The following is a 144,179-nucleotide window of genomic DNA, read 5'->3' as shown; positions in this document are numbered from 1 at the left end:
TTGGTTTGTTCCACTCAATGTTTTACTTTTGCATTTTCTATGACTCATTCTCCAATCCACATAACCTCAATAACTATACAAATAAAATCAGTCTCTGTATCTGAATCACACAAAAAGAAATAAACAGATTTTTTTTGTAAATACTAAAACTTTGTTTGGTTCAGCCAGATTTAAAATATAAGCATAAGTGAAATTTGTTTTCTGGGACCCTGAAGGGATATCCCAGAGAACTAGGTAGTCCTCTGACCCCGCACTGAACTTGGATAACAAATCTGTGTGCTTGCCAGTTGGGTGAGAGGCGCTGGATGCAGGAAGGTGCTCTGCACAGAGGGAATGGTGGTTTTAAATGAATCTGCAGAGGAAAAGGCATAGAGTAGGATGTTTGAATTGTAGGTGTGGATTAGCAATGGAACTGTTTCTCACACAGGCAACTCCATGAAGCATGTATTTGGGAGAAGAGTGCCAGGGATTTGTTTTCTTTAACCAGTGACTGATTGGTGATTCTCCTAAACTACACCAAGAATGGCAGAGAGTTTCTAATTAGACGCTAGTGAGGACGAAATACTCTGTACAGAGTTAAATACAATTCCTTAAAAAGAAAAAAGAAAAAAAAAAAAGAACTATAGAGAGAGTGCCTGCCAAGTGCCAGGCACCATCTCAGTTTAGTGGAAGATCGAGCCCCATGGTAGAGGATGAGATGGAAAGGGACAATCTGTGCCCTTCCAGAGTGGGGCCTGGTGGTTCAGAACAGCAGGAGATTCCACCTTACAACTCGGAGGAAACAGAAGAAGGTGTCAGGTGGTTCACTTTCCTCCCTGACCTCAGTTTACTCTTTTTACATGAGGGGATTGGGCTTCATGATCTCAGAGCCCTATGGTTCGGATTCTAGCACCATATGAAGTTCACTTCAAAGTCAGTGAAAGAGTTGCAGCAACATAAATAGACATCAGGATCTAAACACTGTGCTATCCAAAGGGAAAATAAAGATGACAGACTACGTGTTTTAAAATAAACTCAATGTGGTTTTTAATTCTCAATTCCAACCTTGGGTTTTATGAGTATTGATTTCCTAAGAAAAGAAAGCCTACAACTGCTATCTTCCTTAAGTACCTTTCTATTCATTTTAAATAGAGCCATTAAAAGTTTTCAGGCCCAATATACATAACTTTCAGTTTAAATGTCCTTTTTACCCTCACCAAAAGGACCTTTCTCATATAACTAAAACGAAAGGTTTACTTTCGTACACATAAAAAGTTAGGCTTGACATTTATTGAGCATTTATAAGAAAACATTACCTTGTTTTGTCTGGGAAAAAAAAGCCATCTCGGCTGACGTGAAGTGTCATTGACAATACACCTCAGGGCACCCTGAGGGACCTTGACTGAAGACATTTGTGATTTACTTCAGGTCACACAGTTATTTTATTTATCTGCTTCATTTTCATCATATGTATCCCTCACGGTAGACCTATCAAAATTTCCCTGTTCTACAGACAAGGAGACTGAGTTTCAGAAATATTACATTTTTACAATAGTACTGGATTCGAAACTAGATCTACCTATCACAAAATCTCTTGCAGTTTTCCCCTCTACGTTGTGGGATTCTAGCATATAATCCCTGCTTACCAAATTGTACATTCTCATATGATCAAATGGAAAGAATACTTTCATTTTTCTTCAGAGAATGAGAAAGAGGCAGCTGTAGAGGAGGGACGAAGGGAAAAGTGATGGTCAAGAACTGCCACTTCTTACTCTAACATGTTTGCAGACTTACTTTGCCCTCAGTATGTCCAGACCTTCGACTGTACCCAAATTAGACTTCCACAGTTCCTGGACACACCCTCACTCACCAGCCTCCACTTCTCCATGTTTTTCTCTCCTGGAACTCCCTTTCTCTCCTCTTTGCTTACTGGAAACCTGTTCATCCTTTACAGTCCATTTCTTGAGTCACTCCCCTCCCATGAAGCTCTTCGAATCTTAGTTTCCTCAGTTACAGAGTGGAGAAAAGAATTCCTACTGGGATCATAATATCTACCTGGTGGAGTCATTAAAATGATCATGTGACACCTCAGTGATAAAATATAAGAAGAAAATAAACATATTATTTCTCACTGTTAAAGATAAAACTTTAGTATGTCCATAGCTTTTATCCTCACTCTTAGATAATGTTCTGGCATTGAAAGTTCCAGTCTAGTCTAATAATTACAAAACTGGCATCCAGTCCAATAAAGAAAATATCTAAACTTTTACTCAGTGTCAAGCTTTCCTCACTCCTCACAGCAAGGACGGGAGGCAGGGATGGTTGGCTTTTTAATCAGTTCCTCCTATGCCTCCTCTCTCACTGTGCAGGCCACAGTTCTGGCTTCTCCAAAGTCAGCCTAGGAAGAGAGGGACTAGAGGAATGGGGTCAGGTTATATGGCTAGTGTAATGGAGTCTGACCTCAGTGTCCTCTGGACTGAAGAAACATTGCTGACTTTTCCTCTGATGGAGTTTTGTTCTTTGGAGATTCTCACTTGAGATCACCAACAAAATTCCTTTGCCCTTGGCATGCCCTCTTCTGGGTAGCTCGGTTCTGAGCATTTAGCAACCCACTGTTTCTTTGTGTACCATAACCCACTTTTAGAAGAGATTCTCTTTTAAGATGACCCAGGTCAACTCACTTTTGGAAGGGGTCTTATTTTGTTCCCACAAGTCAAATTAAGTGGAAGTGCATACTACCCCAGTGGGTTTGCTGTGCACCTTTTGACTTTAGACTTCTCAGTCTTAAGTCAAACACCATCGTCTATCTCCCTCAATATCCAGGATACAGATACCAAAATCTCCTCAGAGTCTTCACTTATTGGCTTGTCATGAAAGTAAAGCATCCTGTTCTCATGAGGAGGGAGCAAAGAATAATACCACACAAAGACATCGCTCTGATCTCCAACTTTTTTCTATTATATCAACTGCAAGATATGATCAAGGCTACAGGAGCATCTCATTATCCCTCAGTATATTTTGCACAGGTGGTCCAGCACTTCACTTTAGTATCTGGGGCATTAGGTGAGGGGAGAGAATTATTCCTTGGAATCTGCTACATTGGTCTTTGTCTTTGAGTTCCATTTTAACAGTCTGTAACATAGACAGTAGTCTTAAGCAGTAACTAAACCATGCATGTGAAAGTCATTCAGTGCCAAGGAAGCTTTTCTCTTTCTCTCTCTAGAGTCAAGCCTTAATTCTGCTTCTGCCTGCTTATAATCTCTCTAAACTGTCTTTGTTTCTCTGTGCACATACAAAAAAACAGCTAACCCACAGCTTCCAATGCTATGTTTGCTCCCACAGACCAGCAGAGACTGACTAGTTTGAATACCACTTCAAAATTCCTAGAGAAGAAAGGTAATTGGCCTCTTCTGGACCAGGTGTCTGTCCCTGATCCAGTCACCTTTGTGCAGTAAACAGGTTATCAGAGCCTCTCCCCAAAGGCAGGGAAATTCTTAAAGAAAGGAGGTAACAAGCTGGGTAGACACTTCTCAACCGTGTCAGAAATACATGTATTGCCTGGCACAAGGTCTAGCATAAGTGAATACTTCACATGTTTTTCTTCCCTGTCGAGACATTTATTCTCTTCTGAGGAGTTAGATATACTGGTCATTGTGGTTAGTTTTCCAGCACTACTGTCCCTCTTCCTTAGTCACTATCCAAATTTTCATTCAGATATCTTTACCTTCCCTGAGCATCTCACACTAGCAGTGGGATGAGTGACTGACGCCCAAACAATGAACACAATCTCTTTCCATGGTCACAGTTATTTGTTCCAGAATGACTGCTCCCAGGCTGACAAAAATCTAAGGACAGGTTTTCTGATGGTTTCTAGAAGAAAGGTGTCCTCCCTCTTCTGAGAACACTCTTGAAAATAATCCCCTCTGTCTCTGTAGATGTGCCTGGAGAAGCACATTCCCATAGAAGTTGTCACAACCATCTTGTGGTTGTGACAACTTAGGAAGAAGCTGAACCCACATGAGACAGAGGAGAGAGAAAAGGAAAATGAATCTTGAAGACATGATTGAGCAGCTGACAAACCAACCCTAAAACCAATTTATATGTCAACTGCCAGTTATATGAGCCAAAAATCCTATCATTTTAACCAGTTTGGATTGGATTCCAGAAAGACCTAATTTGTGTATTTACCCGAAATTCTAACATGTGAGGACAAAATGTCAGTAGGTATATTTGCAAAAAATTCTGATGTTCCCTAGGGGACATTATAAATGAACTCTAAAAAAGAATCAAGAATTAAATCTCTCCAAAAAAAGGATAAAAGCAATCTTAAAACTTCTCAATGAATGTAGCAGATATGTACAAAACTCAGGGAGAGGAGTAGGAAGATACTTGGATTAAATCATAAGAAACTGGCTGATTTTGTAGTAAATGGTGATATTTCCAGGTAACCTCATGGGATTCCCCTATGGGTTGTCTTCTAACTCTGTCAGTTAAGAGATCTAAATCTCTCAAGAAATCGAAAAGGATATCAAGAAATATGTAATACCTGGTAATACAAATAGGACCTGAAAAATAAAAAGTCTACTCTACACGGAAACTACATACATTAATAATATTGCTAGGGGGAGTACACTTTCTATCACCATTAGTAGGCTCATCTAATGGAGCCCCTGCACACCAGAACCCAGGACCAAGAGGAGGAAACAGGGAGACCTCAGCCAACCCTGTGTCACACTCCAATGTAAGACATGGAAAATGTCAGACAGGCAGCAGTCCTGAGACCAATGTGGGGCCCATGCATGTACTACCCATAAGAACTCTATACCAGAAACCCTGACAGAGAAGAGAATCTTGTCAAAGGAGTTGTAGCAATACCAAGGGATCAAGAGAGGTAGGAGAAGTAGCTTAGAAAAGAGTACTGCTTTTTTTTTAACCATTGTTGTTACCTAGTTCTCAATTATTTTTTATATATGGATAAGGAATCTTACATTTGTGCAATGAAATCATATTTTGAAATACATTACTATGCTTTTCTTTTTGGCACTTCCTTGAATTTGTTGTTGTTGCTTAATCTTACCCCTATTCAACTAGAGCTATTCATTACCTCTGAGAGAATTAAGATTGTTATCATTGAAAAGGAAAAAGAGTCAGTAATCAAGAGTTTGGTTTTTGGCTTCCAGCATTAGGTTCCTAAAATCAGTTTCATTAAGGACAGTCTTCAATTTGGGTTTCAATTTCAAGAGCCAGACAAGAGATTGAGATAGAGAAAGTTTTGGTTTTTTGCATGTTTTCTTTGTTTTGTTTTTAACTCCATAGTCTTTCCTTTAAATGTGAAGAAATAAATCCTGGAAGACTGAGAAGAGTTTTTACTAAAAACCTTTAAAATACGAAAAATAGAGTTGGTCTCAGAAAGGCAGTTTTCTATCCCAAAGAAAGGAAACCAAAAAATAACAAAACCTCCCTTTGGTGTGGAATCTTGGACTGCTTGGGGGCTGATCACAGACTGGGTGGCTAAACAATAGAAATTTATTTCTCACAGTTCTGAGGCTGGGAAGTCCGAGATCAAGGTGCTAGCCTATCCAGTTCCTTGTGAAGACCCTCCTCCTGGCTTGTAGATTGTCACCTTTTCTCTTCGACCTCCCTGGCAGAAATAGCGAGCAAGCATATGGGAGTCTCCTCTTACAAAGACACTAATCATATTGGATCAGGGCTCTCCTCTTATGGCCTCCTTCAACCTTAATTATTTCCTTACTCCAAATGCAGCCAGTCTGCAGGTTAGGACTTCAACATATAAATTGGGCAGGAGGGGGGAGCACAATTCAGTCCAAAGCATGTGGAAAGGATCCTCGGGTGAGTAAAACACATAAGTGCATCATAGATGAGTTTCCAGAGAGTCTCCTGCCCTGCCTTTTCCCCAGGTGAAGAGGAGGGTGGTTAGACAATAAACTAGCTGGCAGAAAACTCTCAAATAGCTCAGTTCTATGAGCAAAAGGAACTTTCATTTGTTTTGGGCCTGGAATTCTAATTGGTGGCAGCCTCAAAGAGTGTTCTATGCCAAATTGCCATGGGTGTGGTAAAGTAAAGGGCAATGAGGAATCTTTAGACTGAGAAGGCCTGTGGTAGCACCCCGTGTGCAGCACCTTCATCTCCGTCTGCAGACATTTGCACATGCTCAAGTTGGAGTTGCTATAACCCTTAGCAGAAGGCTGTACGGAGTCTCCTAAACCAGACATGGAATGGAAATAAGAAAATTTCACTGGATCTGAAATACTAACAAAGCTGAAATAGGCTTTAGTCAACAATGGAAGTTGGTCTATTTCCTCCAGACATAGTGGCTGCTACCATTTGTTGGCAATCTACTATTCCAATATACCATGCTATATTTAAGTAAGAAAACACTTATTTTTGTTGGCACAGTGTCATTATCCTGCAGTTTTTTTTTAATTGATGTGTCCTTATACCGAAGCACAACTACTCACAGAGCTTACCCTCCTACTACAAACAACTACAAAACTGGACAAAGTGGATGAAACAACTGTTTTTATACATTGAATAACTGTGCTTTCTGAGAAGGGAACTAGCTAAAATGAACCCTATGATTGTTCCAGGAATTTCTGGACTGCAGTACAGGAGGATAAACCCGAACAGAAGCTGGCACTTACAATGAGTTCAGAAGACAGAGCTTAGAGATGAGGGAGGCCGAAGCAGCTAGAATTTGCAAGGAAAATTACCAGAGAAGAGGGAGCTATGCAAAGAATGCACCCTAGAAATCTGCATAAAAGTCTTTGGTGGGTGAGGTGAAATTTAATATTACCAGCCAAAAAACGACTGCTGGGGAAGATCATTACTAGGGAGCTGTAAACTAAACTATCCTCAGAACTTATGTAAACCTAGGAATCATTTGAGTTCCCATCAGTCTGAGTGGAGAAATGTTGTCAAATACATGGCATTTCATTAAAGAAACCAGAAGGTTCAGGGGTAGTAGTGGGTTTAAAGGCTACGGAAAAACTGAAAGGCAAGCTTTGAATGAATCAAGCTGATCTGCAAGTAGCTTACCCTGCCAGAGCAATATCCGATACTCTTTAAAGGAAGACCATAAAATCCAGCACTCCATGGCATAAAATCACAATGTCCAGCATCTAATGAAATTATTACTAGTCAAGTGAAGAAGCAGGGAAATGTGCCCCATAACCAAGAGATAAGTCAGTTCATATAAACAGTCCCCAAAATGACAGACATGATGGAATTAGCATCATGGAAATACGATAAGGAGAGAAATGGGAGATATAAAAATAACCAAATGGAACTTCTAGAGATGAAAATATAATATTGCAATTGAAAATTTCATTCAATGATATTAATAACTAATACTACAGAAAAAAACCCATGAACTTGAAGACATAGCAATTGAAATATAGCAATTGAAATATCCAAAAGGAAGCATAGAGGGAGGCTGAGGAGCAGTGGGTGTTGGAGTGGGGTGGGGGTGAGTTGTTAGTAGGGTGGTGGTGGGAAGAACAGAACCACAGTGACCTGAGGAACAATATCAAAAGTTTAACATACATGTAGTTGCAGTCTCAGAAGGAAAGGAGGGATGGGAGGACAGAAAAAAAATTTTGAGAAAAAATGACTAAGAAATTTCCAAATTTGTTGAAAATATAAACCCACAGATCCAAGAATCTCATCCAAGAAACTCAAACCACCCAAGGCAAACCATAATCAGATTGCTAAAAACTAGTATTAAAGGGAAAATCTTAAAAGCAGTCAGTATTGAGGAGTAAGGGCTGGAATTGTTACCATTTATATGTTGAGATATTCCCAGAGAATCATTATACTCCTTTAAAATTTTACATTAAACAATGGTGCCCTCATTTAGAAGGCATCCTATTGTAACACCACAATCCTCAATTTGAAATTATACTTCATATTACTTTAAATAAAAGTCAAAAAAACTTTTTCAATACCTGTAACAATTTACACAAAAGCAACCTTGTCATCTAACCACACCAGTATTCGAGGGCATTTTTTTCTTTAATTGTAATTAAAAATTGAATGATATTATTTCGAATGATTAAGCTCTCAGCATTTTATGAATCTTTGACTTAATATTTTTATTCTTTTTGCATTTTTATCTGTTAATTTATAATAGAGTGAAAATTTTTGATGTTTATATTTTCGTTTTTTAAATTTTATTTATTTATTTATAATTGGAGTGTAGTTGACACACAATGCTACATTACTCTCAGGTGTTCAGTATAATGATTCCACAAGTTTATATTTTATATTGTGCCCACCACAAGTGTAGCTACCATCTGTTACCAAAGTTATTACAGTATCATTGACTATATTCTTTTGTATTTATTTTTAAATTTGTGATTTGTAGTTTTTTCATGAAGTTTGTATTTAAATTTATAAGCATTATGCATTTCATTAACTATTTTGACTTCTGAACACGCTTTCAAAATTAAAAAAATAGCATAGATACTGGTTTTTAATTTTATAAAAAATAAATACCAACATATTTGTATCATAATTTCACTCCTTTATTAGAATCACAACTCAGAGAAATTGCTCTGCATTTCTCATCTTGAGAGAAAATATAATTAATTGTATCAGCACAGTAAAAAGAAAAATTCCAAAGGGGAAAGAGGAAAAAGATTGATTCTTTAAGGGTATGTAGATTTGTGTTGACTTACTATTTCCATTAATTAGGGTAACTTACAACTGTAAAAAAGTAAATGTTAACTTATAGAAAAACTGATACCATTCAAATTGTTTTTGTCCATTAGCATTGCAAATAAATTTTTCATATAGATATGTAAATGGTTTCTATATGGTAGAAATAAAACACAGGTTTTAAAATTCAGGTTAACAATTTTATTCTATATTCTTTTTTTTTCAATTATAATATTTCTGCCTGTCCAGTGCATTTTCCAATTAGCTTTATTATCCCTCTAGTTCCCTCAGTAATTAATTAAATCAGTCTTTAACACTTGCTAATTTTATATTTGTAGAAGAGCCATGTTTTTAATTTTTTTGAAAATTATATTTTGATAAGTATCAAATGTAAAGAGATGGTGAGCAAGCTTAATTTTTTAAAGATTTATTTATTTATTCGAAAGAGAGAGCACAGGGTGAGGGGTCTGGGGCAGAGGGAGAGGGAGAGAGAATCTTGAGCAGACTCCCCACTGAGCCTACAGCTTGACGCTGGGCTTGATCCCAGGACCTTGAGATCATGACCTGAGCAGAAATCAAGAGTCAGACGCTTAACTGTCAGATCCTCCCAGGTGCCCCTGAGCAAGCTCAGTCTTAGAGAAGAAAAATCTGCATTTCTGCATGTTTAAGTCACAATGAATGAATTAAAAACTCATCTTTTTTTAAATAAAGATTTATTTGAGAGATAGAGTTCAGCACACAGGGGGAGGGGGAGAAGTAGACTCCCGACTGAGCAGGGAGCCTGATGCAGGGCTCAATCCCAGCTGGGATCATGACCCAAGCCGAAGGCAGACACTTAACCAACTGAGCCACTCAAGAACCTGAATTAAAAATTCATCTTATTTGGGAATTTCTGTTTTCAAGAGATCAGAGCCTTTTCCCACACTGTCCCTTAGGCTTATCTCTGAAGAATACCTCTACACTTGGTACAATCACACTAGATGATCCCAAAACAAGTACAGAGATCTTTTTCAATTCATATGTGTTTCTGGTATTCATTTTAGGAAAACAGATGGATGTAAACAACAACAACAACAAAAATATGGGAAAATTACACATTTAAGACCCCCCCACACACACACACACAAATTCTTTCGGATATTATCTTTTGTCTAGAGTTCCTAACTGCCTTCTGACCTAGTGATAGTAAGTTCTATTAGATTATTTACCTTTATATGAACTTTGAAGTTCACATGGTTGCTGAAGATAATCTTAAAGGATATGTGGGCTTCTTTCTATAGGAAAGGAGGTTTTTGTTGTTGTTTTTTTTCATTAGAAGCCATGTTCTATATAAGTCATCAGAGTTGAAGAACAGTGGTGTCTGGTCTGAGAATACCCAGCCTGCACCATACCCACTTCTCCAGGGACCCTGCTGTAGAAGAGTTGTAGTTGCTGTCTTGTGTTGGTGGTGGCTTTTCTCCAAAGCAGTCCAAAAAATAAGAGCCAAAGTGGAGTCCTCTTAAGAGCAGAATCCATGATAGCAAGCTCTCCTCCTTTAGTGTTGGAGAATCAGCCCTGCATCACAACCCTCAAGCAAGGGATTATAAATCTTGGCTACTGTCTTCTAACTGGAGTGAGAAGAATACTAAAGAAATATGCATAAATTAATAGGAAAACAGTCTGTCGGAGTAAATCAGGAATAAAGATCTGACAGACAATGACTGTTAAGCCATAAAAAACTGGACTAATCAACTAACAACTAAAAAATGAGATTCCACCATTACTCACCATTGAGTCTTGAATTAATAATTTGATCAAATTGGGTTTGTTTCTTTGTAAGTAAATGACTTTGGATCCAGAAAAAGTGACTAGTTGTTCAAACAGTAGAAAGCCATTTGTATAGAACTTGCATAGAAATGCCAACTGACTGGGCCAAATTCTGTATATGTCTCTATGAAACTGGGCAAACACAAATGAGGGAAGCTCATTCACATTTTTAGATTTTCATAAACAAGGATGGCAGAGAAAAGGATGAGCAACTGATGCTTTTCCATTTCATCTTGTGAACATTTCATTCTGGAAATTATCACCAGGGCTAAGGTCTTTGAGTTTGCCATAATTAGATTGCTTTACAAGGAATGCAGCTCAACTGGTACTTAGCTACTGTTGACATTGCAAATGCATGCTGCACAGGGAAGGACATACTTCACAGAGGGTCTGAGACAATTCCAAATATGTACCTGCTGAGACACTGGCTTTCAGTGCCAAAATGCCAAATGCAAAGGGAAGTATTTCAGATATATTTAAACTTGAGTTCACCTCCATAAACTTAACATAAGTGAAATGAATGAAAGGAAAAACATGGAATAATCTTTTCTCACTATTTAAACAGGATTCTGCCAATATTTACTATTTCTATGGACTACATTTGAGGTGATATTTGCTTCCTACTTTATTTCCCATAATCCATGAATTGCTTCTCATAGAGGCAGTTGACAACGCAATCTTCTTGCTCGGGGATTTATGGCTAAATATGTTTAAGAAAATTTTCAATCACACCAGATTTAATAAGACAATATTATCTCCACGATCACCGAAAAGAGTATTGTGGTAAAAAAAAAAAAAAAAAGATACAACCTTGTCCTTTGACAAAAGCAGCATGTCATCTGCTCTGAAACATTAAGTATAGTTCTGGCCAATATACTTAAAGACAGAGAAAAGGCAGAAAATAGGTAAAAGGGAAACATAAACTTTTGAAGCAATGTAGATGGTGGGTAGTAGGTGGGAGGAAGCTACATTATGAGACAAAAATCAAATTCTAGTGTTTTTCAATCTTAAACTCTGTGTGACAGTTTATTCGAAGCCTCCAAAACTTATTAAATTAATAGAGTAGGGACAACATCTTGTTCTTCAGATTCCAGCAATATTAGAGATAAGAAAATGTCTTTTGAAATATGAAAATTTAAGACATGTAAAAGAAAATAATACATCACCCAAGCAAGGCAATGGATAATCTGGTGTAGCAAAAAGGTAGTGTGAATTAAAAAGGCCTGCCCCCTGCCTCTAAGTTTGGGGCTTGAAAGCCCTCTTTATTTTATATTGTTTTCAGTGGAAGGTGGTATAATTCTTTAAAAATCCTTATAGGTTTCTTAAGTATTCATTTATAACCAATTTCATTAGACAAAAGCCAAATTCACAAAGCTCTTCAAGATAAAGTTGTGTAGTTAGGCCTCTTTAGAGACTGATGTGAGAGAACACCATTAAGAATCTTAGAAGCCCTATTATTTAACTGAAACGATGTGGCCAGGCAGGCATTAAGATCCTGAAAGGATTCATTACTTGCGTAAAACACCCAGTGCACTATGCAATACGTGCCCTTCTCAACACCCATCACCAGTCCATCCCATTCCCCCACCCCCTCCCCTCTGAAGCCCTCAGTTTGTTTCCCAGAGTCCATAGTCTCTCGTGGTTCATTCAACCTTCTGTTAACCCCCCTTTTCTTCTTCCCCTTCTTCTCCTACCGATCTTCCTACTTCTTTTGTTCCATAAATGAGTGAAACCATATGATAATTGTCTTTCTCTGCTTGACTTATTTTGCTTAGCATTATCTCCTCCAGTCCCGTCCATGTTGCAGCAAATGTTGAGAAATCGTTCTTTTTGATGGCTAATATTCCATTGTATATATGGACCACAACTTCTTAATCCAGTCATCTGTTTAAGGGCATCTTGGCTCCTTCCATGATTAGCTATTGTGGACAATGTTGCTATGAACATTGGTGTGCATATGGCCCTTCTCTTCACTACATCTGTATCTTTGGGGTAAATACCCAGTAGTGCAATTGCTGGATCGTGGGGTAGCTCAATTTTTAACTTTTTAAGGGACCTCCACACTGTTTTCCAAAGTGGCTGTACCAACTTGCATTCCCACCAACAATGTAGGAGGGATCCCCTTTCTCCACAAACTAGGGATGTACTGTATGGTGACTAACATAATATAATTTAAAAATATTATAAAATTGAAAAAAAAAAGAGTCCAAATCTAACCTTAATCTTCTACAATTGTCTTATCTTAGGCACATTAGTTACATAAAGTTTAGAATTGTCATGTCACTGACCCTTCTCCTGTGTGTATCAGTCAACATGTGTTTTGTGATGATACCTTTAGCGTACTCCCTATTGGTACATTTTCCAAAATTTGCTTGCATGTTTTGTTTTTACTGTACTTATTCTTATTTGCTTAGTTCCTGTTTTGTATCTGAGTCTCTTTAGTAAATATTTTTGTATGTATTCCATGGATTTGAGAGAAAGGAAGAGAGAAGAGAAGAAAAGATTGGGAAAGAAAGAGAGAGAATAGGAATTTTTTAAACAGCAGTCTATTTTTGGTGATACCCCAAAATGCATTAATCCTTTTTATACCGTTCATTGATGTCTTTATAAACTACTTTACTAATATAACAATTCAAACTTAATTATACATTTTTTTAAGATAAAAAAAAAATAAGATCCTGAAAGGAGGGGCAGCTGGGTGGTTCAGTCCTTTAAGTATCTGCCTTCTGCTCAAGGCTCAGGTCGTGATCTCAGGGTCTTGGGATCAAGCCCCTCCCAGGGCTGTCCACTCAGCAGGGAGTCTGCTTCTCCCTCTCCCTCTGCCCCTGCTCGTGTGCTGGCTCACTCTCCCTCTCTCTCTCTCTCTCTCAAATGAATAAATAAAATCTTAAAAAAAAAAAAAAAAGATCCTGAAAGGACCTTTCCTCTGTTTGAAATGTTCTATGAGTAACTGTCTTAAATCCTTCTGAAATATTAACAAAGATCTTACAGGCTTATACTGGATTTGATCTTTTCCGGAAGCCATTGTTTTCAACTTGTTTTTAAAGAAACTGGATATAAGAAACAACTTTATTTCAAATCCAGCAAGTTCTGGCTCTTTTATATTTAATAATTTATTCTTTAGCTCATTTCTTCTCACATTTTGTCATAGGCAATGAAAAAAAAATCAGATGGCATTTTGAATATTCTGCCTGGAAATCTCCTAGCTCGATCTTTGAGTTTATTAAAGGTACATTTACTTTTTGCCACATTATCACAAATGATTATGTTGGCAAACTCTCTGGGATCACCTAACAAGGGTTACCCTTCCTTCAGCTTCCAATAATTTTTCCTCTGTTTCCTTTAAAGTTTTGCTTCAAGGCCTTTTAGGCTTCCACTAACACTCTACTTGAGACCCTTTGAATTTCACTAACAGCCTCCTCAACAGCATTTCAACTTCTTCTCACAGTACAAGTCCAAAGTCAGTGCCACATTTTAGGTTTTTGTTACAGCAGCACCCCACTTCTAGGCTCCAAACTTAGTAGCAGTTACCTGTTGATGCATGAACTATCCCTAAAATTAGTGGTTTAAAGCAACATCTATTATTTATTTTGTTCATGAATCTACGATTTGAACAAGCTTAGCAGGGACCATTTGTCTCAACTCTATATGACATCATCTGCGTTGGCATGACTGGCAACTAGAGAATTTGCTGTCAAGGTAACTCATTCACGTGGTTGGCAATTTGGTGCTGTTAGCTGGGAGTTCAGCCAAGACCAAAGGCCGGAGTTTCTGTTCTTTACATCGGCCTCTTCCTAGATGTTTTGGCCTTCTTACCAGCATGGTGGCTGGGTCTGAAGAGCAAGCATCCTGAGAGAACCAAGTGTCAGTGCATGGCATTTTTTATGTCCTGACCTTGAAAGTCATAGGTCACTTCTATACTCTGGAGTTCAAAGCAGTCTTAAAGTTTCAGCCAGTTGCAAAAGGAAGTGATATAGACTCCAGCTCTCGATGGGGAAGTGGCAAAGTTTTAGAAGAGTATATGGAACAGGATGATATTATTGGCCCCATCTTTAGAAAATATGATCTGCTACACCAAGTAAAAAATGATTGCATAAGGAATTAATATGGGGGGGTAATGTCTCTTATCACTGATACCAGAATTATGGAGAAGAATTAAACATTTTATAATATAGCTCTTGTTTCTCTGACAGTAAACAATATCTGTTGAGCTGGATTATAGATCTAACCCAGTTTGGGAATCTTTTAATGTTCATCTAAAATAGGCATATCCTTGTAAAATATTACTATCCTAAAAAATTAAATAATTTGCATGTTTCAATAAAAATAACTTAGTTTTATGGTAACAATAAAAAATGATCAATATTTTCCTCCCAGTTAAGTTCCATTTAATAAGTATGTATTGAACAACTACATGCCAAGCACTGTTCTAGGTATACTATGGCAAGTAAGGCATGTTCCTGTCTTAATGTAGTTTGAAAGACATACACTAAATAGTTAATTACACCATAGTAAGATAAATGAAAAAATAACAAAGGTCTGTACTATATCTCCATGAAAATTAATGAAGTTGGATCCCTACCTCACATATATAAAAATTGAAACTCAAAATCCATAAAAATCTAAATGTAAGAACTTGAAGTATAAAATGCCTGAAAGACAACAGTAAATCTCCATGACTTTGGATTAGGCAATGATTTTATTCAAATCAAAAACTTTTGTGCTTCAGGAACATCATCAAGAAAGTGAAAAGAAAAGACAGGACACAGAATAGGAGGAAAATTTTGCAAATCATATATAAATCGTATATCTGATAAAGGACTCATCTAGAATATAAAAAGAACTCTTACAACTCAATAATAGAAAAGTGACCCGATTTTTAAAATGGCCAAAGGATCTGAATAGACATTTCTCCAAAGAAGATATATAAATGGTTAATAAGCACCTGAAAAGATGCTCAATATCCTTCAGAAAAAGATTCTTCAAAACCACAAAGAGATACTACCACCCACCCATTAGGATGGCTAGAATAATAATAATAATAGTAATAAAAGACATGTGGAGGATGTGGCGAAATTGTAACCCTCATACACTGCTAGTAGGGATGTAAAGCAGTCATATAATAACTCTATTTAATCTTTGTTAACTCTATGTTTGACTAGCTACTTTGGAAAATAGCCTAGCAGTTCCTCAGAAGGTTAAACATATGGTTACCATATGCCCCAGAAATCCACTTCTACCTAAGATAAATAAAAATACATGTCCATACAAAAACTTGCACATGAAAGTACTTAGCAGCATTATTCATAATAGACAAAAAGTGAAAACAGCCCAATGTCCTTCAAATGATGAATGAATAAACAAAATGTGGTACATTCATACAATGGAATATAATTCAGCAGTAAAAAGGAATGAAGTACTGATATATGCTACCTGGATGAATTTTGAAAATATTGTTGTGAAAGAAGTCGGTCACACACGGTTACATATTATATTATTCCATTTCTGTGAGATGCCCAGAATAAGCAAATCTTTGTTTATTTTTTAAGAAAGAGAGGTGGGGGAGGGGCACAGAGAGAGGGAAAAAGAGAATCTTACGCAGGCTCCATGCCCAGCATGAAGCCTGACTTGGGGATGGATCTCACAATCCTGAGATCATGACCAGAACTGAAATCAAGAGTTGGGCACTAAACCGACTGAACCACACAGATCACCCCAGAATAAGCAAATCTATAGAGATAGGAAGTAAATCGTAGTTGCCTAGGATGGGGGTGAGTCAAAGAAGAATGGGGAGTGACTGCTAATAGGTACTGGGTGTTTTGGGGGTGATAAAAGTGTTCTAAAATTAACTCTGATGATGGTTGCACAACTTTGTGGATATATTAAAAACCATGGAATTTACACATTAAATAGGTGAACTGTATGGTGTATGAATTATATTTCAATAAAGCTGATACACACACACACACACACACACACACACACACACACACACACTCAAGCATAAAGTTATGTACTCTGTAGAGTGGAGGCATAGACCAAATAGTGATCTCTGCTGGGTAGATCACAGAGGGTTTCCTAGAGGAAGAGATGCTTAAAATGGGCGACATTGGAGAAGAGGGAAAGGACTTCCCAAGCAGAGAACAGAACATGCAAATACAGGGAAGGATGGAGCTGCAAAGTTGAGAATGGCTGAGGCACAGCTGCATATCATGGGCTTTCAAGAAATAGGCTTGAAGATGCAAAAAGGGATGCATTTGGACTTTCACTCAATCACTCTAATCATATGGAGGAATATAGGCAGCAGATGAACTACTGTAGGCAGAAAGGCCAAGGTGGCACATAGTGCCATAATTGCAAAAGGGCCTAAGACGCAAGAGGGCCTGAACTAAGGTATTAGCAGTGGAGATGACTGGATATGCAGGACTTAGGTGCTCAGGACTTGTGAAGAAGCAAGGTACCCGAAAAACAAAGACAATTCATATTTTGTAAGTGGAACTGGAACTTGTTGGGCCTACTTCGCTATTTCAACAAAGGGAAAATATAAGAAGTAATCTGAGACGCTAAGGCTTCACATATAATATTTTCTTGAAGGGAAAGAAGTGACGTATGGCACAATCTACAAATGGATTTTTATGTGCTTAGAATCTGTAAATGTGGGCTTGAGTATATAAAACCACTTATACATTTCTTCCCAAGAACAAACAACAAAAATATGCATTTTAATAACTATATAACCAGGGACTTAAAATACTGGGAAGTTCTTTTATAGTTATTTTTGTAGATCATCATTGTTAATTAGAAGTCCCATAATCTTTGAGAAATAATTATGGTATTTTGTCCCAACAACCATAAAAATAGGTGGGCGGGGAAGAAGCACCTGCTGCATGTGCTGTGTTTTTCTAGTATTGTACCAGAATCTAAGTGTTCCTTGTTTAAAGAAGAAACCAGGAAGTTGGCAGGAGCCATAACTTCTCAAAAGTGCCTCTTCTTTTTCTTGACTGTCATGAGATATCAAGGTCATGAAATACTGATGTGCACACTTCCTGATCTTTAGTCTCTAAGATATACAAGTCATGGTGAAGTAACTAACTGTTCCTCCCTTAGCAATCCTTGTGACCCAGAGCTGTAAATTCTCCCGTCTAGATAGGAAAGGTCAACTCTTCCATTGTAGTGACTTTAAAATTGTCAAAATTGTTTGCAGTTTCTACCAGTTGAATATTTTTTAAAGTTTTAATTGTATGTCCTTCAGAATTATATCAATTTGAAAATCTCTTAGCTATTATATATCAGTTAGAATTATAATATTCTGAATAGTAGAACTCAAAAGTAAATCATCATAATGCACTCTGGGTGTAGTACATCTTATTTGTAATATTCCTAATTGAAAATAAATTAGCTTAATTTGCTAGTTTTTCTCATCTTTTTAAAACCCATACCCCACCCTTTCAGAAGATTTTAGAAGGTTGTGTTTTCTGTAGCTTGTATTTCAAAGGAATATTTCTCCAAATACAAAATTATAAAACAATAAAAACATCATGCCCATGCATATGTGCATAAATGCACACGCACACGCGCGCGCGCACACACACACACGCACACACACACACATATTCTGTAATTACTCTTGCCCCGCTGAGAATTGCTATGCTTAGAGGGTTTTTAAAAGCTTAACTCAGTTGTTCATTGATTCATTTTAGAAAAAATGAAAGAAAAGAAACAGGAGGTTTATGCTAAGAAAAAGTTGTTGTCAAGGGCATTCATAAGAAAACAATAAAGGGCTATCAATAGCCAAAACTAAGGATTCCAATTTTCCGAAGCTCCAAATCCTTTAAATAAATAATACAGGGTCAAGCATCTCACCATTGGCAATTATCCTAATTGATCTTTTATTGCAGTGCCAACTGTATTAAAAATAACAGAAAAGATAAACTTGTGACAAATATATCTAACACTGAGCTTTTCTTGAATTAAATAAAACTTAGGCATGACAAATCACACAATGTTTGTGGTGGTTTATTTAACGTAAAGTTAGAATAACTTCAGCTGTATTTTCACTCAGTTGATTAAGATAATACAGTATATTATCTTGGTATCTTAATACACTGGTATGTTTTTACTTTCTTTTCTATTATTATCATTACTACCTCTTGCTAATAGTAACTATTTTTTGAGCTCTTACCATATGCTAGGGAGTATACTAAATATCCTTATGTTATTATACCTTATTAATCTCCCATAATAAACCAAAGAGGTAGGTACTGATGTCATTTTCAGGAGAGTGAGGCTACAACAAGTAAGAAAGTGGCAGAGCTAAGCCAGGAACTGAGGCCTGTCTGCCTCTAGGTTGGACCTCTTAACGCTTACTTATGTTCCTCTACTCACTTCAGATGTGTATATTTTTAGCAATATTTTCTTGAAAAATAAATGAATATACATGTCTGTGATTTTTAGCAAATTCAGTACAGACTCAAACATGCAGGACAGATCACATGAAGACTTAACTTGCTTTATACAACCTGAAGTCTCAAACTCAGTGTTCAGACTAGAATGATACTGAAAGGGACACTTGTTGGCAAAATGTGATATTTAATCCAGTTCTATCAACTACTATAATGCACAGATTTGAAGAAGAAAACAATGTTCTCAGAGCAGAAAAGTAGGGTTCAAGAAATCTCTCAGTAAGGAAATAATCTCTAGGTCTTGAAGGGAAAGAGGTGAAAAAAGAAGAAAAAAGCAGAAAGAAATGCTGAAATTGAGAACATACTATAAAAGAAATCTGTATTGCTCAATAGGTGTCTGTGGTTAGGATTTTTCCATCATAGAGGTATTTCCTCACCAAATGACTTAATCCAGGCAATTCCTAATTCCCCCAACTGTCTCTTCCTCTGTTCCCTTTATTTTTATTAGTTGGAGAGTATAAAGAAATTTGCTTTGTTGCTGGCTTGGCTATAATTCAGCTAATTCATAAACCAAGCGTAGATAGACTGTTGTCAGTTTTGCTGATGTTCCATATTGCATTCCAGATTGGTTTTAATGAAGCCAGGCATTCTGTTACTTGGATTTCTTAAAAAAAAAAATAATAATAATAATAATAGTAATAGGGATAATTTATTTAGGAGCAGACACAAATCCAGAACCCTTGGAAGGTTAAACCTATTTTGAAAAACTGTCCCCAGGGGCGCCTGGGTGGCTCAGTCCTTAAGCGTCTACCTTCGGCTCAGGGCATGATCCCGGAGTTCTGGGATCGAGCCCCACATCAGGCTCTTCTGCTGGGAGCCTGCTTCTTCCTCTCCCACTCCCCCTGCTTGTGTTCCCTCTCTCACTGGCTGTCTCTCTCTCTGTCAGGTGAATAAATAAAAAAGTCTTTAAAAAAAAATAAGAAAGAAAAACTGTCCCCAGAATCATGAGTGATAATCACAAGTGTGTTCTATAACTCACATAATTTCTGATAATGGATGAAGTTTCCTTTACTGCTGTTGTGCATTTTTACAAATAATTCCTGCCAACTGTGTATCTAGAGTCTGAAAAGGTAGAACATTTCACAAGAGATGAATTGTTTCATTCATTTATTTCCCTTTCCCATTATGGGCATAACAGGCACAATGGACCAAGTAGACGCTTCTGGGAAATTAATATCTACTCTAAAAAATGGTTAGGATTACACCTGACTGATCTGTGATATTATTTATGTTCTGATTTTAGCTTCTTATACAGCAGTGAAAGATAACAACAACAATAAAAAATTGTACCAAAATAAAAATTCTCCTTTGTGAATCTTGAGAAACTTGATTCAGATGCTAGCAAAGTTAGCAAATTAGCAAATAGCAAAATAAGGCCATATAAAAATCAACTTTGTCACTAGTGCCTTGTCCTCAACAGTTATTCACTAGATGTGTGTTAAGTGAATTTATGTTATTTCAGAAAATATAGTAAAAATATGAATGTTCAACATTTGTCATTAAACGCTTGTCTGTGTTCAAGAGTAAAAGAGAACCAGTTTGTGCCTGTATGTGCTAATTTGTGTTCATGCTAAATATTCAGCCATGGTCAGTTTGGTGTTTTGTCAGACAGCAAGAGTGCTTGCCAGCGCCAGAGAAGAACAGGGGATGGGAAGGACAGCAAAGTGTCTGTCTTAAGTGCTTCTCACCCATGGACAAGCCCCTTGGAGATGGTAGTGAACCATAAACGATCAAAGAAACATTCACAGGAGGGGCGCCTGGGTGGCTCAGTCCTTAAGCGTCTGCTTTCGGCTCAGGGCGTGATCCTGGAGTTCTGGGATCGAGCCCCACGTCAGGCTCTTCCCATGGGAGCCTGCTTCTTCCTCTCCCACTCCCCCTGCTTGTGTTCCCTCTCTCGCTGGCTGTCTCTCTCTCTCTGTCAAATAAATAAATAAAATCTTAAAAAAAAAAAAAAACATTCACAGGAAATTCTTTTGAGAAGGCTGGGTTATGGCAGTGCTGCTTTGCTGCCAACGGAGTAAGCAATGATCTCGCAAGAGAGAGGCTCTCGCCCCTCCTCTGTGCAGCATGACATCATCACGGCTTTGGTCAGTTGAGGACCCCAATAGCAAGGGAGCACTGTAGCCTCCAGTAAAGAGAAAAGATCGACTATTGTGAAGATATATGAATAGCTCTTGAGGACTTTCCAAATAAACACTCTTCTAGGAAGACGATATTCTTCAGCAGTCCTGAGGAGGTGATTGGAAAAGATAAAAGAATAAAAAAGTCTATCATCATTAATATAATCCCATTTATCCTCATAGACTGAGGAGGCCTGGGTAATACATATAATTAATATAATATGATATGATATAATATAATTGATTTGCAAAACCTTAAGGAATTTTTTTTTAACCTCAGGACTTGAGAAATAATAAAAGGAATTACTTGAGATGTACCAAACAAAACCGTAATCATCTGCGGATGAATATACTAAACAACTCAGAAACATGAATAACATATTACAATGTGTTTGACACAGTTGTGATTGTTTTTATTCACTAATCCCTTCCCAAAAGGAATGGTAGATTTCTCCAAACACCACTGAATGGAACAAATACCACACTTTAGAGCTCATGTCCTCTTTCTACGGTAGCATCTCCAGAGCTAGTTCATTCCTTTTCGGGTCTCATCCTTGCTCTTGAGTGGCAGAGTTCAGGAGCACTCAGACTATCTGCATTTGCTCAATGTCCAGTCAACATAGTATAAAGACTTATCACCTGCTATCATTAACAGCAGAATAGCTCTCTGCTTATGCTGTTAATGTTGCCAACAGGCCGGTCTTGACAATTGTGCATTTGCACGTGGCCTTCGGTAGTTCCCCTCATAGTTTCCTCCTATGTGCTGTGGTTATCTTTGTTCTCAATTTTGAACTTTGGGCTGTAATGAAAAGTTTCCTGAAGGGAGCCTCTAAAGTGACATCTCCTTGGAGATAAAAAGTCCTTTTCCTGCTTATCAAATTTCTCCCTTCAAAGCATTTGGCATACAGGCAGTAAGACCTACTAATCTAAATCTTTGCTATTAAAAGTACAGTTCATAGACTAGCAGCATCAATCTCACCTTGGGAACTTCTAGAAACACAAAAATTTGGACCCCAGAAATAGGACCAAGGCCTACTCCATCAGAACCTTCACATCTACAAGATCTGTGGTGATTTGATTTCTATGCATATGAAAGTTTGCAAAGCATTGCTCTAAGTGGTAGTCCCTGAGCAAAAATTTTTGCCCCAAAGAACAAAATGTCTTTTGTATTGTTTTGAACACAATAATGTTCACCCTTCGCAAAGTAGGAGAATCAAGGGTCTTTTGTCAATCCCTGGTTCTACTGCTTGAAAGATGATGAAGATGAAAAATTCAGGCCCGGATCTATAAATTCATGTTCTCTCTTCCAAATAAAGCATAATTTGCCAAACCTCATTACCTGTCACCCTATTTCTACCCATCGTGACCACCATCACCACCACCACAAACCTTATTGAGCTGTGCCAAGCACCGTGCTAAGTGCATTTACATTTGTCTAACAATTCTTTAAAGAGGCACTAGTATCACCTTATTGAGCTGTGCCAAGCACCGTGCTAAGTGCATTTACATTTGTCTAACAACTCTTTAAAGAGGCACTAGTATCACCATCACAGTTCTATGTAGCAGAGATTTAAGGCCAGCTTGAGTCTTAACCACTAGAAAGGTATACATCCTTGTCAAGTCACTGATGACTTGAATCTCACATATTCTAAATCGTCTTGCTTAAAATATTTTGTTACCTTTTAATCTAGTAACTTGTTTTCTGAGGAAGTGCCTGTAGAAATATAATGTTTAACCTTTTATTTCACAAAAACACTCCTTATGACTAGCTGTAAGCTTAATTACACTGGAAGAAAATAGGTGTTCTATTAATATGTGCATTTGTTTTGAAAAAAGAGTAGCATTTACATTCCTATATCACATGAAGCAAAATATATGACATTTAGCACTATTTTTAAATGCAGAAAATCATAAAGAGGTTAACTTTGTAAAGTGTGTTACACTGCTAAATTGCTTTCTTAGGAAAACTAAGATTTATGCACATCAGAATTAAGAACAGTAAATTTAGCATAAAACATGAACCTCTGTTTTAAAACATTATCATCGTTAATGATGCTAAGCCTACCATTTGAGTGTCCAAGTTGAGTACACTTGTCATTCGATACTATTTTTATTGATTCCATAAAAGTATATTTATGACACCAAGATTGATTCAAGGAACATTTTTATAAATCTAAACCAATATGGGCATCATAACAACAGAATGTAGGTTTTCCAAAAACCACAAGAACATACAAGTATTTACAAAGTGCCTGCTTTCTCTGTAGTTGTCTGGCCTTCACGTAAGTAGTATAGTTAAAGTAACGTCTCAAGTTTCCTTTAATTTTTCTCCTTAGCTTACAGATAAACCACTTATTTTCCTTAAAATATTTCATCACTAATTCAAATATTTTTATTTCTAAAATAAATCAACATTCTTTTCTCAGTTCTAGTTCTAAGTCGTTCTGAAGTCTACTCTTCAAAATTCATTTTTCATATTATTCCAACTCACATTACCTACAATATCTTTAATATGTTTTTCTATCCATTTGAAGAACCCATTGGATTTTTAAAAAATGGACAAAAAGGAGACAATCTAATTCCTAAATGTATTGATTCCTTCAAAGGTCTAAACAATGTACTTGTTTACTTGTCTTTAGAATGTGCTTTTATTCATTCTTTATATATCCATCTTCATAAGCTCAGAGCCTTGTAAAGGGTGGGTATCCAGCAAACTTTTTTTTTTTCCAATATTTTATTTTGAGAGAGTGAGAGCATGCGTGAGAGTGCATGAGTCAGGGGAGGCACCAAGGGAAAGGGAAAGGAAGAAGCAGACTCCCCGCTGAGCATGGAGCCCAACAGACTTCAGGGCAATCCCAGGACCCCCGAGATCATGACCTAAGCCGAAGTCAGATGCTTAACCCACTGAACCACCCAGGCGCCCCTCCAGCAAACTATTATAAAGTGAGTCAACCCTCTAAGTAAGCAAATCATTGTTCACAAGATTTAGTCTCCTTTGGGGTACCTGAAAAGACCCTTGTGAGGGAAATGGACACTGTTTGTTTGATATGTTTCTTTGAGTACATTTCTAATTTATAGCTAAGCACACTGACATTCTGTATGTAAGCTATTACTCAGTGAGAAAGAGCATCATTTGTCAAAATGAGAACAAAGTGAATAAGGTAAAGGACTGGATTTAACAGTAATAAACAAATAGAAAAAAACACAGAAGAAGAGCTATTAATTAGATATGACATCTTAACTTTCTCCATTTAGAATGCAGCCAGGATAAGTGCAGATTAAATGATTTCAACATTTATAAAAGATTCAATAATCAGTCATACGTAACTTATTACAACTTAGATCCTCAGCTTTAATTACAAGATAGGATATTTCCTCTTGCCACTTCTTGGAAGCTATCAATTCTTCTTTTCCAGGAGAGGAAAACAGAAAAAAGGAGCGCCTATGTTTTGGTTTTGTATTCTTCTTTCACTAGCAGCACATTCCCATGTGGACAAGTGAGGAGCACGGGCAGTGCACCATCTCTTCAGGAACCCCCAAACAGACTCTATTATTTTCCATGTACTTTACTGCATCCTTATTGTCCTCTAAAAAAGTTGAAGTGTGTTGTAAACCTAAACTGCTCTAAAAACATGAAGTGGTTTTTTTTTAGAAGTCGAAGATGGCCAGCTGAACAAATAGTCTTAACTGATGTAATGCATATTTTAAATGTTACTGAAATTCAGTCAAACATTTGTAGAGGAACAGTATGTACTCAGGTCTGATCACCTGCCCAGTTTTGTCCATGGTATATCATTCATGGTGACTCTCACATTCCAAACCATCATTTCAAGATTTTTTTTTCTTCCGTGCCTTCTTTCTTCAGGCTCTTAGCACATGTGCAAGCTACAGACAACTTGGGTACTTAAAAACAGTTCTTAATCATGCACATAGGAACTCAAACTCAATTTATACATTCTGAATAACCTTTACTAATATTCTTGATTATTTGAACCCCATATCCTTTCCACTTCCCATTTTTTAAGACTTTACACAAACCACATCTTCTTGGTAAAGACTTCTCTGACCACCCAGGCTACACTCTCTCAAATTCTTTTTATGATTCTTCTTCATATTTTTTCATTTGGTACTTGTAAACTTACCCATATAAAAAAAGATGCCTTGTTCTCTCTCTCATTCATTTCTACATAGCAGGAGCTAGCATGGTGGCTTTTAAACACAAAGGTTTAAAATGGAGAGAAGGATGAAACTCTAATACTGAAGTTCACTTTATTTCATTTATATATTCTCTAGTGTATAGTCCTCTAGTGTATAGTCTTCTCTAAATGATTTGCCCATTGACTTAGTCTATTACTGCAACTTTTTTTAAAGATTTTTTTTTTTAATTTATTTATTTGACAGAGATAGAGACAGCCAGTGAGAGAGGGAACACAAGCAGGGGGAATGGGAGAGGAAGAAGCAGGCTCATAGCGGAGGAGCCTGATGTGGGGCTCGATCCCATAATGCCGGGATCACGCCCTGAGCCGAAGGCAGACGCTTAACCCCTGTGCCACCCAGACGCCCCTATTACTGCAACTTTTAATCTCTAATTTTGATTATCAAACTCCGGGTATCTTGTATTGTTAGAAATGAACTGTTAAGTGGCTACAAAGCTGAACAGTTAAGATCATCGATGCCTGTATTACGTTTAACATGGGGTCACTGGTTTACATGTATCATTACTATTATTAGAATCAACTAAATTGAATAATTTGACCAGAGAATAAAATAATACTTTAATGTCTGTTCTTTGGAGTTTAATAGTACATTTTAAAGGAAAGTTTTATTCAGCTTCAGATGGTAATAATTAGGACCAAAAAACTAGATGAGACCAAGAGGAATCAGTACAAGCTTTTTCTCCAGGGTGGTCTGGTCTTAACTGTATTTTTCAAAGCATCATAGAAGCCTCTTCGGGAAAAGAGAATATCAACCTATTAGGTTATATCTAATTCTTTTGGACCTTATTTGTTACTTATCAAATCTAATCCAAATTCTTCACATTGTAGTTAAAGAAAAGAAACTATTAAAAAGATGTTAGGCAAAATAAATACTTTATTGTTTTATTTTTAGAAATCAGCCTTTGTGTGATAATTCAAACATTTATAAACCTTTTAGATATTCTTTCAAAGAATACTGTTAACATCTCAACCACTTTTGATTAAAACTTCACACAAAGAAATATAATAGCTGAAAATTATAAATGCTAAAGGAATAATTCTGATAAATTTGGTTGTTACTTTACACATTTATTTAATACATACAAAACCAAATAGGAAACCACCTTCCTTTTCTTTCCCCCCCTAAAAACAAACCGTTCTCACTGGTTAAAACTGAATTAAAACCATCTATTATGAGGAGAACAAATCTAAATTACTTCCATTTTGAAAAACAAAACCAGCTTACTCATTTCTATCCATTCAAGTCAGAGGTCCCATTATTTTGGCAATACTCTACTATTTAGTCTAAAAGAAGAAGAAACATCTCCTTATAAGAAGTCTGGACAATGCAAGAAGTATAGTGTTTAACATAAGGCATGTCTCCAAAAGAAAAATACTACATAAGCTATAATAAAATTACATTTGTCTTGGTAAAGTAGCAATGCTTACAGTGTAAGAACATTAAGTAGTTGTAGGTAACCTCATACAATTCTATCCTACTGCTATTAGTAACCTCCTCAAGAATTAAGAGCAATTTTTACAACAGAACAATTTTTCTCCTTGGAAGTGACACTAATTAACAGCAGTGGAGGGCAAATCATTGGTTGCTTCAAGCTCTCAAAAAATGAATCAGTTATTGCACAGTAAATACCTCATAGAGGTCAGTGTTTTAAGAAGTTAGTCTGAAGAAATGTTATTTATAAGTTGGTTAAGTCTGAAGTTTTCAAGTTTTAAAATTAATTCTACATAGGGAATCAATTGGAAAATATTGACATACAAATAAATATTAGGCTTTTCAAATGGCTACAGTTTTGGTAGTTTAGAAAAGAAAAAAAGTCAGCAAAGTGCCTAAATTTCTATGTACGTTTTTTAAAAAGATATGTATAGGAGAAATAAACATTGTACACTGTATACAGTAGCCCAGCTCAGCAGCAAGTATCTTCTGAAGCACAAGTAACACCTCCACCAGTGTATATCATGGATAACTCCAACATCGCACAGGCAATAGGATCCATGCTAAACTTAAAAAAGAAAGAGAAGTGAGCATTAAACATCTTTCAAATATTAGTGTTAAAAGTTCTTTAAAAGGAGGATAAGAATCTTCTCTAAAAATATATATATACAAATAACATCCTTTATATATTATGATATGATTAGATATGGACCTATGGAATACTTTATTTTTTTAAAGATTTTATTTATTTGAGAGGGAGGAAGAGAGAGCGAGCAAGGAAGTGAGAGCACAAGAACAGGGGAGATGGAGAAGCAGACTCCCCACTGAGCAGGGAGCCGGACGCAGGACTCAGTCCCAGGACACTGGGATCATGACCTGAGCCAAAGGTAAATGCTTAACTGATTGAGCCACCCAGGTGCCCCAGGATACTTTTCTTTAAAAGACAAAAAAATTAAGAAAGATACTAATAATTTGTGATTAATTCTCAATCTTGGTCCATAAGTCGTACATCTGAAACACCATTATAACCAATGGCATCAAAATAATGCTCAGGTTTACAAGCCTGATTTCTTCAATTCCAGTATTTATTTGCTATAATGAAATTTGAGTAAAATAACATACTATTGATAATCCCTTGGAGGTAAATATGAGATTTGACTTGCTTGCACTTCCAATGGGGCTGTGTGAGTTTTTCACACTGCAGGATAACCTATTATATACATTCTAAAAATCAAAAATTGGCCAGAGAAACAGTCCTGGGTACTACGAAAACAAAGCATTAAAAACCAAGTAGTTATTTATATTTAGCAAACCAAAAAAATTCAGAAAAATTTACCTATAAATTCCATTTAATGACCATCTTGCTTAGAAGTAGATGCTTTACTTGAAGATACTGCTGCCAAAAGTCCACTTACAATTTCCCGTCTGATTTCACCAACAATAGACTCTTTAATCTAGAATGGAAAAAGAGAAAAATAAGAATTTAACAAAATGACTATAATCTACTTTTTCTGTTTTCAGAAAAACAAAAACAGCATTTAATTCCTACAATCAGCTAATCCATAGAAAAACCCTCATGTAAACCCTCATGAAATATAGAGAGGTAGTGAGGAATCATGTCCTTCTGTCCTCAAACCCAGGTCAGTGTATGGTCTGGTGTAACTCAGATAATTCCATTATAAAATAACATCACAATTCTTAAGTTGAGAACATTAAAAATGTTATTTTAATAAAGACTAAAAAACTTCATTTGCTTCAGGACACAAAGTAACCCAGAAGAACTGATTAAATGTTAGATTTACTTTTATGTTTTTTATCAATGTCTATTTTTGTATGGTCATCGACAGTTTACTTAGTGTTCTTACTGTTAAGAAAACTCAGTAGGAGCAAAAGAATATATCAGTATACTGCCTCTTTATACCAACTGAAAACAAAGTATCTAAAGAAGTTATATATTATTCAAACCTAACATGCACATTTTAAGTGGAAAGAAAAAATAATTTGGTACAATTTATTTTAAAACATGAAAAACATCCTCTAAACAACCACAAAGTCTTAAGAAATGTTTTTCCTTAGTGGTACGGTAGAGGTTTGTAACCCGTCTGAAAATTTTGCTTCAGATAAGGATATACAATCTTATTTTATTGTTGGAAAAGGCAAAGACTTAGGGGCAATGATAATTCCATCAAGATTTTCTTTTCCAGATGCCCAGACACTACACATGCCTGTCCACGCCTTTTTCTCTCTAATGATACAGCATCACCTCCAAATAGCTCTTTGTGAAGGCTTTAAATGTGGATTTCCTGAAATAAACTGATAATGTCTTCCCAAATTAGAACTTGAGACACTTTCAACCAGCTTTTTAAAATTCTACATTTCCACAGTTTCCTGTCAGCCTGATCTATTTCCTAAAATTTTCCTAAGTACATCCTGAATACATCTCAATTGAAGTCTTTCCAAAAATGGCTCTGTATTAATCTGTCATGCAAAACTGGTACATAATACATAGATTTATACAGAAACAAATGCTCCTTAGCTACCAACCATCTGTATTGGAATATATTTAAATAAATACAAACTTCTCTTTTTATCTTGTACCAGTATTTCTAAATTTTAAACATCAGGAAAAGTTTTTGACTTTCATAGTACTTCAGATTTATTTTTAAATGAATATGTGTTGGATACAAATATTATGAGAGTCAGAATCTCTTAGCCACAGTGTATTACAAGTACAAACACAATGTGTTGAATCAGAACCTCTGCAAATCTGTATTTACAGAAGACAATGAGTAGTATAGTCTTCCCAGTCCTGTTATTCCATGAAATATGGCAATTTTATTAACTTTCATCATTCTTCATCATTCAAAAAATAAAACAGAAGCCAAAAAGTATTCTCTGCAAACCAAAACTGTGTGCCAACATTTTTTGAGGGAACAGACATTACTGGAATAAAGCATAAAAGAAGCGTGTCCAAGGAGGATGTTATAATCTAGATGGGCGCAAAATGAATATTGTTTCATAAAATATTAAGAGGAAAAATAATGTATTAATTCAGTAAAACATAAGAAAGAGAATGAGAGACCAGTATGGGCTACAAGAGGAAAAAGTAAAAACTTCTCAGAGAATGACAGACCTTAAAATCGTAGGTCATGAAAAATAAGGGCAACTTCAGGTCACAGTGAGGAGAGAAAACCGCAGCAGGAGCACCTCAGATGAGAGGGGAGCAAGAAGGAGAGTCACTAACAGACTGTTCCCACCAGGGAAAAGGAGCCTGGAATAGGAAGGGTGAGGTCAAATGGGGTGTGCTGTGCTATGAGCTACTTCAGGGAGAAAACTGGGTCGCACTTATCAATGTATCCTGGCATAAAGTAAGTGCTTGATAAATGTCTGAACACAGTGCACTAATGAGAGAGAGAAGCGACACAGAGTGAAGGTATGAGAGGGAGAGAGACACAGTATCTGACACAGAAAGTAGAAAAACAAAAGATTATAGACAGACTAGCCTGAAAACAATAAAATGCCTTTAATAATTTATTGAAGGAATAAACGTATGGACAAATACATTAGCTTCCAAGTCTTGGATGCTACAGGGAGGATGGAAGGATTAGGAGTGAGAAAACTCTAATGGGATGGATGGGAAAACTGCCCTTATGAGCACATTTTCCAAAAAGTGGTAAGACTGAACACATACTTGAGTGAGATTAAGAAAAGAATGCTCATTGGCAATAGAAGCAGACTGTTGCAAGTCTGAAGTGTGGGGTAACAGGCATCTACTCGCTGATGACTTTGTGGCAGCCATTAGAGCAAGTGATCACTGAAAGAAATTGTAGTAAGAACACAGAGAAGCTATGTATTTACCAAAATACATGATTAAAGCATGTCAGACGGACTGTAATAAAAATACTAAAAGGCATGAATCAAGCCTAGGAAATTCATTAAACAAAAAAGAACCCTCTAAAAAAGAAAAGCAATCTATGTTTATTCTTTGATGTTTAATTCTGTTGATTTGCTTCTATGGCACATGCTCATTTACTCTATTAAGTAATCTTTTTAAGTAATTGTAAACAGTTTCAGGCCACTGATTACATGCATCACAGACCACCTGGACAAATTCTAAGAGTGTAATTTTTCCCCACTACAACATATACAATCTGTGCAAAAGTGCGTTACCGTTAATCTGACAAAAGCTTTGTTATGGAATGAGTATATTAAACATTTGTCTGAAAGGACTTTCAGAGTTCTCTTTCAAAAGAATTCTACTGTATTAACACATTATAATGAGAGCATACTTTTTCAAAACTTCATAAACGGTGAAATGATGAGAACAAAAACCTGACAGACATCATTGTTTTCATGCACCCACGAGCGCAGTAAGAAAACTTCCCTGAACGTGTCTGCCAAACATGCTTAATCCTCACCTGCAAAACGTTCAACCAAGGCTTAAATCCTGCCATCCTGAGGAGTGGCTTTGTTAATGGTGTCAGGGGCACAGAATTTACTGGAAAGGCAGAGTCTAATTTAATTTTCTCAGTAACTGATATAATAGCTTTAACAAGCTATTCAGTACCATGTGTATTTAAGCAAAAAGATTATGGATTTGAAATGAATGGCATCAAGACTAATCTGAATTTTATATATTTTGTAAACAAAGTTTAACAGAACACCCTTATAACTGAGCTAAGATAGTATCAACACACTATTTTTTTTCAATTATAAATGGCATTTTTCATTATAAATTTTATATATTTTGTAAACAAAGTTTAACAGAACACCCTTATAACTGAGCTAAGATAGTATCAACACACTATTTTTTTCAATTATAAATGGCATTGGACTAACTTATCTAATAATGTATATTTTTTAAGTGCTTCAAAATAGTTTATTTTCTTAAGTACATCAAAATTCCTCTCAACACCTTGTTTCACCTGTATATTTTGCTTGCTAAGTCCTTATCTGTAAACAGCAAAAGGGTAAATGTTAGGCCCAACTTCCTCCAAACCATGCCAAATGTTGAATTAGGGAGTTTCAAATGAACAGGTTTAGTTACAAATTCAGAAAAATTCCTCAAACATCTGCCTTGCATGTCCATTTAAATGTCTTCAAAATTATAAAATCTTTCTTATTTTATGGGAGGTTCTATGTAAATGATCAAATACTTCTCTAGGACCAAGAAACAACCATCTTTTCTGTATGCTACGTTCTATCAGCCAAAGAATCAAAATGTTCTAGTCTAGGAATGCTTTACTCCTCGGAAATTACTCACAGCACAAATCAGGCCACCTATTAACAACTTTAAAAATGAGGACCTAAGTGTGCATTAAGGGAATATTTACGTCAAACAAGCAAAATTAAGTCGAGTTTTCAAGGGAAACTTTCAAACTACAGCAAGCTAAAGGGAGCAAAAATATCACATTTCTAGGGGAAGAAAATGTACCTTAAAACTTACTTCTTCATATAAAACTTCTTAATATATGGTGTGGAGAAAATTACTTAATTTCATGCAACAATTAATCTTTGATATGAAACATATAAATAAAAATGGGTTGTAATCATCTGCACCTAACTGAGCAAGACGGATGTACAGAGCCTGCTCCACATTAGCTGGCTACATACAATCAACTTAAAAAATTACATTTGTAGAACAAATAAATTTATAGAATTAAGACCTTTTAAACTTTAAACTGGTAATTCAAGTCATGAAAAGAAATTATAAACATGTAGTCTCTTTTGCTATAATGCTGGTTTTGAAAATGTAAATTTGTCTCAACATGACTGAAATATTAGGAAACAACTTGAGTATAATATAAATTTCACATCTGCTTATGTGCAGCTTCATCTATAAGAATTACTGGGTGAATGCAATTAACTGCATTCAGCTGAACCTAGGAGCACAGTACACAAAATATCTACCAGCTTTCTCAGTTCACTGTGTCATGAGCCACACCTACTCACATCTGGTATTAAAACTTTCTGCTGGATTTCATCTTTCTCTTCTCTGCTACCTTGCCATACTTCACAAGCTGCAACCCTTCCAAAGCCCAGTTCCACAAGCAAATTTCAGGTATTTTTCAAGGTCAAGTACCATATATACTGCAGTATTTATGTATTTCTTAACCATTTAACATGTGTAAGATTGTGTTATTTTTGTTAGGTTTCTATCCTCTTTTAAATATGTCGCTTACAAAGTTTTGGTTATGCTTCTAATCCTATTTCCCCCGTAAGCCCTGTGGTTATTACTGCACCAATGTGCACAGCACAACAATTTTTAGGAATGTGTATATATATATCATACCATAGTAAAACTGTATTTATTTTTACTGTACTTCTCAAGCTACTGTTATGCAGCTATGAATGACGGCACCTCCTACCATGAATTAATCTCTGGACCCAGAGGATCAATGGCCCTTTGAGAGAAGATTCTGGTCTGCTGCCACCATTCTTGATCTATAATCACTACAAATTTGTTCTATATTACTCATAAATTAATTTCAAAAATACATTAGGTTCATATAGCTGCATTTATTGGAAATATGCAGATTAAAAATAGGGAGCCACTAACCCTAATTTCTCTGGCCTATTTTGACCGTTTCAATTTCTAAATTCTTGAATACATTATACTGCATGTTTTTCTGTGTAATTTTTTGATTGTTTCCTGAATTAGTCTTATTTACCTTTCTACTAGTCTTTAAACTTAAGGATTTCATGTGTTATATGTATTTTTCTTTTATATCTTATAGAGCAACATACTCATTAAGACTCTTATGAAGTGACTTTTTTTTTTTTTAATGTATAGGATATCCCTCTTTTTAACCAATGGAAAGATTCTTTCTCATCATGGGTTTTAGTGTCAGTGGGAAAGAGCTACAGATAATTATCATTCTTCCTTAGTTACTCTTAAGAGAATAGATTAAAAAAAAATTCAACATCCGTAATTTTTATCCTGTGCAATCTATTACATTTTGTACCCAGACACAGTGCAATTTGGGAAGAAAAGGAAAAAATTAAAAAGCTATCAAAAATTCTGATCTGTACTCTCACTTTGTAAAATATATTTATTCCTTCTTATTGCCTGATCTTAGTGTCCAAAACAGCTATTTTACTAATTTTCTCAATGAAATTTTGACCTGTGACTACTAATCTTCCTAATTTTTTGCAATCCTTTTGGTAACCTAGAACTATGGTTAAATGCTTCAGGTTTACACATTGCTATCACCCAAGGTAAACCTTTTTCTTATCTTTGAACAACTCATGTATCTTCCATTTATCTCCACCACCCATCAAGCCAAATAGATCAAATTCTTTAATACTTAATATTTCACACTGGAGTATAGAATCTGCAGAAATGCCATTAGAAACATATCTTAATAGACGTGAGCTAGATCAATGGGAAAGCTCTCTGAAAATTTAATTTAAAAGCTCTCTGAAAATTACTGAATACAGTGAATCAAAGGAATATCTTATAAATAACGTTCAAATAAAACCTCCTGCAACACATACTGCCAAATAAATAAGCATAGATTTTACTCACCTCCCGTATGACTTGCTGCAACTCATCTTGCTCCACATTTTTATGCATTTCCTCAGCAGCTGGCATTAATGGGATTTTTCCATTCCCTTCTTCCACTTGAGATTTAGGTCCTACAGCCTCCAAGCCTTCTTCGGCTGCTCCAACTTCCTCAGAACTTTCCACATCCGGAGGTGTCTGCACAGAGCCCATTCTAGAAGGAGCAGTGGGTGTTAGAGCCACTGATGCTCGGAATACTTTCTTGCTTGGTACCAGATGGGTCTTGGGTTTGCCCACTGAGTCACCAGAAGGTATTCCAGTTCTTCTATTAGCATGAGATGGACCAGAACATACAGAGGATGACTCTGATGTTGCTTGGGAGAAAACTGATTCTGAGCTTTCTCCAGGAGGAATTTCAAATCCCATTTCTCCAAGTCCCATGCCCAATTCAGACTTCAGATAGGACTGTTCCCGCATCAGTTCAGTGACCTGGAAGTCAGAAAAATTGCATTTCTTCTCTCTTGAAATTAAGACTAGTGGTTAAAAGATTAAAATTCTAGTTGTGATTACTGCCAAAAATCACTTAACTTGTAAAGACATGATTCTAATTCATTCATTTAATAACTACTCGATTTCATTTGCAAAAACATAGGAAAATGTAAATTCATGGTGAGACAAAGCCATAAAATACATAACTAGACTACATGGTTGGACGAAATTTTACTTGTTACTGCATGGGTGTCCAAATTACTTGTTAATGAACAGTAACTAGTGAAAAACAAAATAGCTAATCATAATGTTTTGGCACCAAAATTAACCAGTTTCTTTAAAATATAGTAAAAATCAGACTTTTGTTCAAAAAGTAGTCATCTTACAAATCCAACTACCTAAAGGACCTGGAAACAGACTGTGAAAGCACATTTCCTCTGCAGCATAAATGAAATACTTTTTATATTGTATTACACTTCCTTTACACCATAAAGATAAATCACCATTGCAATTAACTGGCTTTCTAGTGGCCTAAGATGGCAAAAGACTTTCAGAAATGCCAAACTCACTTCCAATCAATTTAGCTACCATCTAATTCTGTATTTAAAAACAAAAACATTTCATCTACACTGGGAAAACTGTGTGTTTATGAAATGTTATTATCATTCCCTTCCCCAGTGACTTGAAAGGAGAGAGGCTTACTGGTTCCATTACATTCAATGGAGAAGGGCATGACAAGTTATCAGCGCTTCTACTGCCACACATTCCCTGAAAAATAAGAACAATATAGATGTATGTATGTATGTATAAATTACTTCTTCAAAATGCACGTGTTTCATAATAAAATGAATTGGCTAATTATTGCCCTGAAACATTCTTTTATGTCACAGAGGTCACTCTCAACTGTCATGGGATCCTTTAAAATGTGTTAATTCTGACTGAAGGTTCATAGCAGATGTTTTGATTCTCTGCTGTCACCAACACATATTTCTCAAAATAATGGACTGAAACAGTTTACAGAAAAAGATATTCACCAATGAAAACTGATAGTCTTATTCTATGCTACACACATATATGTGTGATACATATTCTTATTCTACTGATTGTACTCCACACGGGGGCACATATATGTGTGTATGGAGTCATCTACTGTTAACAAAATCAAGTATGTAGTTCAAGTAATAGCAAAGTTCACTATTTCAACATTTCAAAACAATTTATTTCACAACTGCAAAGATAATAGCAAAAATAATCAACTGCTGAGGTTTAAATTTCACTCAAAGAAACATCAGAAGTTTGAAAACTGATACAAAAGAAAGAGAAGGTATTTTATTCTCTTGGGTGTTTACATGTTTTCTGCCTTTAAAAAAGATCTCATTTGATTCCTTAAAAAATATAGACTGGCAAAGAATCCAAAATAAAGGAAAAATTTAAAAGAAATAGTTATGTATTCAAAGGCAAGAAGGGGAAAAAAGACTGAGTAAGGTATATATTTACATTCTTGGCAGTTAGTTACAGGCAGTGATTAAAATCTAAATTAGTCACATATTAATCCACTATCATTTTTCCTTTAAAACTCCTAAAACTTTATATTTCTTTATTGTAAATATTTGTATTTCTCAATTTAAAAAAATATTATTAACATTTCTCAGTATATTTCTAAATATACTAAATATTTAAGAAAAGAATCACAACTTGCACATTCAACTGATCTGTGGGAGAGGTTCCTTATACATTCTGCTTGCCTCAATGCCATTAAAATAAGTTGTTTTAAAATTAAGGCATTGGTCCTAAATTATGTGGAACATGATACATGAAGTCCTAAGTGAAAACCGCTGACAAGCCCCCAGGTGCCGTACCATGAGGGCAGAGGAGCGGAAGGGAGAAGGCATGCGCACGGCGCGGAACTGCTCCTCCAGGGCCAGCAGGCGCTCCTCCAGCTGCAGTTCCAGGTCCTGAAGTTCCATGCGGACCGAATTTCTCAAACTCTGAAGCTGATCAACTTCATACCTATTGGTTCGATGACAGGCACAGGGTTGAAAAAAGCAGTTTGGAGATTCACATTCACCACTCTCTCACAAGCCATTAGAAGGTACAGAGATGGCCAGTTCTAAAAATTAGCACGACAGCAACTGCCGCAGGTGTGACCAGTAGGACAAATGGTCTTTCTTCCTCTACCCTCTCTCCCAAATATTCCAAACTAAAAAACAGATTACAACCACTGTCTTTCTTAATACACTGAAAGCAGTTTAATTAGTAAAACACTATGCCTAATTTTATTTACAGTGATTCACAAAATAAAAGGTACACAACACTAGACATAAAACCAAGCTTTAAAAAAAAAAAGGTGACAATGCTTTTTTGGAATGAAAAATATTTTGAGTTACATGAAGACAAAAAAAACCTTTTACCTTTCCTCCTCGGTCATATGATGATAAACCATGGTTTGCTGACGCAGCATTGCCAACTCTAAATCCATCATTTGCGTTCTAAATAAATTCAGGCTCCGCCTCATTACCTGGAGCTCCTGAAAAGTATTCTAAAATACAGTATGACAAAATTATACTTCTAAATAATATAATTACTTTGTAACACAAAGATCTAAATAAGAACTTACTTCATATAGAGGTAGAACAGATGATTTCTGAGTACTATATGGAGCAGCAGCAAGATCAGGTCCTCTCGTCATAGGGTACTTTAAAAAAGTAAAAGTATGATTACAAATTAAAGTGGTTATTTCCAAATTATCTAAGGGGTTAAAAAGGTAGAATTTAGGGCCTATATGTTTTTCTCTTTAAGGCAAAAACAACCACCACCACCAAAAAAATCCCACTTCATTTTGTAAGCAGGAACCAAATCAGTCCCCAATGCCACCTAGATTACTCCTATCTGTTTCAGGTATAAGTCAGCCTATTTGGAATGAAGAAGAGGCCAAGAAACATGTATCATTTAAATCTTTGTCTTACAGGACTTCCCTCTTGCCTTAAGAAAGTAGAAAAACAAAACTCAAAAATGTAGAAGTGATAACAAATTCTGAGATTACAGGAAATTACTGAGTTGGCTGGAGAGAGTAGCAAGCAGTCATCACACTTGTAGACATTTAAGCACCTACTGTATTGTCACTATTTTAGACAGTGAAGAAAAAAGACAAAAGAAGACAAAAAGCATTCCCAGCCTTCAAGTGTTCTCAGTGTAAGAAAAAAAAAAAGTGAGAAAAAACTTAAAATGTTGGGGGGGGAGGGGAGTGCTATGACGAAACAGAAAAATCTAGATTAGGTGAATAAATGATCCCAGCACTGGTGACACCTGAGCTGAGCCTTAATAGTAAACAGCACTTGGTCAGGCAAAGAAAGGCAAGGGTGGGGCATTCCAGGTTAAAAAACAAAAAATAGTCACATTTGTAAAAACAGACACCTAGGAATGCACACTTATTTAGAGGCCTGCATGCGGTCCAGCACAGCTGGCGCACACACACACAAAGAATGAGCCTGGAAAGACAGGCAGAGACCAGGTCAAGAAGAGCATCTGTCTCTTGGGGGTGGCGGGATGGTGAGAAGATTAATTAGCTGTTACTAATGGGACATCCAAGAGGAGATGACCACATCGAGAACAGAACAACAAGCTGGTCTAGAAAAGTACACCATTAGGGTGTAGGAGGACAGAGCCCTGCAAACGCCGTATTTCAGATAATTACAGCTGAAAGGTTGGATATCTCGCTCACAGATAAAAGTAACTATACGATGTATAAGGAGAAAGAAGAAATACCCACATTCTGGTTAGACTGGAAATCATTAGGAGACAGTTGTCATGAGGATAAAATCTATATTTAAAAGAAGGTATACTTGGGGCACCTGTGTGGCTTAGTCTGTTAAGTGTCAGGCTCTTGGTTTCGGCTCAGGTCATGATCTCAGAGTCCTGAGATCGAGCCCCACGTTGGGCTCTGTAGGGTCTGCTTGAGATTCTTTCCTCCTCCCTCCTCCTCCCTCCCCTTCTGCCACTCCCCCCATGTTCTCTCTCTCTCTCTGAAAAATAAATACATAAAATATTTAAAAGAAGGTACTTTGCTACATAACTTAAGAAGCTGTGACCTGCGATGCCTGGGTGGTTCAGCAGGTTAAGTGTCTGCCTTTGGCTCAGGTTATTACCTGGAGCTCCTGAAAAGATCAAGCCTCATACCGGGTTTTCTGCTCAACAGGTAGTCTGCTTCTCCCCCTCCCTCTGCCCCTCACCCCCACTCATGCTCTTTCTCTCTCAAATAAATAAAATCTTAAAAAAAGTTGCAACTTTCATTTTTACTTTCCTAGTGGCTTCCTGTCTGTTGTGTCATCATAAGAGATATATTACATACATTCTAAGCTTCCTGACTCCCAGCTGAACACTGTGATCATTACATTACACTGTCATTTTTATTTCCTCAACTGTCTAAATACAAGTAGCTTGGAGAGAGATTCAGAAAGGAAATGTGAAATGCAAACGTAAAGACAATTTAGTTATTTTCAAAGTTTTGGGGAATTATTTCCAGCCCACTTAACGTATCTGAGAGCAATAATTTTAAAAGTGACAAGACACACAGACTATTTTTATTCAAATTAACACTTTACCTGGTTTTTTTCTTTTCTGGGGTAGTTCCAGTTTCTGAACCCAGTGGAAGCAGACTCATTCTGTGCCAGGAGACCAGCACCAGGAGTCAGGAGATGGAGGGGAAAGCTTAGAGAGCTATGAGCAGAACCAGGAGAACGCACGGCGACACAGAAGCTGAGGGGAGGGAAGCTTAGAAAGGAAAGAGGTGGTAAACACAGTCAAATGGTAGAGAAAAGGAGAGGAAAGTATTTGAGAGTGAAGATTTTTTAAATAATAGGGACAACCTCGCTAAGGAAAAGACCAGGGAGAAGAGGCTAAAGAAGGGAGGCTACCTAATGAGCAAAATCTCTTCTCCAGAAGGGAGGGAGATTATGAACAGAGAAATCAAGCTTGTTCAGGACTAATTATAGCTTCTCCCTTGAGACAGGAAGGCAGAGTATAGGAGAAGGGCAGGTACACGTAAGTTTAGGCATGTAAGAAAATGAAGCTGAAGTGGATCCTGCCTGATGGGACTTAGCTTCTCAGTGAATTAAGAGGTGCTCAGATCAATAAAAGAAAAAAAGAGCTTTTTTCTCATACCTGTGAAAGATTCTGCAGTGAGTTTCTAATATCATGCAATACTCTTCGCAACTGCATTTCGATGGCAGAAGGAGGGTTCACAGAGCACGCTCGGTAAGGGTAGGCAGCATGTCTATGGGAGTTAGGACACCCGAAAGGGGCAGTGAAGGCACTACAGGTGGCGCCTGATATGTTGGGAACACTGTGAGTGCTCAGAGTTCTCATGTGCTCACACAGGGGCCTCTCCTGCCACTCGGAGTGGACAGAGTGAAGGGAACAGGTGGACTGAGATACAGGTGCTGGAGCATACAGTGAACAGGCAGGAGTCCTTCGATGATGGCATTCCTCCGACCGGTTCACCTCGCTCTGAGGAGCTTCTTTCTTCACAGATGACGGAGAGATGAAAATAGTGGATTTAACTAAAGACTGACCATCGTGCTCAATCGCCTCTTTTCCTAATCCCTGTTCCTCTTCAGGTGTGTACTTATAGGTGAAGGAAGGTGGACTGCATCTGGTCTCCTTTCCTGGGGACAACCGGACATTGACAGAGGATACAACTCTTACTGGGCTCAATAAGGTGGTTGGTAAAGACTGAGACCTTCTTAGAGGATAGCCGGCTTTTGCAAATAAGTACCTCTGTTTTAAGAGATCTTTCGATTTTATCAAGCTACGTCCTACTCTTTGATGAGACAGACTGCAAACCTTCATTTGAGCTCTTTGCAAAGCTGTATTAACTCTGTCCACAGAAGATGGAGGCCCAGTTGTATTTTCGGAGCCCTTCTCACTGCATCTAGCTTCAAAAGAAGCCAGTGATTTCAGAATATGGTGTGTGGTATAGTGGGCAAATTCATATTCACTGCTTTTATCCACATCACTTTCAGCACTTGCTTCCCTCAGCAGGTCCACTGGCTGTGCTGGAGACAAATCCTCTCTCATTTCAGTAATTTCAGTAATGTGATCTCCTGTGCTACGGGTGGACTGTGTGTTTCCTGCATTCTCCACAGCCTCATTTTGGGGGAAATCCTGGCTATCTGACCTTTTCTTATCGGCAGCTGTTGCTGCCTTCTCTCTTCCCTTTTGAAGAGGGATGAGAGACTCCTCCTCTGATTCATTAAAATAAGGCTGGTCTTGTGCTGTTGGTGTGACAAGGTCTTCACCAAATGATGTGACTGTTGTCTCACTGTCACAACTATCAGCACTACTCCCCATGGCTTGCAAGGACTCAGGAACCTGTGGAAGGAAAACAGGAAGACGGAAAATTCAAGTAAGAAGTATCATTAACAAAAATACCAAACTGATGTGATGCTTCTATATTTCAGGGTCTCCCACCTCGGTTAGGGCCCTGGCACTACTCAAAACTGTTTTCACTGCCCCTAATTGGCAACCCCTCCACTTTTCCATAAAGATTATTCCAAATCTTTACTATTTTCCTTAGGTCCCTTTTTCAGCACCCACTTCCTTTTCTTCCAACACATGACACTGAATCACTGAGAAGATGGACAAACGTTTCTTAACTTTCTTCCCCAACGGCTACAAATGTTCCCATATCTCTCCCCACCATTCCTTCCTCTCTATTCTGAAAGAAAACTATCCTTTTTTTCTAAGCCAATCCTCCAATCTGTGTGTCCAATCACATCCTCTCCAGGACTAGGTTATCTCTTCACAATTTCATCCCAGATTTTCCTGCATCAGACTGTCCTCTTAAGAGCTCTTTCCCTTAGCCAAACAACTTCCCTGAGTCATTCCCACATGAAAAAGACACAAAGACCTATCACCCTTATTTGAAAAAGGAGTCAACATTCATATCTCCTCCTCACCATTGTCTCCATTCATGTTTCTGCCTCATTTACTCCCTCAGAACCACTCACTCAACCACTCACTTTCCAAAAAGACAAATTCTTATCTTCCCATGCTCATGTCCACAGATTTCCTTTTAAAAAAAGACTCTCCAACTCCCAGTTGTTCTGCCCAATGGATCATTCTTTCTGAGTCTCTTTCTCCTGTCCATGTACCCCTCAGGTACTAGGCTCCTAGAGGCTCTTTTAAGTTCTCTTTTTCTCTTACTCCACTTTTCTTTAAAATTTGCTTATAATAGATATTTTAAACACTTTCAAGATACTTCTGTACCTTTGCATACAAGTGTTCCATGTACTATACACAAATTGTGAACTCCTTAAGGATAAAGATGTGCCTGTTATCTGGGTTATCTAACACACTCTAGCATAAAAGTCATATAATATTCAGCAAGCTACATAACACACTTATTGTTAGTTATTAAATAAACAAAATAATTATGGTAAAATACAGAAGCAATGATTGGAAAACAGAAGAATTCCAAACAGAATAATGATCAAAATAATGTCTTTTAACTGAAAGCCCAAAAATAAAGGAGAAGCTCTCTTTGTTTCTAAATGTTCAGTCTGAAAAAGATATATAATTAGTGAAAACCAAAACATGTACTCAAATGCTTAGATAACATCCACATCCTGGCATTTTTATTCTGTCATTTGAAAAATAAAGATTAGGCTGATTCAGTCTTGAAATATATAGCTACTGAAAAATCACCCAAATATGAAGTTAATCACAGAGCCTACTACAATAGAAATTTTTACCTGAAGATGATTAAGGGAGAGGCAGTCTGTCGAATCTTCAGCAAAACCACTGCTATCAGAGTGCTGACTTGCAGTACGTAATAGATGATCTACCGAAAGAAATATCGTTAGGCAAAACTGCTAAATATGACTGCACTGAAAGGAAAATAGTACAGATATATGATTCTTAACAGATACACATATTGATTCCTTCTTAGAAAAATATGCATCACTTATGCAAAATGTGGCTTCAAAGGACGGGAGGTTAACTTGAATTCGTCCCAAAATGGAATCAGATCTATTAAAAATTCTCAGTGTTCAGTTCCTAATTAAGTTCCAGTGTTAATATATTTTGGTAAATCCAATTAATATCTTATCTTTGGAGGACAAATGGCTGAAATAAAGGATCATACTAAATAAAAACAGAAATCCCAAAGTAAACCACTTCCATTAGTAGATATGTAAAGATATTTAGCAGATAAAATGAGAAGTTTAAATGTAGTATGTAAACAGTTCTATATCTTCCTAATAAGAAAATAAGAATATAACTAAGGTGCCTATAAATTAAATAATTTGCATGACAGTACTTAAATGCTTCTGATAATTTCAAATGATGCAAACATTTTTAAGTCATGAAACAATGAATTCCTAACAACTGCATGAAATTCAAATACATTCAACTGGTACATAATACTGTGAATCTTATAAAAACCCCATCTGGTTTTTGGCCTGAAAACTCTAATCCCTGGTTAGTATAACCTAAAAACACTTTTTAAAGTAAAAAATCCTTGGGGCGCCTGGGTGGCACAGCGGTTAAAGCGTCTGCCTTCGGCTCAGGGCGTGATCCCGGCGTTCCGGGGTCGAGCCCTACATCAGGCTCCTCCGCTATGAGCCTGCTTCTTCCTCTCCCACTCCCCCTGCTTGTGTTCCCTCTCTCGCTGGCTGTCTATCTCTGTCAAATAAATAAATAAAATCTTTAAAGTAAAAAATCCAACAAGGCACAGCAAGAATGATCACATGCCCATCCACACTGTAAGTACAGGAGAGACTTTACAGCTATTATATTTACTAGGGGAGAAGCTTCATGAGAAGGTCAAGTTCTGCAGAACTTCAAAGCACCAAGCTAAATAAAGTGTGTTTACCAAATCCACATTCAAGATTTGAATGATAGAACCTGATAATATGTTTGAATAAAATCCAAAATCAATTAAAATTCACCTGACTTTGAAAACTATCCCACTGTAGCCTCAGGTTCAATGTAGAGCAGCACAGAACAGCATAATTTCTTCTCATTATAACTTAGAATAATTCTGTAATATTGTTTTGAAGTTAACAAAACTGCATAATGAGATATAAGAAACTGATCCATACCTTTGATAAGTCTAGGTAAACTGGAACAGTCGTGAAACTGAACTGTAATAAGGTGTCACCATAGGTACTAATTACACACTATAGCAACTGAGAGAATGATTAACATCTTACATCAGAGCAGTTATCACCCTAATTATGTGTTTGCATGTCTTTTTTCTTTTTAGACTATGAGTGTTCAGAAGATAGAAACCTCGTTTACTCTATTTTGTATCCCAGTACCTAGAACAATTGAACAATAAAAAAGGTTTGCTGAATGAATCAATGATAACTTTCTCCGTAAAGCAACAGTAAAATTAAACAGTCACTTAAAGGATTTAGAAGTGATACTGCCTATCTGGTTGGGCAAAGGGCAACTGCTGGAGGGCCTGGGCAGGCCACAGTGACCAGCTCTGCTCAGGTTCTCTCTGCTGAGATCTGTTTCATCTGCAGTGGAATACAGTCTGTGCTGAGTTCACCTCTGTGGTCAGCCTTGAGTTCACATGCACTAGGTCAGATCGTAGACGACGCAGGCTTCAGAGCAGGTGTTGGGCAGTGGAAAGAACAAGGAGGCCTGGGTTCAAGTTCCTACTTTATCACAATAAGCAGTAACTTCTCTCCTCCACAAAACAGAATAATTCTTCTATCTCACAGGGTTACTTCAGGAACTAAATAGGGTGTAAGCGAAACTATTCTGTAAACTGTAAATCACAATCGATGCTCTTTAGTCACACATTTCACAAAAAACACAGTTCTCCACAGAAAAAGGTAGAATTAAAAACAATCAGACCTCTGTCCTAGCTGAAGAGATTAAACATTTTTTCTAATTAAAAACCAGGAAGTTAGAGCAAAACATTAAAGTGAGAACAAAACAAAACCTAGAATTTGTATTTGCCCAATATCATAAAGAAACAAACAGAATACCTGTATACTCAACAAGACTAATGAAAATCTGTACCTCTCTAATAAGGAAAATGTGAATTGCTCTCAATATAGTTTACGGAATGTCAGCTGTGACAAAAGTTGAGTCACTAAACCTCTCCGGGCTTCAGAACTTTTTTTTGTAAGAGAGAGAGAGAAGGGGTGGGGGGTGGGATGCGGAACAGAGGGAGAGGGAGAGAGAATCTTAAGCAGGCTCCACACCCAGCGTAGAGCTCAATAAGGGGCTCAGTCTCACCACTCTGAGATCATGACCTGAACTGAAATCAAGAGTCAGATGCTTAACTGACTGAGCCATCCAGGCATCTGTACGCTTCAGTATTAAATCCCAGGACTGGATATGAGTTTAAGATTACTGTAACTTCAAAAGTCCTAGGACAAAAATGCTAAGTATTTTTATGTATGTACTATATGCATTTTTACTAAACTTGTGAAATGAATATTTTACCAGTGGTTCTAATTCTGTAATCACAACTAGTCTAAGATATTTTCATATCATATTATCAGAATGTGATAGGTTATATTCAAAAATGATGAAAACACTATATTGTTCCCTCTCCCGCTCATGCACATACAAAACCACTTCACTGTTAATTTATAAAAATGTGATTCATAGAAATGTTAACATTTTTACTTATACCACCAGAAATAAGAGACCTCTTCTTATTGGTAAGAGGGAGAAACTCAGATGTGAACCACATTCTGTCTTTTCTACAAGGAGCTTGCTCTTAAAAGATCCTGAAGTACTTATATACTGTTTTTAATTCCTTTTTTTGATGCAGGGCAAGCAGCTTTTTCCAATGTATCCCATGTCAACCTAACTACAGGAAAAATGTCTTGATGGCTGTGAACCATGCCTTATAGCTCAGAAACACATGCATATATTTTGGACTTAAAAAGGTAACAAAATTAAACAGGAAAGTTCTTTTTGTGTCTGACCAGAACTATAGTGACCTACCTTGTTTCTTAGTACCACAACACAATAAAAGAAAAATTATATGCAAATTGTCCCTTATGAAGTCATTTCAGAGATCAGAAGAGAACAAACATGCAATTTCCTATTCTAGGAATGTACATATAAATCCGTGTTTAAAAAAAACCAGGGTGGTTCAGCATGTGTAAGCTTTAAAAATAACAGTCCTACCTTCAGTGGTCACTTTAACTTCTTTACTTCCTCTCTTCTTTTCTCTAAATCTCAAACGCTTTGTGACTTTAAACATCAGACATGTTTTTCTTGTTGCAAATTAAAAGTGAAAGAAATGGATTCAAAGGTTCTTTGGTCAATAATTAGTAATTCAAGAGAAGAATGGTATCTACAGCCAGTCACCTTTGATCCATAGTTTGAATTTAACTTAACTAGCTTTAACCAGTACTGAGCACTTGGTATTTTTTGCTAGAGGCATATTCATGTACATATTTAGGAGACATGTTTAATGAAAAGCAGAGGTGGATAACACAAGTATGTATTTTGGGGCGCCTCGGTGGCTCAGTCAGTTAAGCATCCAACTCTTGATTCCGGCTCAGATTACGATCTCAGGGTTGTGAGATTCCGCACTGGGCGTGGAGCCTGCTAAACATTCTCTCTCTTTCCTCTGCCCCTCCCCACCTGGCTTGCACATGCACTTCCAAAAAATAAATTAAAAAATCCTTAAAAAAAAAATACAAGTATTTCAATCATAACCATGTAAAAATAAAAAGTAGCCCTCAGTCTGTTGCTCTATCACTTCCCATCCAGCCCTTATGCAGAGTTGAAAAATAATTAAGAGTACAAAGAATTGCATTTCAGGATAAGCAAACTAAAATTACATTATGAACACAAAAGTCTTCAAGAGGGTACAAAAAAATTCTATGACCAAAGTATAAGAAAGCATGCATACCTCTGACTTAACCTTCTTTTTACACTTATAGGTACTCAAATACTGATAATGCCCTTTTCCAAATCAGTTAATGACACTTGGTAATGTGCCTGGGAACTAGTGGATATTAGTCTACTTACCTCTTTTTGACTTCGTGAGACCCAGCTGGTAAGCCGCTGGAACGTGAGGAGCTTCTCCCTCCGTACTTTGAACCTAAAGAATGGTTTGAAGCAATTAAAACCTGAAAAATCTACTGCAAAAAAGAATACCTCTTGATAATTATTAAATAAATCAACATAAAAAATGCAAAGCATCTTATCTCAAAATTGTGAGAGCGTCCCACATCTTTATTTTATGACCTATTTTCCAGTTAACAATAGGACTGCGAGTTTGTAGCTAGTAATGAAAAGTGACTACATATATAAACTACTTCATTAAAAAGAAAGTTGCTATTAAGTGAAAAATTGATCCCTAAGAAAAAGTTCTATAAATGTTAAAATTCGAAGTGCAAGGCCAATTCCAGGACAAATGCCATGACTTTGTAGCAGATCATGACTGACGCACAGTTGAGGCAATTACAAGTCTTGCATCTTTAAAAAATTGTATATCATGCTCCCATTACAAAATTTTATAAAATCCCACAAATTTTGAGTGTCTCAAAAACCACACTTGTATTAAGACTGCTTTGTCCTAACGTAAGTGGTCTTTTAAGACGTAACTTGGGAGTTGTAAATAGAAAAGCATGTTTTGTCACAGAACTAAAATGTTGAAAGATCTTAACCATAAACCCTCCCTGAAAATATATTCATAGAAATTATCGAATCCAAAAAAGTTCTTTTTTTATGATGTTTCCCCCCCACCACCTGCACAACTACATAATTTAGGAATTTTCAGATTCTTTATTCACCACACCCATCCCATTCCCCAAATACTCTAACTCCATATTGAGATTAAACATTTGGGGAGGGAGAGACACTAATTCCTAACACTACTTGGTAATGATTAGTACTTAAAATAACAAATAGCATCCTAGCAAAGTAGGCAAACTACCCAAACAGGGTTTTCAACCTTGAACAAATGAGAAAGCAGTTAGCAAACAGGTCTTAGGTAGAACCCTGGTAGTTCTGAGCTATGAATCCATCGATGAATAAGAAATATTCCACAGGGGTGCCTGGGTGGCACAGCAGTTAAGCGTCTGCCTTCAGCTCAGGGCACGATCCCAGCGTTCTGGGATCGAGTCCCACATCAGGCTCCTCCGTTATGAGCCTGCTTCTTCCTCTCCCACTCCCCCTGCTTGTGTTCACTCTCTCGCTGGCTGTCTCTATCTCTGTCAAATAAATAAATAAAATCTAAAAAAAAAAAAAAATTCCACAGGAATAAGAGTGGAATGAAAAACATGAAAAAAATCTCAAAGGTTAAAGATACTATTACCTAATTTAAAAACTGCTCTGATTTGTGGTATCCTTGTTCTATACAGTTCCACGAATCCAACGTTTATGAATCTTTTGAGAACTAAAACACACTGGTCATTTAAAATTACCACCCATAAATTACTATATAAAATAGTTTCTACCCTCTTTGTTATTACTGAAAAATTATATCTATATTTTTCAAAGCAGCAGACATAACTTCAACAGGAAAACCTTTGTTATGCGTGCAAGGAAACAAAATGCATTTTCTTTTTATATTCAACAAAAGGTCTATTATTAGTCTCTATTCAGGCCTACCCTACTTCAAAGAGTTTTCTGTTAAAGTAAATATCAAACAGACCAAATAAGTATAACAGAAATCCGAATGCCTCTTTAATTATATTCTAGGAATCTCAGTTTTGGCAGGGCATTATGATAGACCCAACTATACTCTCTTATTTTTAAACGTAGAATTATCACGTATTTTATTCCTTAGATTTATAAAATTAGTCACAAAATAACATGATTTTAATGAATATGTATCTTTAATATACTATCTTTCAAGATGCTACTCTATGGCAAAACAAAAATAAAAAAACTACAAAAACTACAAATGCTATAATTAGTTCAAAGAAAAGGGCCCTTAAAGAAAAGCTGAGAGGATCATATTTTACTAATAAAATTACTAACATCAGGATTCTTCTTCCCACTTACTCAATAAAATCATTAATCACTTGTTGAAGACAGAAAACAAAACGACATTCTAGTAACAACAGTTAAATTTCATAGCTTAGTATGTGTTATTACTGGTCACAGTTGTGCGAAGGAAAGCAGTCAAATTTGAGATGGAGTACAGCACAGAAAATTATGAAGCAAATAAAACTTGAATTTATTTGTGTGGCAGGACACTAAACAGTTTCAAATCCTCAGTGGTATTCTCGTCATTTGCTACAGATTGCCTTTCATTAAATTAACTATAGCTAAATATTGATAACTGAATTGAGTAATCAAAAATGGGTGTTCACTATACAATTTTCTTTGATCTCTGGGTAAGTTTGAAACTTTGCATAATAAAAATTACAAAAAAAAAAAAAAGACCCTAAAAAAAAAAAAGATAAAATAGCTTGATCTCAGTGTTTTGAGATTTAAAACTGTATGAAAATAGCTTTAAAGTAACCCTGTATTTGAGTTATTTCATTTTAAAAAATGTTTTACAAAACATTTATTAAAACTGTATCTTTGTGAATCAGTGTCCTGCTACCATGGCAGGCACCTACTCTGGTGGTGGTATTTTTTTTTTTTTAACATGTCACATTTTTCATAATATACCTCTTCCAGGCACAACACTATTGTGCTGTGTTCTATATAGCACCAATACATGGAATGTTCTAACTCAAATAACCCTTCCTCTAAGGTTTAAAGAGATAGGTATAGCAGTTTTTTGAAAAAAGAAAATCAAAATTGGAGTTTTAGAAATTCTACTTTTTAGGGGCGCCTGGGTGGCACAGCGGTTAAGCGTCTGCCTTCGGCTCAGGGCGTGATCCCGGCGTTCTGGGATCGAGCCCCACATCAGGCTCCTCTGCTGGGAGCCTGCTTCTTCCCCTCCCACTCCCCCTGCTTGTGTTCCCTCTCACGCTGGCTGTCTCTATCTCTGTCAAATAAAATAAAATCTTTAAAAAAAAAAAAAAAAAAGAAATTCTACTTTTTAAGGACATCTCAAAAAATTCAAATGAAAGCATTATTTTTCTAAAAAAAGTAGTATGGGACTATGCACCAGATGACTTGAGATCTTGTCCAATGTCTTGACACTATCAGTGAGTCTGACCTTTACCAAATGGTATGGTACAGTCAAAAGTAGCAAATTTATACAAAGACCCAAATTCAAATCTTATTCATGCCACTTACTGGCTAGATGACTTCAGACAGTTATCAGAATTATCTGTGACAATTATGTCAGTTTTTTTAAACTGAAAAATAAAGACTAAAACTTCTACCTCACAGCTCCTTAGGATGATCAAATATTTTCCAACAGTAAAATGGTAACAATTTACAACAGATCTCTCTCTGCTATCATCCAGGGACTCCCTACCCTAACATCCCCTTAGCCGTCCCCCAAGTAAGGCACAAATATCAAAGGGAAATTACTACATTCTTCAGAAAGATGACAGAGAACCACTGCTGTCAAGTATTATCAAATGTTAGAGGAGGAAAAATGCTTCCTCATCTGTAAAAGGAGGTAACTGGAGAATGAATTCAAAGATCTCTTTCTGTGCTAGTTTATTATTCTGTATTTGTTGCAAATTTTTATTTAAAAAAACCCTTCAGGTTTTACTTACAAGGTTTACTTTACTGTCAGGTAAATACTTATATAACAAAAGTTAATTTAAGTCTTTTAGATAAATATCAAATAAAATTTGGTGGTTAACTGGACTTCAATTGAAACAGACAGACGTGGGGTGCACGTATCATGTGTTTGAGTTCATGTACTATTGCAGTCTATTCTATCTAAGACACATGCTTGTCTTCAAAACACAGTCAAATTTGAAAGGCCAAAGGAACAACTTAACTGTCAAGTATCTGACTGACTTCAGATTATTTTAACTCAGGCCAATAAATAAAACGAAAAAGAATTCTGAAACTCAATGACTAAAAATAAGGAGATACACTAGTTAAATCAACCATCAGTGTAGAGAGAGAATTAGAAACACTAAAACTCCAGTAGCTTAAAAAATTATATACACTTCCAGTAATACCTCTACTTGAATATAAATTCATTTGTACAGTAAGACACAGAACAACCCATTTACAGAAATAAACAGCTGAAAGTTCTCTTTCTTGTAACATTTAAGTATGAGAAATTTTTCCTTTATACCTACAAGATGAACAATTGCTTACTGAGTAGGATCATTCTGGTTTAACTGTGGATCCTTCATACCACAAATCTGTAGCTCTAGACTGTTACCATGATGTACTTATTAAAAATCAGTTACTCTGAGAACACAAGAATTATCTAGGAAAGTCATTACAAATTAGAAAACTCGAGAGGAGGGTTTTACAACTTTTAGACACACTCGAACATTTTAAATAGTGTACAGAACATTTTTTTATAAGGCAAACTGATTTTAATTGAAAATGGTCTCTGGCCTCTTATTTATTTTTTTCTTAATGTGAGAAATAATCACTCTCACTCTCCAAGGACTGAGTCAGTCTTGTCATCTATTTAATTCCCCTTATGTTGAAATATTTCCTGTCTTTGCTCCTGGTGACTGTCAGAGCTTACCTTTGCTCAGAGGGATTAGGCAGCTTCATGCACAGAGTCAGGTCTGCAACATTTTCTCCTACCTCGCTACCCAAAGCAGCTGGCATTCAGTTAATCTGTCTGAGAACTGGTTTACTGAGAGAGAGAAAGGGAGTGTCCTCTAACTTACATTTATTTGCTGTTTTTACAGGAAGAAAGTTCCCAATACGAATCAAACCTCAAGGGAAAGGAGTCTAAAAGAAAAACAGCAACAACCTACTTTGAATGGGACCTAAAAGTTTGCTTCAGTAAGATTGTTCTCTTCATTTGTCAGTATAATTCAAGTCACACTTGGGAGAAGAGGAAATTAAAGAAACACATTATTTCCTTTCTTTATCCATTGTTCTACAGGCTCTCTTTAAAGTTCCCAAAGGGATAAAAACAGTTCTAGGAGGTTTTTATCCATGTTTTAATTACATCTGAAGAACCAGGATTCATTATCCTTAAAATCCCCCATATTTACAATGCAGCCATGGTTGATCATATCCATGTATTCTTTTTTTGAAAACAAAAATCTTCTACTATTCTTCAACCACCAATGCCTGTAATTTTCTACTAAAAAAAAAAAAAAAGTTCACTTCAATGTGGCATTACTTTCTTCATTAATTGCTTTTGCCAGCAGAGGGAGCAAAACAAAAACAAAAACAAAAACAAAAACAAAACAAAGCCCCACACATTAACTCATTAAATGTTAACCTGCCACCAAAGCAGATCTATCTAGTACTTTCCAAATGTTTTAAAGACCTTTTGTTTATGATAGCAATAATTTAAAAAATATGTAGTTTAAAATTCAGGAACTCTAGGAATTAAAAGCAAGTCTTCTCATCGGAGTCACCAGTATCAGATTTGCAAATATCTAACATAATTTGTTTAAATTTTCCTACTCTGCTATTAAATTAAAACAAGGAAACCAGTTGACATATCTGAGTGTCATAGAAGAGGGGCCCTAATGAAAGGCAAGCAGTTACACTTTATTTATTAATGGTAGGACAAGTTTGGACCAAAACAGTGTCAAAAAGGAATCAAATAGTGAAAGAACAAAAAGATGCTTTAATGTATGAAGTAGTCATCTTATGAACTCATTATAATGAGAAATATATTAGGAATTAAATAGAAATATAAAGAATATATATAGAAATAAGGGGGAAAGAAGGTTACAAATAATGTAAACTATTTCAAAGGGCTGCTCTTCTCCCTTTTCATTTCATTTTTTAGTTAGAATTAAAATATTAAAAGATAAATTCAAAAACCACAAAAAAAGATAAATAGCTATGTCAGCAACACAAATTTTGCAGTAAGTGAAAAATCTTCACTAATGTGAGAGATAGGTACTCACCAAGAGGACATTTATGGGCAGAATCAATTATCCTACTCTCCAACTCCCTAAAATAATGGCATGTGATTCTAAAATTACTGGGAGTTGCTACTATATTACTAATGCTATTCTATAATAAATTTTAAAAAGAGAATTGCACATTACGTAACTTCCAGCCATAACTCTTCAGCAGTATACATGTGCCTCAGTTTCCTCATGTGTAAAATAAGACCAGCACTACCTGCCTCACAGACTAAAGAGAAAAGTACTTCAAAGGCCTGGTACAGTGCCTGCCACAAGGTAGGTGCTTGATAAACTTCAGTTTCCTGTCTCAAACTACACAGCGCCAATCGTAAGTATTAGCTCTAGCCATTCAAAAGTAGTTTTAGTTGACCTCATCGAAATGAATCTCTTTGTCTTGCCCAATTTGAAATTTATGTAAATGCAGTAATCTCTCTAGGTAGGAATAAAAAAATAACCCAACATTGGTCTTCTGGGCTTGCACAAAACATATTCGGTGGCGTTTCAAACCTTCTTCCCTGAGGTTCCCTATCCCCCGCTTCAGAAACAGTATCTTCGGGTTCTTTCCAGTCCCATGCCAAAACCTATCCTTCTGAAAGCCTTGTTCACACTTAACTACCCTTTCCACTACAATACTTTTGAGAAAAGTTTGCCTAAACACACATAGCAATTTAGTGGCAAAAAAGAACTCTAACTTCTTTTTGATTTTAGAGACTGTGTTTTTAACTGTTATGCAATACTGATTTTCATTTAAATATACTCTCTCAGGGCTTTCTCAAAGCATGAAAATCTTAAACTGAGAAAGGGGGTTAAAGTTCAGGTATTATCAGTGAATGACAGAGGACCGAGAGGAGCTTATGGACTGTCACACTACCCTGGCGATGCATAGTCCTGTGACCAATTCCTGGTTCCTGAAACACAGAACTAAAACCTGAAAAGTCAAAATTAGGATGATTTCCTTCTAGTATAAATCTATTAGCCACCTTTCTTTTATAAACATCTTTTCGGCATTTTTTTTTTCCTAACTCATTATTTGAAACAGGTCTCAGTAACATTTTACCTACCTCTTCCATTTCAAAGGAGTCCTTCTGCTGCGCCATTATATTTCTTATGGATGGGATCGTGAGCGGTGCACATGGCTCTTTTTCAGGTGTGGACACATGGACGCTTTTCACCTCATTACCATTTTCTGGCTCATTGTGCCTGGACATGTTGAAATTGTTACCTAAATCAGATTCTATAATACCAGATTCCTCACCCAGTTTATTCGCATAACTTTGAGTTTCTTTACTTTGTTCACTTTCAGTTTTTTGGTTAAAACTATTTGCTTCATCACAAGGTCTATCAATGTCAGCATTCTCCATAACAGCTACTGAACTACCTGACACTTCTTCTTTAACTGTAGCCAACATAGAAGATGAGTCTTTCTTCTTTACAATTTTTTGAGACTTTTGATCATTTTTATTGCCACTTTCTTCCATCACTGAAACATTTGGGATCTTTCCTTTTTCAGTTGCTGGGGAAGGACTACTACCTTCTCCTTTCTCTGTTTTATCAACACATAAATTTAGTTTTGATAGTGTTTTCATTAAACGATTTGCAGTGTTACTTCGGGTTAAAGGTGGAGGTGAGTCTGTCTCCTTGTTAGAAGTCACTGAAGACATACTTCCAATTCTCTGGAGGGGAGTCCCAGAGACTTGAGAATATAAAGAAGAAAATGCATTGGCCACAGTAGTAAGCACTTCAATTTGACGAAAACGGCCTACAAAAAGGAAACAAAGTGAATTATACATATATATTTTTTATCTGTTTATACATATATTAAACGATTACTACTTTTTAGAATGCCAATAATTGAACTTAGATCACGAAGATTATAAAACCAGAACTTTTTTCCTTATCCAACATTTAAAAGTTCTCTACATTTACTGGGGAGAGGGAGGAAGATTTTTCACCTTAAGCACTTGAATTTATGTTTTAAAAATTTACTTAAGAATTTATGTTTTATGATTTAAAACCAGAAAGAAGCACAAAGCATGACAACTCTGGATAAAACAGAAAGGACTATCTATTGATCTACAGCTGTAATTCTATTTTTATGTCTTTGACTCCATTAAGACTCTTGCAAATGTTCTCCCAAGAAAATAACGTAAGTTTATATTTTATACCTAATTGTGGGGAAGGAGGGGGTAGGACTGGATTTATAGATCTCTTAAAGCTGTTCCAAGGACCACCTAGGATCTCATTTTTGGAACTTCTGTGCAACAGAGAAAAATAAGATATAAATAAAAATTATCAAATTAGCCATGCTATTTTAGATTTACAGAAAAACATCTAAAATTGACTGACTTTATTTAATAGTAACAAGCCTCTCCCCTACTTCTTTCCTTTTTGAACATCAGCAATCTGGAGAGTTTAAGATAAGTACAAGGTTCTACATGTCAGTTATAGTAACACTTAAGAATGAGGAGGGGGAAAGTTAACTTCTATAAATAGAATAATAAAAATTCAGAATAAGTAAAATAGCTATTGTGTTAACTTCAATAATTAAGTTCCCAGTGTTATTCCTAAAAATCAGTAAGACTTTTTAAAAAAGACCATCTCACTGTGGATGCTAATATTTAAAAACCTTACTTGTTAAAGCGTAATTTGGGTTTTCTACTTCCATCCGTTGCATTTGAGCACTCAAAAATACTTTAATATCTATCCCTCTGGCAAATGATGACGAATTAAAAAATCTGGAAGGAATTTTAGAAGCAATATCTGGTTCATCTCGTCCAAATCCAAGATTATAAAGAATTTCTTCAGGATCTTCCTCATAAAGTTCCAGCAATTCTGAAACACTACAAAAAAAAAAAAAAAAGAAAAAAGAAAAAAGAAAAAAAAAGCATGAAGATAGTAAGTAAGTTTATAGTCCACATCACATTATAAAAAGGAGCTTCTGCTCTTTACACCATTATGTATTTTAGCATCTTTATATACTGTGTACTAAATGTGCTATATAACTCTTAAAAAGAGTCTATTCTTCCAAACTCTTAGGACTGGGAAAAAGAGCTAGTCCCTGAACAGATACTCAGCAAGACTCCCAAAATGATTCCTCACCTTATTTTTTTTGTCATTTTAAAAGAGTCCCAGTAAAGCAGGTAAAACAATTAGAGGACAGCTAGCGAGAATAAAGAATAAACAAATTAAGAAAGAAATGAAAAGGGAAAACACACTAGGAAGTTGGTAGCACAGGACACTACAGAGTTTTCTGCTCTTTGGCTGTCATTGAAGATGCAATACAGGTAACAAGCTGAATTCAGAAAGGGAGGGAGGGGCCTACTTTCAAATTTTCTCTAACCACTTTCACTCAGGAAGTAGGAGGAGTAAGGTATGGAGAGAATGGGTTACTCAAAGGTAAGTTCTTGCTCTGATTCTATTGGGAATTAAACATTTCCTATCTCTTCTTCCTCATACCAGTGATAATCCACCTTCGGAGATTCACTGAGGAAACTGATAGAGATGAAACCTGAACTGAAGAAAATTTCAATTTGTTTCAGAGAAAATGCTCAGATTCCAATACAATAATCTGTGTAACAATTTAAACTGGTCCCATAGGCTCACATACTTATCTATTTTAATATATATTTTGAAGAACTTTGATTTAATATGTTGAAGATAAATCTATGCTTAAATATCAAACTTTATATTAGAAAGGTTTATTCTGATTTTTTATCTTGGAGTAACTCAAGACCCTAAAAAAAAAAAAAATGGAGAATTTTGGAAGAAGTTATTCCACTATGGACTTCCTCTTTCAAGTTGTTGATAGGGCTCAAAATACTCATTATAACAGGAATTCCAGCAGCATTATAAACACATTTGCTGCTTTTTATTTAATCTTAATTTTTTTAAAAAAGGAATGAATGAAACATTTTGGATTCTTTTTGATTTCATACTATCAAGCCAAATCCAATACTGAAAAAGTGGTAAGAGTAGGTCATCTATAACACAATGTAACTGTAGTGTAATTTTGGAATAGGTTACCTTGAAACTGTCCCACTACTTTTCCCAGATCCAGTGGAATTCATACTTCTCCCTTTCTGGTGAAACTGTAGTCTTCTTTCTTTGGCCAAGATATTATTGCTATAAACAAAATTAGATTATAAAAAATCTTATTTTCATAAATGTTCTTCATTTTTGAAAAGAGAACAAACAGCACAGCTACGTACCAGTTTTCAATTTGAGTATCAGTTTCATGGAGGTGGTTGGCTATAGGTAAAAGAATAAATGCAGAGCAGAACTGTTAGTGGGACAGTAACTACTGTGATATAGTCATCAAGAAAGTAGATTAGCCAAATATTACAGCTAAATGCCTAATATCCCAAACTCTTGTCTTGGTTCATTAAATCTGCATTACTAAAAGAAATATACGGATCAATATGAACAGAATCAGCAGCTTCAGGAAAGTATTTTCATTTGTTAGCAATGTAAAACTACTCCCTTCACTGAATGTTTAAAATAAAAGACATATAGATAACCAATTAAATTTCCTTAATAGTAGAAATAAATAGTAAGAAGATATACAGCATCTAGTAAACGTGGTTCTAACTAATAAATTTAAAAGCTGTTATTAAAGAAGACCTTAAGAGCAAAAACATGATTTAGTTTTATTTAAGTGTGGCAACAGTATACATAAATTCCTACTGTGGTTTTTCAAAGGCTAAAAATTCATCCCAGTTACAACCAATTTTTCATGCATCTACTTTGAAAATTTCTATTCATTTCAAAATAAGTTTTCTTAAAAAAATTACTTTTTAGCTTTATCCTAGACTTACAAGTTTTAAACACATTATTGTTAAGTTTAGAGTGAGTTCAACTGACTGCATTTAACTTTTATAGACAAATACCAAGAATGAAAATAATTACAAACATCTACTTCAGTATATCAGATTTTTTTCTTACTTCTTTTTTTTTTTTTTAAGATTATTTATTTATTTGACAGAGATAGAGACAGCGAGAGAGGGAACACAAGCAGGGGGAGTGGGAGAGGAAGAAGCAGGCTCGTAGCAGAGGAGCCTGATGTGGGGCTCGATCCCAGAATGCCGGGATCATGCCCTGAGCCGAAGGCAGACGCTTAACAACTCTGCCACCAGGCGCCCCCCCAGATTTTTTTTTACTTCTGATCTGCAAAGTCATGGCAATTTGCTATATTTCTTTGTACATCCACTCAGAAGGCTGCCTAACACATACCATTCAATAAATATTTACTGAATGAATGAAAATAATCTTGAAATAATTTTCAGTAAAACAACATAATATTTCCATTCTTCTCTGGGACTTCCTTTTAGGTTCTGGTTTCCAATAAACTCACTCAATATGGATGAACAGGCAGAAGAGAAGTGAGTTTTAGGGCAGTGAAAATACATTTCTGATATCATAATGATAAATCCAGGACATTATACATTTGTCTAAACCATGGAAAATACGTGACCAAGAGTGAACCCTAATGTAAACTATGGACTTTGGGTATTGTAACAAATGTACCACTCTGGTGGGGAACACATTGATAATAGGGGAGGCTATGCATATATGAAAGCAGGAAGTACAGGGAAAATCTCTATACCTTCCCCTCAATTTTGTGAACTTAAACCTGCTCTAAAAAAAATAAAATCTAAAAAAATTCCATATTGTGAAATTAAGGCAGATATCAAAAGTGCTATTTACAGTAACACTGAAATGCATTTTAGTAAGGGGTTGACAGCATGCTCAACTGTACTAATTGGGAAGCAGTAAGTTTAACCCCTTTACAGAGTTTATTCCTTGAAAGCACATTAACTGAAATAATAAAACCTAATATATATATGTATTCTAGAGTTAGAAGGTTCTAAATAAGTAATTTACCATACAGACTGATTTAAAACAGCAAAAGATCAAGGAAATTACATTCAATGGATAAATTCACCATTCATTATTATAATTTAAAAGATTTATATTTTATTTTTTTATAATTTAAAAAGATTTAATAAAATCCTTAATTCTTTTTGATAAAAAGCACACATTCAGAGCCCAGCTATACAGCTACTAATAATCTTCTAATACCAGTAAAATAATAAAATAATAAAAATTTTTATTTTACATTGTGGAAAACTTTACTGTAAATCCACTGGACTAGATAATAACATCTGTGAAAATTTAAACATGGCACAATGCACTTTTAAAATATTAATGCAGTCTGGAATAGACATCAGCATAATGATTTCTAATTAAATTCTAATAAATGTTATTTTATTTTTGTCTCTTAGCGTTCTAAAAATCTGGAAAAGGAGAAAGGGGAAAGACAGGAGACACCTGAATGCAAAGAAAAAGACAAGCCGCAGCTGTTAAGTCTGACATAAGGCTACCTCACACTAAAAATAAGCTTCAATTTAGTCTTCTCATGTATAAATATTTAAGTTTCCTTCCTTCTGGCGGGGCAATTTTTCCCTCAGTTCTATGACCATTGTTTGCCCCGAAACAGTTCCTTTAAGCAATTAAGTCCAAGGAAGACATGGACATTTCACAATGGTTTTCATAGCCATTTCTACATGTATCCTACAAGCTCTGACTTAACATATAAAGGTTCTGTAAAATGTGTCTGAGCCATTTTCAAGACCTTTAACTTTGGCTCTGAGGACTGTACACCTGAAAGCACTCAACTCATTTTTTTTTAAACCTGCATGAAAATACAGTTCTTCCAAACAAATGTACCTTCAGCTCCCAAAGACAAATCATCTTCAAAACTGCCTCCATTTCTCACAAGCACACCTGAAAGAAACATTAGAAGACTCATCCTGGTGTTCTGTTCTTCTGGACCCCCATATAAAATCATAGTTTTAGCTGAAGCAAATTGACCAAGCAAAAAATAAAATACAGTAAAGTGTTTCAAACCCGAATGTACTCATCATTCTATCATTTCAAAAAGCAAGTATAAGCTTTACTTTATCGCAAACAAACCATGATTCGCAGCCAGGTAAAGTTGTTAAAAGCCCCGATATAGGCTATTTTATACTTACGGTGTCTTTGAAGATATTCATTTAGCTAACATCTTATCCAAAAGTTTCATGAAAATTCAGATCCCGAAGCAATCATTCCTTTTACCTCCCTTAACAGTCAGGAGCTCAAGCTAGATTTTTCTAATACTATAAATGTTTTTTAATATGCCTTGCCACTACCTGCACATTCTTGTTGTACTTTGAACTTTAGAATTCTGTCTTGCACAGGTAGTAAAATTTCAGGTGTGGCAACTTCGGTTAATATAAGCAAAGAAATGCTGCACTAAAGCTGACCCAGTTCACTTAATATTTTCCTTATGTTTACATATATTTCTACATTTAATTAATCTTCATAATATCTAGCTAGACAATAAAAATATGAGTTTCACATTGTGTAAAGGTTTAGTAATTTGCTTAAACTATTCATTGTTTTATGGTTTATAACAAGATTTCTTTCTTTTGGCTTTTCTCTCAGAATGGCATATTTTATAAAATGAACATTACTTTTATAATTTATATATGTATACATTCACTCAGAGGACAAACAAAGTAGGGCGCTCATAAAGAACAAATTTAGAAAGCAACTTTCTCTTACCCTTGAGCGTATTACTGCTTTGCTCATCCAGTGAGGCTCCCAAAGGGGTACTGAAACCACATAAACATATAAACCTTAATCTTAAAAAGATATCTGGAGAGTTGTCACTGCACAACTTTACACTTAAAGGATCACAGCCAAGCAAGCTTCTAATCACAGTTTAACTCTCCTCCCCAAACACAAAAGGAATTCAAGTGTATTACATAAGTAATATCTTACTAACTAAGCAAACACCTATCCTCAAGTCAGTTCACCAGGAATGATTTAATCACACATCTGATCTGCCAGCAATTAAGAGCAAGAATTGTAATTACAAATGATATGAATTACCATTTTCTTTACAAAAACAGAAAAAGAGAATGTCAGCAGGCAGTAAGAAAATGTCTGCTCCCCTCAGTCCCTTCCCTAGAAACACGAAACAGAATTAAAAGAAAACAAATCTTTACTTTAATAAAATTTAAAAATCAGAATCTAGTTAGAAATAGGCTCAACAGTTGTTTTAAACCTCATCTGTTAAACCTATCGCCAGCATTTTAGAGCATCATTCAGTGTCTCCCTTAACCCAACTATCTTTTTTGGTCTAAATGGAGAAACTTGAGAGGTTTTTTTCTGTTTTTAAACTATGAAATACATATATCTTCATTTAACTCTAAAAACTAAAAAGTCGGCTTGAGAATCAACCTTAAGAACCAGCCATTGCTAAAATTCTTTCACATTCTTCCTGTTCAAACACAGATTAGAAATCTTTTTACGTGAAAATGAAAATGTTTTTCATTTCCTTCTCAAAACTAAATTATATTAAGACACATTGTTTTATTTTGAAAGTTCTGTTTTGTGATTTGAACCTTTCATAAGTAACAGTTTATACCTGTTACAAATTCACATCAGATATGGGATCATAAAAATATGAGTCTCAAAAAATATTATTGAAATAACAATTTAATGTTAAAACTTTCTGCAAGCAAATATGCAAGCAGTGGCAGTTCTTTGAAAATTAGTGCTTTTGAAATGTAAAAGAATCACAAATACCATAAAGACAATAAAAACTTTGAGCTAAGTTTTTGCATATATTTTAATAAAACTGGAATTTATGCCTTTATAAAGTCCTTCATCCCTGGGCTACATTCTTAGGACAAAACACTGTATTACTCCTTCTGCAGATGTCTCTACGGGTGGGTGCACTAACAGAAAATGGCAAATAAAGAGAATATAGCTGCCATTCTCCTTCAGAAACAAGTTTCTCACTCTCACAACTGCTCTCTTCCAAATTCTCTCAAAAACTATCCTTTCTTAGATGCTAATTCAAGCAATTTATTTCCACTTACTCAAAAAGATGATTATCAAAATAAAGACCCCCCTCCCTTAAAGGAATGACAATGGTATCTTTATTCGGGATATGGACAGCAGTAAGGAAAAAAATGAGAATGTATCAAGGGAAAAAAGCTAGATTTACATCACTTACAATGTACAGAGTAGGCAGATGCCTAACTCTGAGAAGGATCCTAAACTGTTATAGAAAAAAAACTAGAGTTGCAAATATCCTAGCAGTCAAATCTATGATAATACAGCTAACATTACAGAACTATTTGTTCTAGCTTTCCCAGGTACAAATGAATGCCCCTTTTGTACAAAAGAGGTGCAAACTGTAAGGAACAAGAAGGAAATCTATGCAGGAAACCTGTGAGGGAAGGAGCAACAGACTATAGAATCTGCCTACATAAGATTAGCAACAAAACTTTTGGAATTTTCAGCGATGGTATGTCCAATAAATAGCATTTGCCTACTGCATTTATCTTACAAGATAAATGTACTGTCTACTTGATATGATCTCCTATAATCTTAATTCCTATACATTATAAAGTAAACACAAGGTGATTTCTCTCTTGCTGTTAAACATTATTTTTGGCGCATCTTTAGAGAGAAGGTCCATATACTTCTTCATATCTCAAAGGATCTATGACACCCCCAATAAAGGTTAAGGGGTTCTGTAGTGAAGAGTGCTTAGTAATTCATCAAAATTACTCAAATATCCAGGTAATTCATCAAAGCAGGACATCACTGGAGTAGTAGCCAATATTTTATCTCTGTTTAGGGAAGAAAATAAGCTGGCATACATGAAAATCACTTCTCCTTCCACCAAAAAACATTTCCCTACCTCTGGTACTTGAACAGAAGATTAAGAAAAGCCCAAAATGAGATGGCAAGGATGTGCAGAAGCAAACACCTTAACCGCGTTAAAAAGTAACATTCTTCATATAAAATTTTACCAGTAGTAAATAAATTGGAAAAAAATTAAAACATAAAACAAGCCCTTTTTTACTGTAGTAAGATTTACTTGCACTATGATTCGTCTCCTCTAGTACTTTATCAAAGATTTGTACCAGTTGCCAAAGCATGCAATTAGATTTATGCCGTTTGAATGCCTTCAAAGCTCTATTTCCCTTCGTGCATTCCAGTGCCATCTGACAAATGCACGTCCAAAGAGGAAACTACAAGAACAAAGTTAGCTGGTTTTATGGCTGTCCAAACAGAATTAAGGCACAAAAATAAAATTAGAAGCCCAATTCGTGTTAGGTAAATTAACTTCATCTAAAACACATTTGAAAGGGAAATCATTCCATGCCAGATATACAGATGTCAAAACAAAAGCAAAATAAAATACTGTGTGAAATGTGAAAATCCTTTCGAATAAAAACAAGACAAGAATAATAACACTGCATGATTATTTAAGTCTCTGATCTCTGATGCTAACATCATGCACTGGGGCTTAAGTCCTAACTGTGAAGTCAACACGGTCACCAAATAATCAGCGGTCACAGCACTTCCATTTCTAATCTTTTAGAGGAGGAAACTATCCGCCGGCTCACTTTCCGGCTTATAGCTCACAACGGCCACGGGACCCACAGGGACTGCGGCCCTAGTGACTCCGCTTTGGTTGTGCCATCTCCGCGGATCTCCCTCTGAGACGCGAGCGGCGAAAGCGAGGGCTCACCGGCAGTCCTTGAGCCATATCGCGATCTTCTCGTTGGGCACGTTTCCTGCGGGGCAGAGTGAGGGGACATTTCGTTACCGACCCCAGGGGGGCTCCGACGGCAGGGTCAACCTGGACACTCCCATACAGGAAAATCTACTGGGGGTAAAATGTAGCCTAAGTAGCATGTCTTAGTGTTCATCTGAAGGGAAACGAGATGGCACCGGAGTGTCTATGTTGAATCTGGAGACGCCTCGCCAAGCGCGCGCATTTAAAGGTCCAATGTGTCCCCTCTCCCCCGGCTTATCAAGCCCTGGAGGATCTTCCAGAACTCAAAGCAGTCGCCCAGGGCGCACGAGACTTTCCCCCGCCCGCCAGCCTGCCTTCCCCGAGTCCCCCGCCCGCCGCGGCTCGGTCGGGCGCACAGACCTCTTCCCGCGGCCGCCGGCAGCTTCGCGCCCGGGAGGTCCTCCTCGTCGTCCTCGTCCTCGTCCTGCGTCGTCGCTTCTGTGGACAGGTCCTCCGTTTCCGACGCCTGCCAGGAGCCGCGGCACTTGGCCCAGGCCTTCCTCCTGCGACTCGCCACTTGCCACTCCAGTTCCTCCTCCGCCTCCGCCGACGCCACCAGAGGCCGGTCCATGGCCGCACTGGGGGCTCCGCTGCCCCAGCCCGAGCCTGCGTGAGACACGGCGGCGGCGGGGACCCCCGCCCCTGCTGTCAGTGCCCAGCCGGGCTGGGGGCCCCGGGGAGCGGGAGCGGGCGCGGAAGGGGGCGGAGGAGGAGAAGAAGGAGAAGGAGGAGGAGGAGGAGGAGGAGGAGGGGACGGGAGGGAGGGAGGGAAGGAAGGGGAGGGAGGGGGCAGAGGGCCGGCGCTTCACATGAAGCCGGCGCGGCGCGGTGCGGTAGCGCGAGTGGCCCGAACTAGAGCGGCTGAGAACGAGCGCCGGCCCCCCGGGCCCCGCTCCCCGCCCCCAGGCCCCGCTCCCCGCCCCCAGGCCCCCGCCTCCCGCCTCCGCCCGACGCGCCAGGGGCCCGGCCGGCCGCGGCGCGTCTGCGCGCCCCTCCCTCGGCGGCGTCCCACGCCCCCTTCCGGCCGGGGCGCGCGGGGCGGAGCGAGGCGCGGCGCGCGCGGAGCGGGGCGCGGGGTCCCTTCGCTTTGGCCTGCGGAGTGGGAGAGATTTGTTTGCTTGTTTGTTTGTTAGCGATCTTTGTTTCCTGTCAGCTTCTCTCACAGAAAAACTGTGGAAAGGCCAAGCGCTTCTTTTCACCGCGTCAAAACAAGTGTCGGCTTGGGCTTGCTGACTTACTGTTGCTGAAGTCCAAGGAGTTGAGGATGAAGATGAAAGAAAGGCGCCTAATTGGTATTTGTCACAATGTCAAAACTGAAGACCAAACTTCGTGTAGTGCTACTTTCATGCTTAAAAAAGTTATTTATCGTGGTTTTGTTATGTATGAAAATGAGAAAGAATGTTTAATCTGGAAATTCCACGTTGAAGTTGGACATCGAGAGATGAAGAAAAATAGAGCAAGGAATGGCTAGGAAAGTGTAGAAATGCTTGCTTGGATTTTGTTGTTTATAGGATGCTACAAGAAGCAAATGTCAAAGTTCAGAACTATTTTAAAAATGCGTTTAGGCATTCCCTCCCCTTTTTAAAAAAAATCTCTTTTAGTGTATGTAAGGACTATAAAACCAACTTCCGATGATTTACCAGTATCTACAAGATCATATCAAAAATCCAGAATAACTTTCCAGAACCACCATTATATTCTGGGCCTATGTATATATACTGTGAAAATAGAAGGGGTGCTAGAACATTGATACTAGCATCTCATTGGCTTGAAATTTCACTTTACTCTTTTTTTGAATCTTAAAAGACTTTTCAGTCTTCAAGAGTTCTATGGCAAAATGCAGCTAACAATTTAATGGCCCTTCAGAATAGGCTAGAGCCTAGTCCCCTGTAGGAAAAGTTAGCAAGAGAGTGAGGGAAGTAGCTGGAGAGGAGGCTGGGAAAGGGGTGGTCAAAAGCCACACAGAACAAAATATGGGGTCTTCACAGTTTTATTCTGGGCCCTGAAAGACCCTCCCCTACTCATCTGGGGCTCCCAGCTTCAACTCCATTATCTCCACATGCTGTTGTTGTCTCTATGTAGTTGCATCTTAATTTATTGCTGTTCTTTCTGTCCAATACCTTCATGAATTTCAAGATCCATCTGAGTCAGAACTTTTCCTCAACCACATCTTTCCACAACTTCTGGTCACATCTCTCCCACAATTCCCTGATACACAACTGAATGTTTAGGTCACTTATGTTGACACTGAATTGTGCAGTAAGTAATATGACTGGCCTTTGAGGGTATATTTGACTTCCCAGCCACACTGTAAACTGTGAGAGATTAAATAACATTATTCTGTATTTTTTTACCCCTTACATGTTTAGTAGAGTGCTAATCCCACCAGGAATGATGACTTCTGTTGAGGTGAATGTTCTGTTCTTTATGTTCTTCAGGATGGACAAGTGGATAAAATATTTGCTTTATGTTGTTTCCCTAAGGCCTATTATTTTTTTTTTAAGATTTATTTTAGAGAAAGAGAGCACACTCCAGCATGAGTGGGGGGGAGGGTCAGAGGGAGAGTGAGAATCTTAAGCAGGCTCCACCCCCAGCGCACAACCCCTTGGAGCTGGATCTCACCACTGTGAGATCATGACCTAAGCCTAAATTAAGAGTCTGGTGCTTAACTGACTGAAACACCCTGATACCCCTCTGAGGCCTATTATTTTTTATTTAGTTTTGCTGTTTAAATACTTTTAGACAACAAAGAATTTTTGAGAAAGGCAACAGTGAACCATATTTTATATTTAAAAACCAACTACCAGAGTCAAGCTGTAAAGAAAGGGCTAGGAAGTCAAATATACCGTCAAAGGCCAGCCAGGTAACATTAGAATAGAATATAGAAATTGTTGAATCTCCAATAGCACAACTGTATGTTTTCTAATACATGATCATTTTTAATGCAAAATGTTGAGGGTACAGAAATAGTAGGGAAGGAAGTCCTTGAAACAGCAAGTTATTTTGAAATGTAAAGGGTTTTAACTGAGTTCTCAACTTTGAAATTTTAAAAAATGCCCAAGGTGTTTCATTTATTTAGTAATGAATGCCATAACACACATGAGGAGGGTCTAATTATTTCCTTCTTCAAGGATTTTTTTTCCAACAAGTACTGTATTGTAGACCAACTGCAATCCACACTGCAGAAACTCTGCATAAGGAATAATGCCTGATTCATCTATGCTTACAAAGTAGAGGAATAAACAAATTTATATTAGATGTAGATAATTTAATCCAGCAAATTGTAGTGGAAACAGTAGAGTCTTTGGTGTCACACTGAAATTTGAAATCTGTTTCTGTGTCTTTCTAGTTTCATGGCCTAAGGCAAGACAGCTATTATCTCTGGCCATCACATGCCTCATCTGTGAAATAGCAGTCATGATAACAGCCTTCCCAAACTGATGTGAGCATCACATGGAATCACATGGAAGTAGGTGCTCAGGATAGCTGCTGGAAATGTTAAATTGCAGAAGGCAAAAATCAATTTTATAATAGGGGGATTGTTCTTATACTGGTAAGTGACATATACATGCTTATGCAGATGAATTTTTTAAATGGCATAAATTCAGGCTAGGACAGAAAACATACTCTGGTTAGACAGTTTTAAATGGAAAAGCTTATATCAGAAATGAAACATTATGCTTAGTTTAATTACTTTCATTATTTTCTGCTTTTTCAGACCTTAACAAATGCCTCAAAATTACTAAAACAAGATTTACTATTGGGTAAGCTACGGCATTTTGTTCTAGTTATTGCATTGTTTGTTCAATAATATTTATGTAATCAAAATTTTATTTTATGCATCAAAATCTTAATAATACAGACTGATCAGAAAGTGGTAGTATTGCAGCTTACCAGATTTTCACCCCTTGTTAAGACATAAGGGATCTGGGAGGTATAAGCTAAGTAGAATTGCAGATTAAATAAACAGCAGCATTTTATATTTCAATAAGATTGCCTGAGAAAAGAATTCTGTATGAAATAAGTTTGGAAAACACTATATATTATATCCCCACCTCTCCCACCTCAATCCAGTCACAATGAATGTAAGAGATTTGAGAAGTAAATTCTCAAGATTTATTGGGGAAAAAAAGAAGAAAACTGGTTAACTTCATTTTACCCAGTATTTCTAAAATTCACTTGAACATGAAATCTTTTGGGCCTGCTCAATATAGCTATTAACATTTCCAGGGATACCAGTGGAATAATTTGCAACAGGATAAAAGAGGATGAAAGGAAAATATTATTCAATGAATGAACTCTTTGAAAACTTTGAAGGTTTATTTACAAACCATATAAATGAACAATGAGGAAAGGTGGTTAGTCTGACTTAAGTTTTTTTCTGATATATTAAGTCATTATTAATCATGAAAGTATTTCTAGTTATGGATATTTTAAAGTAATAAAATTCATTTGTATAGTCTATAACTTGAACATATGACTTATTCTTAGGGTTTTCCCACAATAGCAAAAATTCAGGGAGTATTACACTAGTTTGTTGTCCTCCTAAGTAAGCATTAATATAGCATAATGATCTGCTATTTTGGTTTTCCTTATTTTCTCAAGTGCACACCAGAAGGAGAAGCAGGTGTTAATACTACTGGAACTTTGCCTTGCAGATTATTTACATAATCTGGGTAAATTTACATATTTTCTAATTTGTGCATGTTGAAGACTTGTCATTTTATCACCCATTTCACTGTCTTCGGATCACAATTTCTTCAGTTTGCCACATAATGCTAAATTTACCCTATCCATGGTAAAACCTTGTAGATAGGTTATTGTCTTTTCAGTGGCTCAATTCTTTGGTGTTTCTGAGCAACAGGTAAGAATAGCTCATCTATTCTTCATCAACAATTGACTGAGGCAAGATTATGTAACAGAATAAGCTTTATTTGGTCTGTTTCATGAATTCATGAAAGTTTAGTTCAGTCGTTTTTTCTTTTTCTTTTTCTTTTCAGTCCTGCCCTAAAATATTGTTTTTAAAGATCTCTGACATTTTGAATCATAAAGGCTTTGGAAGACGTACATCTATCGATATTAAATACTCAGTCTATGCCACTTGATATTAAACATTTTTCTGCGTTACACAACAAAACAAGAGGATGTCATTATTGCACTTCCCAGTTTTAACACGGTCTTATTACATGATCAATGTATTGATAGACATTTTCTTCCTATTTGAAGATTAATTTCTAGCTCATGTCACATATATGATTATTTCCTATTTGAAGCCATTTAGCAAGTTAAAAAGTTTCACAATGTATATATTTGGAATTATATATTCACATGTAAATCTTTCTACCTCATTTTATGAGAATCAGAAGAGGTTAGTGACTAGATGAACAATATCTAATACTGATATATCTTTAAAAGCTTTAAATGGTACTGATCTCATAGATGGTTCTTTAACACACATACACACAATGTCTTTTTTAAAAATAATTCTTATGTGTGCCTGGACCTGAATAAATATAAACTGCACTGCCTCTCCCACCACATTTCCCTTCTCTAATCTCCTTTCTGCAGCTCCTTCATGCCTGTCTCAGAACAAACACAATCTGCATTCAGAACAGGACCGTTTACAAGTTCAATGGAGTTATTTTGGGTGAGTCATTGAAAACAGTACAAAACCTTTCCTCACTCACCAGAAATGCATTTTTAAAATAAAGCCAAAGTGAACAAGGCTTGGCAAGTTTGAGGGTGGACAAAATGGGGAGAGCACGGGATTTCTGCCAGACTCAGACAGGATTTTACTAAACCATTTTTGTCTATTCTTTACATTCAACTCCACCAATTTTTCTTACCATCACTAACCAAAACGTATAAGATTGAGCAGGTGGGACATCAAAACAAGGACACTTCAATTCAGCCACCACTGTGATACTGAGTAGAACCAGCAGATCCCTTATATCTGACAATCAGTTAGGTCCCCCTTTCTGTCATTCTTTAATTCAGAAGCTATAAGATGTATCCACTGAATAATCTTGTTATTCTAATTAAATCAATCTTGACAAATTAATAATTATAGGCAATTTTTAGAAAGTCGTATATAAATCCAGTAAACAGTTCTTTAAAATTGCTTTTAAAATAAGAGAAGTTCCATGAGAGCTAATTAAAAAATAAAGTATTAAAGAAAATAGAGCTATAAAGACAGAAAATAATAAGCTAGTTCCTAAAAAACCTTTGAAATTGAATTATTATAATGAAAGTCTATACAATGGCTTGATGCATTTTAGATATTTAACAATCAGGTATTCATGATTTATGAAACAGTGTAGATTCTTCTTTATCTGTCTGTATAAATATTACTCACCCTTTATCCTGCAGAGAACTTTCTAGCAGAAATACAAGTAATTACTGTTCCACAACTTCGTACAAATCAGTTGAGGCTTACATCTCATGAATGAGGAGAAACCTAGAAAGAATCAATAAAGAGAGATTCTTAAACATATAATGATAATTCAGAATTCCTTTGCTATAAAATTTGATAGTCCATGAAAGCCACCTTTAACACAGGTGGACCCAGCAAGTCACTTTGTGGTAATTGACATACCCTGTAGGCGGCCCTACAGTTAGAATTGTTCACAAAGGGTCTATCTCCAAGCTGCGGGGACAAGCCAGGTTCTATTAGATGGAACTATGCATATATTCTCCTTGAACTCCCTGCAAATTATCAGTTTCCACAAGTCAGGGTGACAATTGTTGGTTAAATGGAATGAAAACTCTGTTTGAAAGTTAATCTGGCTGTGAAAGCACTAGGGTCATAATAAACAAACACATATTTCCTGCTGTAGTTTAAGAGCATAGCCAAGAACTCTGGTTTCCCACATTTGGGGAATTTTTTCCTTTTCTTTTCTTTTACGGTTAGGCAATTGTTTTTAAATTATAAAATAAGTACTTATACAGCCTTCAAAGCTTATCTCAACTATCTAAGAATGATTTTATCACATTTAGTTATATTTAAATATAATCAACAAATGATCAGAAGTTAAAGGGACTAAGTATCTATTGATGGGAACGCAAAACTAAGAACTTCCCCACAATCTTATTTCAAATCAAACAGAAAAATGAAACAACTCTCCATTAAAATTTCTTTGGAGCAGGCAAGAAAGGTAGCATATTTGGCGTGGATTACATTAGCACTAAATCAAACAGCTTAAAGTTATGTTTATTAATAGACTGTTATTATATAAAAGAACTGCAGGGTAAAGGTCAACACACAGGTTGTTTTGGTTAATTTTTTAAAAATCCCCTGAGCCTGTGTCTTTCCAATTACTTTACTAGTCAGCTAAGTTGGCACCTTAAAACCTTTGACTACTGTAATTATAATAGTGCTGATATTCAATTTGGAGAAATACTGTTAGAAGAGCAATTATTTCAGTGGACCCAAGGAAATAACAATGTTGAAATTGGATACTTTTGATTGAGCACTTGCTTTGTGCCAGACACTGTACTTAGAGCTGGATTTACAGTGCCTCATTTAATAGAACTCTGTAAGGGTATTGTATTATTCTCACTTTATATTAGGGAAACTGAGCTTCAGCGAGGTTAATACTTGCCCCAGGCCATGTACTAGTAAGTGGCAGGGTGGAACCAGGACTTCTCCCCTGCAAAGTCTATGCTCTCACCTACGATGTGTGACTGACTGTCTGCTAGTACTCCAGATCCACTGTTAGAGAAACATTAGTAATCACTTTGTTTGGACTGAGGAGATTCTTCACGTATAGCTGATGGGCAGAGGCTCAGTATGACTCAGAGCCGGAAGGTATCCTAGGGAGCCAATTACCTACTACAATTCCCTCATTTTACAAAAGGAGGGAAACTGAGCTCAGAAACTTTAAGTAGCCTGCTCAAGGTCAGCCATCTAGTTACTGACGGAATTCATTAGGGACAAGAATCCATATCTCAAAGCCCTACAAACATTGATAAAGGCAAAGGTAGAAAAACTGCTTTTATCTTATCAAATGTTCTAAAAAACTTAGAGAATGTAAAAACAAAGATTTTAGTATCTAGGCTTCTTAAGGGCATATAATATTATAATTTATCAGTAAAGGTAATACCTCTGGCCCAAAATTTGTAGCTACACCTAGCCATCTTTCTGGAGAGGACTCAAGGTTGGGGGCAGTGAAAATCTCTGCAAACTTGAGTATATTATTCAACTAATTTTTGAGTCCTTCTAGGATAACATCCTATATTCTATAAGATACAAAAACCCAAGACTGTAGCATCCCTGGCCCAGCCACATTCTTGTACTCAAAACTTTCTCAGGGGGAATCACACTCATGATCAAGAAGAGATAATTTTTGCTTCTTAACCTATAATCTGGTCTTCCAAGTAAGCTGTAATTGCCCAATGGGAGACCTGAAGTTTTAAGATTTCACCTTTCACCTGAGAACAATTTGAAATTCTATTTTGAAAGGAAACAATATTCAGAAAGTTTTTCTGAAGGGTAAAATTCAGGCACTACTATGATTCATATATACTATATGTGAATATTTCAGTATGTTAATAGTTAGCCATGACTTAAAGTAGACCAGCAAAAAGATGGGTGCCTTGATATTATCAAATGATTTCCAAAAAGATGGTTTTTACAAAATCACTCTGATTTATAAAATGGCATCTGCCTATATTGATTCTCAATATGAGCAGTGATGTGAAATGAGATGTGTTGTTTCTAATAAAGAGTCTTCCCAGAAATTAAGTACATCACCCCATGTTCTCTTTAGGAGAAACAGAAGAAATACCTTTTTACAATATTTGTTCCAAGAGGAGTTGAAATTACTGAGATATTTTATTCTAATCTCATGGGCACCAGGACTTGGATAACTAACAAAGTTTCTGTTTTTAACGCTGGTTACTAGAAAATTGAAAGCCAAATGTGTGGCTCACCCATGGTGGATGAGTAGGTCATCATGGTATGCATCCTAAACCTTATTCATAGCTCTATTTTGTCCCCACCCTTTTTTTTCTTCTTTTTCTCCTTTTTTCCTTTCTCAAAATAATATTTTTTTTCCTTTCTCAAAATAATATTTTATAATTTTTGATACTCTTTTTCTGCACCATGACAAAGTATTGCTAAATACGTAAGAATATTATACAAAATTATGTTTATTATACAAATACGTATATCCATAGAGGAATATTAGAAGGGAAACAAAGATATTCCATGACAATGACAATATTATGGCTTTTTTATATTCTAAACTTTTTGAAAGTGTATTTACAATTTAGGGAGAAAAAGTTATTTGAACTTTAAAAACTAGCTATTTATTCCAGAGATAGAAGTAAGGGAAATATTTACAACCCCCTCACACACACACACACACGATGTATTTCAGTTTGATTATCTTAAGGCAAGTGAGGAACTGTCATAAAGTCAGTTTGGAATGGTAATTGAGCGCCAGATTTCAAAGGTCTTGGTGTGCTATTCTAAGATTGTGTTATTGCAAGTGGGAAGTTAGAAGCACCTTTCAGATTTTAACTAAGTGCTTTATTGAAAGATAACTAGTAATTATATAGCTGAAAGGGTCAGGCATGGGAAGTTGTTAGGCAAGGGAGCCAGTTAGGAGGCTTATTAGTATGGGGCTTGGAGATGCGGAGGTTAATAAAGACTCAAGTTAGACTGGTGGGAATGGGGGTGCAATCAGATTTGACAAATTGGAAATGGGTGGGAAGAAAGAAATAGAATGATCTTCAAGGTTTTTCCTACTGTAGATACATACATGTATAGGTATTGGTGTCATTCAAATGATAGAGAATTTAGGAAAATTTGGTATTTGGCATTAATTTGTTTAGGAGTAAGACAACAAGAGAGAGGAAAGGAAATGAGTTCATTATAAGACATATTATATATGAGGTGGTTACAAATCATACTGATGGAAATGTAGCCCCAAACATTCAAAAATACAGTACAGAGCTGAAACTCTGGATGAAAGTTTGACTTAAATACTGTAAGATATGTGTGTGCTTGGACTCACTAATACTACACAGCCATTTTTCTATTTCCCAAGTAAAAGATTTCCCAGTCTACCAAAGCAGTAGTCATCAATGACTTCTAAAGTGCTAAATCCCCGGGTTCCTTTTCAGCCCTCATTTTATAGTTATCTTTATAGCTTTTGCAGGACTGACTATTCCTCTCATTTCTTACTTGATCTTACATTTTCCTCTTCTCCTACTTCTCAGTCTCCTTCACTGGTTTCCATTCTTTTACCAGCTTAATTGTTGTGTTCTTGAGAGTTCCCCTCTATTAAGTTTACACACTCTGACTGAGATGGAGAAGACTAAGGGTGGAGAAGTTTGGGGTGAAACAAAAGTTTATTGAACGTGTTAAGTTTGAAAGCGTAGACATCCAAGGGGATATGTTGTGTAGGCATTCAGTACATGAATATAGAGTTCAAGGGAAAAAGCTGGACTGGAATATAAATTTAAGAGTCATTAGCACATAAATAGTATCTATAGTTAAATAACTAATTGGGGCCAGCAGGGGGGAATTGGTGAAGAATGGTAAGAAGAGATGTCTGAGGATAGTGCTTGGAGTACTCCACATTTTAAAAGCAAATAAATGAGAAGAACCCAGCAAAAGAGGCTAAGAAAGATCAACTAGTGCAACTAGCCAAATGGGAAGAGAACTAAAAGAAACAGTATCTTGAAGGCCACTGAAAAGAAGGTTTTAAAGAGGAGGAAATGGGGGCGCCTGGGTGGCACAGCGGTTAAGCATCTGCCTTCCGCTCAGGGCGTGATTCCCGCGTTATGGGATCGAGCCCCACATCAGGCTCCTCTGCTATGAGCCTGCTTCTTCCTCTCTCACACCCCCTGCTTGTGTTCCCTCTCTCACTGGCTGTCTCTATCTCTGTCAAATAAATGAATAAAATCTTTTTTAAAAAAATAAAATAAAATAAAGAGGAGGAAATGATCAACTCTACCAACTTCCTGAGGAGTCGATTAAGATGAAGCCTGAGAATTGACCTCTGGGTTTGGCAGTACAGATGTTATTGTTGCCCTTGACAATAATTGCGGTGGAATAGCGAACAGTGAAGCCTTGATTGTTGTGGGACTCTGTGGGGCCGGTTTCTTTTTGGGACACAAGAAACAACAGGGGCAGTCAAACTAAAACAATTAATTCGATAAAATAGAACAAAAGAGCAAGAAAACCATTATATAGATATATGGCCATTCAAGAGTATGATTATCTATGTCCAGATAAGGTTGGGGAAAAGCCAGGTTCTAAAGTATTGACCCTTGTGAGTTTATTTCCACTTAATTTTAATATTAGCCCTTCTTGTAATTACTGTCATTTGTCAAGAACAGTCATGAGAGAGGTAAAGATAGAAACAGTAAATGTAAACATCTGATGAAGAGAAGGATGAAGATAGGAAAATAGCTAAAAGGAAAAACAGAGTTGAAGAAGGATTTCTGGTTATTTTTTGAGGAATAAACCATGTTTATTGGCTAAAGACAAAAGCAAGTAGGCAGAAAAAGGTTAAATATACACAGAAAAGGTTAGGTATTTGAGGGATAAGATCTTGAGAAAGGGAGGAAAATTTATTTCATTTAGGTCATTTCTTTCTTTTAGATTGGGAAGAGATACAATGTACCAATGTAGTTAAATTTTCAGGAAAAGATAATTTTTTTTAAAGATTTTATTTATTTATTTGACAGAGAGAGACAAAACATAAGCAGGGGGAGCAGCAGGCAGAGGGAAAGGGAGAAGCAGGCTCCCCGCTGAGCAGGGAGTCTGATGTGATGTGGAGCTTGATCCCAGGGCCCTGGGATCATGACCTGAGCTGAAGGCAGATGCTTAACCCACTGAGCCACCCAGGCACCCCCAGGGGAAGATAATTTAAAGTAGTTCACACCATAAGAAACAGCAGGAAAGGAGGAGAAGGAAGGGAATAATGAAGGGGGTGGTAAATAGAAGGGGGGATGAACCACGAGAGGCTATGGACTCTAGGAAATAAACTGAGGGCTTCAGAGGAGAGCGGGGTGGGGGATTGGGATAGGCCGGTGATCGGTATTAAGGAGAGCACATATTGCATGGAGCCCTGGGTGTTATACACAAATAATGAATCAGGGAACACTACATCAAAAACTAAGGATGTACTGTATGGTGACTAACATAACATAATAAAGATTATTTAAAAAAATAATAATAAAGTAGTTCACACCTAATGTCGTATATATGCTCTGAGAATTAGGCCAGATCATCTGCTAAAGTAATGGATCATGAGCTGGTTGGAGAATTTAAGAGAGTGAAGGTTTGGCATAGCTGTTATTAAAAATGGAAACAAAATTATAGGGGAGAAGTAAAATATTTATTTAATCATTATATAGTCCTCTAAGCACCTTAAAAATATCAGCTCATTTATTCATCATGATATGTCTGTGAGATATGCTGGACATTATTCCCTCTTTGCAGATGAAGATAATGAGGCACAAAGTGGTATGCTGTTTTTCTAAGGGTACCCAACTAGTAAGTTGAAGATCCTGGACCTGGGCTTCTGTGGTCTAGCTTCAATATCCATGCTCTTAACTCCTTTACAATGCTGACTGACGGCAGTGGCCTAACTGACTTAGCAGGTTTAGTACATAGGTGTTGAATTTCAAAAGACAAAATTTAACACCCATCCAGGATAGGAGCTCAGAGGTTGAGTGTGATGGAAGTTGAGATTAGTTGATGAGATAAGCCATGGCATGCAGGGTTAGATGGAAGACATAGGGCAGGAGGGAAAGAATCCGGGTCATGTAGGGCCTCAGAGACTTGAATCTTTGTTCTATTCTTAAGGTTTAGATTCCTTTGAAATCAAATAGTTTGATAGAAATAAGGAAGAAGGATCACTGAAAACAGCAGGAGCTCAGATTAAGAGAGTAACATTGTGAAGTTAATTAAGAGGGATAAAGAGTGGCTGGGGATGGCTTAGGTAGCATTGGAGTGTGGCACTGGTAGTAGATCACTGAAGTCCAAAGAAGGTAAAGGCCTGTGCAGCAGAAGAGGTCAAGAAATGATGAGTCTAGGGTGTTGGGTGGGGCACATCTATAAATATTGAAGTCACTTATGAATCACTCAAGATGAGACAGGAAATGGGGTGGAGAAAACGGCTGCAGAAACCAGTGGATTGCAATGTGAATGTGATGAGGGAATGAAAGATGGCATAAGAGAGACAAGACAGACATAATGAACATATTCCAAGCAGTGGAGTCGTATAGGCCAAACTTCCCTGTAGCCACCTGCCTCTGGGAGTATGATAGGGAAACCAGAAGTGCCATGCCACTAAGATGCCTAAACTGGCAGCATTCCTGAAGAGCTTTTTAAAGAGATTGAACTGTTGAAATGATTAAAGTTTTAAATTACCTCAGAGGTCCAACACATTAGTAAAGTAAATATTAACACAGATTAGTTTATCTAGCCCATATAAAACCATTATCATTTAAGTACAAATATGGCCATACGGATATTTTAAGTTTTCAAAGGTGGGAGAGTGGAAGGAGGAAGAGAACATAGGAAATTGAGGTATAATTTGGCCCTGTGTAATGTGAACAACTGACGTAAAGGAGGAGGAAAGAACCAGCAACCATGAACATGGAGAACCTCTTGTATGTGCCCTAGGGATAATGTGGAAAGGGGAAATGTGCAAATGAGCCATACTCTTCCCTTAGTTCAGAATTCTCTATAAAAATTGTTATTTTTGATGCGGTGAAAGGGGCTTTCCGAATTGCAATGAAGAGACTCAAAAACAAAAAATAAATTTTTACAGAAAAGAAATCCTATTCCTAAATCAGGCAGGCTGAACTATATACTTTGAGATAATTTAACTACTTAATATTAGAGGAAATTATGTTTCAATCAACAACAATTCAGATATTGTTGGTTACCTACCAATACACCACTCCTCCACCTTCTTCCTTACCGCAGAATCCTTGTTATGCCACTGGATATTGGCATCTACATATGACACCAAGAGATAAGGCAGCCATCTTGTGACCGTAAGTGGAGCTAGCCTAGAAAGAAAAACCAAGATGCTAATAAGTTTCCCAGATTTAAGAAACAGTAATGCAGGGACCCAGCTAAATATGAAATTTCAGATAATGAATAATATCACAAGGGATATATATCATTTAACTAAAATTCAAATTTAACTTGATGTCCTGTATTTAATCTAACAAGCTAGATACTCAGGATGACAAAATGGAAAGTTAGATAGATCCTGTCATTGATGAAGTAATTGAGCTGCTGAATTAGCCAACTCTGGGACCACCTTAACTCAAAACATTTTAGTATCAGATAAATCTTCTTTAGTGTTAAGCCAGTCCTTATTGCATTTTCTGTTACTTAGAGCCAAAGGTATCCTAACTAACACAGTTTTGTCAGCCCTCTTACTGAGCAAGTCAATACACATATTGTTCATCCCTAAGTATTAACTTACAAATTCTAATTAGTATTTTCAAAAGGTTTCTTTCTGAAAGTTCTTTAGTATGAAATACATCTATGTTGTCAGAATTCAAAGTTTTCCATCTTTGTGTACTATTCCATGAAAGTTATTTTCGTGAAATGTGTAACATGAAATGCCTTTCTCTGCACAGTTTAGCTGGATTAGATGATCTCTAAGATCTATTCTAGTTCAGAAAATACTAGTTATTATAGAACAAAAGTAGATGTGAAATAAAGATAGGCACCTAACAATAAGGCCATACAACAAAAATTATCCAGTGTTAAAGTTAATTATGTAACAAAGGGCTGCTTCTGACGGTAGTTGATTGTTTAAAGAATTAGCAGAATTATATTCATAATACCACCACTATGAAAAACAGTAATGCAACAACTTTGATGTTTTTGAGTTTCTTGAGTTACAAATAGAAATTAGAATGAAGTCTTTCATCCATATAAATATATAGCTTTTATTCTTAATATCCCAAAAGTACAAAGTAATCTTGGGCAAAAGAAAACAAGATAAATGATGGAAAATTTCTAAATGATTATATTCACAGGCTGTGTGGCTCTGAAAGCCCCAAAAGTTGGCATTTTCCATCTGTTTCCAGTGGGTTATCAGAGGCTTGAATCAGTTTGTGCGGGCTCTTAAAATTCTATTTTTTTACTCTGAGTCTAACTACAGTGATTGGAGAACAGAGCGATCTTTACATGAATTGACCTCCCCTGGTCAATGGGAAAATGGCTTATGCTACCAGGCAGGAACTTTTTACATGGTGAAATTCGTTTGTGTGCATGTGTGCACAGTTCTGCGAGTGTGTGTGCACACTTACGCTTGTGAGTGAGGCAGAGGTTATTAGATCAAGAAGCCTCTGCTTTTTCCCCCATGCTCATGCACAAGGCAGATGTAGCTGCACAAAACCAGAGCAGCACAAGTCAGTTTTCAGAGCTGTGAAATGAAGCGAGGTTACCGAAACATTTATAATCAGCATTATCTGGCATATCAGTACTCTACAAAATTATGTTCTGATCTGAAACCAGCCATCTTGCCACTCTCCTCTCCTCCCTCTCCTAACAGTCTTATTTAAATGCAATTCATCTCTCTTTCCAAGCCTGCTTTCTAAGAAAAACAAAAACACTGCAGTTATAGAAGCCATTTATTTTAGAATACTGTCCAATTACCACTATTCTCCCTCAAGCATACCTCCTGACAGACTTCCCATGCCTACCTCTCAACAAGCATATCACAGTATTTATCCAGCAAAACCGGGAACTCCCAAGAAGGAAAAAAATTTGCTCCTTAAAAAAAATAATTTTCTCTGTACCAGATTTTAGAAAGGAGAACCATGGCATGTGCGTGCATGCATAGCCACAGACCTCCTCAATGAACTTGGGAGAAGAAAAAGAAAGGAGGGAAGGAAACATAACATTTTCAGCTGGGTGGTCTGAAGACACTAGAGTTGAAAAAATATATTTAGAAGTTTAAAAATCTTTTTTGTGAGATAATTTTCATTTGAGATCTGTTTTATGTATATATAGGATGTATTACTTTTAAAAAAAAGGTTTATGTTTTTCCCTAAAAATTAGTAATCATACAATGAACTATTTCCAAAGACCGTTCATTGATTTGACCTTGGCAGGATATTTCCAGCTCATTGATTAGTTTTTTATATTACTTGTTTTTTTGTACTAGGTAAAATTTTGTCTCCACATCTTGCATAGTGAAGAAACAACTAAAAGCTATAAATGGAAAAGAACACTTCTCCAGGGACATTTAATTCAGATTTTCCTAAGGAATGTTTTTTCTTCAATTTTAATTGTCTAATAATATCCATTATTTTTCTAATGTATACAAATATTTCTACACTACCCTAGGAGAAACTATTTTAAATATTTCTCAAATCCAGAGCACTTACTATTAAGCAAAATTTCTCATTTTCTAAATGCTATAAAAAGGGATGATGGGGGGCACCTATGTGGCTCAGTCAGTTGAACAGCTGCCTTTGGCTCAGGTCATAATCTCAGGGTCCTGAGATTGAACCCCACATTGGGCATCCTGCTCAGAGGGTGTCTTGTTCTCCCTCTCCCTCTGCCCGCCTCCCCCACTTGTGCTCTCTCTCTCTCTCTCTCTCTCTCAAATAAATAAATAAAATCTTTAAAAAAAAAAAAAAGGTGGAGGATGATGGGGCGCCTGGGTGGCTCAATCAGTTAAGCATCTGACTCTTGATTTCAGCTCAGGTCATGATCTCAGGGTCATGGGATCCAGTCCCGCATGGGGCTCCACACTGGGCATGGAACCTGCTTGGGATTCTTTTTCCCTCTCCCTCTGTTCTTCCCCTCCCTCCCCCACCTGCTCATGTGCACTCTCTTTCTCTCAAACAAAGAAAACTAAAAATTATATATAATATATAAATCTGATTTGAAAGAGGTAGATTAGTTCATGGTGTATGCCTAAGTTACTCTTTATTTTTTATTTTTTTGCCAGCACAATTGCAAAAGTATAAAATGTCTGTGTATGTCCATTATTGCATATGTGATTTTAAATCTATAAAAATGGGCACCTAGGTAGCTTAATTGGTTAAGTGTCTGACTCTTGGTTTCAGCTCAGGTCATGATCTCATGGGTCATGAGATTAAGCCCTGTGTGGAGCTCTATGCTGAGCCCCTGTGTGGAGCTCTATGCTGAGTGGTGAGTCCGCTTGAAGATTTTCTCCCTTTGCCCCTCCCCTGCCTTGCATGGATACACACACACACACACACACACTCTCTCTCTCTCTCTCTCTCTCTCTCTCAAATAAATAAATCTTTAAAAAAATAAATCTATGAAAACAATATAGCATCTTTCGATACTTCCACCACCAGAATTTAAGGCAGTAAAAGAAAAGTGCCTTAAATATTCAGAATACACTGCCAGCTTATTAGCACAAAAGCACGTGTTGAGTACCAAAGGTAGTACCCATTGCTCCTTTTGCATACTTTAAATTCAGTGTCCTCTTCTATTGCCTTCAAAGTACTTCTTCAAAATAACCGCATTCTACCCATTCGAGCTTATATATCACTGGCACAAACACTCCTCTCCATTTAGATCTATCTTCCTCTTCAAAAAACATGCTTTCCCCTCCTCAGCGCTGTCGTTCCCTCCACCAGGAATGTCATTTCCTTTACCTCTACTCTTACTTGAGCACCTCATTTCCAGAAAGCTTTTTCAGAGTTTTTTGCCCATATGGTGCTCTTACTGTCAGTGTCCATAGAGCATTCCATTGTTCGGTTTCTGTTAGTTTATTCTTATGTTTTTCTGTAGACTCCACCTGTCCTTGTATTCTGAAACACATTGGAAGTTCCTCTACCAAACTTTATTTATTCATTGTTCATTTCTGTAGGATTCAAATTTCTAGAACCACCAAGTCAATAACCAAAGTATAAAAAAAAAAAAGAATAAAGGTTTTACTTGTACAGAAACTACATTCAGAACCCCTTTTCCGGGGGGGCGCCTGGGTGGCACAGCGGTTAAGCGCCTGCCTTCGGCTCAGGGCGTGATCCTGGCGCTATGGGATCGAGCCCCACATCAGGCTCCTCTGCTGGGAGCCTGCTCTTCCTCTCCCACTCCCCCTGCTTGCGTTCCCTCTCTCGCTGGCTGTCTCTATCTCTGTCAAATAAATAAATAAAATCTTAAAAAAAAAAAAAGAACCCCTTTTCCCTTATTTTGAAATGCAATTTCTAGGTGTTTCTCATGGTAGCTACTAACAGTGACATCATTTCAAATTTGGGTCCCCATAATATCCCCACTCTTTTCTTCCCATGGTTCACAAGATAATACAGTGGTTTTCAAATTTTTTTTTTTTTTTTTTTTTTTTTAGGAATAAAATTTGTCTTTTCTTTTCAAGCTCATTCTTACCCAGGATTTCAAATATGTCAAAGAGATGCAAGCTGAGCAACTCTTGTTAAAGAGAATGTATCGTGTACAGGGAACATGAGGGTCCTGCCTGCCTAGCCCTTATGCAGTCCCACCACTGGCCCCTGTTGCTCCTCGGAGGAACTCTGGAGGCCTTTGTAGAAGGGGCAGAAACTCTAGCCTTGGCTCTGCTGTCTTCTCTCTGTTCAGCTTGAGCAAGTCCCTTTCCTCAACCTTAAAAACAATGAACTTGATCTTCAGAGACCATTCATTGAAATTACAAAGCACCACACTCAAAACAAATGAAAAAAAAAAAAAATCATGCCTATTTTGGTGTTCTATTGTTGTATTTGGTCATTGCTTTTAGATACTTTCTTAGGACAAAAACTGGTTGATGTTTTATAAAAATTAGTATTGAGGGTTGGTTATAGATTTGAACTATTTTTTTTTAATCTAGATTCTGCTTTGTGAGTACCTTTTATTATCAGCAAATTTCAGTTTTGAAAATTCTAGTTTGTGGTAGCATTTCAAAAAAAGAAACCAAAGTTTGCATTCAACATTCACAACTTCTAATCTTTTGTATTCCTTTAAGAAAGCAAGCAGTGTAACATAATGTTCCTACGTAGAAGCAATCTGGTATAAATATCATAGATATTTGTTTTGGCAGGTGTTCATTTACAGAATGTGTGAAGAAATATGCAAACTCAGTATCAGGAAAATACCATTGAATAGTACTGTCATTCTAGTTAATAAAATATATTGGTGAACTTGGGACATTTCATTTTGACTATATTTTTAGAACTATTTCTATGGGGCACTGATTCATTTGTAAATGGAAAAAGTCAGGCAAATACCAAAACAGTAAGTACTACTTGATTCCAGGCAACCTTTAAATAAACTGTTGCTGCTTTTAACTGCAGAGTACTTAAATCTAACTGCTGTCTATAATTTTTTAAGAATTCCGGCTTCCCCAGCAGATGAACTTGACGCAGCTATCAGTATAAAAGTCCCTTACCTGTTAGTTTGGCTTATTCAAAACAGTTTTTGACGCTACTAATCTTTCTACCAAAATTTTTCATTTTACAAAATGAATTTATACCATGAAAAGCTCAATTAAAAAACCCATTCGACTTACGTGTTTGTGTGTATGTGTATATGTATATAGACATATAATTTTAGAAATATTTATTGTTAAATAAAGTTTCTTCTAGTGAATTAAACTTTGCAAATAAAAGTAGTATATTTAGACAAGTTATCGAAAATTTAATTTGTTTTTACCATAGTGCCCTCATTACTAAAAGGTTACATAAAATTTTAAATACACTTAAATTAAGAATCATTCAGTCCATGCACATTTTTATTCATTCAATAAATAGTTATGTTGTACTCTGACCCACATAGGAATTGAGTACTGAGATTTTGTTTCTGATACGCAGGAACTTGCAAACTAACGAGGATCATAATGTGGAACTACAGTATAATTATCATTTTAGTTAATCAGGCAAGTGTTTTAACATACCACTTAAAGAAATGTCAAAAAGCAAATGAGGTCTGAAATGAATCAAAGGAGAACTTTTTTGCCTGGAGAAGCAGTGAGAGATTCCTAGTCATACTTTCTTTCCCTCCTCCTGCAGAACCAATATCAACCAGCTTTAAAAGCATTATTATGGGGGGGTTGGGGGTCTGGCAAGGGTGAGAATAGTGATTTTGATTTGAGAAAGTCTGAAGTAGAAGGAAAGGATAAAGAAGTAAGATAAAGGGGGGGAAAGGAACTAACATTTATGGAATACTTAGCAATTGAGCTTTTTATGTTTATTATGACATTGTGTTTCTTCTTAAAGGGAACTTGCTAGAAAGCTATTGAAACCACTGAGGTAGAAGAAGAACCTGGACAAATAGACTACAATTCTTTGCCTTGGCTCTATTCAACCCTGTTCCTATTAACCAGTCTTTGAGGGAAAACTATCTAGCACCAAACTAATGGAGAATGTCAAGTAAGATTTTCTTTCAAACTGTATTCATGCCTTGAATTTAGTAGGTCATCAATGTTTTTATTTGGTTTAATTAAGCAAAATAAGGAAAAATGAGTAAATAAAGGTAATGCAAAAAAATAAAGGTAATGTTCAGAAGATATAGAATGGGTTTTTGGGCTAGAAGCCACCCATTAAGCTCTTACGCATTGGTAAGGCACGCAAGAATTGTAATACGGTCATAAAAAGACACTTGAAAGTTGGTTGCATATGCCTTTTTGGAAAAATGTTGAGTTTGGGGTCTTTAAAGAAAAGATCTCATTATTTTTCAATAGTTCAACCAATCAAAATAAAAACTAAAAGCAAAGCATTCGGACAGTTAAAATGTAGTTTCATTTAAAAAAACAATCTCTAACTTTACTATACATTTGTGTTTCATTTACCTACATCAGTTCTTTATTTTATTCTCCAAATTAAATTGCCCTGAAATTTCTAGCAATAATAAAGGGGTGGTCTGGGTTTTACAGTTTCTCTAAAGTTAAATATCTTAAAAGTAGAAAATCAAGGGGAAGGTAATATTTTGATGTTATGTATGTCTTCCAGAAAATCTATATTTAGTTCATCTGTATGTTCAACTGGTGAGAATCCATTACCATTGGTACAATTTTATATTATGTATAATAGAATTATAGCACATCTTGTCCAAGGAGGATGTTTCTAAAGAAAAGAGCCAGATATTTATACTCAAGTGTAAAATTCCCTAGTAGGAAATAATGTTCAAAAGTAAGATTCCATAAGCCCTAGTGCGTATTTTAAGGCTTTAAGAATTATTTGCTATTTGGTTCTATTAAGAGCTAGCTAAGTACAAGCTAATCTTAAATGTTGGTAGGAATGGAATTGCATGCTATACTAAATTAGAACTGTATTAGTTCCACGTTAAGAGGAAATGTTTTGTACCTCTCTGAATTCATGCTAGTCACATAATGATCAATAAAACAAAACTTCCCTAATTATTTTATTGTAAGCATAAAACTTTTGATATGCTCCTTCCTATATTATAAAATAAAATATTAACACCAAGTGCTATGAAATTCTGTATTTCACCTCTCATGGTATTCAGATTTCTCATGGAAAATGTACATATAATGGATCACATACTATTAAATTTGACATCATAAAATGAGAAAAAGTTTTAAATTAGTTCTTTAAATGTAGTTTTTAAGGACAAATTGCTGCACAACAGGGTCAGACTTTTGTTAAGAGGCCAGATTAGTAAATGTTTTAGGCTTTTTGAGCCTAATGGTCTCTATCACTACTCAATTCTGCTATATATCACAAAAGCAGCCATAACAATACATAAATGAATGAGTAGTGCTATTTTTCAATAAAACTATTTTCAAGAACAGATGGTAGGTCAGATTTGGCCTCTGGGCCATAGTTTACTGACTAGTTGTAGAATATATGAACTTTTTACATTTTCTCTGTTTAATCAAGATGATTTTTAACCACATTTCCCATTCTCTCTAGATATTATATATGTATTAAAATTCTATATATGGTAGTTATTAATATGTTATATGTTACATAAAACATATTTTTATATATTGAGATTTTTGAGGATCAAATACATGGGAAAGCACTTTAAAAACTAGAAATATTGGTTACAGGGTATAAACTTCCATTTTAAGATGGATAAGTTCTGGAAATTATTTTATAGCATCATGATTACAGCTTATAATTCTATATTATACTTGTAAGCTGCTAAGTGAGTAGATCTTATATATTCTCATCACAAAAAAGAAATGGTAGTTATGTGATGTGATAGAGGTAATCATTTTGCAATGTATAAATGTTTCAACTCAACATATCTTACACCTTAAGCTTATACATGTTATATGCCAATTATATCTCAATAAAGCTGGGGGAAAAAAAACAAGATTTTTTTTTTTTTTTTTTAAGATTTTATTTATCCATTTGACAGAGAGAGAGACAGCCAGCGAGAGAGGGAACACAAGCAGGGGGAGTGGGAGAGGAAGAAAGAGGCTCCCAGCAGAGGAGCCAGATGCGGGGCTTGATCCCAGGACTCTGGGATCATGCCCTGAGCCAAAGGCAGATGCTTAACAACTGAGCCTCCCAGGCACCCCTAGAAGTATTTCTATCTGTAAGTGAAAGGCAGTAGGATTATAAAATTAGAGTTTAGCTATTCATAGCTAAAGTAGGTATTTACCTTCAAACATATCAGGATGTCTTTCTAATACACTGGGTGAAAATTATTTGTTTCTAATGTGAAGAGATTTGGAAGTATCTCAATATTATATATAATAAATGTAATAAATATATAATAATACAAAAATATAATATTTAATATTATTTATGACCCTCTGTATAGTTTATTCTATCATAAATGGGAAATTTGTTTGAAACTAATTTGGTATGTTTTTCAAATACATGGAACCAGTATCATTTCTTTTCCTGTACATGAAATGATAGGAAGGTGCTAGTTTTGTTTTTTTTTTTTTAAGATTTTATTTATTTGTTTGACAGAGACAGCCAGCGAGAGAGGGAACATAAGCAGGGGGAGTGGGAGAGGAAGAAGCAGCCTCCCAGCAGAGGAGCCTGATGTGGGGCTCGATCCCATAACGCCGGGATCACGCCCTGAGCCGAAGGCAGACGCTTAACGACTGCACCACCCAGGCGCCCCCGGAAGGTGCTAGTTTTTTAAATATCCAACAATCTCACTAATTTACTATAAAATCAGTGTCACTGCTATGTGATTATTGGGATTAAGGATGTTAGGAAAGAAAGAAATGAGTTAAAGAAGTGACAGTAACAACATGGCTGAGAATGGAAGTTGATGTTACCTTCACATGGAAAAGCTAAGAAAATACTAAACCTGAAATTCTCCATGTAAATTGGGAAATGTGAGTTCTAACAGGCTAGACAAAGGACATTCCTTTAAATTATTTTAATGTGAAGACTGTTCAGATTAAGAATTGTGATTTATCCATAATAGATTAAAGAATTCAATTACAGTGACAAATAGTTCACAGGGTCACATTAAAAATTTTTCTGCTTCATAGATAACAAAATATTGCTTCAGTTTTAGGGAAATATTTTTTGTAGCTTTCAGCATCTCAAAAGTATCTTAATTTATATAAATTGTGATAGCCACATTAAATGTCCTTAGAAATATTATCACCTTTAGGTAGTGACTTGACTTTAAAAATATTTTATGATATATTACACACTATAGGGAAATAATTCTAGTTAAGCAGGTACATGTTACATAATTTTCATTTTTAGAACACTTACAAGGGAGACCGGGTGTTTTAAAAGATAAGGGAACTACCAAGTCCAGTAACATTATCACTCATTTGAATTATGAACACTAGACAAGTTAGTGCTAATCAGATGTTTTTCTGACCTACATAAAATGATTCAACCCTCCCACATCCAGGTTCTAGGGGAAAAAAAATATTACTGAATTGGTTCATTTTTTTCTCCAGGTCTGGGGATATTCCCTCTTGATTCTCAAGTCTGATATGGACATGACGCATACTTCTAAATTAGTACTTATCATATTACATCATGGAAATGTTATATTTTTATACATATAAAATGAGTTGTTTAAGGACAGAGCTATATCTTACTTACAGTATTCTTAGTGCTAATGTAGTACCTGGCATTTCCTCATACTTTATTGGTTAAATTGAATTAAAGACTATACTTCAAGGAGTTCCACTGTCACTGATATTAACCTTGTTAAGATATGGTTTCTCAACATGGTGGCACCATACAAATAACTTTTCTAGAAACTATCCAGGGAGGCATGAGAAGGACAAAGTTGTCCTTCAGCATAAGGAAAGTACTATGCTAAAATTTCCTAGGGTGCTCCACTAGCTTATATTTTAATTACTTCTTAATAAGTGGTTTTAAGTAATAAGCTTGCACTATTGAAACCCACTAACACCTTGAGATAATCTATTGTTAGGAATAGAGTGTAAAAGGCCCTTATACCAGTGCTTCTCTCTAGCTTACCCACAGAGCATTGAATGTAACCTATAGATGATCTACTGCCATGAAATTGTTAGATTAAGACACTAAAAATATTATTTTTTAAGCAAAATGTTGGGGAGATGGTTTCCCATTAGAAACAAAGGAATTTGAACATATAATTCTAATATACATAAGTTTCCTTAAGAAAGAATACCTGGAAGGAGGAAGTAGGGGTGATTTCTCTCAATTGTTAGTGAGGTGATTTTCCTTAAAAGTATACACTACCTATAGGCACATCTGACTTCCCCAGGCCTGGGGCATACATTATATTTAGGAGGATTAGGACCTATGCCTCACAGTTAATGAGTACCAGCTTGTACATCTATGGGTACTGATTGTTTGGGGCCAGTATGTACATCATTGTGTACAAGCATTTGTGCTGCCTCTTCTTGACTTGTATTTTCATGGCTAGTAGAAGAGAACTTCAACTTTATTCCCCTTAAAATCAGGCCCCTGCTCTACCCAGGTTCTACATTCCAGCCTAGCTGACCTCTTGTAAATACCAAACATTCTGTGTCCTTTGCATGCAGAACATCCTCTCCACTCTTTTGCCTGCTGTTTCCTTTGCTTAGGACACTCTCCACCACACCCAAGCACTGATCTAATTCCTGCCCACACTTCAAGACCTGGTTTAGCCAGTAAACTTCTGTGGAAGGCATCCCCAGCCCTTCCAGGCTCGGTTAAGTACACTTTTATGTGTGCTTCCAGATGACTTTTACAGAATTGTCCATTCACTTCTTGTTTTTTCTATTTAAAGTGTTATCTTGAAGAAAGGGCCAGTATCCATTATCATATCTCCAGCAATACAAAAGCAAGGAGGCAGTCTGGAGATAGAGTGAAGATCTTGGACTTGCTAAGGCTATAGGGCTTGGTAGCTGTGTTACTTTTTGACAGGTATCTCTCTCTCTATAGTTCAATTTCATCATCTATAAAATATGTGTAATACCCTACAGGTTCGTTAATAAGTACTCAAATAAGTTAATTGGTACCTTTTGTAAGCACTTTACATGTATTATCATTTATCCTCTGTACAACCCTATGAGGCAAGTAATGTTATAGTTCATATTTTATAGTTCATATTTTATTCATATTTTATAAAGAAACTGAAACATAGATTAAGTAGCTTGTGCACAAATACTCAGAATAAGAGCATAACCAGGATTTGAACCTGGGCAGTCTAACTTCAGAGCACTCATTCATTCTAAACTGCATTTCACTGTTTTCAGTTCTACTAAAATAAGGATATTGTATTTTGATGGTCTTCATCTTCATGTATTTTCATCTTCCTGCAAGTCTCATGAGACAGTACTTTTGCTTTCTATTTAAAGAAAATTGTGTAAATTCAGAAAGGATTGTAATTAGAACAATTCCTTCTTAAAATGTGCATTTTATTCCAATTTGAAGAGCAATATCAAATATTTAGAATAATTGCAGTTTTCTTTTTTTTATAATAATATTTTTATTATATTATGTTAGTCACCATACAGTACATCCCTGGTTTTTGATGTAAAGCTCGATGATTCATTAGTTGCATATAACACCCAGTGCACCATGCAATACGTGCCCTCCTTACTACCCATCACCAGCCTATCCCATTCCCCCTGCAGTTTTCTTATCTTAACCCATTAGTCTTTATCATAGGCCTTAATATACAAATGCATTAAATTCTTGCTTCACTTCTAGTTGGACCTTGATAGTAATGCTGTCATTTAAATTATTACCTCCTTAGGCTCACAAATTATCCTAGTATGTCTAGGAGGCCCCAGGCTCACTCAGGCAGGAAGCCAAATCCCTCTACCTTCTGCTCTTATTATTCCTTTTGTCAATGTATTTGTTCTAAAAATCTATTTCCACAGTTGTTGATTCTTATTTCTGTTTGCAGAGAGAGATTATGTCCCAGTAGATCTGCAGATAGGAGATTAAACAAACATATAAACTGTGCTAAGAATCAAAACTCCCCTTACATTAAAACTCTTAGTTCTAAACAACCTCTCTTCCTTTAAAACAGCAGTTTAACTTTTCTTGAAGAGATCAGATAGTTGTGGTAGTCTTGAATGCGAAGGTCATTGGAGAGGTCATGCTGTAGTCATTGGAGAGCTACTGATGATAGGACAGTATGGTGTAAAACACTTCACAAAGATTCAGCTGTCAGGGGTCAGGAGGGACTTGGAAGGGACTTAGGAATTGAGACTGAACTCACGACTGTTGCAACATGGCAGATGCAGGTGTTCTCACTTGTGGAGAGGCAGAGAAAATGCAGAGGGATGCTTTTGAAAAATAGCATGAAGCAAGAATGCACATACTGCCTGACAGGATATAGGAGTCCAGGCAAGAGGGAAAGGGAAAAGCCGTGTTTTCTCTGCTTTAAGGCTGAGTGACCAAAAGATGATATAAACAGAGATGAGGAGAGCTGATTTGGGCAGCAGGCATGGAAAGTGGTTCAGGGTGCTGGACAAGAAAAGAAGAGAGAAGCAAATAATCCAACTACAGACATGTTTCGTATAATGGCACTACGTCTGTATCGGTGATTTTTCAGACAAAAGCAAGATTGAGTTGAAAATTAATACAATCTAAAAACATCTTATTAAAATTCTTTTTCTCCTAAGTAATTTCTAAATCATCAAAAACATGAGTCATTAACTCTTTAAAAAATAGGACATGTAATTTAGTCCTCTACAAAATTGAGAATGCTTTTAAAAATATCCAGCAAGTATTGAGACATATCATGTAACAGTTCCTTCTAGAAGGGACATTTAAAAATTATTTCCCAAATCCTCCAATGGTCCTCATGTAGGTACTCTGTCTAGTGAATGAATGAATGAGAATATAGTCAGTGGGCAGTTACTTTTAAATTGTACAAAAGTGATAAAAAAAATAAAGATGTTAATTTTGGAGCTGTCCACACATTAGTGACAATTAGTCAAGAAAACACTAAGGGAGCAAGACCCAATACAGAATAGCAGAGGGTCTAGAAATATGTCTCGTATTACACCTAAATTTAATGTGTGTAGAGAAGAGTGAAAGCCAAGGTACAAGGTTGAGTAATGCCATAGAAATGAAATAGTATAAAGAATAAAGGGTAGACAGTGGTGGTAAGTGCAATAGAAGACTAGGAGGGGAAGGCTAGAAAAAGTTGCCAAGTATGTGTGCATTCTAGTGGAAAAGCCAATGAGGAGAGTGGAAACTGTGCTAAAATACAAAACTGAATATATGCATAAAGAAACTGTGTTGTACAGTTGGGATTTTGGCAAATGTCCCACTCCCACAATTTACAACATTGGTTTGGTTCACAAATGCAGGTAATTGCAGATCAGCCCTTACCTGCGATCTGCACCCTAACAATATGTATGGTTTGCTTAAATTCTCTGTGCAGCTAGCCATGTATCGTTGTGCCAGTCACAATTCAAGAACCTTTCTTTATTTGCCAGGTATTGTTTGAACATTAAAAAATAAAATCAAGTGACGCAAGTAGCTTTTCTGTAGCTGTATTGTTTGCAGAAGCTGTGACTGGATAAGTTCCAGGAACACCTTTAGGATGGGCCCAGGAATAAGTAAAAAAGCAATGTGTATTTTGATAGAAATTTCTAGAAAAAAAAATCACATGATTTCATAGCTTTAACTAACCTTAGGAATCAGAGCCTAGCTCCTCTTTTACAGTGAAAAACATCTAAGGCCGAAGGAGGTCAAATGACCTGCCCAAGCTCACCAAACTAATTATTGCCAAAGCTAGAACCAGAAGTCAAGTGTCGTTCTTGTTCCCAGTTCCCTGCTCATTTTATAAGCCATACTGCCTTCACTTGAATTCATAAAACTCCCAAATGCCATTTTAGCTGCGATATGTTCTAAAACTCTTTTTTTTCTGTGTAAACCAATGTGGTTACAACATGCACGTAGTATCCGAGACATTTTTTTTTAATTTCTTAAAAGATTTTATTTATCTATTTGAGAAAGAGAGGGCAAGCGGGGGGGGGGGTGTTGAGGAAGAGGGAGAAGCAGACTCCCTACAGGGAGGGAGCCCAACATGGGACTAGATCCCAGGACCCAGAGATCATGACCTCAGCAGAAGGCAGACACTTAACCCACTGAGCCACCCAGGCGCCCCAAATCCAAGACATTCTGAAATTAACATTTTCTACTATTCCAAACTGAGTCTTGGTAAGCAAAAATTTAATCAAGTATTTAATAACCAGTGTTTAAAACAAATTAGATCAGTTGAACAAACTTCTCTGATTTTATCTGCCTGATGTTCAGTTTCACAGGCTAAAAACTAGAAAATATTTTATCTTTCCCATAAGGACTTTTACATGGTTTCAATGATTAATACAATTCACGTTTAAGAATGAATATTTTTTTGAGTACACATCCTTTTATAATGAGACAGTCTAGATAACATTAGCTCAAAAGTTTTTGTTAGGGAAAGCCTGTTAGTATTTTCTCCCTCTCTGTCTCTGTCCTTGATAAGTAAAACAGGTCCTTAAAGGCATTAAAAATGTGACTTTAAAAAAAAAAAAAACCTGTGCTCTTTAAACTGTGGCTATTACTATCTCATCTCTTGTAAAGATGCTCTTTGCTAATAGCAGGAACAGTATCTGATATGGGTTTGTTTGGTTTTCATTAGTATTTGCAGTTCAGATTTCATTTTGTTTTTCACAAGACCATTTGGTATCAGCTCAAACTAACATTTAACAACACCTTAGCAAAACAACCCAAAGTTGATCCGATATACATTACACACATAGATACATACACACACCAGTCCTTTTGCAAATGTTGGATACCTGTAGATAAAAGAAAATGGTCACCTGATACTCTTGAAGGTCCATCTTTCGGGCCTATCTAAACAGAGGGAAGACCCATATAAGTATTATAATACAATAAAAGAGAAGACCATTTAAAGTAAGAGCTAATTTATTTTCTAATTATTTTTTAGGACTCCTAAGGTTTTCTGCAATTCAATGCTAGGTGGTGATGAGGTTATGCAAGCCAAGAGAACAGGCAGAGGAGTCTAACTAGCCAGGTAGATTTTGGCAGATACCATAGTTTGAGAGCTTCAGGAAGGCCATGGGAGGTAGACACAAGTCTGGGAGGGGCACAAGGTTTTTATATTTTAGGCTGGAGTCCAGGGAAGTCAGGTAAGGCCAAGCACAGCTGGCAAAGGCCATCATTCTAGGTAACCAAGGCCCAGAGTCCAGGAAGTCAGAGCAAATTGGAAAGAAAAATTCTGGAGAACAGGTAACACTTTGTTCTTTCTGCTCTGTATGGCCATGACAGGCCCCTGTTGTTGATTGTTACCAGAAAGAGGTCAAAAGTCAGCCTGGGAATTCTGGCTCTCACTGAAGCAGAGGAACCAGGATCACTTGGTGCAGATTTTTGCCATTTTAGGTCATAGATGACTGATTTCTCTATTTCAAACTTTGCTGGTAATCTTGAGGCTACTGACTATATATACCTATCATATTCTCTATATGCATTAAAGCTAACAAGATTTAAATTTGTGATACATACAAATATTATGAGGGAATAGAAATAATAAAATGTCAGTTGTTGGTAGGTGAATCCCTCATTTCACAAGCTGTGTTATCATGTGTAAGTCATATAACCTTGTTGATTGGCATTTTATTTGCCTGTAACAGCAGATTTAATGTCATACAATATACAAAACACTAATCCCTGGGCTTGATATAAATTACTTCCATTAATTCACTTATTCTTTTGTCAGCCAACAAAAACTTACTGAGGACACTACTATAGGCCATTCTGGATTCTAGGTTCTGGAAACAGGGTGGTGAGCCGATGAGATGTTCTTGTCCCCAAGGAGCTGGCACTCCTGCTTGTTTCTTTTGTTTGTTTACATATGCCAATTACCCACTTTCTTCCTCACAAAGTAATAAAATGTTGGAGAACATGGTTGGGTAATAAGGAAACCCACAAACAGTTACAATGATCATGATCCAGGGTGTGGATCACTTAAAATATCAGTAAAATATCTTGACTCATCATGGATTCCAGCAAATGAGATCACAACAAATTAAATTTGCCACTTCGAGTTATCTAAGACTATTAAATGTAGTATAAAACCTGAGTAGTTCACATACATGTATTTGTAATATCTGCTCAAACACCTTATTTATTTTACTAAGAAATACTTAACTGCATCTTGTATTCCTTGATGGCTTCTCCTATTACCTACACTCAAGTCTTTGACTTCTTTACTTCCAAAACAGAGACACTAGCTGGAATGTTACCTTTTTAAAAAATTAAAAGCCACAATCACACATGAAAAGTAATTTTTTCTTATTTGTATGCTACATTTTCTTGATTATCTCCTTTCAAATATCAACTGTATCACAGAAGTAAATATAGTTAGGGCTTCAATACTTTTTGTTCAAAAGGCTAAAGATTGAGCTTCAACTGTCTCATTGCCAAAGATAATTGGCATCTCACAGGTTAAAGGATTATAAAGTTTTAAGAAAAAACCCTTCCAAAATGCCCACAAGAAGAGCAAGGGCACTCAAGGGAAGAGATGTGAAACCACCAAGGAGGGTAGGAGACACCTAAATGAAGGAGGCATCCTCATGTCAGCCCTCTGCTAGGCTCTGCTCAGCAAGAGATAATGTTCTTATTTTCCCACAGTGCAGAGCAGCGTAGTAAGGAGTGAAATTAAGTTGATCCTTTAATACATAGATGAAGGAAACTTGACAGCTTCCCAGACCCTTCTGAGAGGGACTACAATCTCATTAATTTATAATTGGAATGATTTATTTAAAATATGTAGATATCCACAGTTTACTAATCACTGCAGTGCACCCAGTGACAAATGTGACATATTGCTCATCCTTTTAGATCATCCATACAGTTATACCTCTCTCTTAGATAATGGATACATGATTGTATGTTAAATTTTCTGTATCTTTAAAAAATACATAGGCAACAGTGGTTGGCACACACATATATACATACACATGTAGACACGTATAGGCAAGAGGTGCTTCTGTTCTCTGGGCCTGGGGCTTCAGAGAATCTGTCTGCACATCCTCTAACTTTGCACAAGACTAAGAATTCAGGAACTGAAGGATTGTGCCCATCCAGAGCCAGAGTCATGCCTTCTTCTAGGCCTTCTCTGGTTACTCGGTAACCCAGAATTTCCCACCCAAATGGCCATGAGCCTGCTTCAGCTTCTAGCCCCAGGACTGTTTTCATGCATGGATTTTTCCATCTATATGAAACATCCCAAGGCTTGAAGGATGCCCAAGCAGCAGCTGTTTGTAGCAGGGTCAGATATGGATATGTGGGTTCATCTAGCCTTGTGCATAATCTGGAGATCTCTTGCCTTGTCTTCAGACCTCTCATCTTGTGGGATGGAGCTGGGAATGGGAAGAGAAGGGAGGCTGGGCCGTGGGTCTTCAAGCAGACTCTCCCAGGATTTCCACTTTTTAAACATGAAACTCCAAGGTTTCAAACCATTTTAAATTTGAACTTTGCCTAAAGGTATATTTTTTAAGGTGGGAGGATAGAACACACTTTATTTACAGATACTTACCACAATTTATAATTTGATATGTTGTATGTGGGCCTCTATTTATACTCTTTTTCAAATCCCACAAATGTTAGGGAAGGGACTGTATGTATATATTAAATAGAGTTAATTTTCCCTAGCATTTCTTGTATATGAATTTCCAAGAGGATGGCAAAAGATCCCTAAATTTTATAAGGTGTGCTTCAGACTGTGATTTCATACTAAGTCCACATTACCTTGTATTGCTTTTCCCAACATGTCTCAGCAAAACATTATACAACCTGATTAAACAAAGCCTCTTTCCCACACAGCTCCACCTTCCTTACTTGGCAGATTTAATCTGGTAACACCCTTTAAAGACCATCATTCCAGCCACATTTAAAAGAAATAGCCATTAGAACTCAATATAACTTTTTTTTAAAGGTTGTATTCTATTTCTGACCACAGGGCGGGTAAAACCAAAGAAAAAATATCCCTAAAGGAATAATACACTTTAAACTTTTCTTTCCACTCTTCATCTCCTAATATTTTTTTAAAACCAAAGCCACACAAACTAAACAAACAAGATTAAAAAAACAAAATAGAAACAAAGTTGAACACCATGGGATCATTCTGAATATTTATCTCCCTAATACTTCTAAGCCATAATAATGTAATAATACATTAGTAAATATTTATTAAGAATTCTCTACAACCCTAGGATATGCTCCTAGGTGATGGCAGTCTAGGGATGTATGTATAATACAGTGTGCAAAGTAAGACATAAGAAATGCTAGGTGAGAGAAAATGGTTTTAATGTGAGTTCAGGGGCAAGAAGGATTATTTTACCTTAGGCAGTGGGTAGGAATTGAATATATTTTGTGAAAAGGCTAAAGGGCATTCCCTGATTGCTTTTTAATTTAATTTAGAGCCTTCTAGAATATTATAAGGTTAAATATTGAAGGTATTAAAGCATTTTGCTTTCATATATCCAATCTACTTAAGATTTGCAAACTGCCTAAGGTAATCTGAAGCAGAGGTCACAAAAATGGGCAAGGAGGAATAGAGTAAGGTTGGGGCATTGATTTTCACGGCATTACTCTTGAAAAGGGATGACTTTTTAAGAGAAGTATTGACTGTAAAATGCGTTGAAATTTTCATAGCAAATATATCTTCTTTGGATATTGATATTTAGTGGGAACATAATATATAGGCAACAACTGATTTTCTTTTTTTTTTTTAAAGATTTTATTTATTTATTCGACAGAGATAGAGACAGCCAGCGAGAGAGGGAACACAAGCAGGGGGAGTGGGAGAGGAAGAAGCAGGCTCATAGCGGAGGAGCCTGATGTGGGGCTCGATCCCATAATGCCGGGATCACGCCCTGAGCCGAAGGCAGATGCTTAACCGCTGTGCCACCCAGGCGCCCCAACAACTGATTTTCTAACATTAACTCCAATGAATCGTTGAATTACCCTAGTTATATGTGGATTTAGTGATGGACTGACCCATGATACACACCCAGTGTGTCATAGCCGATGACGCTTAAGGGGGACTGTTCATAAGCCGTACAGATTCCTTAACATACAGCTCCTTGGACTTGAGTCATCCCAGTGGCATTCATTACATTCTGGATTGTCAGAATGCAAACATGTTATCATAAATTACTAAGTCCTGACTAACTATCTTTAACTGCTCGAACCATTGTCAAGTCCCTAGTGAAAGCTCTGAACCACAAATGTGGCCCAACAAATTATGATTTGGGAAACATCACCACAGGCATTCAGTTAAGTTTGTTGAATTGAAATGAAGTTGCAACATCAGAAATAGTGCTTCAGTAGTCTGCAAAATGTAATGTAGGAAAATTTTTGTTTCCTTTGTTGTTTTTTCTTAGTCTTAAATTTATCTAATTTTGAAACATTATCCAAACTGAATCTTCTTAGGTATGGTATAAGGTACAAACCTTGGTGGCAAATTATTTTTAGAAAAGAAAGTATGGTGAAAGTGAGATATGTACAGAAATAATGCTGTTTGCACTAGAAATACAGAGGGGCAGGGAAAATTCGAGCTCAGCCCAGCATGTTCCCCCTCAGGTCACTTGCACTTGCTCTCCCTACTGGGTGGAATACTCTTGCCTAGTCATCTGCATAGATAGCTCCTTGCAACCTTCCAGGTCTGTCTAAACGTTGCTTTAATCAGAGACCTTTGACCATTCTTTATAAACTAGCAACCCCTTTACATATCACTCTCTCCCTCTTTCTCTGCTTATACTTTTAATTTTTTAATATGCTTTTAATTTAATGTTCTAAACATGTATCAACAGCTCACATGTTATTTATCTGCATGTGTACTTTTTTTTTTTTTTGCTTTTTCTCCCTAAAATATGTTCCTTGAGAAGAAGGACTATGTTTTGCTCATTACTATATTCCCAGCATTATATCCATGGCACATAGTATAGTAGGTATTCAATAAATTTTTCTTGAAATGAATGATTAATTGCTAGCTCTTTGTAGGTCAGGTTTAATTACTTGTAACAGTTCTCACTCATTTTAACCTTAAATATAGCAAATGATGTGTTGGCTTTGGGAAAGAAATACATCTAGACACCTGAAATATTCAATAGAACAAAACTCACAAATTATTCAGAAGTAAGAAGAGATGTACAGTGTATATAAATCTATAGAACCAAATACTGCTACCTGAAGCTTCTCAGGGTTGAATTTGCTTACTAGATATCAGTGACAGATAGGTAATGTAACTGCTAACTTAAAAGCTTCCTAGGTATGGTTTAAAAGCATAGGTAATGTCAACAAATGGTGCTAGGATAACTAGATATCTACATTAAAAAAAAATAAAGTTAGATACCTACTTCCTACCATCTGCAAAAATTAATTCAATGTGTTCTAGACCTACAGTTAAAAGCTAAAATTATAAAACACTTGGAAGATATAAATCTTTGTCACCTTGGGTTAGACAGTATTATCTTGGATACAATTTCAAAACAATAAAAAAATTGGACTTCCTCAAACTTAAAAAATGTTGTGCTTCAAAAGAAACCAACAACAGAAAAAGACAACCAGTAGAATGGGAGAAAATATTTATAGATCTTATATCTTACAAACAATTTATATCCAGAATATATAAAGAACTGAATAACTGAATAATAAACATAATAAAATAAAATATAAAATAATAAAAAAAACAACTGAATAATAAAAAGACAAGTAATACAATTAAAAATGGGCAAAGGATATGAATAGATATATCTCCAAAGAAGATATACAATAACCACATGAAAAGGTGATCAACAGCATTAGTGATTAGGGAAAGGGAAATCAAACCCACAATGAGAGACTACTTCACATCCACTAGTATGGCAATAACAAGTGTTGGTGAAGATATGGAGAAATTGGAATCCTAATACATTACTGATGGGAATATAAACTGGTATAGCCACTTTTTTTATAATAATTTTTTATTATGTTATGTTAGTCACCATACAGTACATCCTTAGTTTTTGATGTAGTGTTCCATGATTCATTATTTGCGTATAACACCCAGTGCTCCATGCAATATGTGCCCTCCTTAATATCCATCACTGGCCTATCCCAATCCCCAACCTCCCTCCCCTCTGAAGCCCTCAGTTTGTTTCCCAGAGTCCATAGTCTCTCATGGTTCATTCCCCCTTCTGTTTACCCCCCCTTCATTCTTCCCTTCCTTCTCCTACCAATCTTCCTCCTATTTTTTATGTTCCGTAAATGAGTGAAACCATATGATAATTGTCTTTTTCCGCTTGACTTATTTCACTTAGCATAATCTCCTCCAGTCCCGTCCATGTTGCTGCAAATGTTAGGTAATCATTCTTTCTGATGGCTGAGTAATATTCCATTGTATATATGTACCACATCTTCTTAATCCAGTCATCTGTTGAGGGGCATCTCAGCTCCTTCTAGAGTTTAGCTATTGTGGACAATGCTGCTATGAATATTGGGGTGCATATGGCCTTTCTCTTCACTACATCTGTATCTTTGGGGTAAATACCCAGTAGTGCAATTGCTAGGTCATAGGGTAGCTCTATTTTTAATTTTTTAAGGTACCTCCACACTGTTTTCCAAAGTGGCTGTACCAGCTTGCATTCCCACCAACAGTGTAAGAGGGATCCCCTTTCTCCACATCCTCTCCAACATTTGTTGTTTCTTGTCTTGTCAATTTTTGCCATTCTAACTGGTGTAAGGTGGTATCTCAATGTGGTTTTGATTTGAATTCCCTGATGGCTAATGATTTTGAACATTTTTTCCTGTGTCTGTTAGCCATTTGTATGTCTTCATTGGAAAAATGTCTGTTCATATCTTCTGCCCATTTTTTGATTTGATTATTTGTTTCTCATGTATTGAGTTTGAGAAGTTCTTTGTAGATCTTGGATACCAGTCTTTTATCTGTAGCGTCATTTGCAAATATCTTCTCCCATTCCATGGGCTGCCACTTTTGAAACAGTTTGGCAGTTCCACAAAATGTTAAGCATAGAATTACCATATGACCCAGCAATTCCACAACAAGATATATACCCAAGAAAACTAAAAACGTATATTCATACAAAAACTTGTATGCCAATATTCATAGCAGCATTATTCATGATAGACAAAAAGTAGAAATAACCCAAATGTTCATCAACTGAAGAATAGATAAACAGTGGTGGTACATCCACATAATGGAATACTATTTACTATTCAGAAATAAAAAGGAATGAAGTACTATAAGATTCATACTACAACATGCATGAATCTTGAAAACATTATGCTAGGTGAAAGAAGCCAGTCACAAAAGGTCACATCATGTGATTCCACGTGTATGAAAAATCCAGAATACACAAATCTACAGAACCAGAAAATAGATTATGTATTACCTATGCTGGTTTGGGGTAGTGGGAATGGGAATGGGGAATGACTGCTGATACACAGGGTTTGTTTTGGGATGATGAGAATGCTTAAAAATTAGATAGTGCTGATGGTTGCACAACCGAGAATAGCTAAAAATTACTCAACCATACACTTTAAATGGGTGAATTTTATGGCATGTAAGTTATATTTAAATAAAGCCAAAAAAACCCAACAACATAAGTATGAAGCATACTATATTGCAAAATATCACCCTAAGTTGTGCTACACAATTGGGTCACACAGAGTAGCAGGAAACCCATGCCTGAGAGGTGCAGATCATACAAAGGCAATGGAATTCTTCCCTTCAGGGCCACTTCTCTTCATAGGCAGAGTAAGAGCCTGGAGTTAAGAGGTGCTCAAAAGCCCATTTGCTCAAGTTTTCTCCCCAGCTTGTTGCTTCAGGATCTGAAATGCCGTTTATAGGTCATCTTGTGGAATAAGTCATGAAGGACCTTATTAAAATAGAAACATTGTATGTGCAAATGCATAGTACATTAACTTATTAACACTCATAAGAATAAGCTTATGAACTTACTTAGCCAAGCATTTCAGTAAGGCCCTAAAGGAATGAAATGTTAATTAAAATTGAAGGGAAGAGAAAAAGATTTGGTACCTGGCACGCTGCCTAAAGCACTGATTTTAGAAATAAAATCCGAGAAACATAGATCTAAAATGTGGGACGGCACTGAAGATTAATATTTTTGTATATCATTTACCCACCTTGCTTTACCTTTCCTGCCATGTAAATAAACTCTGGCCACATAGACTAGACTTAGACCATTTTATTCTTTTGTTCTTTAAGCTTTAGTAGGCAAGTGGTAAATCTAGGATTATAAATCATAATCCTTGGCAGTGAAAAGCCACTGAAGTGTTTTGAAGAAAGGGAGTGTCATGATCAAGTGTTTTAGAAATATCATTCTGGCTGCAATGTGGAGAACAGATTTGTGGAAACAAGACTGAATGTAGGGACATGGTGTAGGGACCAACAACCCACCAAGATGCAATGAAGATTACTTCAAAGTGAAAACATCTGCAGAAAGAAATCTTTTTTTTTTTTTTTGAGGGACTTAGCAGATGTCATTAAGGTTACTCATTATCTGACTTTCTTTTTTCTTTTTTCTTTTTTAATTTATTGGACAGAGAGAGACAGCGAGAGACGGAACACAAGCAAGGAGAGTGTGAGAGGAAGAAGCAGGCTTCCCGCTGAGCAGGAGCTCAATGCGGGGCTCGATCTCAGGACCCTGGGATCATGACCTGAGCTGAAGGCAGATGCTTAATGGCTGAGCCACCCAGGAGCCCCTGCAGAAAGAAATCTTATCTGCACTACCCTTATATGACCAAAGCAGGGCTTTATGAGAGTCAGTTACCACAGATCTCCTCTCCAGGGAAGTCTTGAGTCAGGGAGACAACTGGCCTTGGGCACTAGGGCATTCCAAAAAATTGTGTAAGTCTCATCAGAACCTTCCACCTTTTGAAGCCCTAAACTCACCTGGCTTTATTAAGCTGGTAGATAAACTCTTACTTCTACCGGTTCAGGGAATCACTTCTTGTGAGGTGCTCCCACATGCATGTGAAAATAAATTTTTCTCCTGTTAATCTATTATCAATTAATTCATAGACCCCCAATCACATGGACCTAAACTGATAGAGGATGATGTTTCCTCCCAACAATCAGTTAGGAGACTATTGCACTAATCTGGTAAAAAAACAAAAAAAACAAAAAAACCCCCCACCAATGTTGGTTTGAATTAGGGTAGCAGCAGAGGGAAGAGAGGTGTTTTAAATAGAATCAACAGGGGCACCTGGGTGGCTCAGTCGTTAAGCGTCTGCCTTCGGCTCAGGGTGTGATCCCAGAGTCCTGGAATCGAGCCCCACATCAGGCTTCTCCACTGAGAGCCTGCTTCTTCCTCTCCCACTCCCCCTGCTTGTGTTCCCTCTCTTGCTGGCTGTCTCTCTCTCTGTCAAATGAATAAATAAAATCTTAAAAAAAAAAATAGAATCCACAGGTTTTAGGATTTGGATACGGTCAGGAGGGAATAGGGATAATATGGGAACAAATCCCAGGTTTCTTCCCAAGGCCCTTCAAAACTTAATACTTTGTTGGCTGAATAGCCTTCAAAATGAAGAATGTGCTGTAAAACCTGTATGTGGGTGCATGGGCAGATAACTCAAAAGCAGGTGACACAATTCCTCATGGAAAAACTGCTTTGTTAAGCAAAAACATCTTGGTAAGCCATCATTGGCTCTGCATTTGGAGCTTGTCTAAAATGAGCTTAAAATTGGACAAAGCAAATACTGCCTGCATAATAAAGTGAGAAGAATGTTTTGCTTCAGCAAGAGATGGATGAATCAAATGTTTGAAGACCAGGAAAAGTAGTGGGGGATAACAGGAAGTAGGGAAGATGGCCCAGGAAGCCATCAGGAGCAGGTCCTGAGCAGAAGTGTTAGCTAGTGGTGAGTACTGACAGTGAATAGAGATGTCTCCTGTTCAGTGTGACATTATTTGCTTTGCTATGATGTCCTTGTATCTTAAGATATAACCCAAATCTTTAACCCCACTGCCTGGTATAAAAACACATGTGTTTCACCTTTGGGTCCATGCAGAATGGATGGAAGAGGATAGCTAGGGGGCATCTGGGTTACTCGATCGGTTAAGGATCTGACTCTTGATTTTGGCTCAGGTCATGATCTCGGAGTCATGGAATCCAGCCCCATGTTGGGCGCCATGCTCTGTGGGGAGTCTGCTTGAGATTCTCTCTCTCCCTCTTCCTCTACCCTCTCCGTCCCCCCCATGCTTACATGCTCTCTCTCTTTCTCTCAAATAAATAAATCTTTAAAAAAAAAAAAGGATAGTTAGGAGAGGAAGGATGTCAAAGGCATACTCTAGCAATAGTAGGAACTGAGAACAAGAAGTAAAGTAGGGAGGAGGTACCCCCTGACCTTTACCGCATCTACTGGGAAGTGGGATGGGAGGTGGGGGTGGCAGCTGGGGAAAACAAGAAAATTAAATGTGTGACCAAGGTAAGGGCAAAAGCCGGGCCACTTCCAGTCAACTATTGTAGGACAAGGCAACTCTGAGCAAACTGGATGACTAGGGCTACCAGGCAGCTAATACATGGGTAAATACCTCAACAAGAATCTTTTAAATTGTCTTTTCAGAATCTGACTTCTGAATTTCCTCATCCTTCATTTCTATGCAAAACTGAAAGTATTCCTCTATTTGTGGATGTAGGTTACATTGGATACACATCTAGTAGTTCAAAATATTAAAAGACCTATTATCTGTATCATGTACCGATTAGGTAGAAATGCTGAGTGTTGAAACACATTAAATACTATTGCCTGGAGTAGAAAATAATACTGGACAATTTTCAATCTTATGACTCTTCTTAGTACTTCAGCAGGCATAGGTTTTTCTTTTCTTTTTTCTTTTTTCTTTTTTTTTAGGTTTTTCTTAATTAGAACTTTTGAACTAATGAAAATGTCTTAATTCCAAGTGTAAAACGAATGCCTTCTTACCTGGAATATATACTAAGTCAGTGAAATATATGTTGAATGTCTTATCTAATGATTTAAAGTCTGCTTTCTTATTGCTTGAATTATTTTCCAGAGAGGCTTCCTTGAAGCAGGACAATTTAGAAAATAAATGATGTACCTGGAAATTATCATCATGGTTAATCTTGTTAAAAATATGTTGTTCATTCATGATTTCCACAGAGGCTTTATTGTATTTACCAAGTTACTGGCTCTTACTGTGGTTACCACTGGGAATTCTAATGAAAAATAGATTTTCTCTTCCTATTGAGATCAATACAATCTGAAGTATATTCTTAATTTTCAAATAAGAGTAATAGAATATACCATGAAAACAAACTGGAAGATTGAGGGGTTTTTAAAGTTGAAAGCCACAGATGCTGTTTTGGAATGTCCCCTGAATTTGTATATTCTACCCATAAAAGGCATAAAATTATATCATATTGGTTCTGCAGTATGGATACATTTTTAAGCTTTGCATAATCAGACTTTATAGACTCTGTAGAAAATTTTAAATTTATCTTTTCAGCAGTGATAGAAAAATATAAACTTGAGCATTGTAATTGGTTACCAGCTCTTCTTGGAGCTATTCTCTGTCCATGTACAATTATTTGCAGTAGTTAATAATGGTCCCTGGTGTCACTGAGCTAACCTAAACTTCATCAGCCTGACATACTAAGGAGATGACAGTTAAAGTATTACCTTTGAGAGATTTAATGTGTCACCAAGGCTGATTCTTAGCATCATCTAATAGAAAAGACATGCTCCTAGATCATTCACATGAAACCAAGTCTACATTAGCATAAATTTAGTGGGCTTTCCCCATACAACTTTTAAGTAAAACTCACTATCTCTAAGATTTGTATGGCAGGAAATTTCTGCAATAGCTTCACAAAATGGGAAGTGGACAAAATGTTTGTTTATAGACATAAAAATCCAGGAAATGAAACATAACTAGTTCTTTTATATTAGCTTCTTTTCCCAGTTTGTTAATTACACTGTCTAACCAAAATTGGGTATTTTATTATTATCAGAACTTTCCAGTAGTTTTCTCATAGCCATAGTTCTTTCTGTCTGCCATTTGAGAAAATCTCAAAAACAGCAGTAGGAGGTTTATCAATAAAATATTCTCTTCTTTTCCCTACACTCAAAGCCATTGATAAAATTTGAGCTCTAAGAGAAAAAGATTCTATTTATATGTATGGAAGGAAATCATTAAAAGTCCATTTTTAACAATATTTTCTTCCTGGAGTGTATTTTAAGCTTTTTTTTTTTTTTTTTGGAGGATTTTAACACAATAGTGTTACAAAAAAATAGTGGGCATTTGCAGGAATAAACACAATTTACCACAAAAATATGGGGAAAAATAAAAAGTTATATTTTATTAATTAGAAGGAAAAGTCAATATTAACTATTAACTTCAGTTAGCTGTTATTTCCTAAGAAACTAATTCATGATATGTTATTCAGTATTCTGTTTTAAAATAGAACAGGTTTCAAGTCTTGAAACTGGTCAAAAATGGAAAAAATAAAAGATCATAGCTTAGAATTTCTGTCTCCTCAGCTTCAAATGCATAAGCTTTGGGTGAAACTTTACCCAAATTAATATACCTACTAAAGTTCTCGGTGACTGACTTCAGCCATTTGCAGCATTTGTGGAGTGGGAGAAATGAGAAAAAATTCCTAACATGTTTCCCTCCCACTGTGCTTTCTTCATGCTAAAGGTCACAATTTTGCTTTATGATAGATTGCATTATAGAGTGTTAGAGCTAAAAGAGACTCTTTCAATAATCTAGATTCATGTTCTTGTTTAATACAGAAGAAGAAACTGAGGCCCAGAGAATTTAAATGACTTGCCGAAGGATACAAAACTAAAAATAATGGGATAGGAGCTGGAAAATAGAGAGTGGAAAGTGTTTTCTCTGTTGTTTTTTGTGGCTATTAGTTCAAATAGGTTAGCCTGATAAGAGATTAATTCAGGTAAGCCAGCTAAAAATACTTGTACTTGTTTCTCAATATAACAAGGATAGGGAGGAAAAAAAATCACAGGAATGAAAGCATAGGAATGACAAAGAGAAATGGCCCATAGAACAAGTGAGACACAGCATATGTGCTTTGGTTTTTAAGCCTTAGGCCAAAATCACACTTACGATCTTGGTAACCAAAAAGAATCTTGTTCCTGGAATGCTTGTAGAGACCTGAATTAGTCATAAGCTTCTTAGAAAAGAATTTATCCTTTGTTTGATATTGCAATGATTCTTGATCAGAAAGGCAAGCAAGCCTCTTTTATTGTTAGAGGCCTAGTCATACTCTAGTTGCTGGTGTAACAAATCCCTGGGAAACCTTTGACTAAAGAACCGTGTATTTGAATGATTTTAGGATGGATTAGATGATCTCATGAGGTCTCTCCCTGCTCTATCATTCTTTCTCTATTGGTGCCAGGAAAACAAACCTCATATGCTTGTTTCAAGGAATTTGACTAGCTAACAATGATAGGCTTTCTAAGTATAGACTTATTCAACTGGGAAAATAACTATAGAACGTTTATTTCAGAGTATTGCTAGAATCATTATTCTGAAAGGTTTAAATGAGGAGGACTCAAATTTCCATATCCAGGACAAAACAACTCAAATGAAGTCACTGACTTTGGACCAAATATTTGGACAATTTGATAACTTAAGTGATGAGTCTAGCTTCTGGTTTTCCTTCTACTCAGTTCCTTCCCCCATTCCCGACAGGTGAATCTGTTACTGCCTGTAGCCAAAGGATAAAAATTCCTTTCTAATCTTTCACAGGTAGGAGATGGACCAAAAGTTCTATTTGGTCCTTAATTAAAGTTTTCCATTTTGCTAAAAGATAAGAAAGAAGCACCCTACCTTTATTTCTAAAGTCTCTAGGAACAACTTTAGCTTCATATTATATTAAAATACAACATTCAAAATAATATCTGGCATCTTCTTGACATTCCAGAGGCATACTTGAAATAAATGATGCCAACAGTAGCTAAAAATGGTGAAGGAAATTACAGAAGTATTTGACTATCATCCAAAAGATTCCAACAGAGGAAAATTTCCCTCCACCCCACAAGCATCTTAAGGCTTCGTACCAAAGAATGCTAAAGATTTTAACTGGCTGGCAAAATACATAGCAGGTGGCAAAATATTTTTGACTTGGTAGCTGAACAGTTTCTTTCTTCCTTTTTCTTTCTCTTTCTCTCTCTCTCTCTCGCACACAAACTTGACTATATTATAAGCAAAAATAGTAATTAGAAAAAAATCAGGAATAATTTATATATGATAGAATCCATTCTAGAAAACAGCAAGTTTCTTCAATCTTTCATAGCAAACAGAAACTCTTCCATCCTCAAACATTTGATTCTCTGTTGCCTCCCTGCCCTGTTGAAATACATGAACAACCTTTCATGCGTATTCTTATGAATCAACATGAAATTCGACAACGCTTTCCCTTCCTCATTTCAGATATGACTCATTGCTCTTGGTGTAATCCCCATGGACTAGAGAAGCTCTACTTTAAAGTAAGGAAACAAAAAAAGCACCTTTAATCCAAGCTGGTTTATCCAGAGAACTCTAATAGTTATTATTCACTGACCTCTTAAGTACAGCATTATAAAGCTGACTGTTTGAAGTGTCCTCTCTTCATCTTTCCCAGGGGAAACCGCTGTAGAAAAGCTGGAGAGGTAACCTGACTGATAAGTCTTAGACTTGAAGTTTATCAGCAGTTCTACTAAAACCTCCATTCTCTGTAGGATGCTATTGGATTTTAGCTTTGGGAGCATTTTATTTTACTTCCAAGATTTTGGATCATCTTCCCTCCACATCCTTCTGACTTTGTATACAAAAAGTAATAGATCTGAGCTACTTCTTACAAGTCTTTCTAATTTAAAACTTGGCCCTTTTCTCTGCTGAGGGATAACCATTACCCCACCTCCCTGTCTGTCTCAGAAAGAGCTGCAGAGCACAATTCACTTCAGAAATCTTAAGTCATCTAGAAAACCTGTGGTCTTTCAAGCAATATTCAAATAAGGAAAAAGGAATATGGCTTTCTAAGTAAAATTCTACTTACCCTTACTTGCAAATAGGAAAAAGTAAATAAAAAGCTGAGGCCCCTTTACTTTTCCAAATCTTAGAAACATCTAGTCCCAAGAGAAACTTTCTTGGTTTAGAAGATGAGAAGAGTTGAAGTTAAACAATGATCTTTTTTTCCATTTCTTAAAAAAAAAAAAAAAAAAAAGCCTGCAGAGGCAAATGCTCTGTTGGACAAATTGTTTCAGCAGATGTTCATTGTCCCAGGGAGAAAACAGTCTCTATTTTGCAGCTTAGCACTTGCAAATTTAGAAACTTAAATATTTTTAACTTGAAATGGTCCATGTGGTATGAGTGAGATGTAAATATTACAATCATTTATATGAATTAAGTGGTTACTTTCTAACATGAACGTCTACAGAATGCTGAGGACTGTTGTTAGGTGATATGGTGATGCAACAATTATCGCCCATCTGTGCTTTCCAAGCTTCTCTAAGTTGTTATTCCCATTTACAGTGCACCCTGGAAGAATATTAATATTTATGTAACATTTATAGAGTACTTATGATGTACCAGGCACTCATAATTATCCTATGGGGTCAAATACTATCAGTGTGCCTATTTTAAAAAGTGTAAACTAAAGTTCACAAAGGTTAGGTAACTTAGCTAAGTCATAAGAAGTGGTGGCACTCACGTGCAAATGTAGGCAGTTTGACTCTGGGACAGGAGTCATCAAACCTTTTCTCTAAAGGGCCAGGTAATAAATAAATATTTTAGGCTTTACAAGCCATAAAGGTCATTACAACAATTCAACTCTGTCTTTGCAGAACAAAAGCAGCCTAAGACAGTATTTAATGAGTGAGCGTGGTTTGTTCCCCCCCCCAAATTTTATTTATGGTCACTGAAATTTGAATTTCATATAATTTTCATATGTCACAAAGTATTATCCTTCTTTTGATTTTTATCAACTGTTTAAAAATGTTAAAACAGGGGCACCTGGGTGGCTCAGTTGTTAAGTGTCTGCCTTCAGCCCAGGGCATGATCCCAGGACCCGCACTGGGCTCCCTGCTCCGCTGGGAGCCTGCTTCTTCCTCTCCCATTCCCCCTGCTTGTGTTCTCTCTCTGGCTGGCTGTCTCTCTCTCTGTCAAATAAATAAATAAAATCTTTTTTTAAAAAAATGTTAAAACAGTTCTTACCCCATGAGCTGTACAAAAACACATAGCAGGCTGGATTTGGCCCACAGATTAGTTTGTTAACCCCTGCTCAAGGTTTTTACTGATTATACTATTTTTTTAATAGTGTCTTTTTATAATTTTTTTAACAGCTAATGGAACTGCATTTACATTCTAGCATTATCAAATTATGGCAGACTTTTATCATATAAAATTATTTCTTGGGAAATAAGGGTTTTTTGTATTATATATATATTTATATTTTACATTATATAGATATATAAAGTTGAATCATATGAAACTTGCCAATATTTAACTGTTTGACCTATAAAAGTAGCAATTTCATATGTATCAACATAACATTTATAACTGTCTATTGCTATCAGAGGTAACACTTATTTTTATGAGCATTATGAAAGCATAGACTAGTGACTACGGGAATATTGTATAAATAAGCATCAAATCAGGTAGCACACTAGACAATCTTTAAAGTTCCTTTAGAATCCTTTCTATGAAATGAATTAGGATAGTCTAAGACTGAAGTGATAAAGAAAGGGGAATGCTTACTGTTATGTAATTGCTCTGTGACAAGTACTAAACTGTGTTATCTCATTTGGTTTCCATAATGACACTGTGAGAGCAGTGTTTTTACTCAATTCACAGTTGAGGCAATCTAGGTTCTTGGAGACTAAGTAACTTCCCTGCGTCAGACCACTGATAGATGGCAAAGCCTGTCCTTGAACAAAGAAAAAAAGACTCCTCTTTGTTTTGCTCACACAACAAAGGCAATTTCACTGCCATCTGTCAGTACCACTAAGACTTTTAAGATAAGATTCAGTTTTTTCCTCAAATTCAATGCTAGAAAACTAGTTATAAGCCATAGTATTAGAATTTCTCTCATTTTTCAGTAAACTCCAGAAAATACACTTACATAATTTAAAAACACTTTTCGTAGCCACATCTATATCATTTCTTCAGAATTTCTTACACAAATAACTCCTTAGTTGGGTGAGATCTCAATTTATATTTAAATGAAAGAGAAGAAGAAGGAGAAATCACAGCTTTTGATAAACATAATTTTTTAAAGATTTATTTATTTGAGAAAGAGAGGAAGAGAGAGCATAAGCAGGGGAGGGGCAGAAGGAGAGAGAGCGAATCCTCAAGCAGACTTCCCTCTGAGCTCTGGGGGGACCTGAGGACCCCAGAATCATTACCTGAGCCAAAATCAAGAGTCAGACACTTAAAGGACTGAGCCACCCAGGCACCCCAGTAAACCTCTTAATAAGTTAAATGATTACTTAAAAACTGATAGGTTTACAAAGTCTGAGAATTTTAGAGCATCAAATCCTTTTTTTCACATTTTCACATATTAGTATAACATTTTAAGCCCTGCATATCCTAAGAAAATGATTTTCACATACTAAGAAAACAAGCATTAGGGAGGGAAAGAAACTATAAAGTAAAATCAAAAGAAATATTGAGATAAGACTATTAACATTGTGTTGCATTGCTTCATTTATGCTTCTCATTGCCTATCTAAAGAAGAAACCAAGAATCTCATCAATGACCACTGAGGAATAAACTATAAAACAGCTAAGGAATTCCAAAGGATTCACCAGAAGAAAAGAATTATTCCAAGTCACACTTATACTGGAAAGGTACATTACTGTTCTTTTTCTTTTCTCCTGTTTTTCTTTCCTTTCCTTTTCTTTCTTTTCCTTTCCTTTCCTTTCACCATTTTTGTTGGCGCAGCGAATAAAATAAACTTAAAGCATGACTGGCCTCTTTCCTCTCACAATTTTCCATCTTTATTTTTATGTCTTTTTTTCCCCTAAATGCCAGATTGACTATTCTCTTAACATTATTTCAACTCATCAAATATTCTATTTTCCTTCATTCAAAATTTACTTCAAAGTCACTGTTCTCTGGAATGTACACCAAGCAAGTTAAAAATAGAGACACTTGCCAGAAAGTGAAGTTTAGAAATTAATGAAATGGTTCTTCATAGTTTCCAAGAAACAGAGGGTTTACATGCAAAAAAAAAAAAAAGTATGAACAAGCTCTTGCAACCATTTATAAGGCACCAAATTCTGCTGCTGTTGTTTTGTTTTTTAACATAGAATAGACCAAGATCGAAGATGGTTGAAGGAAAAGAGCATTTGAGATCTTCTGATCCAGTGTAACATAGTCACTATAAAAGTAGGGTTGGTATTTTATTCACTACTGAATTTCCAACATAAAACTGTTTCTGGAACATGATAGGTGCTCAATAAATATCTATAGATTAAATGGATGTTTGTTGAAGAGTGACTTTGGACATAAAATCAGGAACACAGCAATTAAACGGAAGATATTATTGTCTTGCCTTAATTAATCCTTCCTTATCCCTGAGTAGAAGCAATGAGGGAAATATTCCACAAGTCATAAAAACATAGCACTGTTTAGTAATGTGGATAGAACATAGGCTTAAAGATAATGTGACCATTGTCATTTTGGTACCAGTAATAATGAAGGAAAAGGAAAGTGGACAATCCAGTCAGATCATGATTTCTAGGCTTTACACTGGCAGAGTTCAGAAAGTTCAATTAAAAATTAGGTGTCATCCTGTAGGCCAATATGATAAATAAAAAGAATGAAGAAGGCACATGGGATTTCAGATTGTTCTGAAAACAAAAATTCTAACCCGTGATCATGCATTTAGCCACGATAAGTCAGACGAGATCTGTAAAGCAGGGTTTCTCAGTCTCAGCATTACTGACATTTGGAATGCCATACTTCTTTGTTGTAGGGAGAGTCCTGTGCTTTGTAGGGTGTTCAGCAGCATCCTTGTCCTCTATCCACCAGATGCTGAGTACCTCACCCCCTTTGTTGCAGTGACCAAAAAATATCTTCAGACATTGCCAAATTGAGAACTGCTCAAAAGGAAGGAAAAGAGAGGCAGCATTCTCAGGTTTTAGAAATATTTCTAACAAAAAAAGGAACTTCTAAGAGTTGTTTAAAATCATACTACAGTTGAAGGGTTAAAAAATCTCAATTTTAACAAAAACTAAGGACAAAAGAGTACCTTATCTGAGCAAGGTAAAGTTTAGTGCTGATTATATATGAACACTAGGACAATTAAAATTACTAAAATATTTTGAATGTGTCTTCTCCATTTTGAAAACAATTTTCTAATATTATAAAGAGACCATTTTTAGGTAAGAAGAGAATATACTCCTTATACTTTATATATTATTACTTTACATATTATTCTGAATTCCTAAAGTTAAGCAAATTTCGTATCAAAGGTGTTTGGGGAAATTAGTAATCAAAAGCACAATGTGTTTAGGAATTCTTGAAATCATGTTTAACAGTAGTATTATAAAATAAATAATCCCAGTTTTCAAAAAATTTTTAAAAAGTGTTAAAAAAATTGATAAGCTGATTAATAAAATCCCTGAAATATTTCTAGAACATGAAAGAAATGCTAAGTGCCTGCAGTAGAAGAAATGACTGCCAAAAACCTTCTTGAGTTCACTATAAATGAGATATGTCAAATTAATCTCATACTTGGCTAGGTTTCTTGAATTGTACATCAGGGTAACTAGAAATACAGTGTATCTTGACTGTTATGAAGTGTTTGTCAAATAGTCAGGCTGTTTATATTCTTGTGGACAAACTGGAAGAGCATGGCTGGTTGCTAATATGGTTTATTTCCCCTACACCATCAGCTAGCCATTCTCCCCACCTTCACACCTTCACCCAATACTTCTGGGAATCTCTAGGAGTCCACAAAATAAAGTTTCAAAGCCATTAGATTCACTAATAAATAAATGACCTTAAATGCCTATCATTTTGTGGTATTTCAGTTACTGTGATCTACAAACTACCATTGAATTCAGTGTCTTCTCAATTTAAGGTCGAACAAAATTTTATAGACTGATTTCCATCCCAACATAGATGAACATTTTTTTTTTTGCAAAACTCTTAATCCACAGAGAAGTAAATCAACATCAGTTAATATTTGCTTAATTTAAAAAATACCATTCAGAAATAAAGTCAAGATTTTTTGTTATACTGTTAAATGTTTTCTTTACAGTTACTTTATTAATATCACAATCACTCTGTTATACTGACAAATGGTGTGCTAGATGTGAGACGAAATCTGCCTATAAGATACTGTATCAGTCTGACTTTTGCTCCACTCCACCCATCCCACATACTCACCTGTCACCTTGCTTCAGTAATTGCAAAAAAAGACTGAGCAAAAACTTTACCAGTACAGATTTTTTAAGCAACATGGTACCAATAATATCAAAAGTATATTTTCAGGGCACAGAGCACTATCTGACAAGGCAAAGAAAGGAATGTAAACTAGAACGGAACTGTTTAATTACGTCTTACCTGAAAACAAAAGCAATTCCAACAAAAAATGGTAATAAATCACACCAAATATACATAACTTCAAACTATGCATTTATTTAAAGGGCTGCTTTAATTTCACTACTATATAAATTAAAAAATAGAGTGTAATGAAAATTGTGATAGCTGATAATTCTGTGACTCTTTATTTTAGTTAATTAAAATATGTATAGGAATTCAAGAAAGGAGACTCCATTTCGGCAAGTTAAAAATAAGTGGATGGATTGCATGTCATATTTAATGATCACTTCATCGACATTATTCCACATAATAATTTCATTGCCAGAGTATTGGTTCACTTGTGGAAAACCCAAATCATATTATCAGGTAAAGGCATGCTACAAGGATTTCTTTCCAGCATCAACTAGGGTTCATATTACACAGGTCACATTTATACTCAGGTGTCTTCAAACTCTGAACAAATGGAAACTTACTTAATGAGACAACAAATATTTGACCTGACTTGTATCCATTTTGATGATCTTCCTTTTAAAGGAAATATATTCTCAGGAAACACAGAACCATGGGAGAGATGAAAGAAAGGATTAATAACAGCACTCAACTTTGCAAATTTGCCGATCAACCTGTTTCCAACATATAGTCCATATGAACTCTGAAGTTTTAAGTGTAAATTCATGGGATTACAGAGTTCAACCTAATCTATGAAAGTGTGAATTCCTCAAGAATGGGAGGATGATTTGACCCAAGAAACTTGACTCCCAGAGTCCTTTTCCAGCACTTGTCCCACATTATTACCCACGTGAGCACTATATTGGTGAGCCTGGGAGCAAGTGACTTTGAATCAAGAAATGTGATTTTCCTTCCTGAGGAAGAAGGGTGACTTTTTTGTTTGTATCAAACCTATTAGTAGTAGTATTAAGTATAAGGAATCCGATTTTATCTTCATCTTTAAGACAAAATTATGAAGAAAATAGGCAACAGAAAAGGGATAATGAAAATATATGTGGTTTTAAGAGACAAGTAAGCAAGTTATAAATAAAATCAACAAGGCTTTCTTTTAAGTTAGCAAGTATAAAGCCCATTTCTCAGTTGGAACAAGTCAAACAAGATTTGGAATCTTTTCTCCAAACAGAAATAATGATATTCGCTACCATAGCAATGATTTTATTACTTCAACCCTAAACACACTCACAACTTCTTGGTTTACATGAATTTACTACTCTGAAATCAAGAAGAAACCAACTCAAGAGCCAGTCTTACAGCTGTCTGTTATTATCTCTACCTTTCTCTTCTCAGAAACTTCAGCTGGAAGAAAATCAACTTCGCATGATTTTACATGAAAGTATCCCAAGTATCAAAAATCATCATTTTAGATCCACTCATTCACTCAACATAAAAGCATTTAAATGATTTAGGAAAAGTGAAGCATTAGGAATAAGGTAGAACTTTCAAATCCAAATCTTACCTGTTCAATTGAAACGGAACAACACCCCTGAAAGCCTTCTTGATTTGTGCTCCGCTCCTCAAGGGACAACTAAATCACGGCAGCCTATATTCTTAAACCCTCAAAGAAAAATCAGGAAGCTTGATCTGTGCACATAATGGCCTTCATAATGTAAGAAAGCACCGTTTCTTGGCAACTAGAAAACAATCCTTTTCAATTAACTCACAGCAATTGGCCCACATTTGTTGTTAAACACAGAGTAAAGAAAATGTTTTAAGAACTCAAAAGAACTTGGTAATAGCTCACCAAGGAAGTCAGATCAGTTTGTTCATTTTGAAAAGCATTTTTAATTAATTGCCCATTCTAACTGCCTAACCCTTTCCTAAGACCTTTTATTGACATACCTGTCTCACTTCCTTGTTGCATATTATCTACTTAAAACCCCAATCCTGAATAGTTGCATCTGCTGTTGCAGAAACACAATGAAAACTGGAAAGATAGTTCTAGCAAAGTGGTGGCATGTAATATTATCCTGCTCTTGTTCATTTTGTATACCATGTTTTCTTTCTAAAATGCCGGCTTCAGTGTAGCCCCAATGCTCATTAGGGTACATAATTCAAAGCAGTTGTATGTTATATTCTCCTAGCTGTTAAAGACCACCTCCAGCAGGCATAAATTTTAAGTGATATATAAGAAGTGCAGCTGGGGTAGATTGATTTTGTGCTACAGTAACTGTTTTGAAGGGGCTCATATATACTTATGAGAATTTGGAGAATCTTCTTAGGGCCCTGTGCATTCTTACATACGTATTGGAAATTTCGTGTATCAGAAGGAATCCATATATGGGACCCCTATGTAAGAATGTCTGTTCAAAAAAGCAAGTGGTTGGGTGCTTAAGTGGCTCAGTTGATTAAATGTCCAACTCTTGATTTCCACTCAGGTTATGATCTCAGGATTTTGAGATTGAGCCCCGTGTTGGGCTCTGCACTAGGCATGGAGTGTGCTTAAGATTGTTTCTCTCCCTTGCCCTCTGCCACTCCCTTCCTAAAAAAAAAAAAAAAAAAAAAAGGCAAGTGGTGAGGAAAATACAAGTTACACACAGATAATTTTTGCTGTTAAACTTTGCCATTACAAACAGCAAAGGTTTAACTATCTGTATGATTATATTTCCCAAATGAGAAGATAGCTAAGGATGGGTAATTTCCACATCCAACCAAAGCCAAATTGCTTGAATTTTGTCTTTATCCCCCCTTCACTTTGCCAGGATTGACCAAGAGTATATATCATAGTGTTTAACTACAACAGCTCTTTTATTTTCTTTTTTCTCCTTTTATCATCCAAATCTCTCTAAAATGTGTCTATCTCGTCTTGCTATCATTAACAGGCAATTCTTTTTAGGTATTATTTTTGAACTATATCCTTTTGGAGGCATTATCTTTGCATAAAGCACTTTGTTGGTGGGAATTTGAGGGAGTGTTGTATACTGTTGAAGGTGATGTATTCAGGCAGACCTCCTGCCACCTTCAGATCATACTCCTGACAGCTCTGTACACTTTCCATGGATAGAATGGGCTGGGATAATTTTACAAGGGGTTCTTCAGCTTTAGTAGTAACTGTTCCCCTTGCTAGCTCTATGACCTTAGGCAGATTTGTTAAACATTTTGTGTCTCAGTTCTCTCATCTGTCAAATGAATTTAATAGCATTTACATTGTAGGATTGTTGTGAGAATTGACCAAGATTACAGATGTAAAGGTTCTTGAAACAGTGGCCAGGAGATGGTAAGTGCTCCAAGGTTGGTTATGTTATTAACATCCTTGTTGTTGTTATTAGTATTCCTGAGCTAAATGATTTCCAGGGTCCTTTTCAGTGTTAGGATTTCAAAAATCCTACGTCATTCTTATGTAAAAATTTGAAGTAATGTAAAAAAAAGTTTCTTGAGGCATTTAATATAAAACTATTTTTTTCCTTTTTAATAGATTAATCCTCATTTACTATCTAATATGTCTAATATTTAGAACTGTTGTATGCCTTTTCACTAATACACACATTTATTTAAAAAGTGGGATGTTTCTTTATCTGTATGAAAAATGCACTTATATTAAATACATTGACTTAGTTTAACCAAAGGCATAAACAGAAATTCTGCAAGAATTTTTCAAGATATTTTATTACATGCAATACAGTTATTAAAAGATTCACAAGCCTTTCTTCTTATATTCCTAAAATGTATGGACCATTTGCTTCAGTGTTTGGCATTCCTTTGGATGTATTTTTAACCAGCAGCTTCAAATACTAATATTTGAGAGGAAGTGTATGCTTTTAAGTATTTGCTGGAAACACAGTCCTGCCAGAGTGGGCCATAAAGACTCCACCTGATCCTCTCCAGTTTGAAAGGCAACTTTAACCTGCAGTAAATCCATTATGCAGCTCCCTCAATCAAAATACTGTGCCCTCTCTCTGTTAGGAAAAAATGCAAAATTCGTTAAGAGGCCAAATGAACCAGTCTTCCTCAGAGGGATTGGGTTCAGCTACGCAGGTAGGTATTTACTATTATCTGCTCTGTACATGACAGTGCATCCCTTGTTTTTTATTTCTGACAGTCTTGTTTGCCTCAGTATCTTGAAATAGCAAATTTTGGCGCAGGGGAAATTAACCTGTGAAATCTGCAAACAAAAACAAAACAAAAAAACCTAAAAGGACAATATTTGTTTAAAAGTGCTGAACTCTGGAGATTGTAACAGAAATACTCTATAAAATATCAATCTGGTGTCTGTCTTCACAGAAGATTATGTGTAATATGAAAGCAGTGCTGTATACTCTAGTGGAAATGTGAATTCCTCATCACAAATTCTATGATGGTGTAAGTCACAGAGTAAATTTCCTTCCGGAACTCTGAAAAAGTCCTCAAAGTTCAGTGCTACCAGCTTGAACAGCACAAAAACATAGCATGATATATAGAATTTATTAATAACTTTTGGGTACCCCTATTTCTTTTTTTTTTTTAAGATTTTATTTATTTATTCGACAGAGATAGAGACAGCCAGCGAGAGAGGGAACACAAGCAGGGGGAGTGGGAGAGGAAGAAGCAGGCTCATAGCGGAGGAGCCTGATGTGGGGCTCGATCCCATAACGCCGGGATCACGCCCTGAGCCGAAGGCAGACGCTTAACCACTGTGCCACCCAGGCGCCCCTGGGTATCCCTATTTCTAATTCAAGTACAATGTTGAAAAGTGATTTATGTGAGAAACATTAGCATTTAAATAAAAAAGTTAACACTGTTCCACAAAAATACGTAGAAGTCATAGATTATCCTTCCACAACTTACCAATTTGCAAACAAGACATCAAGTCTCATGTGACACAAATTGTCGAGGACTGTGCAAAACAATTCTTATGGACAGAGTTTAATGATAAAATACTTGAAAAATAAAATATTTTATAAGCATTGACTAAAAATAGGAATAAAATTTCAGCAGATTACAGTCAGTCATAATATAATAGAACCAAACCAAATATTTCAGAGTTCTCATTTTCGGAGCAAGGAAAAAAATCGGGTATTAAGAAATTACTTGGGTGCCTATCAGAAGAGTGCTGTTTCTATAATCTGGACTTCTAAAGTGCAAGCCTCACAGTAAGAAACAACTGATCTTGAGAAACTTATTAAACATGTAGATTCTTTGGCCCCAAAGCCAGAGATACTCAGAGATACTGATTGAATGTCTTCAGTAAGGCCAAAGAATCTGTATTTTAGGAAGTGTGTCCCCCACATCCCTCCTCCTTCTCCCCACACTGAAGCTGGTATGCTTAAGGCCATTGTTGAGAACTACCCATCCAGAGAAACACAGGTTGGCTGGGTCTCTGCTTCTCTGACAGAGGGAACATTTGGATAACTGCAAGAGGAGGAAAGTGGCCCACAGGAAGAAATGTGATTGGTCATGAGGAATAGTAGAGAGAGCTCAGCTTCCTGGGGCCAGAGAAAAGGGTGGAAAAGGATACTGAATGAATCTTGAGAGACAAAGAGAAGATGTGGATATACCTTTAATGGTGTCCTATTTCATACTTGTAATGCCATTTAATGTAATGGCATAAAAGCCAGCATCCTTAAAATAGGCTATCAGACTGGCCCCTCCTATGTCTCATTTCTTACTATTCCCTTAAGCTGACTCCACTTGGCCTGCTAACTATTCCTTAAAACACAGTGTCTTCCTCTACTTCCTTCACATGTTCCCTTGAATGTCATCTTCTCAATAGTCCTTCTCTGACCATACTACCTAAAATCATACTCACTGCCCAACCTCTCTGACACTCCCTTTTCTCTTCCTGACTTAATTTTCCTTTTATTGTTTGTTACTGTGTTCATATTGTTCATTTCCTGTCTCCCCCCACCCCCCACTAGACTGTACGCTCTATGATGGCAGGGATTTTGACCTGTTTTGTGTACTGGTATATGCCCAGCATCTAGAATAGTACCTGGAAGATTATAAGTACTACTACACAGGATTAAAGAGGTTCCCTATTAAAAGGAAAAGGATTTTATTCAGCGCTAGAAGTAGAGAAAACGTTTATTTAAAATATTTGATTTTTAAAAAATTCCTCTGTGTTCTTCTAGGAAAAAGAAAAAAATAAGAAAGAACTGAAGTATGGGAATCTTTTCAAATGTTTCACTGCTTGAAGGTATATTTGTTTTCCATTCTTTCACAAAAATAGGCATGGGTAGTTACTGTTTAACTCTATCGAAAGCTAATAATTGTGTCACTTTGGCCTTGGGGAAATGAAAAACAGGAAACACTTTATTGAGGTGCATAGATTCATAAGTAATATTTTAAAAGGTTATCTGAAGGTGGTTTTTGAACAACTGTGTTAAGGTAAAATAAAAATATATATTTTTGAAAAAGCATTAACATACACAGCTAAACCTGAATATTATTTTTTGAAAAAACCACTACAGAAATAAGCTTAAGCAATGGAAATTATTATTCTAATTAATAATGACAAGATTACTGCACTTTCTTGCAGAATGTGTTTCTTCCAAATGATCTGACATGTAAAGATTGAGAGTAGGAATGACTTCACCGGTTCATCTGAAAAGGGAGAAAAGGCCTTGTCCACCTAAAATCTTTTCTTCACTCCTTCCCTAACTCTCATTCCTTAGAAAGTCCACTTTTATTTGTATATCACACTGGACTCTCCTCCCATTAATAACATGAAAATACCTCTCAGTTGTTTGCAGTGACAGTGTAATGGCCTGGTGGCTTTTCAACTGCTTTACCTAGTGGACAGATGAGTCCTGTTCAAAGGACAGACATCTGACATTGGATACATGGAAGTGCCAGGCCAGGTGCAAAAATATGGTTGAAATGGAAATATAAGGGAAAACAGGAAGTGGGAAATGTTTTTGACTTTCTGCTTTATCATATGTACAGAAGACTAGTACTCTCAAAGTAACATAAATCTCCATATGTTTCCTGACATTTTATTCTGGTCCCATTCCCATATCTTCAGTATTCAAAATCTCTTCATCAGGTAAATAACAAATAACCATCACAGCCATACTGTATCTCCAACAGTGTTCTCTATATGCCCCTTTCAAAATAGTCTCTCCATCTCTCTCTCTCCTTTCCCTCTCTCTTTCTTTCCCCCATTACTCTCCGCTTCCTTCCCTGTTTTCACACACACACACACACACACACACACACACACACACACACACTACCTGTTGAAAGTGTGTGTTTACTCTGATCTGACTTGTTAACTGTGCAGCTACTCTGTGCTAAGAACTGGTGAGTAAATTACATATGTTATCTCTTTTAACCATTAAACCAACCCTAGAAGGTGAATACTTTTATCTTCAATGTTACAGATATGAAAAATGAGCCACAGAGAGGGTAAGTAAATTTCCCAGGCACATTTATTAGTCAGAGAAGCTAAAACCAGAGCTGACTGACACCAAAATCTACGCATTTAACCAACACGTTCTATGGCCTCTCCTCAGCCTCCTGCTATGTCCAACAAGTGAGTGTACTTGAAAAGCCTCTGACCTTTGTGTGTTGAATAAATAATAACATAAAATGGAATGCCTGGCAGATGTACTGCTTGTGGCCCTCAGAATGGATTTCTTTAGTGTAATTAATTTTTTTTTTTTTTGCTATTTATAAAACACCATGAAGTACTTTTAAGGACAAAAGAAGCAAACATTTTCATGCAGTCTTATGTAATGATGTGCAATTTAGACCTAATCCTGTTAGCCCAGAGATGGCAGACTGACACTCTAAACAAAACTCATTGTGTTCTTTTGTGCTGCCATAACAAGGTATTTAAAGGATGAAATTCTGGCTGGCAGATGGGTTTCTTGGCATCACTATACATGCATCACAGAAATTGTTTTGTTTCAGAGGATTCAAATAAGATGCCTGACATTTCTCAGAAGATATTTCCACTTGTAAATATGGTTAACTTGTTAGGTGGTGGTGTCAATGGACAATAACAAAGGTTTTTAAGGCTTGTGTCCTGTTTATAATTTTTGTGTGATGTGTAAAAAGTGAATTTATTGAAACTCATCCTAACTCAGAGTCTAGGTTTTGGTCTTTGTATATAATATTCCTATAGCTCCCCTCATCCACACATGGGCTTTCTCTGTATCCCATAGCATAATATATGGGAACACTCTACTATATACCCAAACTACAAGGAAATAGAGAAGAACATTTGGCTGTGTATCTGTGTGGCCAGAGTTGCTCCCTGGAATTGACCCTGGAATTGAGTACCTGAAGAGTATCCACAGTTCTTTCAGATCACTTCTTTTCCATATGTTACTTGAGGCTGCTATAGGTTGCCACGTATTCTTGGAGTATGGGAACTTGATTGTCATTCAAAAATGCAAATAAAAGCTCTGGTAATGTAGGAATCTCCCTTGGGCCTAGAATAATCAAAAAATGAAAAGGACCAAGAGAAGAACATAAGGGTCAGCCTTTTGCTTTTAGACAAATGACTGCTTATATAACCCAGGGTAGCCAATAGTGGTATCTCTGCTTCTTGAAGATTTCAGGGGTAGAGCCCTCACATGGTGCCTCACTAGTGTTAGCATAAACCACAGAACTTTCTTTTCCTACCAAAATTCATTATTTCTGCAAACACTCTAGGAATATCCCCTATGTATCTGGTATTTTCCTAAGGACTGGTGATACAAGAGAAACCAAGAGAGCAAGGCCCTTTTGGTGGGTTTTAGAAAATGGCCACAAAATTCTTAGATATTCCACACATTGAGAGATAACTATACATTTCCTCACTTTGAATGTGGGTGGGCTTGTAACTACTTTGACTACAGAGTAAGGAGAAATGACGCTATGTGATTTTTGAGACCAGGTCATAAAAGGTGTTACCTTGCTCATGAGAACACTTATACTTGGGGTCCTGAGTTGTCATTTAAGAAGTCCAACTACCCAAAGCTACCAAGGTCTGAGGAAGCTAAGCCATATATACATGCCCCAGGTGACAGTCAAGCTGAACTCCCAGCTGACAGCTGGCTTCAACTGCCAGACATGAGAATTAGCCTTCTTGGACATTCAGCCCGTTGAGCCTTCATATGACCAATATAGTTTTGGACCACATTTGACAACGACTATGTGAGTGGCTCCGGGTAGGATCTGCCCAGCTGAGCTCTTCTGAAAATTACCGTCAGACAAAATCATGAGCAAAATGAAATAAATGTAGGTTTTATGTGGATTTGCTATCTAGCAAGAGTCACAGATTTTGTTACCTGGACATGGGTGTTACCTGGACCAGTGAGCCTCAAAGTGGCTATCAGTGAAAGCTTGAAGGAAAGTGAGTAGACTAGTATTGGGGGTTAGAAGATAGAAGATCTTTGATATGTAGTGATAGAAAGTTTGGGAAAACTGTCACCTACAGAAATAGAGAAACATATCTAGTGAATAATTGATCTGGTTAGGGATATTTCTATACTAAATGTTGAAAGTGACAACTAATTTCTTTTAGCTGCATATCATAAGATAAAGATAAAGAGATATGAGCTAAAGAAAAAATTACTCCATTTTTAAGCATAATGTAGGACAAATAAGAATGGCCCCTGACTTGCTAGTTTCAAAAATAAAATATTTCTCATCCCTAGTTTCTCCCCAAAGAAGACTCTCAAAAGTAAGACTTCATCAAGATAAAAAGCTTCTGCACAGCAAAGGAAACAGTCAACAAAGCTAAGAGGCAACCCACGGAATGGGAGAAGATATTTGCAAATGACATTACAGATAAAGGGCTGATATCCAAGATCTATAAAGAACTTCTCAAACTCAACACTCAAAAAACAAATAACCCAGTCAAAAAATGGGCAGAAGACATAAACAGACTTCTCCAAAGAAGACATACAAATGGCAAACAGACACATGAAAAAATGCTCAACATCACTAGCCATCAAAGAAATACAAATCAAAACCATAATGAGATACCACCTTACACCAGTTAGAATGGCAAAAATTAACAAAACAGGAAACAACAAATGTTGGCGAGGATGTGGAGAAAGAGGAACTCTCTTACACCATTGGAGGAAATGCAAACTGGTATAGCCACTCTGGAAAACAGTATGGAGGTTCCTCAAGATGTTAAAAATAGAGCTACCCTATGATCCAGCAATTGCACTACTAGGTATTTACCCCAAAGATATAGATGTAGTGAAAAGAAGGGGTACCTGCACCCCAGTGTTCATAGCAGCAATGTCCACAATAGCCAAACTGTGGATGAAGCTGAGATGTCCATCAACAGATGAATGGATAAAGAAGATGTGGTCCATATATACAATGGAATATTACTCAGCCATCAGGATGAATACCCACCATTTGCATTGACATGGATGGAACTGGAGGGGATTATGCTAAGTGAAGTAAGTCAAGCAGAGAAAAACAATTATCATATGGTTTCACTTGTATGTGGAACATAAGCAATAGCGCAGAGGACCATAGCGGAATGGAGGGAAATCTGAAGTGGGAGAAATCAGAGAGATGAACCATGAGAGACTATGGGAAACAAACTGAGGGTTTCAGAGGGGAGGGGGTGGGGAGATGGGGTAACAGGGTGATGCGTATTAAGGAGGCCACATGTTGTGATGAGCCTGGGTGTTATACTGAACTGATGAGTCATTGAACACTACATCAAAAACAAATGTTGTACTATATAGTGGCTAACTGAACCTAATAATAATAATTAAAAAGTAAGTAAGAGCCTCCAGGCAAAAGTCAAATTCAGGGTGCTGTCAAGAAATGTGGTCTTAGAGTAAACATGAAGCAAAATGTATGGCTGTAAAACCCTTTCTTAAGAATTGAAATATTTAAGGTGATTTCTCATAGACCTTTTCAAAAAGTCTTTACGGATTTTCAGGATATGCCTCCCCAGGCCCTCTATTTTCAATTAACAATAGCTCTTCTAAGAGTCTTAAAGGAATAGGTCCCCAATAGCCTCATAAGGAACCCAACATGGAGATCTACTCTGAGGTCAACTTTCCAGTTTTTGTATAGGGACACACTGTTCAAGATTAAATATTTTAAGCAAAAATCAAAGTATCAAATCATTATATAAACCAAAATCATGCCAAGTTATAGGTGAGAGTTTTTTTTGAGAGGTTTACCTCAACTGACTCTAAAATATAACTTTTTTTTTCCTAATGGGAAGTGTGTATGTGGCCATTGCGCTTTTGCCTTTTACCAAGCTCTATTTGTTGAGTCCCTCAGATGTGGGACATCTACTATTGAAGCAGGCATCAGGAATATGGTGGAATCCCCACTAGAGATTGCTAACCTGTTAACCATACACTGGATACATTCTCAGGCAGTCCAATGTCAGGTAACAGAAAGATTTTGAGTTTGAAGACAGCATGCCGTGTTGCAGTAGCGGCAGGTTTCAGAGGCAGAGATGTGAAGATTAAAAGGAAGTTTACAGACTGGCATTAGTAGGTACACATGATCTCAGTCCTGCCAGAGCCTCACATCTGTGATGAAATACTTGACAGCATCAAATAGTGCACTTGATAATGGGGAGAGTTGCTGGGACTCGTACATCCACTTCTCCACCATGCACCAACAGGAAGGAGAAGAGTTCTCTGGAAATGTGTTAATAATAGAGTCTTTTGCAATGAGCCATATGACAAGGTGTTATTGAACAGATTGGAAAATCAGATTCAGTTAAAGCATGTTATTACAAGAGCAACATACAGCAAGGCCTTATTAGAGAAGCTTTAGAGTTCATGCGAGATCTAAATTCTCCTTGTTAGCAAAGCTTTATTCAAGAAAAGAAGTAAGAGAGGTAGCAGATGCTGTCTTTATGGAACCCAACCAAATGGCAGAGTTGAACTGGAGGCCTTAGTTGAGACTTGGGGAGTTGCAGTTCATGGTGCTGGTTTACCAGCCTTCCTAGTAAATCGGCTTTCCTGCAAGTAAGGTCCCACAGAGTGGTTTCCAACCTCCAGCCCTGGTTTGAAATTCAGAAAAAAAAAAAATGGGAATCCTGGTGAGAGACTGTGTCCATTAATTTAGTTTTAGTGTATGATATCTGAGTTCAGAGAGAACAGCTGGGACCATGCAAGTACAAACGGCCTTTAACTTAAAAGCTACCCATTTGTATGGTACTTATTCAATGCATAAGGTTGCCAAAAAGGAAAGTATCCTCCTCCCCACTTTTGAAAAAAATTGGTTATAAAAAAGATGGGTATTTTTTAGCAAACAACAATTTCCCTGGGAAACTCTCCTTAGCCATATAGAAATTAAGATCAGAAAACAAGGAAGAACCAAGGAGACGAGTCATCCTTGCAAGCAAAATTGCCCAATAGATATTCTGGCTCCTTCTGCAGGAGGCAGGGATCACGCATGCAGGGGCTGAAAAGAACAGAAGCTGATGCTTTTCCCTGTATGTAGGAGTCATTAACCTAGAAGTAAGCCTTGATCCTGAGTGGAAAAGATAATGGAAGACACTAGTGAGAATTTTATTTTTTTCAAGCCCGTATTTTTTTTTAAGATTTTATTTATTTGACAGAGAGATAGAGACAGCCAGCGAGAGAGGGAACACAAGCAGGAGGAGTGGGGAGAGGAAGAAGCGGGCTCCTAGCAGAGGAGCCCGATGTGGGGCTCGATCCCATAACTCCGGGATCACGCCCTGAGCCGAAGGCAGACGCTTAACTGCTATGCCACCCAGGCGCCCCTCAAGCCTGTATTTTTTAATGCTACAATCTGCCAGCTGGGGACAGCTGTATAGCCTCCAGAAAGCCACATGCCACAGAGATGTCTGCTGATGCAGGGAGACCCTGCTTCATTAGGCTGGGCCAGTGGCAGTACTGTCATAGGTGACTCGCATTGTGGAGGTGAGTGTGAGAAACTTTCGCAGTATACCCGTGACAGGGCAGAGCCAGAAATAAATACCCCGAGTGCCAGTTCAAATCCTCAAAGAGAAAAAGTTGTTTGGGCTCAAAGGAGTTGGAGGCTTGGATGCTACAAGTAAATTCAGTCTTGTTTTCTTTCCCATACCTCAATAAGAAGATCTTTATGGAAGGTGAACAAGAGGCTGCCTTTTCCCTCTCAGGGATGCCATATATGATGCTGCCATGCACTACTTAGATGGCCCTTGTTGGCTGGAATCTGCATGCTGATGGTTCACAGCTGCGTCCTCCTTCAGGTATTGTCCTTGGCTCAATGAAGCTGCCTCCCCCAAGGTTATGCCCTCTTCCTGTGACACAGCACACATCCAATGCCTGGGCAATGCAGGACACAAGGGCTTGTCCCCCTGGCCTTGAGTCAGGACATATCTAAGGGCCACTCCACCTTCAGAGATCTTCATGGGATTCACTGAGGCTGTGAGGCTGTTCTTGTAATTACATCACAGGTCAGCTTCTCTTCTCATGTGTCTTGGATTAGTACTAATTTCCTTAACAAATCAATTTAAATATTTGTGTCCTAGCTTGATATCAAAACACTTTACTAGATTCTGTGAAAATCAAAATTATGATCTGGTGCCTGCCTTCAAGGAGATTTTAATGTGTAGAAATGATAAATGACTGCAAAATATAACATAAGGCTGTGTGGCCTGAGTATAAGGTGCTAAGGCATTCATTCATCAAAGTGTCGGCACCTACTATGTGCTTTGTGCAGCAGTATGAAAATAGGTAAAATAGGCCCTGCGATTAGGGAATTCAGTGTGCTTGGGGTAGGGAAAATCTATTCTTGACAGGAGTTTCTTCATTGAGGCTCAATTTGTTTGTTTAAGTCCCCACTAACATCCAAAAAAGAATTTGAGTTGGATCATAAAAAGTAATTAAGTATTTCATGGAGGGTTGGGGTGTGGTGGAGTGGGAGGAAAATTCCAGGCTGAAGTAATAACATGAAGGCAGTAAATGGGGGACCATTTTCTCACAGTGGTTTCTGATAGGGTCTTTCAAAGGGTAGCCATTAAAAGAATGTTTACTGGGCAAATGGGGTCTGAAGTTGGGGGAGGCCTGAAGACAGAGGTAAGGAGTCATGGCTCTGTCTAGTATAAAACATAAAGAATTTTTCTAGTTTATCTCCTATATTTGTTTATTACTTCATTGTCTATCTCACAGTCCCTGTCACATCCTTTATTGTTTGTTGATAGTGATATCACAGTCCCTATTCTTCACACCCTCATTTTATGACTTTCATCTTCATTCACTTCCATTTGTCTTCATCCTTGGCCATGTTTGTCATCTCTCTTTAAGAAACAATACACTGTTGTTTTAAACCACTTAGCTTTGGGGTAGTGTGATACACAAGAGTAGACAACTGATAGAGCCTTTGGACACTTGCACAACAGCCTCACTCAGGCGTGGCCTAGAAAGACAGCAGTCTTCCCCATTGGCAGAGTTTTGGGTGATGTGCATTGTCATCCATTTTGTGTCAAAAAACAAGTATATTGATATAAGATTATATATGGATTCACTAGCAGTGACAAATATTTGATGTGTTGGTCAGGGGCTTGAAAAAAGTTAAAAGAATGAGACAGAGAAGTCTGGGGAAGAAACATGTGAATTGGCATGTTAACATGGGTGCGGCGTGTAAATAACTTTGATTCACATAATCATGTGGACCAGAGAGACTCTACTAATGAAGGGGCCCCAAACAATCTTATAGAGTAACTTATTCAGTTGGCAATAGCCACTCTTTGTCAAAAGCCACCCCAATGTTGTACAAAGGGCTTATATAGGAGAAGCTATGGAGGCAGGGATGTAGGCTGTGTATGGGCCCAACAACATGGATTACCACTCACCAAGATGGACCTAGTACTGCTGCTGCCAGTTATCTAAACTGACAGCAGTAACACTAGTGCTGACCCTCTAATAGAGCACCGTCCCTTGAGGGGACCAACTAGCCAAAGTTGATTACACTGTGTCCATTCCATCTTGGAAGGCAGAAATTTATTTCCAGTAGAGTTCTCTATATGATTGCCTTTCCTGCCCACTAGGCTCATAGACAGCACCATTATTCAAGGGCAAACAGAATGTTTAATCTACCAACATGTGATCCTATATAAATTGCATTGGACCAAGCAAAGCACTTCACAGCAAATGAGATGTGACAATAGGCACATGACAATGAAATTCACTGGTCCTATCACATATTCTATCACTTGATTCTGTCAGTCTGATGGAGTGATGGAATGGCTTTTTGAAGGTACACCTAAGGTGGCAACTTGGAAATTATACTCTACAGGGATATGGTGCACATCTTCATTCTCCAGGATAAAGAGCACTCCCTAAATCATCAACCACAGGTTGCGAGGAGGAGGGACTCTACTTATCACTCCCAGTGACCCACTTGGGAAATCTATAGTTCCTATCCCCACAACTCTAGGTTCTGTAGTTCTCACGGTTGTGATTCTCAGAGGGAGGATGCTTCTACAGGAGCTCCACTAGACTTTAGCTATGACTGCCACATGATTACTTTAGGTTCTTTGTGCCAGGAATCCAGTAGGCAAAAAGAAAAAAAGAAAAAGATCCACATTCTGGCAGGAGTAATTGTCTCTGATCATCAGGAGAAGATAGGGTTGTTGTTAATAATAGGAACAGACAAAAATACATTTGGCACTCAGGTCATCTGCTGGGGAAAGGGTAGGTGGAAGGGGGCTCCTGGTATTCCCCACACCAATTTTTATGGTAAATAGACATGTGCAGAAGCCACATCCTGAGAAGGTCACAGCAACTAGAAGCCCAGACCTCCTACTCTGAAGGGAGCCTGGATCATCCCACCACGTAAGTGAGGGAGACCAGCTGATATGATAGTCAAAGGTAATCAGAATTTAGTAGTTGGGTTAATAGATGAGGGAAACTATAAATATGAGATGCATCCTAGAGAAGAGCTGCAGGGGACACTGTAACTTGTCCCACTAAACTCCTCATAAAGCTTTCCTAGAAAATGATACCAATTACAATCCTGGAGTTGTTCCCCTGTAGAGGCAATATACTCTATGAAGCAAGTGGAACTGAGTGGTACTGGAATGGATTATAGTGGATGCATTTGGACACTTCCCAGATTCCCCTTCAAAGTCGAGGCTTCATGATCTCAGATGCTGGTAGTGTTTGCTAATGACTTATAGTTGCATGCAACTCTGAGAACTGACCTCATCTGAAGGAAGCTGCCTTGTCCAAGTCTATGTACCTGTCCCTGGCTGCAGCTATTATCCAATGATTGATTGTTGTGGGCTATGTTCCCCAATGTGGGACATCTTTGAAGGATCATCTCAGCCTTAAGAGATCTCTGTGGCATTGACTGAGGTTACTGTTTCAACTGTATCTCATTTTAACTTCTCCCTCTGCCTGGTCTTGTCTTCCCTTGCTCCTTCACAGATACCGATTCTAAGAGCACTCCCAGTAAACCTCCTGTATACAAATCCTGGGGAACTTAACCTGCAACAGTGGGGTAAATTCATAAACCTAAGTTGCTAGGAATGGGAGATCCTGAAGCCTTCTTTATTCCAATAACCTCCTTAAGGGGTTTTGTTTATATAATGCTGAGTGTAGGAGATAGCTAAACTCCACGTAAAATAAGAAGAATTCAGAATTCACAGGGAGCAATTTCATAAGGGAACAAAAATGAAGGAGTTAAAAAAAGGGGGGGGGGGGAACCTGATGAACATGAGAGGAAAGTGAGGGAAAGACTTCTTGTTGAAACCAATAAAGGGACTGAGTTTTGCATCCAGGTTAATGAGAGGAGGTAGGCACATATAGACATAGGAGTCACACAAGATCTCTGCCCCCTCTGCCAACCTGGGGACTTCTTTTTTTTTTTTTTTTTTTTAAAGATTTTATTTATTTATTTGACAGAGATAGAGACAGCCAGCGAGAGAGGGAACACAAGTAGGGGGAGTGGGAGAGGAAGAAGCAGGCTCATAGCAGAAGAGCCTGATGTGGGGCTCGATCCCATAACGCCGGGATCACGCCCTGAGCCGAAGGCAGGCGCTTAACCGCTGTGCCACCCAGGCGCCCAACCTGGGGACTTCTATGGGTGTTCAAAATCAGGACTTTGAGGGGCAGAAAAATCCATGGCAGATAAGTAATAACAAAATACATTTGGGGGTGCCTGGGTGGCTCCGTTGGTTAAGCATCTGCCTTCAGCTCAGGTCATGATCTCAGGGTCCTGGGATCAGCCTGCGTCAGGCTCCCTGCTCAGTGGGAAGTCTGCTTGTCCCTCTGCCCCTCCCCCAGCTTGTACTCTCTCTCTCTATAATAAAATCTTTAAAAACAAACAAACAGATAAACAAAAATACATTTGGTATATCAAGTCATATTTTTCTTTTAGGGTTGATTATTTTTTTTACACTAATATTTCTTCCTTCCTAAATGTATTCTTTTCTATTTAATTATTTGCTTCTCATTGTGATTTATCAGCAGTTCTATTATAAACTCTAGGGGTCATCTTTGATTTTGCTTTCTCTCAAAGGCTACATCAAATACACCTGGAAATTTCTTTGGCTCTACATTTAAAATATATTCAGAATTTAGGAAGTTCTTCAGGCAAAAGGAATATGAGACCAACCATAAACTTGAATCTACATCACAAAATGAAGAGCAATGGAAGTGGAATCAAGCAAGGTAATGTGAAATTAATTGTTCTTCTTTTAATTTCTTCAAAGGTAACTGTCTAAAGCAAAAATAGTAATGTATTATATATTTATCACAGATGTAAATACAAAATGTATGAAAACAACAGCAGATAGAAGGGAGGAATTGGGTATATAGTACTTTAAGGTTCTTATACTTCATCCGAAGTGATACATTATTTAAGGTAGATCATGACTAATTAAATTGCATATTTAAAAACCTACACCAACCATTAAAAGTTGTATAAAAAGGCATATACTCCTATAGTAGAAGTAAACTAAAATTTTAAAAAATACTCCATGAATTCAAAAGTAGGGGGAAAAAGAGGACAAAAGAAACAAAGAACAGACAGAACATTAGAGAACAGTTAGCAAGATGATAGAGTTTGACCTAACCACAGACTAATATCATTAAATATAAATAGTATAAACACACTAAAAGGCTCAGATTGTCAAACTGGACAAGAAAACAAGACAAAACTATATGCTTCTACAAGAAAACCATTTTAAATGTAGGATTTAGATAAAAGTGCAAATGGAAAAAGATATGCCATGAAAACACTTACCAAAAAAAAAAAAAAAGAGTATCTATATTATAATGGACAAAGTAGGCTTTAGAATAAGGAATATTACCAGGGACAAAGAGGGACATTACATAATGATAAAGAGGTCAGTTCTCCAAGAAAACATTGTAATCCTACATGCGTATGCATCTAACAACAGAGTTTCAAAATACATAGAAATAAAAGAGAAATTCACAATTACAGTTGGAGATGTCAGTACTCCTCTCACTCACTGATAAGACAAATAAAAAATTAGTAAGGATATAAAACACTTGAACATTACTGAAAAGTTGAGCTAATTAATATTTATAGAACACTCCACTCAACAACTGTAGAATACAGATTTTTTTCAAGTTCAAATGGAACATTCATTAAGAGAGACCATATTCTAGGGGTGCCTGGGTGGCTCAGTCGGTTAAGCAGCTGCCTTTGGCTCAGGTCATGATCCCTGGGTCCTGGGTTTGAGCCCCACATCGGGCTCCCTGCTCAGCAGAGAGCTTGCTTCTCCCTCTCCCTCTGCCTGCCACTCTGCCTACTTGTGCTCTCTCTCTATCTCTCTGTCAAATAAATAAAAATCTTTAAAAAAAACAAACATAGACCATATTCTAGGTCGTACAACAATCCTTAATACATTAATTCATTTAAATGAATTAAAATAATATAAAGTGTGTTTCAGACTTTAACAGAATTAGACTAGAAATCAGCAACAAAAAAGATACATATGAAGTCCTTAAATATTAGCAAATAAAACTAATTACTTCTAAATAACCCATGGGTCAAAAGAGGAAATCAGAAGAGAAGTTAGAAAATATTTTGTAATAAATGAAAATAAGACCCAGTGCATCAATTTGTGGGATAGCACTAAAGCAGTGCTTAGAGGGAAATATGTATATCATTAGATGCTTAGAGTACAAGATGCAATCAGAATTCAAATCCTGCTCAGTTCTACTTAGGATCTATCACTCTTCTTCACTCAGATTATTGCAAAGCCCCTAATTGATTTCCTTGCTTCTACTCTTGCCCACTAGTCTATTCTCAAAGCAGCAGCCAAAGCAATTAATTTAAATCCTATGTCAGATCATGTCACTCCAAATCCTACATTAGCTATTCATTTTTCTCAGTGTAAACATGGAAGACTTTATGAAGCTAACTTGACCTTATATGTTTTGGCCCCATTAGCTCTCTGATGTCATTCTTGGTTCTCTGCCCCTCCCCCTTACTTAACTCCATTCAGCCACACAACTTCCTTGCTTGCCTCAAGCATATCAGACACACTTCTGCCTTGGGCCAATGCACTAGCTGTGCTCTGTCTAGAACAGTCTTCCCTCCAAAAACCACATGGTTAACTCCTTCACTTCTTTCAATTCGTTGCTTAAGTATGCTCTTCTCAATGAGGACTCTCTTGATCATCCTATTTTAAACTGTAGCCTGCCTCTGTCATTCCTAGAGAACCAATCCTGCCCTACTTTTTTTCCATAGCATTTATCACTTTCTAGTGATACAGCTGATACAGTGATACAGTTATTTTCCTTTGTTGGCTTATTTTTATCATCTGTGCCCCCCACTGGAATATAAACTCCTTGAGGAGAGTGATTTTTATATATTATAAACATCCAAAATAGTGCCTGGCATATACAAATGCACTAAATAAATAATTTGAGGGATTAAGGGGAGGAAGGAGACAAGGGAGGGGGGAGAAGCGGGAAAGAAAAAAAAAATCAAGGGAAAAATAAATCTTTTATAATTTCATTTTGCTAATATTTAAGGATAGATGTTATGTTTGAAGTTTTGGTAAACTCCAAACTACTTGTTATCAACATATAACTACTCTAAAATATTCAGTGCCAAACCTTTTCTCTCTCTCTCTCTCTCTCTCTCTTTTTTTAACCAAGTAAATTTTATTCACAGGTGAGCCATAAGGTACAAACCTCTTTTTTTCTCTTAATACTTGTTTATTTCTGTGGCAAGCCCTTTAGAAATCCACTTATTGCAGTTTTCATATTTCTTCCCATTTCTCTACATGAGTTTGTCAATTTTTCTGGTTTTTAAGTATGGTGTTTTTGTGAGTAAACATGGGATACATAAAGGGGGCCGGGGTTGGCTGTGTGTATGTCCACATGCCCAGGAAATTACATTTCGATGTATATATTATATATAGTCACAGGGGGATCTACATTCATGTTTCAGTCTTTAAAAAGTTTGAAATATTCATTGATTGTGTTTATAAGGCAATTTAGAGGTTAAAAATGTGTGCCTTGGAATCAGACTCCCTGAGTCTGATTCCTGGCACTGCTCCTTACTAGTTGTGCAATTTGAGCATATGACTTACCATTCTGAGCCTCTGTTTCCTGTATAAAACGGGAATGCTAATACCGACCTAGTTCGTTCTTTGTGTGTACAAAAAAAGGTAATACATATACAAGGCTTAGTAGTGTATATAAAACTTAGTATTCAAATGACAATTGTTACAATCATTAATATTTATAAAATCCTATTTTTAAATAAGTTATTTAAAAGTTGAAATAGTTTCCCTTTCCAATGTTATCCATAGTAGATGAATTCCCAGACTATATGAGATAGCATGCAGAAAGTCAATAAATACAAATAAATTACATCGCACAGCTGGATTAACTGTATAAAACTGTCCTGTAGAAAGAACTAAACTCTTGTAGGAGAAAGAAAGGTCTGTGTTCATTCACTTACTCCTTCACTGAACTAACAAATGTCAGCACCTTTGTTTTGCTAGATGTCTATCAGTGGTAATTTTCTTCAGAAAAATAGACTCTGAGTTATGAAATCCTCTTGCACAGAAGCTCTGTGAGTGAGACCAAGACATTCTCCTGCACAGGGCTCACCCTCCAGGTTGTCAGGACCTCCTCACCTTCTACTACTGGAGATAGTTCAGGACGTTAGCAAGGCCTATACTCAGGGTTATTTCTCAGATTCAGGCTTGTTAACCCTATTTGTTTCCCACCAACAATATTTTTATTACTACTAACTTTCTCCCTACCTCCATCCTGATCCACATAAAATAATTCAGTTTTCAATTTCTCTCCAAAGTTAAATGTCCCCAAAGAAAATGCAGCAATGGGGTGCAAGGCATGGACTAATAATAAGAGAAATTACAATTAAAAATATGCCCTCTCCCCAAAAAAACCCTAAAAAATAAATTATACTTGTAGTATAAAGCAATCGAGGTCCTGAAGCTTAACAGTTTTTCCTTGATTTTAACTACAACTGCATTTGTGTTCTTGAAAGTCCTCTGCCGTATAAATGACAGATTCCATTTTGTAAAGTTTGCCCACAAATTGGTTTTAGTTGTTAAAATTAGTTGTTATACTTACCAAAAATTATTGACTTTAAGACAAGATTAGGTTCTGATTTCTTTAAAAGGGCCAAATTGGCAGTTTTTCATTGGCATCACTTTCCAGACAATAATAAACTCACATACTATTTAAGTCTGCTTCAAAAATGGAATGCTATATACAAGTATGTGTTTATCAGTGTGGGAAGGGATTTTGCTTATTCTAAGAGTCTAGAGCCAGTTGAAACTACACTAGAATGTTGTTGGGATCCCCATCAGCATTTCACAATCTCTCAATCACCCTGTGTTTTTCTGTCTAAAGCATAGTATATTTTCATCTTTCAGATCTTGAAAATTTAACTTAGAATCACTTCACTGACTCTGTGAAGAAGCGAAACAAAGCTGTATTCAGCCTTTCATTGTTTCAATTAATTATGATCCTCGAAACAATTTGGGCACAAGAATTTCAACTGTCAAATTTGCCTTCTGGGATGCTTTTCTTCCACAAATTAGTGTTTCTTAAAAGCATCCCATAACAATAATGACCCTGACATTCTGGACAAACAAAGCATCTGCTTTTTCTTTCAACAGTTCTCTTTGAGCTAGGAAGTACAATTTTTACATCTATAATTACATAGCAAACTATATTTCAAAAGCACTTTTAAAAACTGGCATTCTGTGTCCTGCAGATGATGAAACCCAGGCTCTGTTTTTGAGGAACATATACTTTGTGAATGATTAAAAAAAAAAATTCACAGAAACCTGGCCAATGGCCAGATAAAAGTGATGAATTTTTAGGCCATTATTAAAATATTTCCCTTTCAAAGCACTTCTTTGAAAAAGCAAGTCATGCCCCTTGGAACCACCTATCAAACTTCTATTATCTGCCACCACAGCTATCATTAATAACATGTGAACAGAGCTTCATCTCTATATAACAGCTGGAAAATCAAGAGGTAGTATTCATTCACCAGATGTTTTTTGAATATCTGTGTGTGCAATGCTCTGTTCTGTGTCTCATATAGGTAGAAAATATGAGACATGACTTCCTCAAGGAGTTTGTAAGTAAATAAAGGAGAAGAGATATTGATGTAAGTAATTATGTCATAAGGAAGAAAGGTCCCCTTAAAGATCCATTTTGTTTTAATGTAGAAAACAGAAGTATAACCTGAGATAATGTTTAAGAGACTCACATAAGAAAAATCCTTGGTCTTCTTCCCTGTCATTTTACTGGGTCCCTTTCCCATTACCTGCACTTCTCCCCACTCCCTTGCACCTCCTGCAAATGAATACAGACACAGACCCTTAAGATGTACTTTTCTCATGGTATATGCTTCAGAATTTACACATAGCTACTTTGCCTGAGGCTTTTTCCATACTAAGCACAAAATAAATTCTACAGCTCAAGTACAAATCTTGTGCCTCGTTTCTGTCAAAGTGTTGCATATATCTGATGTCATTTAATCTTAACAGCAGGGCATCAGTAGAGATTGATTTATTAAAAGAGTCTACTGAGATATACGCAGGCTGTTATCTAATATTTCACATATCCCATTAGTTATGAGGCTGGCATTAGAAGCTGGTTTTCCAAAAGCTCTGCCCAAAGACATTCTTTATTAGGCTTTATCGATAGTTTATAACAATAATTATCAATCCCTAGTTATCCCAGAACAGCTAACCTTACCACAGAAGTGGCCCCATCTCCATTCTTCCAGGGATCATAAAAATAAAGTGAGCAAAGAGTTTAGAGCTACACAGTATCTAGAGTCACTGCTTCACATCCTCAGACTTCCAACTACCCCACTGTGAGTAATGATTAGATGCCCTCAGGACCCTGTTCCTACCCATAAACTGGGAACACAGAGCTGATATTAGAGAAGGCAATGGTGTGTACAATTTAGATCCACAGCCCTGTATTCCAATTCTACTTTTCTGATATCTTTTTTTTTTTGATCCCACAAATTATACCACTTTACCCAAGTAGTTAACTGACAAAGCTCACTTTTGCTTCTAACTCTAAGCCCCACCCCCTTTTCAGATCTCCTCTTTCTTTTCTCTTTTCCCATCTCCAGATGTCCCATTATTTCCTCCTCCTGATGCTTCACCATACTATAGGCATTTATAAATCAGGCTGGGGCAGGGAGTGGTGCTGACAGAGAAAGAATATTAAATACTCTAGCACAAGTGCTCTTTCAGACTTTATTTACTTTTCACATCTTATGTTCACTTCTGACTGTGAAGGGCAGCCGTGTCCTTGGTATATCAATCAACCAAAAACAATACATCAAAGCTCTACTCATGTTCCAGGAACTGTCTAGCACATCATCTCTTTATATCTAGAGAAAACATCTACTGAATCTCTTCCTACACTTTAACATTTAGACATCCTTCTCCCTTGATATGTTGCTCTGATTTTTGTAGTCTTATACTTTTCAATACAGAAATATCTACCTAAGAAAAAAAAATGGAAAAATTTAATTTAAAGCAGGCTTGCATTTTCACAAAATATAAGTATTCATAAAATCCCCAAGGTATTCACTATGTTGATACCTTTCATGGATTCACATGACAATGTTTTCTTCAAAATATCCTGAAGAACAATCATGAACAAGATCTCAGTTTCTCAATTAAGCATTAAATGAATATATAGTCAAAGTAAGAACTGGTAAAAGGATATTTGTTTTCAAAAAACTCCAGGTCCCAGCAAATTATGCTAATAATATCAAAGTGTTCATAATAAAAAAAAATCTTATTCAACATGTTTTCACTAAGGAAAAATCCCAGATAACAAATAGAATAAGCGATAGCATCATGCCTCATTTACCTCCAAAGTTAAAATTGTAGATGACTCCCTATGAGCCAGTAATTTATTTCCAAGTCAAGTTTGTTCTTGTTGTACACTTCATTACACCGGATGATTCTTCATTGCACTGAATCCAGACATTTTCCAAAATTCTACATCTAACCGAAAAATAAAAGCCAAAATTGGGAAAAGCTGGGTTTGGTTCTTATACTTTTCACTCCATATTTTCAGGCTAATTTTGTTTTTAATTGAGTATGGGTAGATTTCTCTAATGACAATGTTGGTAATGACTTCTCCAAGAGAAAAATTAAACTGTTTGATGTATTGGGAATGGGTCTAAGTTCTCTAAATCCTTGAGTTCTTATTCTTTTGAAACATTGCTTCTAATGAATTATTTCACAATGAAAACTCAGGTCCTATTGTAACATAAATGCCATTGGCAGTTATCTGTGAAACGTTTTGAAGAATAGGGTTGGCTTTTACTCCTTAAAGCACTATCTCTTCAGGATTCCAAAAAGCCAAACTCAAGATTTCCCACATCCTTATATGCCACTCTTTTACCACCTCTTAGATTTGACTCACTAAACTTTCTGCCAAGATTCGTTCAGGAAGTTAGAGAAAAGAAGGGTGAGGAACAAAGAAAAAGTCACTGAGAACACAGGTGTTTCGGCATAGGCCACTCCTTTTCTGTCATCTTACAAAGAATGTGCTAATGATATTTCTACTATCAATATTTCCTTAGGTTACAATATTAATAGTGATCTATAGCGCAAGAACAGGGTTTATGGAGTTCTATTAATTCAGTCCTCAGTACCATGCCAACAATGGCACTTAATAGATGCTTTTAGGTTCTACTTGCTATAACTCAATGGAGCCAAACATCATGGATTAGGAGAGTAACAAGCAAATTCCATTTGGTTTTTTTTTTAATATATATAAATAAAAATTGAATTCCAGGGTTTCAGATGAAACATGGCCTCACACGGACTCCAAGTCTCCCATTCTAAGATGCCCCATCTTAAAGCCACATGTGCTAAAAAATATTTTTCCTCAACTTTTGGTAACTGCTTGCACACAACACCTCTATCAGTGGAGTATGCTGCTGACCCACTGCTATCTCCTTCTTTGACCATTCTCCTCCTTCTTTTTCATTCATTATTGTGTTTAGAGAATGCTGTTAGTAATCCTAATGTATTCAATGTTTTTGAACTCTTAATAGTCTTGCCCATACAACATAATAATTATGTACAGTGCTCTACCTGGGTTGTGTGGGCTTGATCTCCATAGCTAGATGGGAAATTCTTTAAAGGCAGAGCCCATGTCTTACCATTTTATCATCTCCTCAGGGCTTGCCCTATTGTTGGACACACAGGGAGACAAATGTCTTCCAAGTTTCCCATATCCTGCAGAGATCCAGACCTCTCTAGCATGATGCCTTCTTATGTTCTGCCACTATAGAGATCTCACCTCTGAGATGTTCTTTCCTTACTCCTGTTTCCTTGCTGCAGGGTGAAATACCTTGTCTTCAGTCCCCAGGTTGATATGTAGTTTTTCTAACAATAATTATTTATGATTATGGTTTTTTACCAGCAGCCAACTAAAGATAAGGCCCTGCCTCTTTAAACTGATGATGAACAAGGATCATGACAAATCAGTATTCAAAAACCTGGAGACATGTGGGGTTTTGAAATCCCTAAAATTACATAGAGTAGGTGGCCAAGTACTCCAGCTGGGCATCAGGATAGGTTTAGTCCCCACATCCTGATCATTCAGCATGTTGCTTGTTCTGGTTATTTCCTTTTGGCTTCAGGGGAAGCTGTTGTAGCAAATGTTGATCATGAATGAAAAAGGTCATGCTGATTTTCAAAAGTATAAAGTGCGCTGTAGAAAAGAAAAAGAACAGGTGAAATGTTGTTTTAAAAAAAATGGAGCTACTGTGTTTGACAGACTTAAAGATAGAAAACAGAACTCTGAAAATAGCATAGGAGACATAGGGGGGAAAAGCCCCAGTGTTTTTAAAGAGCTGATGAACTAAGCAAATCAAAAAGAGAAATAACTAGAAATGAGTTGACAATAATGGCAAAAACTTGAATTTTTTAGAAACATTGTATCTCAAACATTAGTCACACTACAAATTGATCTTAACCTCATGATCGAAAGCATGATGTCAGGTGTGTGAGCAGCAAAGCAGGGAGAGTTAGCGTGAGGGAAATAAATTGTAAAAGTTGATTCTCTTCTCATAATGTTTGTATTTACAGTGAAAGTACAATCTTTAAGGGTCTCTAGAAGAAGACTGATTGATTTTTAAAAATTTATTTCTTTTAATATTGAATTAGATAAGCATATTTCTTAAAAATTTTTACATTCCATCCAAGAGAATAGAGTTCGAATCCAGACTGTTTGTGAATAGCTTACGGAAGGGGTAGGACTGAATTGTGATTTGCAATTATTGGCCTATTGAATTGCCTTTATGGTTTTGTGAAAAGTCTAGTTTCTTAATTTTAACATTTGATCTCACCATATGCATTTCCTTGGTAAACTCAACTAAAGGTTTATGGCAGTATAATCAGGATTTCATGAAAAGGATCACTAGTCATCAGACTTTAGTTCACTATGGTCCATTAGATCTTACTAGCTGCATAATTTGGGGCAAATTACTTTTCTATGAATGATTTTCCCATCAGTAAATTAAGTTACTAATAGTTTCTATCCCATAGGATTGTTGTAAGGATTCAATAAAAGAAAACATGTAAAATACTAAGTATGGATGAGCTATAAAGCAAGTATTTGATTAATAGTATTTTTTATTCCAGTGGTAATACAGGTACAAAATCTTAAGCCATGACTTATAGAAAATGTCTTAGGGAAAATTTCAAAATCCAGCAATTAGTACTAGGGAGCCATTACTTTCAGAGATTCTGTCTATGACATATACATTTTAGAAATTTACTTTGAGACTTTAAGAAAAAGCAGTAGTGGATTTTCATAGATAAAAATATACATATTAAAATGTTGATTGTCATTAGGGAATTTTCAAGCTTTATAGTATTTTGCTTATATGTATTTCTGGGCAAATTAGTTTTTTATATGGATCAGAGCTTACCATGGTTTTGGCCATTTTTCTCTTAACATAATACTTTAATCCTCTGATGTCTTTGATCACCAGATCTACTGTTTCTTTTGTACTCATTTTAACATGTTCACCAAATAAGTTGGTATAAAATTCTTAATTCTTCCTCTTAAACCACATTATTTTCAACATTAATTATAAGTTAAATATGCAGAAAATATAATGTTGGGGTGGAAGGGGCTGGTAGAATGAAGAAAAAGAACATTAGACTGAGTTTTTTTGTTTTTGATTTTGTTCTCACGTGTGCTCCATGCCCAGTTGGAGCCCAACACGGGGCTTGAACTCACAATCCTGAGATCAAGACCTGAGCTGCGTTCAAGAATCAAACACTTAACCAACTGAGCCACCCAGGTGCCCCTAGACTGAGACTAGCTCTGGAATCTAGTCTTGGTTTTGCCCATGAATAAATCATGTGCATTGGCATATATAACTATATAATGACATCAACAACCAAACTTTATTCAGTCTTTAGTCTTTATGTGCCAGATACTCTTCTAGGCTCTTTATGTTTATTTGCTTTACTCAGTTCTTACAGAAATCTATTGTCAAGAACTGTGAAGGGTCTGAGATTTTATTCTACTTGGAAGCTAATATGTTAGCCTGCCACGATTACATGGATGTTGGCAGAAGATGTGAGACGCCTGAGTCACAGATGAAGGTCTTTATTACCCACATAAATATTAATAGCCAGAATATCAGCATTTGTATCAGTTCTCTGAGGTCCATGCAATGCCTACACACATAGAGGGTCATAGTGCAGGAGAAGAATCCTGAAATAAGGGAACCCAAATCTTTTATATTGGGAAGGAAGCATACCTGCAGAAGGAGACATCTTTATTTTGCTGGATAGTAAGCAAACTAGCTCTTTGCCCTGAAGCAGACACTATAACCTTCAAGGCTGTCGTCTGTACAAACATTTTTGAAATGGTAGTCCATAACAAAAGTAGTCGGTGTGTCTGCTCAAAAGATAGGCAGACTCTCAAGAAACCTATGGAGAGTTGTCTACCAATACCTGTGAGTAGATACTATAAAAACTGATTTCACAGATGCAGAAACAAAAGATCTGAGAGGCTAAGTAATTTGCCCAAGGCTTGTGTGATTGTCAGGTCCAGTCAACTGATTCCAAGAGCCTGGGATCTTCACCAGTGTAACCACTAATATTCTCTTGAATGTCAACATTATTATTTAAATATATAGCAACATGTAAATGTAAGTTCAAGGTGCCATTGTCGCTGTACCTCAACTTCCTCATCTGTAAGTGGGCATGGGGCCAGGGCAGAGAGGGCTGAGTGAGTGACTCTCTTGGGGTTCCTTTCAAATTTAATATGCTATGATTCTAAGATTTGCCTCTTACAGTGAAGAGAGATTGCATGTGTAAGTGGATGTGATGCAGACTAGAAACACAGAGAGGAAAATAAGAGCATCTGTTTCATTGTCAGTGTGCATTTTAAAATTTTTATCAGGACCTTTGCATTCCTTAATTAAGTTTTATGAGATTCTAAAGAAAAATGAGTGTTGAATTACTACTTATGGTATTTCAGGCCTTTCTAATTATAGTTCATGGCTAGAGTAAGCAGATACCTTATTTTCCAACTACCCCTATCATAAAACTTCCTTTTTCTATAATATGAGTGAGAATATTATCTAAGGATAAAATGAGGGCAGTCTTCAAGCTGCTCATGCCTGGCATGTTACCAGGGAAGCATGTCCTGGATAGATCATTACCAAAGAAGGGAAGGAAAAGCAAAGAAACTGTAATAACATTAGTGAGATAGTCAGGCTGTGAGTCTTCTTCACATCCAGAGGAGCTCAAGAGATGTTTTCTTGAGTTGGAATCTGGCTTTAAAACTATATTTAGATATGGACTGACACTCTAACCCAGAACATAATATCAGATACTTTATCTTAACATCACTTGTGGGTCATATGCTGCCTGTTTCCTGGAGCCTTTTGAAACCTCATTTTCTTGCCAGAGAAATGTAAGAGCAGCCCTCCTCCTCTTTTACAAGTTGGTATAATGAAAGGAGTCTCTTTTTGAGCCTCCTCTTCTTTCATTCTACCCACTTTCTCCAGGGTGTCTCATCTACTCTAAGAGCTTCAAAGGCCATTTGTATGCTAATGAACCCCAAATCTCTAAATATGGTTCAATGTGCTCTCTGAGCTCCTGACCTACACAATCACTTTGTGTTTGACATCTCTACTTGAATATATCAAGGATATTTCAAACTCAACTTGTCCAAAATGGAATGCACTATCACTACCCTGCAACCCACTTCTCCTTATGTATTCCCTATACATACATTTAAGGGCATCACTATCCTTTCCGGTTTCTAAGCCAAAACTTAGGTGTCTTTTAGTTTGCTGCCCATATCCAGTTGATCACCAAATCCTGTTAATACTCCTTCCTAAATTTCTCCATTTCCACCAGCAGCATCTTTGTAGAAAATGCTATTAATTTTGATCTTGACCATTGTATACTTCTCTAATTGGTCTCTCGCAGCCTTAATTACCTATATAAAATGTATATCTGATCATGTTAGCCTTCTGCATAAAACCTCTCAATGGCTTCCCAACTACCTACTAGATAAAGTTTGAATTCCTAATTTAATATATAAAGCCTCCATAATTTGGCCTCCCCTCACCTCTCCAGCATATTGACTGAGTGTCTTTTTTCTAGACATAATAGTCTATTATTAGATCCTTACACCAAGCTCTCTCTTCCCATCTCTCACAGATTGTCCCTCCTGCATTGGACATCATTTCCATTATAAAATGATTATTCATACTTACCCTACTCAGGTTAACAAATCACATACTCAGAGACCCTTCTCTGTTCCCCAGAACACGATAGTTTCCTACAGTGCCTTGAGCTTCCCTTTATCATTAATACTGGGTTTCATTTTATAGTAATGAACAGTGACCATGCTTGAATCTCCAAGCATCTGGACTTGAACATGGAACTTACTAGGAACACAATAAATTCCTATGAATGAATGAACAAATAAAAGATCTTCCCAGGTGCACTTTTGTGAACAGGAAATTTGCCAGGTGTCCATGAAGCAGCACTCAGCCTATTGACATTGAAGGTCTGGTATTAACTTCTTCTATACCTCTTTCCCAATATGTAGATGGTAGAGCCTACACAGTTCTTTGGATCAGGGCTCAAATTACCTGGCCTTGGTTTATTAGAAAAGTCAAGATTTAACAGCTAAGTTAAGATAGTTCAGAATCAGTCTTCAAAATAAAAAAATAGGCATTGTCAGATTTTTCATGCATGTACTTTACACACTCTATGTCTTCTATGTTTAAGAATTGAAATGTTATAAAATGTAAAAGTATTTAAAATTGTCACAGTTCTTTTTATCCTCAGTTTAAGAAGTCTTTCCTTAGGTGAATAACAAGATTATTTGTTTCCCATCAAATAGGAAATTAAAGCAGGATGTATAACCATATTCCCTTGCCATCAAATTTAGTCAGTGTCTTGAATGCCATCAAGTATATCATCAAATATATTTTGGATTAAATAGAGACAGAAGGGAGGAGATGCTTTCCAGATCATGACAAATTTAAGTTATAGGATTCCAAAGCAAAATTTATTAAAGGTCTCCTTTCTACTCTTAACCCACCAATTCCAGGGATATTTTGGTGTTGTGGTGGGTGGATGC

The 144,179-nt window shown here is 36.7% G+C and overlaps 1 protein-coding gene and 1 long non-coding RNA gene across 8 annotated transcripts; one reads left to right on the top strand and one right to left on the bottom strand.

Annotated features, from left to right (window-relative positions):
• Positions 1-26,116: 26,116 nt before the first annotated feature.
• On the bottom strand, positions 26,117-64,007 carry ITPRID2 (ITPR interacting domain containing 2). Of its 5 annotated transcripts, none has more exons than XM_045806248.2 (18): positions 63,609-64,007; positions 63,201-63,246; positions 60,209-60,258; positions 59,330-59,386; positions 56,812-56,851; positions 56,627-56,725; positions 55,235-55,443; positions 53,665-54,362; positions 46,698-46,770; positions 42,437-42,525; positions 39,846-41,054; positions 37,303-37,380; positions 37,097-37,224; positions 36,545-36,695; positions 35,388-35,453; positions 34,221-34,685; positions 28,029-28,146; positions 26,117-27,260 (listed from the first exon to the last, which is right to left on the bottom strand). In XM_045806248.2, exons 1-17 carry the CDS (start codon positions 63,817-63,819, stop codon positions 28,042-28,044), a joined length of 3,774 nt encoding a protein of 1,257 aa, XP_045662204.2. In that variant the 5' UTR covers positions 63,820-64,007; the 3' UTR covers positions 26,117-27,260; positions 28,029-28,041. The 5 variants fall into 5 exon arrangements, with proteins under 5 accessions (XP_045662204.2, XP_045662205.2, XP_045662208.2 ...); XM_045806249.2 differs by having other exon boundaries at positions 26,117-27,255; positions 63,609-63,968; XM_045806252.2 differs by having other exon boundaries at positions 35,400-35,453; positions 63,609-63,968.
• Positions 64,008-64,317: 310 nt separating this feature from the next.
• On the top strand, positions 64,318-124,206 carry LOC123798021 (uncharacterized). 3 transcript variants are annotated; one of them, XR_015724308.1, is made up of 12 exons: positions 64,318-64,540; positions 66,598-66,717; positions 66,967-67,012; positions 67,854-67,924; positions 68,817-68,895; positions 83,445-83,597; positions 110,353-110,468; positions 116,332-116,395; positions 117,082-117,153; positions 119,226-119,290; positions 120,477-120,628; positions 122,742-124,206. It is a non-coding gene; the product is annotated as an uncharacterized LOC123798021 (long non-coding RNA). The 3 variants fall into 3 exon arrangements; XR_006781157.2 differs by lacking the exon at positions 67,854-67,924; XR_015724309.1 differs by lacking the exon at positions 67,854-67,924 and having other exon boundaries at positions 68,249-68,895.
• Positions 124,207-144,179: the final 19,973 nt, after the last annotated feature.

The sequence above is a fragment of the Ursus americanus genome, chromosome 1, assembly GCF_024610735.1.
Source record: "Ursus americanus isolate L20-20 chromosome 1, mUrsAme1.1.p, whole genome shotgun sequence".
Lineage (NCBI taxonomy): Eukaryota > Metazoa > Chordata > Mammalia > Carnivora > Ursidae > Ursus > Ursus americanus.
This window is presented reverse-complemented; position numbering and strand designations above follow the sequence as displayed.

Bases quoted from the DNA above. Each gene is read 5' to 3' on its own strand.
- ITPRID2 (XM_045806248.2), bottom strand. From the start codon at position 63,819: ATGGACCGGCCTCTGGTGGCGTCGGCGGAGGCGGAGGAGGAACTGGAG. The intron at 60,259-63,200 runs GTGAGCCCTCGC...ATGTGGTTTCAG, and splicing joins ATATGGCTCAAGGACTGCCG to TACCCCTTTGGGAGCCTCAC. The intron at 56,852-59,329 runs GTACATTTGTTT...TTTTACCTATAG, and splicing joins TTTGTCTTTGGGAGCTGAAG to CCAACCACCTCCATGAAACT.